At 45.0% G+C, this 135270-nt stretch overlaps 32 protein-coding genes across 32 annotated transcripts; 8 read left to right on the plus strand and 24 right to left on the minus strand.

Moving 5' to 3' along the window:
- Nucleotides 1-7560: 7560 nt before the first annotated feature.
- Nucleotides 7561-7857, minus strand: BT62DRAFT_886061 (uncharacterized protein; the record flags this gene model as incomplete). Its single annotated transcript, XM_043182865.1, has 1 exon — nucleotides 7561-7857. A coding segment is annotated over one exon (297 nt), but the record flags the coding sequence as incomplete, so codon positions are not given.
- An 87-nt stretch (nucleotides 7858-7944) lies between these two features.
- BT62DRAFT_886045 (uncharacterized protein) lies at nucleotides 7945-8118 on the minus strand (the record flags this gene model as incomplete). The annotated part of the gene is made up of 1 exon (XM_043182863.1): nucleotides 7945-8118. A coding segment is annotated over one exon (174 nt), but the record flags the coding sequence as incomplete, so codon positions are not given.
- Nucleotides 8119-24590: 16472 nt separating this feature from the next.
- BT62DRAFT_985342 (EF-hand) lies at nucleotides 24591-25756 on the plus strand (the record flags this gene model as incomplete). The annotated part of the gene is made up of 10 exons (XM_043189932.1): nucleotides 24591-24605; nucleotides 24652-24803; nucleotides 24855-24919; nucleotides 24973-25002; nucleotides 25056-25096; nucleotides 25153-25188; nucleotides 25243-25269; nucleotides 25325-25413; nucleotides 25463-25509; nucleotides 25572-25756. 10 exons carry the CDS (start codon nucleotides 24591-24593, stop codon nucleotides 25754-25756), a joined length of 687 nt encoding a protein of 228 aa, XP_043043483.1.
- Nucleotides 25757-28012: 2256 nt separating this feature from the next.
- On the minus strand, nucleotides 28013-29787 carry BT62DRAFT_917532 (uncharacterized protein; the record flags this gene model as incomplete). The annotated part of the gene is made up of 13 exons (XM_043184046.1): nucleotides 28013-28171; nucleotides 28227-28378; nucleotides 28435-28447; nucleotides 28720-28901; nucleotides 28955-28991; nucleotides 29048-29079; nucleotides 29132-29201; nucleotides 29228-29325; nucleotides 29371-29425; nucleotides 29482-29549; nucleotides 29599-29609; nucleotides 29667-29705; nucleotides 29756-29787. 13 exons carry the CDS (start codon nucleotides 29785-29787, stop codon nucleotides 28013-28015), a joined length of 948 nt encoding a protein of 315 aa, XP_043043484.1.
- Nucleotides 29788-30123: 336 nt separating this feature from the next.
- Nucleotides 30124-31864, minus strand: BT62DRAFT_618542 (uncharacterized protein). Its single transcript, XM_043181620.1, has 8 exons — nucleotides 31677-31864; nucleotides 31445-31622; nucleotides 31112-31390; nucleotides 30946-31056; nucleotides 30847-30891; nucleotides 30625-30793; nucleotides 30237-30557; nucleotides 30124-30187 (listed from the first exon to the last, which is right to left on the minus strand). The coding sequence occupies exons 1-7, from the start codon at nucleotides 31788-31790 to the stop codon at nucleotides 30392-30394; spliced, it is 1062 nt and encodes a 353-aa protein (XP_043043485.1). The 5' UTR covers nucleotides 31791-31864; the 3' UTR covers nucleotides 30124-30187; nucleotides 30237-30391.
- Nucleotides 31865-32110: 246 nt separating this feature from the next.
- BT62DRAFT_886626 (uncharacterized protein) lies at nucleotides 32111-33046 on the minus strand (the record flags this gene model as incomplete). Its single annotated transcript, XM_043182890.1, has 2 exons — nucleotides 32111-32843; nucleotides 32904-33046. The coding sequence occupies 2 exons, from the start codon at nucleotides 33044-33046 to the stop codon at nucleotides 32111-32113; spliced, it is 876 nt and encodes a 291-aa protein (XP_043043486.1).
- Nucleotides 33047-34219: 1173 nt separating this feature from the next.
- On the plus strand, nucleotides 34220-35561 carry BT62DRAFT_618647 (uncharacterized protein). Its single transcript, XM_043181621.1, has 3 exons — nucleotides 34220-34338; nucleotides 34392-34567; nucleotides 34610-35561. The coding sequence occupies exons 2-3, from the start codon at nucleotides 34522-34524 to the stop codon at nucleotides 35365-35367; spliced, it is 804 nt and encodes a 267-aa protein (XP_043043487.1). The 5' UTR covers nucleotides 34220-34338; nucleotides 34392-34521; the 3' UTR covers nucleotides 35368-35561.
- Nucleotides 35562-38111: 2550 nt separating this feature from the next.
- On the plus strand, nucleotides 38112-39151 carry BT62DRAFT_928770 (uncharacterized protein). The gene is made up of 6 exons (XM_043185575.1): nucleotides 38112-38222; nucleotides 38280-38511; nucleotides 38563-38648; nucleotides 38719-38737; nucleotides 38788-38898; nucleotides 38955-39151. Exons 1-6 carry the CDS (start codon nucleotides 38137-38139, stop codon nucleotides 39030-39032), a joined length of 612 nt encoding a protein of 203 aa, XP_043043488.1. The 5' UTR covers nucleotides 38112-38136; the 3' UTR covers nucleotides 39033-39151.
- On the minus strand, nucleotides 39112-40571 carry BT62DRAFT_928772 (S-adenosyl-L-methionine-dependent methyltransferase). Its single transcript, XM_043185576.1, has 6 exons — nucleotides 40470-40571; nucleotides 40194-40421; nucleotides 39795-40013; nucleotides 39662-39743; nucleotides 39411-39602; nucleotides 39112-39357 (listed from the first exon to the last, which is right to left on the minus strand). Exons 2-6 carry the CDS (start codon nucleotides 40280-40282, stop codon nucleotides 39178-39180), a joined length of 762 nt encoding a protein of 253 aa, XP_043043489.1. The 5' UTR covers nucleotides 40283-40421; nucleotides 40470-40571; the 3' UTR covers nucleotides 39112-39177.
- A 270-nt stretch (nucleotides 40572-40841) lies between these two features.
- On the minus strand, nucleotides 40842-41284 carry BT62DRAFT_618717 (uncharacterized protein). Its single transcript, XM_043181622.1, has one exon. It carries the CDS (start codon nucleotides 41160-41162, stop codon nucleotides 40902-40904), a length of 261 nt encoding a protein of 86 aa, XP_043043490.1. The 5' UTR covers nucleotides 41163-41284; the 3' UTR covers nucleotides 40842-40901.
- Nucleotides 41285-41337: 53 nt separating this feature from the next.
- BT62DRAFT_963552 (general substrate transporter) lies at nucleotides 41338-44008 on the plus strand. The gene is made up of 16 exons (XM_043188692.1): nucleotides 41338-41425; nucleotides 41472-41720; nucleotides 41777-41849; nucleotides 41900-41995; nucleotides 42045-42144; nucleotides 42211-42341; nucleotides 42396-42592; nucleotides 42652-42823; nucleotides 42875-43030; nucleotides 43080-43100; nucleotides 43147-43193; nucleotides 43243-43301; nucleotides 43350-43486; nucleotides 43536-43581; nucleotides 43643-43793; nucleotides 43843-44008. The coding sequence occupies exons 1-16, from the start codon at nucleotides 41417-41419 to the stop codon at nucleotides 43894-43896; spliced, it is 1698 nt and encodes a 565-aa protein (XP_043043491.1). The 5' UTR covers nucleotides 41338-41416; the 3' UTR covers nucleotides 43897-44008.
- A 248-nt stretch (nucleotides 44009-44256) lies between these two features.
- BT62DRAFT_928779 (uncharacterized protein) lies at nucleotides 44257-45483 on the minus strand. Its single transcript, XM_043185577.1, has 6 exons — nucleotides 45347-45483; nucleotides 45095-45275; nucleotides 44972-45015; nucleotides 44829-44896; nucleotides 44672-44772; nucleotides 44257-44606 (listed from the first exon to the last, which is right to left on the minus strand). The coding sequence occupies exons 1-6, from the start codon at nucleotides 45426-45428 to the stop codon at nucleotides 44381-44383; spliced, it is 702 nt and encodes a 233-aa protein (XP_043043492.1). The 5' UTR covers nucleotides 45429-45483; the 3' UTR covers nucleotides 44257-44380.
- Nucleotides 45484-47226: 1743 nt separating this feature from the next.
- On the minus strand, nucleotides 47227-48483 carry BT62DRAFT_886772 (uncharacterized protein; the record flags this gene model as incomplete). Its single annotated transcript, XM_043182893.1, has 5 exons — nucleotides 47227-47428; nucleotides 47483-47553; nucleotides 47608-47733; nucleotides 47791-48083; nucleotides 48138-48483. The coding sequence occupies 5 exons, from the start codon at nucleotides 48481-48483 to the stop codon at nucleotides 47227-47229; spliced, it is 1038 nt and encodes a 345-aa protein (XP_043043493.1).
- A 670-nt stretch (nucleotides 48484-49153) lies between these two features.
- Nucleotides 49154-51629, minus strand: BT62DRAFT_992031 (uncharacterized protein). Its single transcript, XM_043190319.1, has 8 exons — nucleotides 51597-51629; nucleotides 51437-51491; nucleotides 51128-51355; nucleotides 50153-51055; nucleotides 49781-49896; nucleotides 49627-49740; nucleotides 49488-49596; nucleotides 49154-49446 (listed from the first exon to the last, which is right to left on the minus strand). Exons 1-8 carry the CDS (start codon nucleotides 51611-51613, stop codon nucleotides 49366-49368), a joined length of 1623 nt encoding a protein of 540 aa, XP_043043494.1. The 5' UTR covers nucleotides 51614-51629; the 3' UTR covers nucleotides 49154-49365.
- An 84-nt stretch (nucleotides 51630-51713) lies between these two features.
- BT62DRAFT_618976 (uncharacterized protein) lies at nucleotides 51714-53405 on the minus strand. The gene has a single exon (XM_043181624.1). It carries the CDS (start codon nucleotides 53192-53194, stop codon nucleotides 51932-51934), a length of 1263 nt encoding a protein of 420 aa, XP_043043495.1. The 5' UTR covers nucleotides 53195-53405; the 3' UTR covers nucleotides 51714-51931.
- Nucleotides 53406-54488: 1083 nt separating this feature from the next.
- BT62DRAFT_618969 (uncharacterized protein) lies at nucleotides 54489-55644 on the plus strand. Its single transcript, XM_043181623.1, has 2 exons — nucleotides 54489-54636; nucleotides 54684-55644. Exon 2 carries the CDS (start codon nucleotides 54768-54770, stop codon nucleotides 55527-55529), a length of 762 nt encoding a protein of 253 aa, XP_043043496.1. The 5' UTR covers nucleotides 54489-54636; nucleotides 54684-54767; the 3' UTR covers nucleotides 55530-55644.
- A 339-nt stretch (nucleotides 55645-55983) lies between these two features.
- BT62DRAFT_917543 (uncharacterized protein) lies at nucleotides 55984-57511 on the minus strand (the record flags this gene model as incomplete). Its single annotated transcript, XM_043184047.1, has 6 exons — nucleotides 55984-56429; nucleotides 56467-56754; nucleotides 56794-56876; nucleotides 57019-57035; nucleotides 57099-57172; nucleotides 57451-57511. The coding sequence occupies 6 exons, from the start codon at nucleotides 57509-57511 to the stop codon at nucleotides 55984-55986; spliced, it is 969 nt and encodes a 322-aa protein (XP_043043497.1).
- Nucleotides 57512-57748: 237 nt separating this feature from the next.
- Nucleotides 57749-58039, minus strand: BT62DRAFT_886138 (uncharacterized protein; the record flags this gene model as incomplete). The annotated part of the gene is made up of 1 exon (XM_043182869.1): nucleotides 57749-58039. A coding segment is annotated over one exon (291 nt), but the record flags the coding sequence as incomplete, so codon positions are not given.
- A 1472-nt stretch (nucleotides 58040-59511) lies between these two features.
- BT62DRAFT_868359 (uncharacterized protein) lies at nucleotides 59512-59859 on the minus strand (the record flags this gene model as incomplete). Its single annotated transcript, XM_043182513.1, has 1 exon — nucleotides 59512-59859. A coding segment is annotated over one exon (348 nt), but the record flags the coding sequence as incomplete, so codon positions are not given.
- A 158-nt stretch (nucleotides 59860-60017) lies between these two features.
- BT62DRAFT_886868 (uncharacterized protein) lies at nucleotides 60018-60383 on the minus strand (the record flags this gene model as incomplete). The annotated part of the gene is made up of 1 exon (XM_043182894.1): nucleotides 60018-60383. One exon carries the CDS (start codon nucleotides 60381-60383, stop codon nucleotides 60018-60020), a length of 366 nt encoding a protein of 121 aa, XP_043043500.1.
- A 117-nt stretch (nucleotides 60384-60500) lies between these two features.
- On the minus strand, nucleotides 60501-60653 carry BT62DRAFT_886431 (uncharacterized protein; the record flags this gene model as incomplete). The annotated part of the gene is made up of 1 exon (XM_043182878.1): nucleotides 60501-60653. A coding segment is annotated over one exon (153 nt), but the record flags the coding sequence as incomplete, so codon positions are not given.
- Nucleotides 60654-62823: 2170 nt separating this feature from the next.
- Nucleotides 62824-63060, minus strand: BT62DRAFT_886139 (uncharacterized protein; the record flags this gene model as incomplete). The annotated part of the gene is made up of 1 exon (XM_043182870.1): nucleotides 62824-63060. A coding segment is annotated over one exon (237 nt), but the record flags the coding sequence as incomplete, so codon positions are not given.
- Nucleotides 63061-90042: 26982 nt separating this feature from the next.
- Nucleotides 90043-90570, plus strand: BT62DRAFT_619116 (uncharacterized protein). Its single transcript, XM_043181625.1, has 2 exons — nucleotides 90043-90136; nucleotides 90198-90570. The coding sequence occupies exons 1-2, from the start codon at nucleotides 90077-90079 to the stop codon at nucleotides 90384-90386; spliced, it is 249 nt and encodes an 82-aa protein (XP_043043503.1). The 5' UTR covers nucleotides 90043-90076; the 3' UTR covers nucleotides 90387-90570.
- A 511-nt stretch (nucleotides 90571-91081) lies between these two features.
- On the plus strand, nucleotides 91082-93308 carry BT62DRAFT_1002331 (aryl-alcohol-oxidase from pleurotus Eryingii; the record flags this gene model as incomplete). Its single annotated transcript, XM_043176838.1, has 10 exons — nucleotides 91082-91184; nucleotides 91239-91320; nucleotides 91371-91531; nucleotides 91585-91691; nucleotides 91746-91950; nucleotides 92008-92202; nucleotides 92258-92664; nucleotides 92716-92794; nucleotides 92845-93176; nucleotides 93228-93308. 10 exons carry the CDS (start codon nucleotides 91082-91084, stop codon nucleotides 93306-93308), a joined length of 1752 nt encoding a protein of 583 aa, XP_043043504.1.
- A 499-nt stretch (nucleotides 93309-93807) lies between these two features.
- BT62DRAFT_1002332 (uncharacterized protein) lies at nucleotides 93808-94607 on the minus strand (the record flags this gene model as incomplete). The annotated part of the gene is made up of 3 exons (XM_043176839.1): nucleotides 93808-93858; nucleotides 93944-94500; nucleotides 94553-94607. 3 exons carry the CDS (start codon nucleotides 94605-94607, stop codon nucleotides 93808-93810), a joined length of 663 nt encoding a protein of 220 aa, XP_043043505.1.
- Nucleotides 94608-99906: 5299 nt separating this feature from the next.
- On the minus strand, nucleotides 99907-100889 carry BT62DRAFT_619217 (uncharacterized protein). Its single transcript, XM_043181626.1, has one exon. The coding sequence runs from the start codon at nucleotides 100514-100516 to the stop codon at nucleotides 99938-99940; it is 579 nt and encodes a 192-aa protein (XP_043043506.1). The 5' UTR covers nucleotides 100517-100889; the 3' UTR covers nucleotides 99907-99937.
- On the minus strand, nucleotides 100406-101646 carry BT62DRAFT_1050214 (uncharacterized protein). The gene is made up of 3 exons (XM_043178515.1): nucleotides 101130-101646; nucleotides 100915-101066; nucleotides 100406-100865 (listed from the first exon to the last, which is right to left on the minus strand). The coding sequence occupies exons 1-3, from the start codon at nucleotides 101308-101310 to the stop codon at nucleotides 100575-100577; spliced, it is 624 nt and encodes a 207-aa protein (XP_043043507.1). The 5' UTR covers nucleotides 101311-101646; the 3' UTR covers nucleotides 100406-100574.
- Nucleotides 101647-115446: 13800 nt separating this feature from the next.
- On the plus strand, nucleotides 115447-118069 carry BT62DRAFT_963565 (aryl-alcohol oxidase precursor). Its single transcript, XM_043188693.1, has 10 exons — nucleotides 115447-115892; nucleotides 115940-116021; nucleotides 116082-116242; nucleotides 116294-116400; nucleotides 116454-116658; nucleotides 116711-116905; nucleotides 116965-117365; nucleotides 117418-117496; nucleotides 117547-117878; nucleotides 117930-118069. Exons 1-10 carry the CDS (start codon nucleotides 115781-115783, stop codon nucleotides 118011-118013), a joined length of 1758 nt encoding a protein of 585 aa, XP_043043508.1. The 5' UTR covers nucleotides 115447-115780; the 3' UTR covers nucleotides 118014-118069.
- Nucleotides 118070-118767: 698 nt separating this feature from the next.
- Nucleotides 118768-119890, minus strand: BT62DRAFT_1002340 (uncharacterized protein; the record flags this gene model as incomplete). The annotated part of the gene is made up of 8 exons (XM_043176840.1): nucleotides 118768-119001; nucleotides 119054-119091; nucleotides 119144-119241; nucleotides 119294-119388; nucleotides 119438-119515; nucleotides 119565-119645; nucleotides 119696-119803; nucleotides 119855-119890. 8 exons carry the CDS (start codon nucleotides 119888-119890, stop codon nucleotides 118768-118770), a joined length of 768 nt encoding a protein of 255 aa, XP_043043509.1.
- A 638-nt stretch (nucleotides 119891-120528) lies between these two features.
- Nucleotides 120529-122761, minus strand: BT62DRAFT_979028 (pyranose dehydrogenase; the record flags this gene model as incomplete). The annotated part of the gene is made up of 10 exons (XM_043189402.1): nucleotides 120529-120615; nucleotides 120678-121009; nucleotides 121060-121138; nucleotides 121197-121603; nucleotides 121659-121853; nucleotides 121902-122106; nucleotides 122160-122266; nucleotides 122320-122477; nucleotides 122525-122606; nucleotides 122656-122761. 10 exons carry the CDS (start codon nucleotides 122759-122761, stop codon nucleotides 120529-120531), a joined length of 1758 nt encoding a protein of 585 aa, XP_043043510.1.
- A 1755-nt stretch (nucleotides 122762-124516) lies between these two features.
- On the minus strand, nucleotides 124517-126737 carry BT62DRAFT_1002342 (aryl-alcohol-oxidase from pleurotus Eryingii; the record flags this gene model as incomplete). The annotated part of the gene is made up of 10 exons (XM_043176841.1): nucleotides 124517-124606; nucleotides 124662-124993; nucleotides 125042-125120; nucleotides 125175-125575; nucleotides 125627-125821; nucleotides 125868-126072; nucleotides 126127-126233; nucleotides 126292-126446; nucleotides 126494-126575; nucleotides 126635-126737. The coding sequence occupies 10 exons, from the start codon at nucleotides 126735-126737 to the stop codon at nucleotides 124517-124519; spliced, it is 1749 nt and encodes a 582-aa protein (XP_043043511.1).
- Nucleotides 126738-127498: 761 nt separating this feature from the next.
- Nucleotides 127499-128606, minus strand: BT62DRAFT_917551 (uncharacterized protein; the record flags this gene model as incomplete). Its single annotated transcript, XM_043184048.1, has 3 exons — nucleotides 127499-127939; nucleotides 128128-128180; nucleotides 128528-128606. The coding sequence occupies 3 exons, from the start codon at nucleotides 128604-128606 to the stop codon at nucleotides 127499-127501; spliced, it is 573 nt and encodes a 190-aa protein (XP_043043512.1).
- Nucleotides 128607-135270: the final 6664 nt, after the last annotated feature.

The raw sequence follows: 135270 nt of genomic DNA on the forward strand, positions 1-135270 counted from the left end.
AATCTTAGAAAGATTATTATTGCCTTCAGAATCTGGTACTAGCCTCATCCTGCTTGTTTCATGATGTACAGACATTTGCACAGCTTAGCACAAGTGTTCTGGCCTTTGAGGTGTTCTGGAATTGTGAAGAATTCTTTATATCTGTTGAAGAACTTGATATAGATTTCTTTAGTGATGTCAGCATGCAGATATGCATTTTTGATATTGGCTTAGTCTATTATTGCATTTTGAGAGGCAGCCTCAGAGCATAGGTGTTGAAGTAGTCAATATCTTAAATTTAAGTGAATTCTTAGGCTAAAAAACAGGACTTAGCCTTTTCAGGCTCATCAGTTTTATTTTATTTGACTCAGTAAATAAATCTTGTGCTCATAATGTTTGCATCTATGAGAACATCTTCTCTTTTCATCATCTTCCAGTATGACTGACTTATAAGAGTGATATGAGAGTGTAGACTATTTTCAGAGTATAATATGCATTTCAAAAACTCATAATAGTAAGTTTCTGTCTCTTTTTCATGGAAAGTGATAGTTAAAGATCCTCTTTTCCTATTGTATAGAAAACTTGGCCATTCACAGCTTTGATAAGCTTCAGTTTGATTTTGATGTAGTTTTTAAATCTCTAACATTTAGGTGAGTATGTTTTTAATGCTCCACAATCTGCTAGTGCCATGATGTTTTCTTTTTTTGCCATATGAGCATCACTCTCAGCCTTGTAGTCAGATATATATATCAATACCACATTTATATGATCATTGTCATTAGCTATGACAATAATAACATGTTTATCATTGCTCTGGTCAATAGCTGTAGATACTGACTTCTTTGCCTTTTTCTTCTCTTTAGCCTTGTTTTTTTTCAAAGTTGGATCTTGTCCTATCTTTCTACTGTTTTTGCATTAACAATCTGTGATAAGATGGCCAGTTTTATCACATACTGGATTTATGCATTTGAGATAAGATTGATTAGACCTTTTCTTTGACTTTCCTTCAGAGCTCTGACCCTTTCTCTTGCTCTGTTGTTGAGCAGATATTGTTATATTTTCAGCAGTAGCCTTCAATGTAATCTCCTCATCTTATTCTTTATGCAGAGCTGCAATGAGAATGTCTGATATCAGAGTCTTTTCAGTAAATTTGCTGGCAGCAGAGAGTGTGTGATGGATATGGTTATAGAAAGATAAAAGTGATTTTTGAATTATTGAAGTGTACTGATTGTCTTCAATCTTCAAACTCATTCCTTCAATTTATTTATGGAGGATTTTTATTTCAGCAAGATATTTATATATATTGCTTTCATCAGAGTAGGCTATGTTTCTAAGCTGGATAAGGAGGTGCTCTTTGTCATAATTTTTGTCTCTAAATCATGATCTGCCAATGCTTGATGATGAAGATATAATGACACTATGGTTATACTTTATTCATTAATGCACAATAAGATGACAAGGAACAATATGATAACTATCACCATTCTACATCTTGAACATAATAGAAACTGTGGCATATGGGAAACTCACTATAGTGATGGTACAGCAGAGCAACAATGACAAACAAAAGCAAGGGCACAGTTATTGTTATCTCAGACAATGAGTAGAGGCCATGAAAAGTAGACAATAGTCATCTGTAGGGTATAGGATTCTTTAAACAGTATATAAGGCAGTAGTACACACTGATATACCTCAGTCTTAAGCTAAGATTTAATACATCTACTACACTCTCTGACTATCTGGTGTGAATACTCTTGCCACAACAGCAGACTATATCTACCAGCTATAACTCTTCATCTCTTTCCACAAAATCCTTATAGCTTATCTCATTATACTTCTATATTGAAACCAGACTCAGACTCAGCATCTAGAATCAGACCCTGGCAGAAGCAGTGCTAGAGATTTGTGAGTGTTAGTGAAAGCCTAACACTCTTATCAAATATGACAGCAACAAGCTTCTTCTAAATGAGAATGACTATTGTCTTGTCTTTGATCTCATTGAAAGTAAAGTTAGAAATAGTTTTATAAATAATAGTATACATCTTTATGTCTATCTGCTCATATTCCTTCAGTTTATTCTTCAGCTTTTTTAGATTGTCATCTGAGAGTGAGTGTAAAAATGCAGTATCAGAAGACTGATAGAAGTTTTCTTTATGCTTAACAGGATGCAGAGATATACAAGCTGTTCCTTGCAGATGCTATCCAAGACTCTTATTTAGAAACTTGTTGGTAAGCCTCTCTTTAAACATTATTCAGTTTAATCTATCATCTGCAAGCTTCATTATATTAACTAACTTTATTTCAGTTGTTATAGACATGCTAGTAATGAGGTTCATGAGCTGTTGGAGTTAATGAAATAAGTGCATGGACATAATGAATGAGTTTGAGTTTGAAAGAGAATGAGTGTTAGAATAGAATGTCATAACATTAATCTCAGCATTGTAGTTAAATACAGTAAAAAAAAAGTAGATATAAAAAATACTCACATCTCAGCATTGTGATTGAAAGCTAAAATGTGCAAAACAGTACATCATATCATACTAATTCTACATCTAACAATCTGTTTTAACTTCATCTTAGCTATTTCCATAGATAACAGAAAGTTTAAAGTAGAAACAGATGTATCTGAAGAGGCTCTTAGGGCTATTCTCAGCTAAAAGCAGAATAAACAATAAAAGCCAATCACATATCTATTTAAAGCACTCTCCACTACAGAATGCAACTATAAAATCTATGATAAGGAGTTGTTAGTAATAATAACAGCATTGAACAAGTAATACTACTATCTAATAGATGTAAAATACAACCTCAAAATCTGAACAAATTATTAGAATCTCTAGTATTTCAAAAAACCACAGAAGTTGAATTGGTGACAGGCATGTTGGGTAACAGAGCTGGCCAAATACCAGTTCAGCCTTTATCACAAACCCAAAATAGCTAATAAGAAAACTAACCCACTTAACCAACATACAGACTATAATCAGAAAGAAAACAACAATGAAGAGATCATAATACTCAAATTAGAACTATTTTATATAAATGCTATGGTATTCCTGATCACACCAGAAATCTTAAAGAAAGTGTGGTGGGAAAAGAAGTTGACAGAGAAAGCAGTGCAGCAGACACTCAACAAAAAGAAGAAAAAATAGACTCTTGAGAAAAAGATACACTACTTCTATGATAGACTGTATATTCTCACCAATAAAAAATTGTGCAGAGAAATTCATTGTGACATACTATGATCACTTGATGGCTGACCACTCAGAGATTATAAAAATACAGAAACTAATCACTTATAACTACTGGTGGCCTGGCTTATGACAGTCAGTAGAGACATATGTCAGAGAATGTGAAACATGTCAGAGGGCAAAATTGAGTACTCAAAGAAGAGTGGCACTGTTACATCTAAATGAGATCCCTTCAGACAGATGGAAGGTGATCTCTATCAATATAATAGGACCTCTCTTCAAGTCAAAAGAGCACAATATCATTCTAGTTATAATAGATCAATTCTTCAAAGAGCTCATTTCTGTTCAACAAACTCTAGTCTGAATGCTGAAGGATGGGCATGCCTTTTCCAAGATTATATTTACATCCACCACAGCCTCTTTGACAAGATCATCTTGGATCAAGACCTATAGTTTATTTCACAGTTTATTAAAAAACTATACAAGCTGCTCAGAATCACCAAAAATTCTTCTACAGCATACCATCTTTAGATGGACAGATAGACTGAGCAGATAAACTAAGAGATTGAGAAATATCTGCAGATATTTATCAATCACAGGCAAGATAACTGGACAGAATGGCTTCTTTTAGCTGGATTCACCTGCAACAATTGAGAAAATTCAGTGACAGGCTTTAGCCTATTCTTTATAAACACTGGAAATCATTTGAACATCAGGATGAACCCTTCACAAAGAAACAGCCAAGTACTCCAGGCAAAGAAATTTGCCACTGAAATGAAGAAAATTCATGATAAAGCAGAACAGTCATCAAATAAAGCAACAAAGATAATGAAAAGGCAATACAATAAAGAGAAGGCACTGGCTAGAAATATCAGCTGGAGGATCAGATTATACTAGATATGAAAAACCTGAAGACAAATAGAGCAATAAAGAAATTAAATGACAAGTACAAGGGCTTCTTTAAGATCACAAAGAAAGTAGGTGACAGGGCATATGAATTATCTATTTCAAAGACTTGGAAAATTCATCCAGTCTTTGATGAGAACTGTTAGGCTCAAGCTGCATGTGATCAACTAACATGTGATAAACTAACATGGCTTCATGTTTGAGCCTTCTGTTAGAGTTCACTTAATATGTTGTTTGTTGATTCTCTGTGCTTCAAGGTGTTGTGTGATTAGCATGAGAGTAGAATGAGGATGTATAAACTTTAGCTCAAAGCTGGGGTTACCAGCAAGAGCAAGCCTCTTTAAGTACTGTACAGGGTCTGCTAATAATACTATGTACTTATTATAGGTTTTTCTGCTTTTTGTGCTTGTTGTCCTTGAGCATTACTACCATATATAAAAGGTTTCTTGTGCATCATTGGGCAGCATTGCTGTGTTAAAAGACAATGATGGACTCAGCTAGTGGTGATGACTAAGCCTTGTCCCACAGTCTTAAGCACCTGTCTTAGCACTCTGATTCAGCATAAATAGGGACTAATTCAAGAAAAAGAATAAAAAATCATAACAAGAACTTGCTTAAGCTGTTTCAACAAGCCAAGTTTCTCAATCAGCAAGTGTTACTACCATTCAAATTGGTGGCTGTTGATAATAAAAATGAGTACACAACAATGGTTTTTAGTGCATTTTAAAGAATATAGCAATGAAGAAAACTGTTGGTATGCTAAAAAGGACCTTTCATATATCAAAAAGCTTATAGCAAAGTACTGTGCAGCACAGAGTTTGCTTGTGGCAATAAATTTTGCTTAGATAGAATGATCAAGGTTTAATAAAACCAATTATGCTAGAACTCAGAAACTTTTATTTGAACTGAAACACCAGCTATTTGAAGCCAAAAAGCTATACATGTGGAAGGATATTGATAAAATCAAGGCAGAAACCTTCATGGACCAGAAATATTTTCTAGACTGGATACATGACACTTCAGTGGAAATCAATGAGCAGAAATAGGCTCACATCTTGTTTTCTGAGCTTCTCTAATGCAATCAAAGATAATTGCCTTGAAGAGAGGGTAATATTATAATTTTGACTTCTAATTATGACCTGCTGATACTTAGTAAGCCAATGCTTACAAAAGCCAAACTATTCTCAACTATTTCTCAGCTTTAGCCATAAAAGAACCTTGTACTAACTATGCAAAACAGCAGATGACAATGTTATGATAATACAATAGCTGCATTTTACTTAGCAACACATTATGAATAGTCAGTATCAGTATGCTGACAGAAACATTCTCACACTCTTTTTATAATAGATGCTACAGCTTGTGGAAATCTCATTATAATAATAGAATAATAAAACAATAGTCATATGAACATATAATAGTATAATCTGTGAGATGAAAACAATGAATAGTAGACACAGCAAATGGGACAATAATCATCTGTAGAGCAAAGAGCTTTATAGACAGTATTTAAAAAGGTAGTATATAGTAATGTATCTCAGTTTTGAGCTAAAGTTTAATGCATCTAATAAACTCTTAGGCTCTTAGTGCAATCATCTCTATCAGAAGATATTCTGGCAGGCATCATTTATTGACCTTTTGCTTATACCTCTATTATTCTTACCATATACCTCATCATCCTTATCATCCTCCTATACTAAAAGCTTCAAAAACATCAGAATCAGAACTCCAATAGACCTTGGTGGTAGCAGTGTAGTGTATTTGTAGATGTTTAATAGTGGACTCACACTAGCCATGATTGGTAGAGTATATGACTTAGCTTTAGAATGATACTAAAGAATCACACTGCACAGGAAGTCTTAGTACTTGACATTGAATATACTGACAATAGCATAGAGCTTATACACTAAAAATAAAAATCATACAGAACTACAGATATGACTTCATGCAGTACTTTGAATATGATCTTATGCAGGAGAGACTCTGCATATGATCTTTGCAAGAGACTCCACATGTGATCTTGCATGAGACTTCATGCAGTACTGATATAATGTATAATCATAAGATGAATTAATTGATATGCTCTAGACTAGAAGTGACACACATTGTGAATCAGACAGAATATTTAGGCACTCAGCTAGAGAACATGATAATTGTGGCTGACTCTTAATATAAGAGATAACTCTGAGAGCCTGCAATAGATTCTGAGAGTAGCAGAATAATCCTGAGAAGATAAGAAAGCAAAGAAACCTATGGCTAGACTCACTAACAAAGATAACTAATGTCAAGTTACATAGAAGCAGAGAGTGCAGTCCTGACCTGGAACAGAATATGCATGTCAGACAGTGACATGCATGGGAATAACTCATAAGAGACTCTAAAACAGAGTCTCATAAATTAAAACTATTATATTAGGTTTCTCTTAGTAAGTACAGTAGTAGCCTATTTAAATACCATATTGTAAAAATAGTAGACAAGTTTCTGACCCCCACAGTTGCAGTGTATTGGGCATGAAGGCCTTGCACTCCAGCTCTGGATTTGAGTTTGTAACTTTAGATAAGAGAATAAACTCTTTATTGAGATTATTAAGAGAGATTTGAGAACTGTGTGCAACATTGAAAGCTCTCATGAGACTTTAGTCTGATTTAATAAGAGATTTTGAATTGTGCTTTAGCCTGAGAATAAGAGAGCAGTGTCTGAAGGACACTTTTAAGTTTTGGAGGTATTTATGATATAAGACACTATAGGTGACAGAGATTCAAACTCTTTGACTTGATTAATACTCACTTTTTGATTATTTCTACAGATTGGCAGAGGTTCAAATCCTTTAAGTCTGTGAACAGGGTTTATTATATTTTTTGTGCCTCTAGATTTCATAAATTTGAATCTTGTGAATCTACAATTGGTTTAGAAACTTGCATGCAGAGGTTGGAATCTTTTGGTGCTTGTGGACATGTTTGTGAAGTGTTTCTGCCTAGAGTATAAAGCTTTAAGTTATATATTATGTGTTTTAAGGATTTTGAGTTGATCTGAGTAGTGCTTTAGACTCATTGAGAGTTTTATAAGAGTATTTTGAAGTATTGTATTGAGCTACAGTACTCTTATCTTGAGATCTAGCAATATTTATTGTCTCCCTTGTTATAAACAAAAGCTTTGAGACTTAAAAAGATCTCAGATAGATATATATGCATGTGTAAATAGTCAGTCACTATTGAGAGTAGAATAGAGAATGGATTGTTAGGGAAAAAAAAGATGTTCTCTTCTCTATGAGATGTAGCTACTTATATACAATTTGAACTATAGATGGCATAAATGTGAGCAAGACAATATAACAAAGTGATAAAGACAATGAAAGATAAAGACACTAAGAAATGATATGGACAATGTAATTGAAGGCTGGAATCTTTGAATAAGACAATGTGTGCATATAATAGTGCAAAATTCTCTATATCTCATACAAACTATTTATTTTAGCCTTCAGATCAAATCATACAGAGTTGTCTGAATTATTGATAATATCTGTGAAGTCTGATATAGCCACAAATTCTGTTACTTTGTATTCTTTCTTTGATCTCATATAGTATAGAATTAAATAGAATATGACAAACTTCAGTTGTGAGATGACACCATCAAGTTCAGCAAAGTAGTATGCTCCTTTTTTTTGATGAATGACCACTATAAGACCAAAGTAGCATAGGTGGAATTTTTTATTAATACCAACTTTGATCTTTTTGTTCAAAATAAGTATAAAAGTATCTGGCTTAAAATCATAGTTATAGATGGTGGTTGCAAAACAGTGCTAGAAGTCTGCTATAGACCTGAACTGAGCTTTGATGATATAATCCTCTAAGCAAGCTAAGTCTTCTTATCTTTACTCTAACTGATATACATGCATATACAGGAGATCTGACTCTAATACCTTTCTAGTAAACTCCAAGAATAAGAATATTGCTAACAGAATATCAAAGAAAAGAAGAGGTTCTATGCTATAGGCTGCATAAAAGAGTGAAATCTGAGTCCAGCAGAAGGTAGTAATCCTGTCAGCTCAAAAAGCAAGATGAGCTTTTCTTAGCCAGATCTTTTTATCCTTTTCATAAAGCTTCTTTAGGGCATCTCAGATAGGCCAGTGAGTGACTTTGACAATATCATTGGCTTATGACTTGTAAGCTGAGATTCAAACATAGTTGATGCTATATTTTCTGCTCAAGTAGGCCATTGTTCATCATCAAAATTTCTGTGATACCACTCTATCAACACAAAATCTCTTTGAAAATAAACTGTCAGAATATCTCCCCTGTTTCAGTATAAAGCATCTGAAATTCAGACCAGTGAGTGAGGCTGCATCATCTTTGGATGATATACTGATAACTTCTGACTTTTAGTAGATGTATGGTGTTGATATGATATTTTTGGAAGAGTCTAGCAGGCATAGACATTTTTAGAGGCAAGTGTATATGCTCTGTAGATTATAGCTGGCATTCATAACATGTTTTTAGATATCATTATATATCTTTATTGATTTTCAGCCACCAAGATCAATCCAGGAGTTGTCATCATATTGAGTAGAACTCTTTGTGATAGCTTAGCTTGTCATATGCTGTATGCATAATAACCAGACATTCTAAGTATGAGACTATAAGCTGATATCATCTTTTTTGGCTGCAATGAAATAATTATTATTCAGCAGTGAAGTAAGGTCAGACTTATTGTTGCAACACTGAGAGCTTTGTGCAGAGGATCATGAGAGGGCACTTAAAGTGAGTGAGACAATATTAAATATCTTTCAAGGCTGCATTCTGTTGTAGATACTTTTTAGTTCTTGGAATATCCTTCAGGACATTAGTTTCTGCTTGTGCAGCTACAGAGATATATGAAGGTGAATTTGTCTGATCCAGAAGTATATTTGTTAATGTATCACTGACTATCTCATTCTGTAGCAAGATTGTGAGCCACACACCACACTCTAAGATCTCTTTATCAACCAAATCCTTTGCATCTGTCTCAGATATATCACTCTCATTCTCTGTATGCTCATTCTGTGATAGCCTATCAGATCTCTTGAAATGTTCTGCAGAGATATAAACTAATATAAAGTTGAACATCAATATTGCTGCAATCCACCAGTTTATTGAGGCATTCAGATGGAGGTCTGGATTATTCAGCATCTCCTTGATGTATTTTGCATTCATCTTGACAATAAAGTGTTTTAAGCTGACAAAATAAATTCAGACAGCATATAAGGCATGTCAATGGCCTTGAAGTTTAATCTTAGTCTGTGAATACTAAAGTTCAATATTGAACCATGCAATTGATCCAAAATAGATAATACACCTTCAGTTGTCAAGTTTCTCCTGCTGTAAGAGAAATCTGCAAGCAATTTTAGATGAATCAATAAAGAGGATAACATCTCAGCCAAAGGTGTAGTCTATAAGTTATATTGTGGGACAACTGATGATTGCACTTTTTATGGTGTCTATTGCATCCTGTGTTTCTTATGTCTAGGCAAATAGAATATCCCATACTATCAGTTTAACCAAAGGCCAAACTATAGCAGCAAAGTCTTGAATCTAAATTCAGATGGTGCCTGTAAGGCCCAAGAAGCCTCAGACTGAATCTTCTATATGGCTGAGTTTTCTAATAAGTGCTCTTCATAGCTGCAAATTTGTTTTAGTATAATGAGTTTAAGAATGCTGATGTGCAGTTTTTTAGCAGAGACAGAGGCTCCTGCATGTTTGAGGCAGTGTAGAATCTGATGAACATCTAGTAAGTGTTCTCATATAAACTTTTGAATGTGACTGTTCTTTAAATGTTTTTCATAGTTGCTGTTGGGAAGCTCATAGCATGTCTGTGGTCTCAGGATATTGATGTTATCAATGAAATTTAAGACAACATTCATCTCATGCTGCAGAATAAATATGATACTATAGTGGAAGATATTGACAGAGCTTGTCTATTCCTGTGGTAATGTAGTGAGTTATATGAAACCAAGATGGATGTCAATAGTGGTGAGATCACAGGAGGAGATGTCCAGCATATTCTGATCATAGCTAGATAGTAGATCAATACTCATGTAGATACTATATTCTGCTGCATATTTACAGTACTAGTCTGAGAGGGATGGTTGTCTTATTATATAAATGGTATATCTATTCATTTCATTGGAGTTGATGACTATCCTCACTTTTCCATCCTTCTTTGAGACACAGAACCATTGTATATGATATAAACTGTCAAATGGCTTCTAAAGGCTTTATCAGATCTTTTTCTCAACTTGTTCAATGATCTGATAGTGAATTCTTAGAGATACAGAGATAGACTTGCAGGCCTATGGTTTATGCTTTATGAGCAGAATGATTACTGGACTGATATAGTTGTCTCACAGTCAGTCTCATTCTTCATTGATAAAGACAATTGCATCTTTATTGTGCATCAAAACATTGATTGCTAACCTGTGCTCTTCTGTCCATAGGAATTATTTGTTAAGATCCCTAGTGACTCTAAGTGTTCATGTGTGAGGCACAGAGAGGGCTGAAAGTCAGTCAGAAATAGAAACAGTGGAGGTAAAGAGAGTAGAGAGTCTTCTGAAAATCTTCATCAAATTTTTGCATGTTCAGAGAGTGTTACTAGAATCAGATTGGCTTTCCTGTCTATGCTTTTGTACAAGAGACAACATGTATTTTCATTGAAGAAAAAAGTGTACTCATGAAATAGCTGTTAGATCATCTAGCTGAGATTTATTCTTGTAGGCTGGCTGATGTTCCTTTAGTAGGAGTGTTTCTTCATGGTTCTTTTATTCTGACTTCTTTTTAGTGAACAGAGAAATGTTTTCATCATCTATCTTCTTTCTCTGTGCTCATATGGTTGCAGCTACTTCAGCATGCTGATCCAAATCCTCTATATCCTCTTTATCACACTCCATTCTCAAGAAGCCCCACCAGACATTTTCTCTGTCCTCTATAATCATTGTAACATGAGCCACTTCTGATTCATTATCTACTTTTTCAACAAAAGCTGTTGTAAAATATGTAAGACCTCTATCAATCACCATATATTCTAAAAATCCTTCTATGCAGAACCAGCCTATGTAGAGTGACTAGTTGGAGTGGATGGTACTGCAAGAGAAGACATAGGACTATCAAAAACTCTGTCAACAGCAGCCTTTAAGCATATGTGCTGCTGGACATGATGGATGGGACTGCCATTACAAAAGCAGAATCTGCATCCTATAAGCATGATACAGCCAGCATCAATATACACAGATATATATGAGGAGTCAGCAACAAAATGATTTATCTCTCTACAGAAAAAACATCCAGCAGATCAGATTGAAAATGACAAAGTGTTTTGAGCCTGCATGGCAGAATTCTTGAACTGATATATTATTGCAAATATTGATCTAATTGCTGGGCTGAGTGACTGTACCAGTGGCTATAATGCTGCTTGAAATGCAGCTGCCTGTGCTAGTGACAATTTTTTAAGTGCAGTCTAGAGATCATCTATAATAGATCTCAGTGAAGGTCTTTGTGAGGGTAGAGGTGTCTGAGTCAGAATCCAAGTCCTCACTGTCAGATATGAGTGTCTTCTTCCTCTTGTGATGGTGGGAGTGAACATACAGAGCATTAGAATCAGAATCTGTGTCATAGATGGCAGAATGCAGCACCCAATGACTTGCCTTCATTACACTCTTGATGGAGAGAACTTTGTCATAGTCTCAGCTGAAATTGACACAACAGATATAGTCCTCAATACACTCTCTAGTGCAATGGTCAAATCCTTTTCAGAAGATATGTCATTCCTCACTTTCAGCTATAACACTCTTTTTATGCAATACTTTGGCAATAGGCTTGAACTAGTGATGGTAGCACTCCAGATCTTCAATCTTAGACATTTCACAGCAATACCATTTCTTGGCAAGATCCTGAAACTCACTTAGAGAGTGTTTGTGCTGTCAGAAGGTGTAGAATTCCTCAGTAAGGTCAGCTTTGAACACATACTAGTTATATTTGACCAACTCATCATTATAGCTATCAGATATTTTCTACAGATGCTTAGCTTCTGAATTAATATAGCATAGGATTGCATAGACACATTCATTGTCCATGAGAGTATGCAGCTTTGCAAGATGATCAAATTCATCCAAAAAGTCATCCAGCTCATTGAGGTTCAGCAGCAAGAATCTGAGAGTCTCTTTGGAATATGGTGCTAGCATTGTGCTAATCCCAGAAGATGCATGCATGGCAGAGGCAGAGACAGTGGTAGTAGTGAGTGCAGTGGTAGTAACAGATGTGGTTGTGGTAGTAGCAGTAAGAGAGTGTGTGGTGAGTGACATTAGCTGCAATGGTGGAAGAGCAGCTTGTAGAGCTTTAGGTGAGGAGGAAGATGTCAGAAAGAGAAGTGGAAAACAAAATAGCAGTGTTTCTGGACAAGAGAAATCAAGCAGATTGACAAATTGCAACTAATAAAGACAGTCTGACAGAGCTGGTGCAGTGTCTATAGTTTTTGCAGCTGCAGCTCATATATTGACATGAGTAGCATGAAGAATAAATTTTAGATTGTCAATTGAAGGTATGAGATCAGCTTGTGCAGCTCAATGACCTGCCATAATATTGAAGCCAACATGTGCAGAGATTCAGAAAGGTGGGAGAATAGTCTGAAAGGTGAACAACTGTTCAGATTGTAGTAGGCTCTAGATATAGAAAGTCAGTCACTGTTGGAAGTAAAATAGAGAATAGATTGTCAGGAGAAAAGGAGATGTCTCCTTTCCTATAAGATAGAGCTACTTATATACAATTTGAACTATAGGTGGCATGAATATGAGCAAGACAATGTAACAAAGTGATAAAGACACTAAGAAATGATATGGGCAATGTAATTAAAGGCTGAAATCCTTAAGTAAAACAATATGTGTGCATAATGGTGCAAAATCCTCTACACATGCTATTGCTATTTGCATGCAATGGATCATTGAAGATATAATTGTATTGCTATTTACTACTCTTATCACATTATAATTCTCCAACAAACTAAGAGTAGTATATATATGTGTGTTGGTATAGATATAATTGGTGAATAATTTTTTGCTGTATCACTTTTTAGCTTGCATATATAACCACCTCTTCACTGGTGAAGAAGGCCTCAGATTTTGATGACTAGAGCTGAGGAAACAAAATAAAAAAAGTTCACATACTATTAAATATTTGTTTCAGCACTTTAGGAGCTGAAACAGAAAGAGCTATGACATTTGAAGGGGCAGAAGGGCTCACTGAGGCAGGGACCTCAGCTTCAGAAGAAGAAGCTGACTCCAGCTCAAGGAAATCTAGAAATTCTCCACATTTAAACTAGAAAAAGAAAGGATTAGCAAAATAAAATCTACTGCTTCAGTAATAAGAAAATTGTACTTTTTGCTCAAGTGATTCACCAACTCAGTATCAACAGCAGCTAATATACACCAGAGTTACTGCTTCCAACTACTCCATTTCTTATCAGAAAGGAATCTCTCCTCCTTCTTACATCAGATAAGATGTAGCTATTGCCAGATGATAAAAACAGAGCATACCCAAGCATTCATGTGAGAGGCTTTCTCACAAAAGTCTGGTGCATAGGCCAGACAGTGATGAAAAGCAGTGAGAGCATTAAAGAGAGATATAATAGATAAAGACATATGAAAGAGGAGAAGATATGACTAAGAAACAAAGCTAAGATGTTTTGATAAGGGAGAATGGAGAAAAAAGTTTGTGAACTTTACAAACATTCTTATCTTGAATAAAAATCTCTTCTCTGATAGGTGAAAAGCTCTCAGCAAAAACTTTGAAAACTTCTTAGTGCAACTAGAAATATGATTAGATATATATAAAGCCAAATCAGATATCAGAAGTCACTATTTAGCAACTGACCATATGTTACCACTGGAAAAGATTAAAAAAAAGTTCATAAAAGGAAATTTTACTAGCAAATCAATGAAAAATTGAAGTCAGAGGGAGATAATGAGTCTCTAAGCTCTGTGCACTCTGAAATCATGGATCTCAATATTTATTTTTGACTTCTGCTCTTAGATAGGCTTTCAGTAAACCAATTATTCCAAGTTCAATGAAAGTAATATTATTATAAACTTTCTCTTTTATATAATGGTTATATATTGCATGCAATCTTTCTTTTAGCTTGCAAACTTTTCTTGAATTTGTGAACTTTTTCTTTTTAACTTTTCATGGCATGTGAACTTTCTCTTTAAATTATAGATGCTATAGGCATGGCTAGGCATCACAATATCTGATTATATATAACATATGTTATTATTAGTATGCACATGACACTCTAATATAATTCACAAGTCCCATCATAGTGCATATACAAGGCTGACTGTGGATGTCTAAGCTTTTCACAGCTAGCATATAGAAGACTAGTAGGCCACAGAGAACTAACCATGTGGTCAGTTAGATATTTGTAAGAAATATTAGGAGGACTATCATACTATTGGCTATATGAACTTTTAAATATGCTATATTTAATACAAACCTCACATAATAAAAAGTTTGCTATGCTCATTAAGCTTAGTACTGCAATTACAAATGTTGTTTAATATAGTGTGCTTGAAATTAGTAGAAGAGTAGTATAAGTAGGAGAGCATATTAGAAAAATAAAAAGAGGGAAGACCTTAAAGACAAGCCATACCAAGTCTACTCAACACTCATACTAGATTGTATACTCATACAACATCTCTCTAATAGAGACAGTTACACAGATCACATATAGATCAATACTCCTCAATAGAGAATACCATAGCATCTCAATAAACTTGCATCTCACTGAGAGGCTTGCACATAGTACTAGTGAACTATTAATTCATGAAATATTGCTTTATGCTTTCTTTTCAAAAACACAAAAGGAATCCACTGTCCTTGCATGTCATCCTCACATCTCCCAGATATAACTAAGAGACATCAAATGATAACCATAGATAGGATTCTATGTCTTTTAAACTGACACTATAGCCTACTGTCTCTGCTCTAAAGAACAGCACTAACTATTCCCCCTAGAGATTATCAGAACTGCATATAAGTTCCCAACATTAAAATTTCATGCCACTTTTAGATTGCACTCTCCAAAACTCAGATATCTACATGGCATTTCTGATATAAGAAAGTTTATATACATACTTTGACTGTCTGATTATAGTTTCAGAAAGTTTATAACATCTGTAGTTATCCTCTGCTACATCCTTTTGGAGATTAGTCACTGTATGGAGGTACATGACAAGACTCACTTGAACCAGCTATCAGATTCTGTGTCTTTATCTCACTCACCATAATAGGTTTTGTGTTTTCTGCTTGCAGAGAGTCTATTAAACAACTTTCTGGTTTATCAGAGGATATGAGCAGTATGCAAGAGCTGTTCTGGGTTGTCAACTGAGGGTGTGAGATTCATGTCACAAGCTCAATGATAGATGTTGGGAAGACTCAGAGATACTGACAACATTGTGGATATGCCTAAAGAGTCTATAGATAGGCATTGGTTCAAGTTGCAGTGGGCTCTAGATATAGATACTTAGTCATTATTGCCAGCAGAATAGAGAATAGGATTATAATGGGAGAGATAGAGATATATTTCTCATATGAGATAGTTAACTATTTATATAGCATATAGAGTGGCATGGTAATAAGACAAAGGCAACAAAGATATAAAGGTAACTAAAAACAATGTAAGATCTAATGGACAAAGGTAAGATAAAGTAAGAGTAGTGAAAGAGAAATGTGAATGGTAATGGGTGCTCTTAGACCTTCCAGTGGCATGGTCATAGCATGTGAATTCTCTACACCAGCATGGCAAAAAAGACAGCCTGAGCAATGTGCATGAGCACTGGAAGCAATCTCATGACTACATGGAACCCCATGTATCAATGTTGTTGAACATGACTCCACTCACAAGTGTTAGGCCCAAGCGTCACATGTGGGAATCACATGGTAAACGATTGCACCTCGCACTTCGGGTGAGACAATCGAGTCCTCATTGTTGAAACTCGCAGCGTGTCACAAGGCTGTGCAAGAGCAGCTCAAGGTTAGGATGGTGGTGTATAAACTTTAGCTCGAAGCTGGGGTATTTCCAGCGAGAGCGTTCATCCTTAAATACCGTACGGTTGTCTTCTAATTATACTATGGCTTATTATGTGTGTCTGTGGTTATGGTGCTCATTGTCCTTGAGCGTCGCTATCGTACATAAAAAGGGTGATTGTGTGCGTTGTTGGGCACGACTGTTGTAGTGACCTTTTTGGAAGGTTAGTTGTGCTGACCAAGCTTCCCACAGTCTTGTGCCTTCTGACTCAGCATAAATAGGAGTAAGATCAAGAAAAGAAGGAAAAATTGTAACATTACCCCCTCCTTAAGACCATCGTCCCGATGGCTTAATTAAGGGATAATTCATAGTCATGTATGGCGTCGTTGGCATCCATGTATTTTTCGTTTATCCACTGGTTGGATTCCGGGCCGTAACCCTTCCAACTGACCAGATAATCCACCGTGGTGGTCATCCCTCTGCCGCATGCTTTGACTTTTCGTAGTCTATGATTTAGCACTTGGTCGATTTCATAGTGCTCTTCGTCGTTGATTAAGTCCGGGGGCGGTGGCAGTGGTCGTTCCTGATTAGGGAAGGCCGGGCCAATGTATGGCGTTAGGAGGGATTCGTTGAAGACGTCGTGGATTTTCCAAGCCTGGGGCAATTTGAGTTTGTAAGCCGACTCCCTGACCTTTGCTAGGATGGGAAAGGGGCCGGTGCGTTTGTCAGCGAGTTTGCGTTTCGGTCGGGGGAGGTGGAGGTTCGTCGTGTCGAGCCATACTTTGTCATGGGTTTGATATGTATAGGCCGGGCGTCGGTGTTTGTCATACTGTTTCTTCATTGCTATTGCCGTTTTGTCTAATGCGGCCTTTGTTTCGGCATGGATCTTTTCCAGTGTTGTCACAAAGAGTGTGGAGGCAGGAGTCGTTGTTTTGTGATGGAGCGTTTGTGCGATATGAGGGTGTCGGCCATGGTTGACGAAGAAGGGTGTGAACCCTGTTGCGGAATAGACTCTGTTGTTGTGTTGGAAGGCCGCGAGTGCCAGCCATTCCACCCAATCGTCCTGTCGATAGTTGATGAATAGCCAAAGGTATTTCTCAACTTCTTGGTTTGCCCGTTCCGTTTGTCCATCAGTTTGTGGATGGTAGGCAGTGGATGCGTTGCGCTTTATTTGCAGCAGTCTGTACAGGTCGTCGAGGAATTTTGAGACGAATTGTGGGCCCCGATCAGAGATGACCACTTGGGGCATTCCGTATTTGGCATATACTTCGTCTCGTAATATTTTTGCCCACCCTTCTGAGGTTAACTCTGTGGAACATGCGACTGGTATAATTGTCTTCGAGAATCAGTCGATGATGATGAGGATTGCGTCATAGCCGTTGCAATCCAGTAACCCGGTGATCATGTCGACAGAGATGTGGGTCCATGGCTGTGTTGGTACCTCGTTCGGATGTAGGGGCGCAGATTGGGGCAGCGTGGAGGATTTTCCCCTTTGGCATACTTCGCAAGCTTTGACATAGGTCATGATGTCATTGCTAAGTTTGGGCCACCAGTAGTTTCGCAGGACAAGTTCTTTTATCTTTGCGATGCCGGGGTGTCCTGCTGTGGCATGGTCATGACATGTGGCTATGATTTCCCCGCATAAGCATTTGTCACATGGGACATAAATCCTTCCGTCGTAGTGGATCACTCCGCCGTCCTTTGTCATTCCTCACTCATGGTTGAGCGACGCAGCGATTCTCTGGTCCCACTGGTGCGTATCCCGTGTCGTGCTTTTGATGCGCTTGTGCATCTCTTCCTCTGTTGGCATTATTAATGCCCAGAAGTGTTCGGGGTGGAGGATGGTGACGCCGTCGTTGTCGCTTGCCCCCTGGTCGTGGTCTGCGCATCGAGAGAGGAGGTCAGCTTTCTTGTTAGCGACTCCGGCTTTGTGGTGGAGTGTGTATTGGTACTGGGTAAGCTCGGTGACCCATCTGGCTTGGCGCCGGTTCAGCTTCTGAGGCTGGCGGAAATACCGGAGGTTCTGGTGGTCCGTCCAGATCTCGAAAGTGTCAGCCGCTCCGATCAAATAGTGTCGCCATTCCTTGAGGGTGAGCATTATGGCAAGTAGTTCTTTGTCATAAATCTCGTAGTTCCTTTCGGTCACGGTTAATGCTTTCGAAAGGAAGGCGACCGGGCGCCATTTCCCCTCCTGTTCTTGGGATAACATGGCGCCTATGGCTCCTTCGCTGGAGTCAGCTTCTACTCAGAATTTCCCTTCTTGAGATGGTATGGCGAGTACTACATCTTTCGCCAACCGCCGCTTCAGGTCTTCGAATGCGAGTTGTTGTGGGGTTCCCCATTTCCACGGGGCGTTCCCTGTGAGTTGCGTCATGGGGCGGACAATTTTGCTATAGTCCCGTATGAATCGCCTGTAGAAGTTGGTGAAGCCGAGAAAGGATTGTAATTCCTTTTTCTTGGTGGAGGTCGGCCAATCCACCACTCCTGCTATCTTTATGGGATCCATGCAAATGCTTCCTTCACCAATGATTACTCCGAGGTACTCGGTTTCCAATACTTCGAACTCGCATTTTTCGGCTTTGAGGAATAGCTTGTGCTTTCTCATGAGGGCGAGTACTTGTCAGACCAGACTGCGATGCTCCTGTATGGTTTTGGACATTATGAGAATATCGTCGAGATAAATAGTAACCTTCCCGGTGGTGATGAGTTCCTTGAATATGTCGTTCATCATCCACTGGAAGGTGGCCGGGGAATTCGTTAAGCCGAAGAACATAACGGTGGGTTCAAATAGTCCTCGATTAGTTCTGAACGCGGCCTTCCATTCGTCTCCCTTCTTGATTCGGACATTATTGTATCCTCAGCGGACGTCAAGTTTGGTGTAATACTTGGCTCCCCGGAGTTTATCCATGAGTTCCGATATCAGAGGTAGTGGATACCGGTTTTTGATAGTCATCTTGTTTAGTTTCCTATAGTCCTGTACTGATCGCAGCTTCCCATCTTTCTTTTTGACAAAGAAGAATGGAGAGGCCATGGGGGATTTGGATGGTCGAATTCGTCCACTGGACAGATTTTCCTCGAGGAACTTGTCGAGTTCTTGCTGCTCCTGTATTCTGAGGGGATAGGTTTTGCAGTCAAGGTTTGCATTGGCGTTTGGTATCAGCTCTATGGCATGATCCCAAGGCTTTGGACACAGGAGCTCGTCGAAGCTTTCCTTTTCGAAGAGGTCCCTGTAGTCCCGTACCCACTCCGGTACTATCTCTTCAAATGTCTTCTCCTCTTTCCTTTCATTAGCTTTTGTGGCCAGGGCATTGGCATGATGTATGGTGCGAATGCGGATTTCTTTTTGCAGATCGATGGCCAGAATGGTTTCTCCTTCTTCCATTTCCTCATCCCACCTATCTTCTGGATCGTCATCCAGTAACTCAAACGGGATCTTTCGGCATCGACATCTGGCGAAGGTGAGTCGCCCAGTCTTCCAATTGATTAGCGGATTGTGGCGGATCAACCAGTCATGCCCCAGGAATAATTCCTTTGTTCTGAGATCAGTGACAGCCAAATCGATCCTCTCGGAATGATCTCCGATAGTCATCTGGAGTTCTATGAACTCGGTAATCGACCCGGCTTGATTTTTTGTGCCGTCGGCATTATAGACAGGGATTGGGGCGGCAGTGGATCGAGTGGGGAGTTGGTTCTTTAGGACGAACGCCCTGTTAATGGAACTGCCAGTGCATCCGCTATCGATCAGGGCGGTGACAGCATGCATGGTCCTGTTGGTGAGAGTCTCGATTTGAACTTTGGTTGTCAAGTCTCTCCCCAAGGTTTTGGCTCGTCGGATGAACTTGCGGGCCCCTTTTAGTTCATCTAGCCATTCAAGAGCTCTGCTTCGTTTGGAGCTCTTGAGCCCTTCTACGGCTTCATCCATAACTTCTTCCGCTCTTGTCTGGTGGACCCACCCCCACAGCGTAGCTTTGGCGGATTCCCTGCTAACCGCCTCTCTGATGGCCCTCCAAGTCCATTCAGTTTGAAATGGTTGGAGCCACCTAGTGGGGTCCTCTACCCCTGTTCAGCCCATAGGCGTTTGAGTTTGCTCTTGCAATTCTTCGGTGTGCATGTCAACTGCGGGTATATTCGAATGCTTTTGGTACATAGGCATGGGAGTTACTACAGAAGTACTATCAGTCCGACTAGCGGCTGGAATAGGCACACCGTGAACTTGTATGGCCGACCTAGTGGAATTGCGCACTAGTCAGCCCCCTCTTTTACCTCCTCCACTTTTGTTTCCTTCCTGAGCTCCTCATCTTCTTTCTGCAGCTCGGCGATCTGTGCCCGTATGTCTTCATGGGTTCGTTTCTTTTTTGGGCAGTCTTTTGCCATATGCCCTTTTTGCCCGCAATTGAAGCATTTGCCCTCCTTCTTTATTCTGTCGATGTCCATGGGCTTGCCTGCTCTGGTATAGGTGGTTCCCGTTCCAGTTTTCTGGGCGCTGTAGGTGGGAGTCGTCGAGGGTCCCGGTGATCTCCCGGCAGTTTGCCCCGCCTTGTTCAGGGTTGGTGGAGTTGGCTTTTTGTTGTAGTCCCCTAGAGTCGACGCCTCTGCTTTCTGCCTTTGTCATTCTTTATACATCTCAATGATCCTTTCCTTCCATTCATCATATCCAACGGGCATCAACATTTTGACGCCCATGGCAGAGATCATCATGAGGTAAGAAGAGGGGACCCCTCTCTTGAGGGCTTCCACCATTCTTCCATCATTGGCGATATCTTCCCGTATGCCGGCCAATTTGGCGAGCCATTCTAGCTCGTCGAAGTAGTCGGTCGCTGCCTTGTCTCCCATCTTGTATTCTTTGATCTTTTGTTTATGAACCTCCTGTACTGCCAGATCAATAAACTTGTCATTAAGCATCTGCTTAAAGACCGGCCATGAGGGGTATCAGTAGTGCCCCCGAGTGGATGATCGAAAGTTTGGGGAGATGAGGATCCACCAAGTCTTCACCTTCTCCTCCAGGTACGAGGCAGCGAACGCGACCTTGTTCATGTCAGTCCCAAGGTATCCGATGTACGCCTCGAAGTATTGTTCACAGTCGACCAGGAATCGGTCGATGTCATCTGAGGCCCCCTTAAAGGGGCGGGGCTTTCGGAGGAGGTCAGGGCGGCATTGGAGGACCTGGGCATTTTCCGGGAGTGCTCCCATGGGATTGGACCACTTGTCAAAGGGGGGTCGCCGCTATTCGATGGGCGGTCTGGGGAACGAATGGAGGGAGTTGTCATCGGCGACGGGGCTTCCCTTGGGTTCTTGGATGCGGATGATAATCCCGTCCCTTACTGTAAATCCTAGTTGTGTAGCCTCAGGGTCATCCTGGGCGGGTTCCTTCCCTTTTCTGCTTGGTCCGGCCTCGTTGGGGGGGGGCTGTGCCCCTAATAGTCGGCTCTCCCTTCCGGTCCATGGGTTTCGGAAACCTTCGGCTCGTGGTTCGCTGGGGTGTTTCCTGGCTCGGGTAAGCCGGGAAGCCGTGCTTGGAACTGAGTGTCGGCTGGTTTCGGCGATGCTTCGGATCGAAGGTGCCATGTATACGGCTCTTTTCAGAGCGACGGATGGGGTTCGTGGTAACGGTTGGACGTTTACTTGTGGCTGGAATGGGGGCATCGGCCCGAGCGGGTCCTCGGGATGTCGGCGCCCATATTCTTTCCAGGCGTATTCCGTCACGGCATACTGTAAAATTCATTTTTTCTCCACTGAACCTGCATACCGATATTCAAGTCCTAGGGGAGTTGCCAGCCAGCGGGCATCTCCCCATAAAAAGAGCATTCCCTGCTCGTATAGCTCTCTGTACTCCTTTTGCCTACTTCTTTCAATCTCCTCCCTCAATGCTGCCTCATCTGGTCGCTGTCCTGCATATTTCATAAAGTGTCGAGGGTCAAAGGGGCCTTCCTCGCCATCCTCGTCCTCCTCGCTGTCCTCGCTGTCCTCCCCTAGGAGGGAGCCTGCAAGCTGGTCGGAGGTGAGGGGCTTGAGTCATAGCATCGCCGAGGAGTTCTCCAACGTTACTGGGTCCCACAACTCCTTCGGCGATGGCTTGGACTGGTACGGGTGGGACTCCGTAGTACCTTGTCCTGCCCGCCACTCTTGCTCTCTCCAGTTCCTCGCTATAGAGGCCGAAGTTTCGGTAGAACTCTGGAAGGAGGAACTGGTGGGCGACCCGGCTTCCCAGGAATCGTCGGAGGGCGAGGTCGGAGATGTGGGCGTTGTCAGGTACCCGGAGTCCATAGACGTCGAGGATGGAGTCGACGTCGGATGCAATGGTGTCTGTTCAGCTAGGATACTGTAAGTCGGGAGAGGGAGGTCCTCCTCCTCTCCTGATGGCCTCACTCCTGGTGACTGGGCTCCCTGGTCCTGTCCAGGGGTTGTCATCGGTTGGTGGCTCTCTGAAGGGAGACTCAGATCCTGAGGAATGAAGCCCGTACTGCGCGGGGGAGGCAGAGCCCATCCTCTCTGCGTCTTCTCGTCTCCTTCGCGCTCGTCCCTGTCGGTCGTACTCGGCTTCCTCATACTCCTGCTGGGCTTGTTCCTGTGTGTACTCGGCGAGCTCTTCTCGAGCTCGCTCTTCTTCTGCTCTACGCTGCTGGGCCTGTTGCTGCTGTCATAGTGCGCTGTCGTAATCAAATGGGACGGTAAGGTCCCAGTCCAGGAATACCCTCCGGATAATCCTATCTCTGGCGATTCTCCCCCTCGCGCTGGCTGTGCCAGCCTCTGGCTCGCTCCCGATGTGGAGATGTCAGAATGGATCTCCGGCTGCTGAGATGGCGATTTCGACGTTGGCATAGTCGGGGTGTATTGTCCTTCCGTGGGGATCCTCGACCCCCAGCCTGCTGACGGACCTGCTGGAGTCAGTATTCGGCTTGGTGAGCTCATAGAGGGAGTCTCGGGGTGGGTTGGGGGAAGTCCTGGCTCTCAAAGCCACCCGAGAGGCATCACGGGAGTCCCGAGCATGGTTTCCAATCCCTGGGGTGCGAGAGGCGGTGGAAGGGTTACTGGGGACTGAAGAGATATCATGGGGGATCTCCGGGGCGACCTGAGGGATCGTTGTGGTCCATGGGTTTCGGAACCCTGTGAGATGATGGTTCCGGTTTCTGCTGTCAGGTCATCGAGGAGGGTATCGGTGTCCCTCTTCTTCTTGAGGGCTCCCTGTATCCTGGCAGCTATGCCCAGCTTCTGGTACGGGAAACTCCTCCAGCTGGAAGGTCGTTCTGGCGGAGGGGGGGATGTCATGGAAAGGGAGATCTGGGGTTACGTTTCGGAGGATATGTTGAATCTGCTGGAATGCTTGGTAGTGCCTGACGATCCAAGCGGTGATTGATTGTCACCCTTGGCAACAAGTGATGATGGCCAAAAGGCTAAGTAGCATTCCAATTATGGAAGCTATTAGGTCAAAGAAGTCGTGGTTTAGGTCGCGGGTTGTAACTGGGGTCATTCGGTCTCTCAGCACAATTGGGCTTGAGAAAGGGAAGAAAGAAGCTTCGAGCTAATTGTTAGGCCCAAGCGTCATGTGCGGGAATCACGTGGTAAATGATTGCACCTCGCACTTCAGGTGAGACAATCGAGTCCTCATTGTTGAAACTCGTGGCGTGTCACAAGGCTGTGCAAGAGCAGCTCAAGGTTAGGATGGTGGTGTATAAACTTTAGCTCGAAGCTGGGGTATTTCCAGCAAGAGCGTTCATCCTTAAATACCATACGGTTGTCTTCTAATTATACTACGGCTTATTATGTGTGTCTGTGGTTATGGTGCTCGTTGTCCTTGAGCGTCGCTATCGTACATAAAAAGGGTGATTGTGTGCGTTGTTGGGCACGACTGTTGTAGTGACCTTTTTGGAAGGTTAGTCGTGCTGACCAAGCTTCCCACAGTCTTGTGCCTTCTGACTCAGCATAAATAGGGGTAAGATCAAGAAAAGAAGGAAAAATCGTAACAACAAGGTGATCCAGAAGGCAGGGTTATATAATAGTAGAGCCACTGCTAAAGCTGTCATCAAGCTCAGGATCAGGCTGATGAACCAAAGCCCCTTCAACCACATATTGTCAGTGGAAAACATAAAGATGGAAGAAGGATCATATGGAAATGCAATGACTGTGTCAATGGCAGCACCACTAGCAAGAACATATTGAATAACCACTAGCTCAAAAAGAATGGATGCTGTGATTTGAATGTACTCTGGAGAAAGACTCTGGGATGCCTGAGTGACAAAGGATCCATCTTTACAATGGTTAGTGTACAATTCAATTGTTGTGGAAAATATGCCAATGTTGTGCTCTGGAATCATTGAGGTATTGGAGCTCTGGAAGTTCCGGCTAACTCCAAACATAGTCACGTGAACATTACTTGATGTCATATAAATAGTACACTGCCTTTTGGGAAGCTGTGCAGGTCGGGGTATCCATCCTTTGATTTCAACCTTCACAACAAATCAATCTTCATAAACAATGTCTTACGGTGGTGTATGTCCTGCTCAGTAGGTGTCAGGATGCATACTGATTCCAATAGTACGGAGCACCTCCCCCGCCTGGAGGTCCATACGGTGGATACGGCGGGCCACCCCCAGGTGGACCGCCACCTCCAGGCGGAGGATATGCTTACGGTGGAGGATTTGCCCCGCCGCCAGGACCACAAGGACCCCCTCCCGGCGCTGATCCTCAGTGCGTAACTTCAGCCAGGATTTACGAAAAGAAACTCATCTTCGCTTGCAGACTTTGGAACTGGTTCAGCGCTGTTGATACCGATAGATCAGGTGCTATCACCGTTAGTGAATTAGGTACGTCTCCCAGCCAGTTCAACGGGATTTCAAAGACCGACGCGATGCATTAGAGCGCGCATTGATCAATGGCGATTGGACTCGTACGTCAACATCAAAGCTACAGACTGCAGGATTGCGTTTGACAGTTCTCTAGCTTTTGATTTGGATACTGTAAAGCTCTTGATGTCGATATTCGTACGTCCACGGCTCTTAACAATCCCCCGTCAGGTCACCTTATCGCCGCTCCCCAGGACACTGATCGCAGCGGAACTATCGGATTCAACGAAGTAAGATTAGCCTCCCAGTGCTTATCAGAAGCCTGAATCTCACGTTAATGCTAGTTTGCTGGACTTTGGAAGTACATCAAGGTAAGGCGCGCCATCATCTTTCTCGTAGGTTTGTGTTCACATACACTCTCATCAGGACTGGCAAAATGTCTTCCGACACTTTGACCGCGATCGATCAGGGTCTATCGACGGAAATGAGCTTCGAGATGCTCTGGCGCAGTTCGGGTGCGTCGTTTCATTTCCTCCTTCATTCCTATCTAAGGCTTGCCTCCAGTTACCGACTGTCTCCGCCGCTTCTCGACTCAGTCCAGCGGAAGTACGGTGAGTAAATTGGATATGAGGATGTTACAGAAAGCTCTGACAGACATACCCTTCGGGGGAAGATATTAAAGCATCTTCAGCGGTCGGTCACGGACCACCTCCTGGTATCTCCTTCGATCGTTTTGTTCGCGCTTGCGTCGTGGTAAAGCAACTCAGCGAGGCATTCGGACGCCTTGACACCGATCACGACGGATGGATTCAGATCAATTACGATCAGTTTATGCAGACGGTGCTCAGCCTGCCTTGAATTTATGATTTGAACCAAAGAGAAGAACAGCACAGCGCAGGAGTGTACGATTATTATAACGGTTATTAGTCAAGATAAAGTTATGAAATCTGTGTTAACGATAATGTTCCCTTACGTCGGTCTGCTCTGTCTGTCTAACATTGCAAGTAGTAGTGAAAAGCAGGGTGTTCATGACTGAGTTGCAAGCCGGTTGCAGGCATTCCATTATGCAGGATAAGGTAATAACTTGGTGAAAAATGAAAAAAAAGGAGGCAGAAGAACTCCTGCTCCTCCAACAAATGAACATTGGCAAAAGCTGGTCATGATGGCACGTGTTGCTTCATTGGATGGAAACAATATCACTTGGAAAGCTTTTGAGAAAAGTAGCAAAGAAAGAGATGTCGTGTCGATGTACTCTACAAGAAATGAAGACTAACTTTTCTTAAATGAGTTCAAGCCATCCTTGTTGTCCTTGCGGTACTTGGCATGTTGTAACAGTGCTTGTCATCCTTATCATCTTTGTGCTCCTTGTCATCCAATCAACATCGCCGTAGGAGCCATCCTCGGATTACTTATTCTTTAATTATCCTTAGATTGGTACTTGCCTGTGCTTACTATCACGGTGTTTTTACTGTACATTAGGTTGCTTGAAACAGCTTTGATTATCGACGCGCTAAATTTACACCGAAGACACCCGTCATTTGGAGTATTTATCTGTTGTAGCAGAACTTGAACAGATGAAAGTGTTGTTGAAGGCACTTTTTGACATTTTAGAGCGATGATTTGCCCTGGTGACCGTGGTGTGTCTTTTTATAGGATTATTGTGACCACGCGATTGTCGCGAAAAATTCCAGATTTTTTTTCCCCCCTCTCGCCGGCATCTTGCTTACGACCGCGATCCCATCCCTTCTTCCATCCATCCTTTTCTTTAATAGATCCCTTTATCCCGTGAAGCGCACGAATCGAACAATCGACATTTTTAGAAGCATCGTCTACCTCAATCCGGGAGAATGTGTTGCGAGGAGAAAGAAATTGTTTGATTTTTTTCTAGTGGGAGATGGCCATTCAAGGATAACAACGTGATTTGGGAGGTCTACATCCAGTGAACGACTTATCTTCATAGGGATCGTTGAATCTGATATACGAGACTAGGAGCTGGCTTTGAAGTCGTCATACCCCTTGGAGCTAGTCGTTTATTCTTTAGAATGACACGATCTTTGCAGGTCGGGAACTTGCCCGCTCCTCAGTCAAGGAACCGAAATTCGTCGAGGCTTGTCGCTCCAAGTCATAATTTGCTAGTGGAGTTGTGGAAGGTATGACTTTCGGGTATTACCCTATACTTTGAACTTTCGATCCAGATATCTTCCGTTATTACCATCGAACCAGGCTTTAGCTTACAAAGCTGAAGATCGTGGATAATGAGCACTACCAGGTATAACCCCCCAACGAGGATGGCCCATGACGAGTCCTCGAGAAACACCGGCCAAAGTGGCTAAGAAATAGACTGATGTAGTCGATGCCCTTTCTCCAACTTTGTGGAGTCTTTCTTTGAGGGTAGATGCAAGTGGTTTTTTGATTTCGCCGCCTGTTTCCTTTGACTCTTCTATAGGCGATAATGCCTTGAGGGCCCAAATGCTTTTGCCGTGACCTGTGGAATGGTTGTGGCCCTCACATCATGATAGTACATATGGATCGTCAAGTCACCTGGAACAAGTATTTGCCCAGTTCCATTGTTCGGTAGTACAGACCGCTGCAAAATTTCCGTTCCCTCTTCATGCGGATCAGCTATTGACTGTAATACAGAGACGACGTTGGTCATGTCTAACCCTGACCCGAAGAGCAATGCCATCCCAGTCTTTCAGAGGCAATGGAGACAATGATATATTTTGCTAGAAACAGCGAAACGATGGTTACATTCGTATTCGCCCCTGGTTTTTTTTCTTGCAGCGCAGAATCGGCATGTTGACATATACTACGAAGAAGGAAAGGGTGCTTGCATAAATGGAAGGGTTGTCTTGAAGGCGCGAGACATGGCCTTACTCCATAACTGTAGGTGGGATCTTGCTCTGGGCACACAAGCTTGTGCTGACCGGAAAAGTACATATCACCATGGAGCTGAGGGCCGTTTCCGAATACCGTTCCCGTCCAGCTGCGCATGGTTATAAAAACGTGTCCACAGATGGGACAAGTTGATAACGCAGTATGTATATGCTCTATTCCATAAATACATTACGCTTCATGTTCTAGATCTAGGCCCTCAAGTAGGCTGAAGCAATTTTATACGCCCTTCTCGCTGGACTCATTTGATGTGAATTTAAAGTCACCGGATTTATTCTGCACGCCCGCATCATCTTGTTGCAGGCTGACCTCGTCATTGCCGTAGTCGTCAGCCCGAATAGTGTTGATTTGCACCTCGATTCGCGGAGTAGTGTGTGGCTTTTGTTATTGGAATAAGATGATTTGCAGCGAGTGACGAAAGTAAAAAGCATACGTTATTGTCTTGGGTCGACATGATGCCGCGGAGACGAGTACTGAAGGTTCGGCGGGCGCGGTCCTGAAGAGAGTGCGACTCTGCTTCGGTAGAAGCCGGCGTACGCATGCTCTTTCTCGAGTTGAGCGTTGCCAACAGGGAATTGACGTAAACTAGAAATAAGGTGTGTTACTGATAGGCGCATATGGCAGCGCTACATTTGACATACATCGACCAACTAGCTGTCAGTCAGTGTCAATATGTGTTGTGAATTATTCAAATGCATACTCAAGAAGTAGAATGCAAAGTAAACCAATGTGTTAGGCAGAGCGAGAATCTATAGATATAGTGTAAATGAGTGTTATCACTTTTACTATGGTACAAGAAGAAACTTGCGAAAAGAAGAGACGCGCAGGCACATAAAGATGTGAGCATGCCGGTATTGATGGCGAACAACATCTATGACGCATGATTGTATCATTCAACCGGATTAAATGGAAGAAGTTAGACCCACCAAACGATTGATAACATTGTTACTCCAGGCAAAACCCGATTTCGCATTGTTAAGGAAGAAACAGATGGTAACCGATATGAGAACATCTCCTGCTGCTGCGAACACGTTGACAGACATCGACAGCGCTTTCAATTTCTTGAGGTCGGTGAACGTAGGAAGGTGTGCGCCACCGACGACGTATGCTATCATGAAGATGTTAGTAGTTCAATATCGAGGGTGCTTTCCTACAACTTACCAACTGAGGTCCCCACTTCTCCCAAAATGAAAAGTGCCTACGAATAGAAGCTGAGAAAACCTGACGTTGTCGCTACAATAATCATGGACCTACGATGACAGACAGGACTATAGCGTTCTTCCGGACTGGAGAAGGTCAATTTTATACGAATTTGGTGTTGGAGAACAAAGAGCATACATGTCCAGATACGATACGCGAAGAAACTTTGTACTAAGAATCCCGTGATAGAGTTGAAGATGACCTCGGCCTACAAAGAGCGAGTTAGGTACATACGGAAAGAAGAAACTGAAAAATGGTGCCGACATATAGAGTCCATACGACGTCTTCGAGTGCGTTTGTGTCGCCGAAGTGACTGATAGTGTAGTAGTACACTATATAATGAGCACTTCAAGAGACTCGGAAACGACTGAACTCACAAACATGTGTGATCAAGATTTGATGAACAGTATCACTAAGCCAAGTGAGGAAAACCTATAACATCGTCAATGCACATCATGCCCGTTCCAACGACGGCGAGCTGGACGTACCACGACCTTCAGGAATATGCTGTCCCGCCGGTAATTATCAAAGTAATACCACGTCTGCACGCATGAAACTATACAAATGATTGGTTATCTTCTCGCTATATGACAGGCAACACTCACCACCCCAGAGCCTAATCACGCGTAGATCCTGTCAGAAACTGAAAACGCTGATGTGGGGAAGCACTTACGCAGCAGCGACGACCATGCCGATAAAGAGCGCGCCAAATCTAGCGAACACTGAGCATCTCCATACGTTTGAACCACAGTAAATACCTACGTGCTGCCGATTGAAGAAGTTGGAACGGCCATGTTGGATGCGAACAGGAGAGCCCCAAGAGAGCGAAAAGGCTTGAGAAAGATAGGAATGCGGGCCCATGAAATATAAGATTTTGATAAGATTTTGACTTTCAGGAGGACCTCCACCTCCTTTCGCAAATTAAACTTCTTAACATCATGAAGAGACCGTCAATGATTGACCGTGTGTGTTTGGGCCCGCGGACCTCCTGAGGCTAAGAGCGCATTAAGGATGAGAGTACTACAGATCCGTGGGCGTGTACTAGATGAAGGGTTGGCCCTGCCGTTAAGGTTCGTTAGTTGGTCCTCTCTCGTAGACCTCCTTGAAATATATCGTTTCTTGTATCTTTCCACCAGAGGAGGGGCCGCCTCGCCTAAGGACTTACCCGCGCTGTTCCGCTGGTCGGTACAGCTCCTAAGGATATAATAATATCAGTATTTGCACGATCGTCATGACCACAAACTTTGAAAGTTTCATAGAAACTCAGCTGGCGATCCCAAAGATTCACCAGAATATGTTCTCTCAGCTGCCTTGCGTCGGAGAGATGAACATTCAGCATTGCAACCACTCGACAATTCCTGATAGAAAATTTACACCAGCTCTTTTGCCAGCAGTCGGTTATTCCTCGTCTTCGTCATAGGACTCATCCTCATCTTCTCGCTGAATTACAACGAGCTGCGCGTTCTCCTTAATGCCGCAGTCCGTCATAGTTGCATCATTGTCACATTCAAACTCTTCCACACTTTCGGTGCCGTCTTCAACGAACTTGACGATATGAATCAATCTGGCCCTATTCGAAATTTTCAAAATTAGAATGAAACAAGATCTCTACCGAGAGAGGGGCGACTCACGTGTCGAAGGGAATCCCGAACGATTTGCAAACACCATAAAGAACTTTCTTGACTTGATATCTTCCGCGAGTCTTCAATCTGGCCCCTTGGCAAACCTCAGGTCCTGTAACGGTGACCTCGAAGTGTTTGTCAGGGTCTTCTCCAGTGGTTTGAGGTCCTGGTTCCTCATCTGAATAGACGATAAGATGCATCAGATTCTAGGGGCGCTAATAACGGACATACAGCGGTCTTTCCTGGGGGACGGATTCCTAGCCCTTAAGCTAGAAGCTTGCGTCACACTATGAGCAACAACGCGATATTCAAGTAGAAAAGAACATATACAACCTTCTTTCCTTGGCGACATGTTAAGTCCACCCGGACCAGAAGCCTTCGGTGGCACGATCCCTTCGATTTCCTGCTTGACGATCACCATGCTCTGATCTGCCATGAACACTTGAAAACACTTGCAATTAGATCTCTAGATTGTAGGCACCAGACAATGGTTCACCCTTTCTCCTGTTTGGTCGTTCAGCGTCTGATTTTTCAACGTGGTCCCAGGAATGGCCAGTTTCTTGACTCGAGGAGCTTGGTGGCTCTGTGGCATTTGTTTCTCCATTCTCCTGGCCTTTCTCTCCCTCCAGGTGGTCATCGCTTGCGAATAGTTCCGCCGCCTTGACAACTTTCTCCGCGCGTGTCGGCAAGTCAGATGGCTCGTATTTTATTGCCGTGGGAATCTGTCTTTCTGTGAGGACTGGGGAAGCGTTTTCCCTAACAAAATGCCCTTTTCCTTTGTCTGATCAGGACATTAGCATCAAATTGTACAATCATGAAATGTACGCACCGCTGCTCCGAGGAGAAAGAATAATATTGATTTCATCCAAAAATGGCGCCATGGCTTCGTAGGCATCTTCATCGACTTCGATCTCTCTCCCACGACAGACATCCAATGTGGAGACGCGTAGAACGGCGTCAGCGTTATGCGGGATATTGAATTTAAGTCGTAAAGCGTTGATCATTTCCTTTGGTGGATGATGGATAGGTATAAAAAAACGAGCGTAAAACGCGAGACTCACTTCATACGTTTCGCGACGTCTCATGAACACGGCTCTCTGCTCGAAGCAGAACAAGAGCACTGGAACGTTCTTTGTTGAGTCAGGTAAGAAGGGATTGGAGATGTGTAGGCGCATGGATATATAGAGTGAAGGGTGTAAGAAAGATTCTTGGAAGAAGTATGAAGTACAAGAAAAACGTAAACAAGTTCAAAACGCGTGCCAGAACCTCATGAATGATCACGTGGTATCTCCATATAAATTAAATATATTAATTGAAGAAGTAATTCCGTACCATATACTGAAGGCGAAAACTGATAAGAGTCGGACACGCTACGTTTCGCTTGTGCTACAGAGTAATACTTAAGCTCTGATCGCCTAGAAATCCTGAATAATTAATCCTGCTGCCTTGCTACCACGTATGCACAACATTTAAATATACAAAGGTATCAAAAATATCAGAAAGATAGATCCCTCTCCATACCCACTTCCAACGCTCGCAGCTGTATCTCCCAAATCTTACCACACAGTTCCACCAACCAGGCGATACACGACCTCGAAACCTCATCCATGGTAACGATGAAATCCAAATCCTCCTCCACCATCTTCCTCCCTTCCCGTGTCATCTCAGACCACAGTCTTCTCAGCCCATCAAGGTACGCATTCCTCGTGACCTCCTCTCCTTTGCCGAGCCCTACCCCCTGGGCTATGGCGTAGAACGAACTGCGATCACTGTGCACAGACGTCGGTTTGTGCGCAGTGAGCTTCTTCGATATCTTGTCAAGGAGATATAACACCCTCGCTGTCTGGCATGACTCGGGATTATGTAGCAGCACGATGATAGTCCCACCCGTTTTGACCCCCTGCAACCCCAGGACAAGCTGTGACACAAGGAGAAGGTCGCTATCCCGGTTCGCACGCCAGCTGGAAAGTGGGCTAGCACCAAGGATGGCGAGGTCGAATTGACGTTTTTCAATATCCCGAGGAACAGCTTTGAAATTTGTGCCGGTGGCCGAAACCGATGACGAGAGCTGGAATTTCGTCAAGTCGTGGGGAACGAATGTCTGTCGGCGTAGACGGTTATCCAGGCAATAAGCGTATCCACCGTCTTCTGTAGGCAGGGAGATTCCGAGGCCTCTAGCGATCTTGTTCTTCTCAAGGATGTAGGCAGTAAAGCCACCGGGACAACAACTTAAAAAAACATGAGGTCGTTCAGAATGACGACCGGTGGTGATCTCGGGAATCACTCACCCAAGGTCCAGAAAGCGCAACGATCCCCTTGCAGCCGATGGAATGCACTGTGTCACCGTATTCATCTCTTTCATCACTGCCTTCGTCTTTCTCAGCCAAAAGTTGTTCTGAAAAGAGTCCCGGCCAGGAGATCCGGTCAACATTATCGACCGTCGTCTGTCAAAGCCTTTCGGGGAGCGTTTCTCCTGAACTGGTATCTGAGATCGTGGAGTCAGCATCATGGCCATCACACGCAAGAACCAGTAGAACTTACGTCGGTAGTGCAATTAGCTTCTGTGAGCTCCGCGAGGACCTTGCAGCCACTCTCGATGATGATATCCTTCAAGGTGGGTTTTTCGATAGGCGGGTAGATAATCAGGTTGTCTGGGTAAGGCGCTACCATGTTGGCGAAGGTGGGGATGGGGAGAAGGATACCCTGGGATGGTCTCCAGATGAATGCACGAAAGAACGCCACTTGAAGCCAGATTCTTACAGCATGCGCTGAAGAAACGGGGATATATTGGCGTTTGGTTCTTCGGGTTGCTAATGCTGTTACGTCGCCGAGAGTAAACGAAGGCGCATCAGGTTCCAATGCGTGCGTATCCGCTGCTTGAGCCTTTCTAGACTGATGGATTTTTTAGACAGGCAAAACAGTTGGCAGGTATTGCTCAGCTAGAATGATACATACTATAGAGAATTCAAACTCTCGGCCGCAGAGAGATGGATACGGACGAACCTGACAATGCATATTCGGCATTTTCGGAACAAGCGGCTCGCGCGTACTGCGGCAACGTCTTCGAAGGGTCAGCACCTAATGTACATAATAATATGTCATGAAATAGAACTTCCAAAGAAGAAGAATAATGAAAACAAGTCCAAGTGGAGCTTTGGTGGGGCAGACACTACATGCTCGGGAAAAAAAGAGGATGGGAGGTCGAACGTGACCGCGTCGCGAGAGAGACACAGCCTTTCCGTCCGGCAGGCACTCCTTTCTCTCAATCCACCATGCTATCTAGCCTGCCGCCCCTTGCAGACAAGAGGAATCACAACTCCCGGCATCTGCATTCAGTCTCAGCCGCGGCGGTAAACAGGAAAGAGGTGCTCGGATCAGGGTCGTGCGCTAGGGTTTTTTCAACTCCATCTGTAACATCGTGTCAGCGGGCAGCCGTCGACCGGTCATGTCTGACCAGCACCGAGTCGACGAAGTAGCAGGAAAACGCCCTTCTGAAGGCATCTCCGATGTTCAGGACCGCCCAGAAGGGTCGTTACAGAACAATGGCTCGAAATTGCGTCAAGAAAACGAAGAGAAGTCAGGAAATGGAGACTGGCAAGGAACACGTCAATTCAGATAATATTGGGGTCGAACCATTATTGAGCCCGGGAATACAGGAAGATGCCGGCGTCGAGGGTGATAGAGTTGCAAAGAAGACCAGGCCAGATGCTGGTTTAAAGACAGGTATCATGGCTCTTGCTTTCGGTTCCCTGGTATTATAATTATTCCTTATGAAGGCTATCTTTAGGCCATAACCCGTTCAACTACGAGGACAAGTATCCCTAGGATAACCTCTACGAAGAAACAGCCTCAAAGGCAAGAGTATGGAGGACATTCTTGGATGAGAGCGCAAACTACGATGCCAGGATGGTCGAGGAAACGAGGGATAGCGTCGACGTGCTCCTTTGTTTTCGTGAGTATCAAGCCGTCATCTTCATCGCTGACGACCCTTCAGGCTGGTCTTTCTCAGCGGCAGTGTCAACCTTCGTATCTCAGATATCGAAGAGTCTGCGGGCAAGCTATACTCAAGTATCGGCAACCCTGCTCTTCGAAATAGTTCTCATTCAGCGTATCATTGCGAACGGTTCGTCTCTCGACAACGTTCCAGTGTCCTCCCTCAACCCTTATGCCAAGTTCACTCCTGCAACTACGGACATCTGGGTGAACGGGCTATGGTCCACGAGTCTCTCCCTCAGTCTGGTAACCGTCCTGATCGCCGTTCTGGTGAAGCAGTGGCTCCACCATTACCTCGTCTTCCACCAGGGACTCCCCAAGAGCGGAGTCGTGTTCGACAATATCGATACGGGGGGCATTCCAGAAGTGGCATGTGATGGTCATCATTGGACTTCTCCCCGTCATAATGCACCTCGCGCTCGGGATCTTTTTCGTTGGATTGGTCGTATTCTTCGTACCGCTCCGGCCTGGCCTTTCTTGGTTTATTGGTGGACACCGGTGGCATACACGACGTATTCGATAACCATCTTCCTACCAATTCTACCTCCACAATGCCCTTACCGTATACCGTTGTCGGACCTCGTATATACTCCCTACCGCTACATTACACACGACCTATTTCCTAAACATGTCCGTCGACTCTTCGTGAAAGTCAACGCAGTACCTAGTACGGAGCTCCTTGAAACTTTCATGAGAAATGGAAAACAAGGGCGAGCGCCTACTTCGCTTCGAATTGTCCATTCCGCATCTGTATCATGACATGAGTTACACCTGGTCAAATTTTTACTTTGATGCTGCTGACGACAACTAGAGGCTTGCGATCGCTGTTTGGTCGAACGATATGCTGCAAAGGAGTAAATATTTGAAGCCGCTCAATTCACCGACTTCCACCGCATTTTCGAGAAAGAAGCGTGCTCTCGTTCAACGAGGTTACCTCCAGTCATTTGGCTGAAACTCATACGAATAGCTAAAGACGACGGAAGCGCCCCGACCAGCATCGACTCACTAGATTCATTTCCTATGGATCTATGCAGCCTCATTATTCCTTGGATGGGGAGTACGATGAAGAAGCCATCACCCTCTGTTCAATTTGAAATCGCCGCTTAAGCGCACTTCCTCGATGAATTGACAGCCAACTTGTTGAACATGCTTTCGGCCTTTGATCAGTACGCCGAGAAAACATTGTTTCCTCCTGTTTTTGCGTTCGCGTTGGCTTTCATTCGATATCTACTTCATCGGGTATCCTTATCTTTTCCTTTTGACATCGACACTCAACACGCCCTATTAAATGCACTGTGCATCGTCTGTGACCATGTCACGTTGAACAATCTCCCTAACGGACACCTCGCCGCAAATTCCGATCTCGTGGAATACATTGTCGCTTATAGCTCTGTCTTCAAGCTTGGGCCTGAATGGACGGGTACTCAAATGCCTTTGCTGGATGTGTATTCAGGGATTGTCGGTGTCTCGAAGTCACTTCTACCTGGATACTCCCCAAGGCACAAATTTTGGCCCGTTCTACGACCACTTGTTGAAACCTGATCAATCGGTATGACACCATACGACACTTACTGGGTTATCTATGCGCCCTTCGATACTATGTGCGATATTTTGGGACTCGGCCTCAGGCATGATGTACAAATAGTGTATGACGTCTTCCTCGAGATACGACGACTGGAAGTTTTCGGAAGCCCATTCCCTCGGTCCATCGCTGGTGACCGTTATCAATGGGTATGTCGCTGGGCTTGCGGCACTGGACACGTCGATCGATATCAAGTGGTATTTGGATCATCTTCACAAGCATGAGGATCTGTTCTTGGCGTGTTGCATTTTGGCCACCAACGGGTGGAACGCATTCAGTGAGACGCCCATTCGTTTCCCTCAGTCACAAGCCCGACTATCGCAGGGACATATGGGCACTAGCAAATCTTCGACTGTCAGATCCTGCCGGAAATTGCACGATCTATTACGGGATGACGGTGGGGAGTTTTCGATCGAGCAGTAGAAATGGACGACGCATGGATACGAGGCTCCCGAACCTAAGGCGCTCGACGAAGCGAAAAATAATATTCGTTTGGTCCTGGGCGAGCTTGATGGGTTCTTTTCTAGTTCAATGAATTTGAAGGTTCGTAGCTCGGTAGGTTGACTCACTATTCTTTTTGCTGAGAATCCAATCTGACTGGCTGTCCAGATATATATGCACGAATCGATAACCTGGCCTTTCTTGGGACGTATGCATCAATACCTACGAACATATCCTCGACGTCGAGAAAAGGACGAAGGGCAGGTATGAATACCGTGCAGCTAGAGATCATTCCTTCGCCAGCCAGTGCAAATGAGCCTGATTGAGCTCAGACGTCGAAGCTTCATAGACCTCGCTTTCCAGGCTCACGACGAGTCACGTGTCGTGAGGCCCCAAAAGCGCTGTTCCCTGATAACCATGAGTTGGGTAGAGCTACCAGATTAAGACGAAACCATAGCATAGCACAACCCTCCATTAAATCATTACCTACTATGTCTGAAAGGCGGCCTTGCGGTGAAAAGGATGCGCGAGATCCTGCTTTGCTTTGACCTGCCCTAATGCTAGTAATTCCTAGCAATTGGTTTCCGGCCCGGATGAAGCGACCCACCGATCGTCCTCCCGGGCCAGCTACCTGCCTTACGTTGCCGCATCTACAACGAAAGCACATCCGGTAAGGGAATGATGATGTTTCAAGTTTCAAGCTCCAAAGCTCCACACCTGGATTGGAACGTTGCGGTGCACCAGGGTATTGACATGCCAGAGCGATTTGCACTTTGACAGTATATTTATTCGCTAATATTATTACGACAGCTTAAAGTGACGTTACCGGGGCTAATATTAATAATAGATGCCAGTTTTTTCATCGTTGCCCCCCTCCCTCTCCCTCCACCGACCAGTCTTGAACCGCATTCAAGCGCCCTTACCATAAGATTGGCACAATAAAAGCAGTCTTCGTCAATTTGGTGTCCCCCAGCTCATGTTTTGAGCTCCAAAATGCCACCCAGACCAGATCGATGAATCGAAGGCACATGCATCATACGCGAGCTTGCGATAGCCTCCCTCTTACCATTCATCCTCTCGAGACAGCAATAGACTAATATTTCTCAACTGCGTTCTAGTATTTTCACTCAGCACCCAGAACCTCCATCTGGTGACATGACGGCCATGTGTCCAAGTTCCAGTGGATGCTCAACGTGGTCTCTCCTCTCGTCTCGCGTTTCTGATTAGAGCTGCTTATCTCCGGTACTAAACCCTTTCTCCCTCATGAGTTATCAAGAAGCATTACAATTGTCCGGGCCTAGATATGATCTGGTGCTTTTGCTTCCAGTTTCTCCGTCGAACTGATATGTCTTTTTTATCTTTCCGAAGAACACCCAAAGGAATGTAACCACTATTAACCCTTCATATACTCGCACGTACTAGACGGATGTTGCATATGGCTGACGGCCCGGGTCCACGATCTTATCGAATTATAAAGTCAGTGAAATGGATGCATCATCTAAAAGATGCGATCGTTTTCCTTCTTTTCCCTCTTCTGTCTTCTCTCCCTGGTAGCGGCAGTCGACTGGTACACAGTCGAATGGGACGCTACGTAAGTCATCCATTGTCTTCCTCCTGCCATATTCGAATGACGACCGCTTTCCCTCAGTACCTTCATGGCCATGTCCGGTGACATGCTCGTTCCCGACCTGCCGACGCCCGGAGGTACACCCTACGTCTGGCCAGGCTTACAGTCCGACAACGGCGTCCTTCAAGCTGTCCTCGATGGCCGCAGTGGGACATGGTGGATTGGCGACGGGTTCTATGGCACACCTTCACTCGCCTGGGGTAATGGATTCAATGTGTACCCCGGGGATACAGTGCACTTTGAGTTTAATGTTGTGAGTTTGCTCGCCGATCAGAATATAAATCTGTGAACCTTAATTTCGTAGAGCGGGACCGAATGGACGTGTACCCTTTCATCTGGCTCTAGCTCCGCGTCGACGGTACTTGATGTCACAGGAAATACCATGAATCGGTGTGACAGTTCCCGTTTCCTCTTTTTTTTTTTCCCTTCCTTCCTTCTGATCACCTCTTCCTTCGTCTAGTGCTATATTTGCTGTCGAAGTAAGCGAGAACCATTCTTCCCATCTTACTTCCATTCATGTGGCTCTCAGTTGTACGATGTTGCTTTTGATTTTGGTCCGATCATCTATAGCAATGTCGAGATTACTGCGACAACAGCCGCATCGGGCTGGTGCGGGTCATGGCCGCATCTTGGAAGCTATGTAAGTCATCTGCTGCTACTTGGTCGCCATGCCCATGTTGATGTTCTTTGACGCAGCCCTTCACGGTCACGAGTGCTACAGCATCTGGAAATACATGCAGTATCACAAGTATTGAGCAAGACAGTGCCTCGTAAATCAAATTTCTATGCAATACAATTTGACTGCCTTCTGTGGACTCATGTATATGATGGCAATTCAAGTAAACCATAAGAATCTGTATATTACAAACCGTGAATTGTATTCTGCATGCGACCCCCAGTCCGTTTGGCATACTAAGCCCTACTTCTTGACAGCATACAAAAACCCGTCATACCCTTGCCCAGTAGCAGTGCCAATTGTAGTCCCCTCTACTTCCTCATCGTCTTTCAATGCCAAAATGAGCTTTCTCACACCATCGGAATTCTCACTGGTATCAACGGGATCCGCGACAAGTCCACCTCGAATAACATTGTCCACGTACTGTTAATATGCTTAAGCCAAGGGGGAAGAAAACACAAAAAGGATCGACATACGATAACCCCTCCTTTACGCAAAAGTCGCTTAGCTTCCATGAAATAGTTCAACGTATTGATCTTGTCAGCGTCGATGAAGACAAAGTCGAATTTCGGTTCCGACTCGATCTTTTGAAGCGAATCAAGGGCGGGGCCGACAATGATGTCAACTTTAGAGGCCAGTCCTGCTTTGGTAATATTCTCTGTTGCGACCTGGAGAACATAATGTGTGAGTTGAGTCTCCATGACTTGCGAGAAACGAACGTGCTTACCTTGGCGTGGTGCTCACTTAGCTCTAAAGTAATGACCTTCCCGTCATCTGGGAGCGCCCTCGCAAGGTGAATGGTGGAATACCTAGCAAGGATTCAGATGACTCCACCAAGGACTAAAAGCTAGATCACAGACCCTCCGAGCGTACCCACTTCCAAGATCCTTTTTGCACCAATGGACTTTGCCAACAGGTACAAGAGTTGTCCCGCAGCAGGGCTGACAGAAATGGGCGGCAAGCCATTTGCCTCGCTGTTCTGGATCGCAGCATCGAGAGCTTCGTCTTTCCGCAAAAGGTGGGAGTTATGGAAGTTGTCAGATCGTTCCCAGTCGGCGGGGGTGGTGGGAGGTCGCTGTCTGCGTCCGTGTGGTCCGTGATGTCCACCATGTCGTCCATGGTGTCCATGTCCGTGTGGCTCTTGTGATCCCTCCAATGTTGAAGATTGACTATGTCTGTGCGGTCCGTGATGTCCATGTCTTCCATGGTGTCCATGTCCGTGTGGCTCTTGTGGTCCCTCGGCTTGTGATCCCTCGGACGTTGAAGATTGACTGTGTCTGTGTGGTCCGTGGTGTCCATGTCTTCCATGGTGTCCATGTCCGTGTGGTTCTTGTGGTCCTTCTGACATTGCAGATTGACGATGAGCGAAATATGCACTGGTTGAGTTGTTCCATGAGAGTCACCTTTATACAGTCCGTCAGATAACTATCATGTGCTGAACCTAGAATTCGGCTCTTAGTCAAACTCTTTACGAATTCCGCAGCTTGAGGTCGAGAATAGAGTACTAGGGAACGGATTCATCCATCGACGTTGTGGGGGCATGAACGAATTTAGCCAGCGTGTTATTCATCAAAGCGAAGATCGGCAGGAAAGTACTTGGACAGAGACTCGCTTTAACTGCAGCTGCGTTCAATATGTATGCGCAGTATTCGAAGCTGAGAAGCCGCTCTAGTAAATGAGATGACTTAGCACATATCTGATAAGTAAACCTTGATCAACGGTAACGGTAAGCAATGCCCTCTTGCGCAGCATGCCCCTTGATCTGGCTGTCAGAGTCCAACATTGTCATTATAGTGATTGATGTCTTGACAAACTTTGGGCAAACTGGTCCGCAGCTTCTCAACATTATTATCAGATGTAGGCGCCATATAGACTCATGAGGGTGCAACAAGTCTGGCTGGCGACACCGGAGCATTTGGTAGGTGATTTAAGGAAATAAGGTTTTCGAAATAGCAATAATTCCTTCGTCAGTCGTTATTTTTGGTACGGAAGGCGATCTGCGAGGCGGGGTAATTGGGGCGATCATCGAGGATGGCGTTAACGAAATCCAAGTATATCAACCAATAGGCATCGACAACAAGATCTTTTGTACCAGTGAAGTGAAAGAAACCTGAGCAAGCAGCGAGCGGAACACAAGTAGATAGATGGAGACCTCCCAGTGGCCCATCTTTTCGAATCCGTTTGGCACTCAGATTAAAGGTATCCGAACCTGAGTACGCAGTGGCCATTCAGCGATATCGTAGAAGTACCTTCTGCAACTTGCAGTAGAATTTTAAGCCCGGTATGGCGTCAGGATAAATCTAGGGACGACGTATGTAGCTTGAGTGGCCATAAGAATTCGAAGTCCAAAACAAGCGCGCACAGCGCAGCCACGCGTTTCTGTGCACGTGGTCGCCGCCCTACCAACGTCACTTGTATTCCTACCGTCACTTACATCTCCAGCTCCCTACCTGGAGTAACCACCCTTCCCGTCAGATATCGCATGACCGCTGTGAGTAACTGCTCTTTATGCCTGCAGGAGGCTGACCTCTGCATAGACGAGCAACCAAGCCTACCTCAATATACCAGAGTCCGATTCAGAGAACGCGGCTCTTAATCCTAGCCCGGACGAACCATGGGCACAGCTACGAGATGGAGGCAGCTTGACTGTTCATCCGGATGGTCATTCGTATAACTATTCCTACGGTCCGAAAGGTCTCGCTGGACTGTTCAGCAACCAGTACACACTTTGGTGTGTGATATTTGCGAGCATTGGGGGTCTGAGTTTCGGGTATGACCAGGGTGTGGTATGTGTCGATGTCTATTTTGTTTGTTTCCGTGCTTATGTATTGATGATGGTTAGATTGCCAATGTACTCGTGATGAAGGACTTTACGGAGCGTTGGCCCATATCACCCTTCCAGGAGGGCCTTATGAGTTGAGCTTCACGCGTTGGTCGTTGGATTAATTCTTACACGCTTTTGAAGCGGCTATTCTGGAGCTTGGTGCATTGACTGGTTCTGTGTTATCAGGATTCTTGGCCGACCGGCACTCTCGAAGGCTTTCGATATTCGCAGCTTGCAGTGTGTCTACGTTGTATAAGGCGGTTACCTTCTCACTAATACTATATAGTTGTATTTTGTGTAGGTTCTGCACTCCAGTGTGGCGCTTGGAAATTGTATCATATATTCATCGGACGTGCTGTTGGGGGATTAGGCGTAGGGGCATTGAGGTCCATTTTCCCTTCGTCTTTTTCCTTCGTCTTTTCAGTCACTGCTAACTCACTGTGACTACGCAGTGTGCTGTCACCATTATACATGGCTGAAATCAGTCCTCCCGAATTACGTGGATCTCTCATGGCCTTGGAACAGTTCGCCATCGTTTCGGGAGTCGTATTTGGTTTCTGGATCGGGTTCTTCACGCGTTCAAGTAGGCATTTATCATTTCATGACTTGGCTCGCTAACATACCTGGTGTGCCTCAGTACCCAGCTCAGCGTCTTGGCGGATACCATTAGGTATTCAGATCGTTCCTGGGATCATCTTATGTGCTGGATGCCTATTCCTCCCTGCATCACCTCGCCTGTTGGTTCTTCAGGGCAGGTATGAAGAAGCTTTAGCCAGTTTGGCGAAGCTGAGACGGCGAACGCCTACAGAAGCCAAGAGGGATCCTTTGATTCAGGTAACAGTTACCGCTCTCCCTTTGACCAGTTAATCAGCTTTCCGTACTTGTACTTTTAGATTGAGCTTTTAGAGATGCGCGCTGAAGCCACTCTTCTCCAACGAACGTGTCCCAATGCTGACGATCTAAAAACTCACGGGATCCTCGGGGAGCTTCGATCCTGGGGAGCGCTGTTCACAAAGAAGTACCGAGCGCGTACGGCCGTTGGCGTGCTTATGATGGCGTTTCAGCGTACGTTCAGAAATCTTGTCTATGAGACGATTTAAGTGATAATTATTCCAGAATGGAGTGGTATCAACGCATTACTATACTATGGTCCGATTCTTGTCAAGAGTATCGGACTATCCGGAGAAAAAATCACGCTATTGGTTTCCGGAGGCATTGGGATCGTTCAATTTTTTGCGGTCATACCGGCGATCTTACAGATAGATCGAATCGGTATGTAACCAGAAGGGTCTCATTCCTCCTCATTTCTGATGCAGATTAGGGAGGAAACCCTTGTTGAGAGGTGCGTTGAGCGCGAGGTAATGAACTAATGGCTCAGTTCTACTTAGGCGGGAGCGCGGTAATGGCCTGTTCGCACTTTGCAATTTCCCTTTTGGTTGGTTATGTCTCCACGATCGATCGATAGGAATTAAGTCTTTCCTTAGATCCTTCTGTATGGCGCCGATTGGTCATCTCATTCCATTGCAGCGTGGTTTGGAGTAGCGTAAGTCTCTGTCTTGTTCATCCTTGTAGTCATGTCATCAATACCCAGGTTCATCTATACATTTACCGCGTCCTATGGTGTCTCCTTTGGCCCTATCGGATGGGTGCTTCCAAGCGAAGTCTTTCCGCTGTCCATACGGAGTAAGGGTGTCGCATTGTCCACAGCGTCTAATTGGACCAACAACTGTGAGTTACTTGCCCAATGGTCAGTGTTCGGCTCTCTGACAACTGTTAGTCCTTATCGGGCTGGTGACACCGGTACTCGTCGAGTGTTCTGCTTCGTAAATGTCGACTTTGCTTGGTGAGGCATATATACGCTGACGTTTTGTCTGATCGCGCTAGTGGGACATTTATGATTTTCTCTACCGCGTGCTTTCTGGCGTATTTGTGGGCTACATATAGCGTCCCTGAGACGGCGAATGTCTCGCTGGAAGAAATTGATGCTGTCTTTGGCACGTCATTAGGATTGGATGATGAATTGGTTCGACAACAGGTTAGTGTACGTTTTGTCATGAGATCCTTGGTGCTTACGTTAGTTTAAGATTGAAGAGGAGGTGGGATTACGGGAAATCATTAGAGACTTTACTGATACATGAGGAGGTTTGTGTTATGTCCTAGATATATTGTAGCCTAATAGTTGTGAAATCTTGCTGTCGACGCAAATAATTTGTTCGTATAATTTGGTTATATATCAAAACTTTCTTCAACGCATGGTTGCATTTAACAAGTTAAATAAAAGTTGAATACGAGGGAAGATGTAACTATATAGTACCTCATACGGATAGCTTGTTCAGTGCAGTCACATTTGATAGCCTATAATAGTTTACGATCACGCTTGGACAATCATCCTGTCACCATCCGGACCACCGTAGCTAACCCGCTCCGAGTCACGGGAGAAGGAGGCCAATCATCAAAAAACAGAGTCTTCTGCATCACTAGGGGAGGAAGGGATGTGATAGAAAGTGTCAATGTTACAATTTCTTCCATGTACACAAGGATACATAGCTTGGTGATTAAATTACATTGGTGGTAAAGTTTCCTTCTAAAGGTTTGTGTTCATGATCGTCGTGATTTACAGCCTTACGATATGGGAAAAGGCAAGCGCATTGCTTGCGATGGGCTGTTATACATGGTGGAAGGGAGCTGCGGTATCGGGACCGGGGGCAGGGACATGTGTACGACAACCGGACCCGACGATGACGTTGCGGGTTGGTGGTTCTGGGTGTACGGCACAGGGCCCGACGCTGATACAGAGTGTCCATGGCTACGTCGCGAATCAGTGTTACCCCGCGTTATACTGTTGTATCTACGACAGATTTTGATTAACGTTTTGTATTGAAAAGGCTTAGACTAAGAAGAAGGATTACCTACCTATTCTTGGCCGAGAGGCCTGTTCTTCCGGGGAAATATGTTTTGACGATTTTCGTCCATACTTTGCCGTGTTCGCTGACGGCCTTTAGGAGGAGAGCGTCCTGAAGGGACCGAGTATAAGCGACGTCAAGATGTCAACTTTTCTTAATTGTCTTACCCCTTCCGGTGTCCAGGTTGTTCTGTCGATCGCGGGATTCAAGGTATCCGTCCAGCGCTTTGCGCACTCTGAATAAGCCGAGATATCTTAGTCAGGGGCACTAGACGCCACATAACCCAAAAAAAAAAAAAAATTCCACAAACGGTCACTATTCCTGCTCTGTACCATTGCTGCTACCATTGACCATCTTGGACGCGACAAAGTGGGGGGGGAAAGAAAATTTTCAATGTTATGAAGAAAAAAACATTAAAAAAAAGTTTGTTTACCTCGTGCCGCACTGCTCGATCGCTTTGACGAGTCTGGCGTCCTCCTCCGGAGACCATCCGCCCTTGACCACGTCCGAGGCCATCTTGGCGAACCAGCGTTTGCGACAGTCTTTATTTGTTCGGTCCGGGACATGTTTGGCGATCGCGTACCACTTGGACGGGCTCGCGCTGTCGGGGTCCTCTGCAGAGCACATTGTTGAGGGCCGGAGTCCCGCTTACAGTATATGGGGAGGGGGAAGGGCAGCAGCGCACCTTTCTGAACGGCCTCGCGTAGAAGGCGGTCCTCCTCTTCTGTCCAGGACCGCCTCTCTCTTGTAGCGGAACCCTTTAGCATGTTTGCAGGCTGGTATTTATAAGATGAATCTTGAAAAACGGGTAATGATGGGAGGTTACCTTCAGGGTCCTCTTGTTTTCGAGCTGGGTTGTTGGCGGCGGGACCAAACAAACCCGGTAACTTGTTGTTTTCCGGACCCGGGGCAGGACCTTGAAACGTTTACCTTCTCTTTTCTGTTCTGTCGTAGCTTGGCCCGTATGGAACCGTCATCTTTTTTTGGTTACGTTCTGACGCGGTTCCTTGATTAGATCCTTCATTTTTCTCAGGAAGATCCGAACCTTGATGATCTTCCCACACATCTTTGTAGTACACTCGTACATGTATAATTGCCAGACACCCTTCTAACGTGGTGTCACCGTTCTGAATTCACGGTGGTGGGATCCTCCCGAATCACTCCGAGCAGGTGCCTCACCTTGTCAGTCTGGAAGCAGAGTGTCACGGGTGCTGATGATTCTATTGTACGTCAGGAACAATGTACCCGAGTATCGCAAGCTTAGGTAACATCGTCTAACTCCCGGAGCCGTTCTAAGCAGTTAGTAAATCGACCCGCAAACGGTGCGTTATTAACATAGGTAATAACAACATGTCCGGCCCGAACGTTCAGAGAATGTCTCTTTCTTTCTGATTAAGGAGGCTCATAACAATCTAGCGGATGACGAACGGGCTTCAAGAGGGTTTGGTAATAAGTTTTAACACCCTTGAACAGTAGAACAGAACTTAAGAACCTTCCTGACTCGCGTCGCTACTTTCTCCCGAATCGTCGCCTTCCTCGTATTGGACTGAAACTTCCCTCAAACACCCTTCTTGACCAGAACCCCTGGCTCGAGTAGGATAGGATGTTAGTAATAGGTCGTTCATTACCGAAACCCTACTATTGAAGCACATCAAACTTTGAGATGAAGCAATCTACACTGTATAGTTGCTGAACTGCGTACGAGAGGTAGAATTACTGCGCGGCAATGTCCACACAGTGAACACCTGTCCCGGAAATTACGCAGACAAATAAGCACTGACTACGTAACAATACAGCCCTCATCTATATGATAGCACCCGTGGATCAGTTGGCAATCGATCTTCGCCGCATTAACTGTGTAGGAGGCAAGCGGCCCGTCTTATATTGTATCACAAAGATACAGTGCATATGGCCATTATATATATCTTGCCTTCGCGCCTCGGATGCTTTCACCAACAGAAAAAGCCAGAATGCCATTTTCGATTTGTTGGTCTTGATAATTCAGCCAGATCAAGACCATGGCTAGCCGCCGAGAACTTTGGAAGGGAGAACCACAGAGCTGGGCCAAGATGTCCATTACCCGGTGTACAAGCTTCACACATCCATCTGGATCCTTACGTCCGCCATGAATGGATTTCACACGATCAGCGATCGCTGAGCAAAGATTCAAACAAATCCAACGGTTTTTCATCTCAACGTCTGACACAGTTAATCCATAGAGGAAGCGTAGCCAGACAAAGGTCCCCCCCCCCCCCTCCTCCCCTCTCTATAGGAAATCAGGGCAAAAAAAACTAGGCACATCGTTTTGGGGTTCTCATTCACTCACGGTGGCCGACCGTCGCAACACTGAGCTAGTAACGCGAAAAGATGTCTGAAGGTATGTACCATACGGCGTCAAATGACCTCGCCAATGCCCTCACCTGGAGGGCCTCAGGCGAAAAGAAAAAGGGGACGCGGGTATCTGCAAGGAAAAATCTATGTATGGGGTGGATGGATGGATATGTGCGTGGTGGTACAGTGAGGGTCGAAAGCGAGAGTGATACGGAAAGAGCAGACGAAGAGGATCTACAGGCTAAAACGACTACCGTTGTTGTGTTTTTCAATGGCAGCGCTTCCCCGGTGCCACATGTCGATGAAGAAGTCTTGCACTTTCTTTTGCTCAAACGTAGTCGGGTAATTAATGGCGAGCTCCGCATCACTCGGGGGACCCTTGTGGCGATTGAAAGGTTTTGGAAATACATAGTGCTGGGCCGTAGCAAGTATTGGTCTGTGGAGAATGTCAGACTTGGATGATATGATATGACGGAGAAACAAAATGCACGTTGCTACTAGAGACACTATCAGAATTACTTGCGTCGACAATTTGGGGTGATATCCATTAATCATAATGTCCTGTCAACGTCCTGTTACAACTGGGAACAGATATCCTCAAAGTGGCATACTTACTGCCAAATGAGCGGTGTTGCGATCGAACAAGTAGCGCAGTCCGCGACTCATGCCGTCTTGCTTGTTAACTATGAGGTCGATGCCTAATGGCATTAAGAAAAGCCCGACGGATGCACATCCAAAAAGCTAAAAGACCGCTATACGTCAGCCTCCATCAAGTTCGAATCAATTGTGAGAACGTACCAAAGGAGGCCTCTGCTTCCATATCATCGATAGCCCCGCAAGTATGGGAAAGGCGATAACAATCGCCCAGTTGACATGGAGCGAGCTCCCGCCCAACAACCCTCCCTTAAGCAGGACGATCCTGACGCCAAACGCCAGACCACCATTAAGGACAATAAGAATGATCCCTCCTACGCGTGCGAACTCGAAAGCACCCAAACAGAAGCCAAAGAAGATAAACACGAGAATGATGGACGTGAGCACGATGTCGGATACGCCTTGACTATTGATGCTGTTGATGATAGCGGACCAGGCTTGAGTAACACATCAGCTCCAGGTCTGGGTGTGATGAAACTCCACAAACTCACATAATACCCCGGCGGAAAGACCTATACCGGCCCCAGTCGTGAGTCTCCACCCCCTGATCCCAGCAAACGATAAGGGCACGCCAATCAGCAGGCAGCACCCTATCCACAACATCGCAGGCGGAGAAAAACCGTCGCCTGCTCCATCATTCGCATCACCCTGAGTTATCGTCTCCTGGGTAGACGAATCGACCACTACTACGGTCCCAGATGCGTTGGAGACGATGGCTTTCCGCGGGACCAATACTGGGACCGAATGGTCCACGACATAAGCATGAACATAAGAGAAGTGGCATAGCAGGAGACACAGGAGGAGAAGCAGGTTTTGTGGGCGAACCGCCGACGCCATGAATTAACGAGTGTGGGCGAGACAGTCAGCTTGGAGCTTCGAGTCTCTAAAGATACAGCCGGGGAGGAAATCTCGACGGGTATAGGGAAAAAGCCCCAGCAAGGAGTCGTGGTGGTATAAGTGTTAGATGGGAGGTTTGATGAATACGTATTTTCTGCGCGACCATCTCAGCATATTATCAAATACAGAACGACGACAAGAATTTCTATTGCGTAATCCGAAATAGATCGCGTAGCGACGAATTGATACGACTGCGCCCGTCGTGTGGCAACCCTCCTTATTTGGAGTAGGGGGCGGTTTTTTTGGGTGACAGCCCATTCGGGAGTTGGTCGGAGTAACGATGGCTTTCGAGCGTCTTGGAACTCGACGGAGAACTTGCAACGCCATCGTCGAGCTGCGATAGACGTTTCTTATCTTCATCTTCCAGACCGTGATGTCATCCTGACGCCAGATTTGCGTAGTAAATACATAAGAAACGGAACATTCGTACATGGTACGCACAGGAAATCCCCATCCGTGCAGCATTCATAGCCTTGCATATCATTGAAGACTTGACGTGTTTGATAACACTCGAATCACATCACAGAGTCATAGCGCTCAAGTCATGCGTGATGCCGATGTCCTCGGCAACGTTAAAACAAGTACTAGATAGAACCCGGTACCGGTACATCGCAAAAAGTATGTAGAGCGTAGTGGATACCTGGCTCGGCAAGCATAGTACGTTATCAGCAAGATAAGCCTATAACGAAAACCAATCAGCGATAGATTTCGAACGGAGAACTTTTTTTTTAAAAAAAAAAAAGAACGTCAGTACAAACTACGGATGATCTCATAGCACCCTCTTCTCCGGGAAAGCTCCATACATCGCCCGAACCCACATATTTATGCACGGAACCACACGCTGACAAGGTTGGTCTTTGCCTTGAGCGCTGATATCCTGGCAGAATATGTACCATCCCAGAACTAGTGAAACCACATCTAGGGACCACTCGAACAGAGGAGACCTGCATCTGCACGAGCTCGGCTGAAGGGAATGGCTGAATGTGCGACTCTGCCTTTACTAGCATATCATGGATCTCTAGACCATGCCAGCCAATAGGGGAAAAAAAGAGTCTAAAATGTCGGTCTAGCCTTACAACACACTTCTGCAAACTCGCGAGAAAGTGTATTGGGAATTCAGACGCGAATGGGGTTTGGGCAAGCGAAATGCTATCGTAGGTTCTTTCCACAGAGACGGCGAGAGGCTCGACCCTTTTACTAAAACATCATGAAGAGGAGCAGGGAGCGAAATACACACCTTGACGTTTTTCCTTTTCTTGGTGGACAGTCAAAAGGAATCGGGGTTTCCCAAAATGGAACGGTGTCAACACTCGATGGCGTGGGAAAACCGTTTTTGGCTTGCGCTCGAGCCAGCTCCAACATTAATATTGGAGATGACGGAAAAATTTATGGCATGTAGCTGTTGCGAAGGGTAGGACTCAAATTATTTTCATCTCGGTTGCTACAATACATAAGACGCAGAGAAACTGACGTTAACATGCCTTTGGTGACCGATCATATAAACATCTAAAAATTTTCAACAGATAGCAATTCTGCGTCCCGCAGCGCGGAATTTTCGCATTTGATTGGAATATCTGAGACGAGCGCCATGGATAACTTCGGAACTGACCTTCTGGTAAGCAATATCGACTTCTTCGTCCGATTCCTCCGAACTGTAGGTTTCATCCTCGTCGTCATTGTCCTTGCCTTGTTGATCGTCATCGTGGTGTTCTTCTTTTAGAGTTGAGCCGACGTGGGCGGAGCTGTCGTCGTCCTCGGCAAAATGCTTATCTTTTGAGAAAGACATATCCCCTTCGTCTTCGTCACTTTTCTTTTCGACCATGCGCAGTACAATCGCGTCAGAGGGCCGCCTGCTTCCTTTGATAACATCGAAGATTTCATCCAAACACTCTTCGTGCGCGTAAATGTCTAAGACCGCAAGATTCTTCGATGCTGCGATGAATAAACGGAAATCAGAGATGCATGAAGACACGGTCAATGTCCGCAGAGCGGGAGACTTTTCCAGGAAAGCGATGAACGTATCGATAGGAAGATCCGGAGCGCATATAGTCAGTGAGGTAAGATTGGGAAGGGAGAGCGTTTCGAATATGCCATTAAGCGGCTGAAGGTGAGGCTTGGAAAGCGCGATCGTGAGAGAGACGAGAAGCGGTATAGATATGGTATCAGACGGGTGACTGTGGAGGGGATTTTGGATTGCCATGTGTGTGAGCTTAGGGGGTATAGAGCCAAGGTAGCAAATATCCGCCACTGAACAGTCAACCAGGTCGATTCGGCTAATGGTCCTGGAGGAACTCGCCAAAGCAAGCGAAACCATGTCCCAGTACGTGGGTCTTGTTACCGTGAGGTGGGACAGGGCTGGACAAGAGACGATGAAAAGCGGCCCCAGTCCTGGAAGCATCGTGACACTGTAGATGTTCGTCGCGTATGAGGAGAATAGGAGGTTGAACGCCCCAATGAATCTAACTCCGGAATTCTTGAGGTCGGTTATTAAAGACATGCGGCGGTGTTCGCACTGAATGAGCAGAGTGCGCAGAAAATCGAGAAACAAAACATCGTTCGAGCTAGGAATACTTGATGCACATACGAGTCTGATATTGAGGGGAGCTTGACCGGCATGGGCGAGGTACGTGCAAAGAAGACGTTTCGCGTGAAGAGGTCGATAGTGGACGTTGGCACCGTGAATCGTGATCATCGACCAGGGCTTAGGCATTGAGACGATAATGTTACGCCACGCCGAGCAGGCTTGCGAGAGATAAAGTGCGGTCGGCTCGATGAGATGATTGTGGTTGATAGCATCGCTGAAGGTGCAGCACTGCAAGAATATTTCTGATAGAAGGTCGAATGGAAGCTTGCATATCGGGCTCTGGCACTGGACTCGATGCTGAGAACGCACGCAGGGCTGTATTCGAGAAAGGCCAATCTCGGGATCATCGTCGTGAACGAGATTTCTGAAGACAGATTCGAGAATGTCATTTATGTTGTCGATTTCTGGGGTATAATTCATCTACAATAGAGAACGTTACCAACGTAAAAAAAGTTGAATGTACGCGCACCTTTCAAACTGCAGCATGTGGTGAAAGGTGAAGACGCGACGCAATTATTTGTTTGCGCTTGTCACGCCATTTGAAACTAAGCATGCTGTCTACCTCCTCAGACGTTCGTAGCACTCATTTACACATAACAGCAATCATTTCATGGTCGATACTATTACTGGTACAAAATACATCAATGCACTAGAACAAGGATGGGTCTTCGCATATTTCTTAGTAATCACAAGAAAGGAACAAAACAAAATAGCACAAAAACAAAGATCAATGGTCATAAAAATGCAGGTCTGTGATGATATGTATATATGCATGATGCGAATAAGAATGAAATGCAAAATCGATCACCACATGCGCGTCCCAGCCATAGCGCGATAATTCATCATAGGTTGAAAGTACCCCGGATTCGGTCCGTAGAAATACGGCCGTATCGGTGAATACGCGTAAACTGGGGGATTATACATAGGGTAAGGGTAGCCAGGCCGGGAAGGATGTGGGTATAGAGGCGTATGAAAGGAAGACGATCGAGAGGACGTCGATGAGTATGAGGAGACCGACGATCTGCCCCGCTTATGTGTCTTGCTCCACGCGCTCAGCTTCTTGCCCTGCCCCTGCTTGGAAGGATTCTTCGCAGGCGGCTTGGGATCTCGGGGCGGATTAGCGCTCCCCGGCTCTATCCAGCCAGACGATATCACTGTGGGCCCTGCAGAGGATTGACGCTTAGGTTCAATCCACCCTTCAGTTGTCGACACCTTGTCCGGTACCGCAGAGCGACACCGGCGTGTAAGAGCATCAAAGAGATCCTTCTTCCTCTGCACCTTGTCCTTGTCCCCGAAGCCAATCCAGCCCTCATCATCCTCTAGTAGCCGGCGCTTAGGCATTTTGACGACGAACGCATCGTCGTCAGAGTCCGGCGACTTGCGCTCGTCTGGAGCGAAAGGCGCAAAGACACGGTGAGCCTTCTCTTCGCAAGATCCGATGATATTCCGAATCTCTTCCTCTATTTCGTCCCTTTCATCCTCCTCATCCACCCCCATATAGAAGCCCTGTTCGTCCTTGGTGATCTTGATCTTGTGGTTCTGTGAAGGAACGGGGCAGACAAAGGTAGGGACGAACGAGTTAGCCGAAGCGTTCAGCTTGCTCGCGGGAGTATTTGGTGCGGAAGTGGATGAGGTGGACGATGATGGACATGGTGATGGACTCCCACGGGATGAGGCGGAAGATGACGAGGCAGATGTTGGGATGTCTCCAAAAAGATCTACAATGAGCTCATTCCATCGTCCCTTGTTCATACCATCACATGGATCAGATACTGACGCCGCCGTGCTGCTCTGCGAGAAGTGAAAACCAACATCTGCCTCGTACCGGTCGAGAGCGCCGAGAGCAGCCCGGACACCAGGCAGAGAACAATTGAGGGACAGATCTGTGTCTTTATGGACGGTAGCTGGCGAGTCGTCGACAGTCAGTCGTGGGAGGACTGCGACCTTCTTGGTTGTCGTAAGGGAAGACGTCCAGGAGACTGACGTATACGAGGTCCTCCACCAGCCGTCACCGTCAATAATCTGCCACTGGTCATCCTCCAGCGTCCTTTCATCGTCATGGTCCATAGCGGCTAGAATGCAGTCTGTAAGGGGGACTCTGACTCGATGAGAGATGTTTCACCACCCCGAGATCGATCCGAGTCGACTGGCCCACTATAAAGACAGGAGGTTTCTTGTACAGACCAGATGATCAGGGATGGGGTAGATAGAGAAACTTTGTCGTTACAGCTAGAACGACATGCGTGGGCAGAGTAGAAGGGTAAGGACAACAAAGGCAAGTCCGTTCTTCTGTCACTCGGCTCACGTTTTCGTGACTTCGGATCTCCATCAGCTCCATCTCCATCATGATCACCCTCGTTTTGCATCGCGCTCAACGTATGGAACGATACTGGACGTCGCCGACAGGGACGAAGACTAATGACGACTGACCTGCAACGAGTGGTCATTGGCTATCGAACGGCCTCTTCACACAAACCAAAGGGTTGATTGCCGTACAAACCGACGGACGAGACCCCATTTGCATCTGGGATGCTGTGCTCGTCGTGCTTGGTGACGAGGGAATGCATGGAATGATAGTAATCGTATGTGGTGATGGTGGTCAGCGAAAGAGATGCGCAGTGAGTTTTCTTAGATGTTTACTATTCCAATTTTTAGCATATCCCGGCAGCCTACTCGGGAAATTAGGATTCCCTGATATATTATTAAATAATAAGAGAAGCCAGCCTATCATACGCTGTTCTATCTGAGAACGTAATGTAGCTACGGTTTCGCATGAATCTTACCGAAACTTGCCGTTGCACTTTTCCTTTGCACCGAATTGATCCATCAGTCTACTGTACCTTGTATCTCTGCGAACGGTCTACTGTCCATAGAGGACGCACGGACCATGAGAATAATTTGAACATGGCCTTCTACCACTACCACTGTTCGGTATCACCAGTCCAACATGAAATACCATGGTCGTGGATGCCTTGTCCGAGTCTGCGAAGCACATGACTATATTTCATCGTATCTCGGTGATGCACGAGAAATCAAACACTGGAAACTCGTCACGGTGGTGTGTGGCTAGTGGAATACATGTCCGAAGATTCTCTTACTGCTGGTTAGTCTTTAACATTGTCAGTATACTGTTTTCTCACCATCTGTTATGTAGATGGCTCATATTTTCAATGCCATCCTCGTTTTGGCGACGGTGATAGATACCCCTACTCGAGACTTGGTCTAATAAGCAGGCACAGAAAGCTTTACTGAGCCATTGAAGGAGACGAGGAGCGTATTCGGGATGAAAGACTATCGAGAAAGAGATGGTGTGTTCTACTGATTTTCGTCACGAATCTGCTGAATGTAGTTCCAGGCAGTAAACAACAAGAGGAAATTCTCAAGATGCCATCTATGAAGAGTCAGCGCCGAACACAGCTGTGTGGCAAGCATATATGCGCTCAAGCTCCAAGACCGATATTCGCATGGTGGGAGAATGCAGGGAGAATCTGGATGTGTTTCTGGTTTTCGTGAGTTGTTTTCGTTCCATGACTGCCCTTTCTGAACATCCTTAAAGGCCGGTCTTTTCTCCGCGGTCGTAACAACATTCATCGTATAAACTTACCAGAGCTGGCAACCAGACTACACCCAGGCGTCGGTGATGCTATTATTCGAACTGGTCTCCATACAACGCACATTTGCAAATGGGACTCCCCTCGATACGGTCCCCTTTTCGCCTTCCAACCTCTCCGCCAAATTTATTCCTTCCAGGGGCCACGTCTGGGTCAACGGGCTGCGGCTTACCAGCCTTGTACTTAGCTTTACTACTGCGCTTATGGCCGTGCTAGTAAAGCAATGGCTTCACCACTATGCTGCCTTGCCGTCTGGAACGTCACGCGAGCGCAGTCACACTCGCCAATTCCGCTATGCAGGTTTTCAAAAGTGGCAAGTTTTCGTCATGGTCGGACTCCTTCCAGTCGTCATGCATGCAGCTCTCGCTATCTTCTTCCTTGGATTAGTAGTATTTCTCATTCCCCTCCAGGTCTCCCTCTCTTGGATTATTGGTACGATTACCGTTTTCGTCTATGCTGCCTACATCATATCGGCCATCCTGCCGATCTTCTTTTCCCAATGCCCTTATCGCACACCTCTCTCCGATGTCGCATATCACCTCATCGCCTCCTTTTTCATGTTCATGTCTTTACAGAAGTGGCCGCAGAATTCTGCAATGGCTCTAAGAGATGCTGGATCAGCTGCAGTGAGAGCTCAGTCAGACGAACTCCTGGTTGATGCGCTGCATTGGCTATTATCCGCGTCCTCAGATCCCGGCATCCAAGATATGGTCATACAGTCCGTCGGTGGTCTGCCAATGCCGTCCAAACCGAGGGTCGACCAGGTATTCCAAGAAGTCAGCGACATCTAAGAGTCGCATATGATCCTTCTTCACACTTCGTTCGAGAGGTCAAGCGATTGCAAAACTATGACACCTCTTCCTGGCATGGAGATCCAAGTTGAACGGCTGCTCCGATTTGAGCTATTTATCCCTTCCCTTCTGTGCGACATGCACACTCAGGAGGAACCGCCCGTACATTGACACATCTAGTGCTACTATCGAGCTCGCTGCGTCCATCCATGCCAACCCGAGTCTCGTCATGAGTGTGTACAAACCGCCAAGCTTATCTTCTCCAAAGATGTTTCTCGAGCATGTTTTGGATCTTCTAGTCAAGTTGCTGGCAACAGTTTGGTTCAATCTTGTTCAGAACGCGGAGCGCGGTGGAGCATTTGTTGCTGTGTCCTCGACAGAGCACCGATATCCACTCACCCTTTGCAAGAACGTAATCTCGGTATTCAGGCACCAGCGGCAGCCTCCAGTACCTTCATCTTCGCTCGCCGTCTACTTCACGGATGCCGTTGAAATCCAAGTCTGGCATCGAATCATAGTCGCTTTCAGTGTCGATTTTGTGGGGGGAACAATTAGGAAGTGAGTCGTCCATTTCTGCATCGGATTTGCTGCTTTCTATCTCATCCAGACTGATTTCTCCATCGTCTGTTAGCCAAGCAATTTCCTCGTCCGCATGTTCGACTTTTGGTCCTTCCAAGCGACTATTCTCCTCCCCTCTCGAATACTCGGCGGCCAAGTATTCAGCAATATTTTGTTCCGCCATTTCGAACCATTTCGAGTCGTCCTCCTCTGATTCTGAACCGTACGTGGATGTCCAAATGCTGTCATCATCGCTATCTGCAGCAGTATTTGCAGTAGCCTTTCCTTTGCCCTTCTGTTTTGGGCCTTGTCCTTCTCCTCCTCCTCCTTTCGCCCAGCAATCTGCGCTGATATGTCCCTTTCTTGTGGCAGTTATGACACTCCACATTGGACTTCTTTCCCTTTCCTTTCCGGCCACTTTTGGACGAGCTTGCATTTGCATTGAATGCAATTTCTTTTGCCTCTTTGGTCCGGGTTTTTAGGGCGCGTCGGTCAGCCTCATCACTAATACCACGAAGGTAAGTGTCTGGGTCGAGAGTCTTGTTGAGGAGAGCAGACGTCGCAGTATACGTCGTTGTTGACGTAGACGATTCTGCGAGGTCACGAGTTGCTTGCGGAATGGCTGAGCATAGGGGAAATTTGGGATGTATGTCGATACCAGATGTATCTAGGAGGAAATTGAGTAAATAGCATATAAAACACTCACTTGGCTCGGTTGTTAAGGCTCCAGGCTCGCTCAATCGTTCAGTGCTCGGTGGAGAAGGGAAAGAGGAGGTTAAATCAAATTCTCTGGAACAGGTACAGTTAAGGGAGTGAGAGTTAGCCATATGCATGCTCATGCATCACCAGAGTCATGCATGTTGGCTTTGTGTATATACTAGTATCCTAAAACAAAGGTGTCAGAAGAAAGAGAATGTCCTAGCTTATTTACCTCAGCTTTGTGCAAGACTAAACCACCTGAAATACATGCAACTATGGCATAGGGAGAGTATGCTGCCCTGCTCAGCATACAAATGGTGGTCCAAGTTGCTGTATCTCAATCTCTAGCATATTCTGAGGAGGTGTCATCCACTGTAGGCATTGGTCTTCACATTGGACAGAGTAGGGAGGAGAATTGTGATGAAATAAACTGGAGAGAAATTTAGTGAATAGGAAAGCAAAATGAACTGGTATATGCATTAGACATCCAAATGGCCCATACCAATCCTCCTGTCAATGCTTGAAACAGCTCTGTTGTCAGGGAGGTGAGCCACCTCTATATTGATGTTGAGATCTTGAAGGTATAAGCTCTGAGGCTACAAGGCCCAAATGCATGCTTGTCAGTCCATGAGCAATGTGGCATCATGCTTGGAGGAATAGAAACCTATAAGAAAGAACCAGAGGGAAAGCAGTAGAGATGACAGTGGAAGAGAAGAGAAAGACATGGTGAGCTGAAAAAGAAAGTACAGGTCAGCTGGTCTAAAACATTGAGTCTATGTGCCAGGCAACTTGTACTACCACAATGTTGCTGTTAACACTGCTAGATATAGATCATATGATGGTAACAACCCTGGATCAGCTCCTGTTGCCATAAGGTTCTCATACAGGATGTGTAGCTTCATCAGGTGAGTCTTGATATCTTCATTCTCTGGACAATGCTCCAATTTCTTCTTCATTTTCTCTCATATCTTTCCTGCTGTTGTCTCTTCTTTGACTTTCAAGAAGAATGAGTCTGGAATGGTCAACACAATTCTCTGTTTCACTATTGCCTCCTCTGACTTGCACAGTCTCACCACATCAGGGTGACAAGCTATAGATGCAGTTTTCTCTATTGTAGGATTTTGTGGATCTGCAGAAACTGGTGGTTCAGGGCCAGCAGCTTCAGCAGCAAACAGTAAGCAATCTTGGTAGAATGTCCAGTTCATTTCATCAGCCTTGCAGTGTGGTAGACAGACAAAATACTCACTGAGTTTGCTATTGACAGCAGTAGATATAATTGGAGATGATAGCTTGAGTTTTATTGTTTAGATAGAATAGAATAAACAGCCAGCATTTATCAACCAGAAGAGATGATATTAGAGTATGCTTTAATGGATTTTTAGGTACAGCCAGAGCCTATAACCTATTGAAATCCTTAGTATAGTGGGCACTTGAGCACAAGTATGTTGAATGAATATATTCTTTAATATACCAAATTACAGTTCTATTTAAATAAAACTGCATAGTTCATAGCATAGCTAAGTATTATAGGAATATGAATATCTAAGAAATAATTGTTATAGGAGCAAATTGTGCTGTACTCAAGAGTACAAGTAAGTATACAGTTACTTGAATATAATTACTGTAATAAGACATTGATTGATCATCTCATTCTACCAGCTTGTATTTCAACACTTGGTGTCAGCTTTGGAACTCACTCCATGATTTAGCTTTCTAAAGACTCATTGTATATTCTGCTCTTTTGGGATTCTTTACTTATCAGCTAATGTAAGTTCCAGAACTGGCTGCAATGTTGTTTTTAAAATCACTGATGCCAACTTGACAGATAAGAAAAAATACTTTCAGCTTGAAGTTCTATGGAATACAAGACTAGTATGCTCCAGTTATACATCAGTTATATCAATATTTGGTATTTACATATATTTGTTCTTACTATATAAAGTACTATAACTCTGGAGATAATGTCTGCAATAGATAAGGTAAATTTAATTTTTATTATTGCTATTTTACAAAACAAGTGAATTTTGTTTTATTTTTAAAAATCAGAAATTAACTATCTTAATTAGAATTATCAAAATCCATTGCCTCTGCTGCTCACTTGAGGAGTGGAATGTAACTGGCTATAATGAGGGCCTCAGAGACTGCTCTCAAATCAATTACAACATGTGAATGGCTATTATATGCTTTTGGTTGGTGAGCAGTGGGGGTGATGGTGGTTCAAGAAGATTGAATGGGTTGCAGATTAGAGAAGAGGATGATAAATATGTAAATATACTAATTGCAGTTGTGCTTGTAAGGCAGGATGTTTCCAAATGTAAATGGTCCATGTTTTAGAAGACCACTGACCAAGAGCTTGTATGATGGACTCTGAAAGTCTGAGCAATGCATAAAACATAGCTCCTCCAGCTCTAGCAGAGTGACCATCAAAGTCTCTGTCTAGAATTGCAAAAAACTTCTTGTCAAACCAATTTCATGATGGAATATCACCGTTTTCACAAAGGAAGAGTGAAGCATATAGGCCATAAAAAAGATCTCAACATTTTATATATTGCAATAGGAGCATGACTGGGTCAGTGAGCTTCTGTTGTGTGAGTAGGATGTTAGTGCTATAGTAGAAGGGGTCAGACTTGTTGTAAGGAAGATGATATTGTATATCATTCTTTTGGAGGATGAAGGAAGAATGTTTGATTATTTTGCAAAAGTCCTGAAGTTGTTTGTCATTTTTCTAAATAAGCTCATCTGACCAGTGGCAGCTATAAAAGCAGCAAGCAAGAATGGTAGTGAATAGGAGGTCATCATAAGAATCTGAGATGTTAGCAAAAAGACAAAAGGTGATCAAATAGAATAATTGAAGAGGTAGTTTTTGGAATGTGGAATCACCTCTTATCTTTCTTGAGCCACAGATAGTAGCTTGCACCATGAGATGTTTGCAATTGGTATTGAAGTCAGGATAGAGGTCTTTTAGAAAATGATGGACTTCAGTCAAGTATTTTGAGCCAGATGAGATGAATTGGGATGTATAGGTGATGTACCTGCTGAGAGTAAGTGGTGTTGGTTCAAGTGGCAGTGTATAAGTAATGCAAAACTGTATATAGTCATGTGCTTCTGTTGTATAACTCTTTGCTGCTCCAAGCTTGATCACATGAGCTTGGAGAAACAGAACATGTTCATTGAGAAGAGAAAGAGAGGAAGCTGGGCAAGAAATGCAAGGGGCATGCTTGCCCAGTGTAGTTAGAAAGATTGTCTCCATTGCACTGGCAGTAGATCTCTTGGTGGAGTGAAAGTGCAGATGCAGTCAGCAGGGAATTTATGATGATATTCATCCAAAAGGAGTTGGAAAAGCATATCAGCCTGGATATTATCTTTTCCATTAATATATTGAATACAAATGTCAATTCCTGAACAGAGTATCAGACCTGCAGCTCCAAGTAAGGATTTATTATAAAGAGGTTCCAATACCAATAGAGAATCAAATGCAGCAACAAAATCAAGGCTATCCATGAAAAGTAAAAGGTGATGAGAGGGTTTGAGTAGAGATACTATATAGTGGATGGCTGAAAGAGTAGTGACAAGTTCAAAAAAGAAGATATTGATCATATCTTTAGATGATGGTAGATAGAGCTAATATACAAAACTGTTTTCTGCAAAAATGAATGATAATGCATTTTTTAAGCTGGTATCCATCCAAAATATCATGTCAGCTTCTGAGTCAGCTCAGAGAGCTGAGTCAACAAAATGAACACCTACAGAATCTGGCAGAATAGATGAAAACCAGGAGAGATCCTCTCTAACTGCAGTATTGATAAAGATCTTTGTGAAAGAGTGAGTTTTTCCAACTATCTTTCTATACAAAGAAGAAAGGACAGGATGGCTCTATGGTAGAACATTCAGAACTCAGTTCAGGTATCCACCTAAATGCTGCTATTTCTGTAGAATAGGCACTCTTTCAGGTGTTGAAAACAATGAGTTGATCTTGGATTTGATATTGATAGCTGACTGCTGTGTAAGAGAGATACTTCTCTGGTTGGCATTGACCTAGAAGCCAATGATTTTGAGAGTCCAACTCTGTAACTGTTTTGGATCATCAAAGGAACAGGAGATATATTCTTAAAATATCAAAAGTTGTACTTGCTGTACTGGTTATGTTATGATTTTTCCTATTTTTCTTCTATTTTCTTTTCTTTTTCCTCAGAAATGACCCCTATCTTTGCTTAGTCAGGGCGCTTGCCAGCGCTTATGACCGTGGGAACGCTTAGCTCAGCAGCCCAAGTCGGTCATTCTCCTGTTGCACTGCTGTGTGCTGTGAAGGGAGAGACAATGCTTGTTTTGTCCTCAAATTGCAGTGCACGACTACAGCTCCGCAGCAAGACAACAGCTTTTGTGGAGAGCCTGGCAATGGTAGGGGGGAACAGCTCTACAGCAGACAATATCTTTTGTGAACAGTTATTTATAATGTGACAGCAAAACAGTATTTAAGTAGCCTAGTTCTCGCTGTAACACCCCAGTCTCGAACTAAAGTTTTACTTCATCATCTCATCTTGAGTGAACTGCAACCACCTTGACTACACAACGCTAGTAACACACAAGTGAACTCTGATAGTATGACCCGAAGTGCGAGGTTCTATCGGTTTATCATGTGTCACTGGTCATGTGGAATTTAGGCTTAACAGGTTACTGCTGATCTTGATAGAAAACTTGGTGATTGGTGAAATCCCAGCCAAAGAAGTCATCTATATAAACATGGAGGTCAGTGATGTTGAGATGATGAATCTCAACCCAGCACAACAAGGCTGAGACCAAGCACCAAATTCTGGGTGAAGCTTGGCTCCCATAGACAAGCTGCTTAACAATATGATATTGGTTGTTAACAAGGACCACTTAACAAATTTGCTATAGAGGATACACTGGTAAATTTAAAAAGGCCTTGGCAACATCACTTTTATACAGAGTGAAATTGATATTGGGATGTTGTAATTTAGCATTATAAAGAGCCTCACCAAACAGATGCATATTGTCATATTTGACCTTTGCCTTGCTAGCAGGGATTCCTGCATTTAAACCAGAGGAAGTATGATCTGTTATGACATGGGGTTTTCTATTCTGCTAGACCATGAATATAGATGATACTTTCATATCTGGCAGAAGTGTAAACCCATCTGATAGAGATAGTGACCAATGTCTGGCTGCAACCTTGTGATCATAAAATGCTCATATTTCATTGATATCTCAAGGATCAGTAGCATAATTCTTGGTCTTGTCATAGAGAGAGTCTTCTCATTCACCAAGATCAAGAGGCCAGAATCCATTCTGAAGACCATAAATGACTGAGGAGACAAAGAGTTCATTTGGATAAAAACAAAGAATATTCTCCAAGCAATTGACATTGAATGGTGTGTCAACTACAATAAAATTCTTTAAAGCATGTAGTGTAGCCTGCAAGGATGGATCATTGAGTAGATGTGAAGAAGGAGAAGATAGAGAATTGGCTGACTCAGTAGATTGAGCAGCAGGAGATGTAGATATGGATGATATGGAAGTATTCAACTAGATATAGCCATGCCTAAAATGTGGGCCAATATTCTGGTCCTTGCATTTATGCTTTTGAGGCCTTAAAGACCTAGGCTCTGCTGCTGCTGCTGCTACCTTCACTGTTACCTCTTCCAAATCTAAGTCTTCTTTTTGATTGAAGAAGGTTGGCACATTTGATGATATCCCTAGCTCAGTGTTCTGATCCACATTCACCACAGGTACCATATCTATGGCAATTAGCATATAGATCTTGGCAGAAACCCAGGTTCTAGTTTTCACATGAAACTGTCAATCTTTTTGCAGCAGGGAGTAAAGTAGATGAAAATCATTTTGTGCCTGAAGAAGTCAAAAGAGAGTGAAAGACCTGAGTAAGAATGAGAATTTGTAGTTCACTCTAGACATCCATACAAAAAGAGGACTTAGCATATTGTAGCTGAACTTCTTCATCAATATGAATAGCAACTGTGAAGTCATGAGGTGTAGCCTAAAAAACTTTGACCATATATTCTTAGTAAACTTTGAGTTCAGCCTCATAGTGCAGATAAAGAATCTGAACATCTCTAGTCCAGGTATTATACACTCTGCACCAGTCAGATTCTGATCTGAGAGGCTTCTTGGCAGATGAAATATTCTTTCTGATAATAGCATATCCTGCCATAAGCTCTTTTGCCTTCTTGTTGTGATCATATTCTTGGTCTATTGAAGCAAAAAGTTTTAAAAAGTCAACATACTGGTCCTGAATGATGAGTCACCAGAATGGCTGAGCAATAGGTTCAGACAGAGACTGGGCTTGAAGAACTGTAATATGTTAGACTCAAGCCACATGTGATCGACTTAGCACATGATAAACTAACATGGCTTTGTGTCTGAGCCTTCCATTAGAGTTCACTTGATGTACTGTTCATTGATTTCTTGTGCTTTAAGGCTTTGTGTGATTTGCTCAAGAGTAGAATGAGGATGTATAAACTTTAGCTCAAAGCTAGGGATTTTACCAGTTAGAGTGAGCTTCTTAAATACTGTACAAGACTCTGCTAATAATACTACATACTTATTATGTATCTCTCTGTCTTTTGTGCTCATTGTTCTAGAGCATCGTTACTATACATAAAAGGCTGATTGCATTGTTGGGCAATGCTGTTGCATCAAGAGACAATAGCAGACTTGGCCAGTTGTGATGACTAAGCCTTTTTGTCTCATGATCTTAAGCATCTGTTCTGACTAAGCATAAATAGGGGTTGAAAAGAAAGAAAAAGAGAGAAAGTCATAACATTACCCTCTCCTTAAGACTATCATCCTAATAGCTTAATTTAGAAATAATTTATAGTTGTATATAGCATTATCAGCATTCATGTATTTTTCGTTTATCCACTGGTTAGATTCTAGGCCATATCTCTTCCAGCTAATGAGATAGTCCACTGTGGTTGTTGTTCTGCCACCTTTTGCCTTGACTTTCTGCAATTTATGATTTAAGACCTGGTCGACTTTGTAATGTTCTTTGTTGTTGACAAGGTTGGGCAGTGGAGGCAGTGGTTGCTCTTAGTTTGGGAATGCAGGAGTGATATATGGTGTTAGTAATGTCTTGTTAAAGACATTATGGACCTTCCAGTTTTTTGGTAGGTTTAATTGGTATGCATTTGCACTGATTTTCACCTTTATTGTAAAGAGACTAGTATGCTTGTCAGCCAATTTGCATTTCAGATGTGGGAGATGAAGATTGATGGTATCCAGTCATACTTTTTCATGTATAGAGTATTTACGAGCTGGCCATCAATGTTTATCATATTGTGATTTCATCATTGTGGCAGCCTTTTCAAGAGCTGCTTTAGTTTCTGTGTGGATCTTTGCCATTGTGGTGGCAAAGTCCATTGAGGCAGGGGTGATGGTATGATGTCACTCTGTTTGTGTGACATTGAGGTATCATCTATAGTTCATGAAGAATGTGGTTTTCCTGTTGCTGAATGTACCTGGTTGTTGTGCTGGAAGGCAGCAAGGGCCAGCCATTCTGCCTAATTGTTCTGGCAATAGTTAATGAATAGGCAAAGGTACTTCTTGACTTCTTGATTAGCCCATTCTGTTTGTTCATCCGTCTGAGAATGATAGGCAGTTGAAGCATTGCATTTAATATTTAGGAGCCAATAGAGGTTGTCTAGGAATTTGGATATGAATTGGGGACCTCTATCTGATATGACTACTTGAGGCATCCTGTATTTTGCATAGATCTTGTCTCATAGTATCTTTACCCATCCTTCTGAGGTAAGCTCAGTTGAACAGATGATCAGAATGATTGATTTTGAGAAGTAGTCTACTATGGTGATAATAGCATTATAGCCATTACAATCCAGCAACCTGGTGATCATGTTGATGAAAATGTGAGTCCACAAGGATGATAGGATCTCATTTGGGTGGAGTGGGGCTGCTTATACCTGTATTGATGATTTGCCTCTTTGGCAGATCTCACATGCTTTGACATATATAGTAATGTTATTTCCCAGTTTGGGCCACCAGTACTCTCACAGTACTAGTTCCTTTGTCTTGGCAATGCCAGGATGATCAGCAGTGGCATGGTCATAGCAGATGGTGATGATCGTGCCATGTCATTTTTGGTCCTGAGATATATAGATTCAGTCATCATATCAGATTAGTCCTCCCTCTTTCATCATTCCTTGCTTGTGGTTGAGTGAGGAAGCTATTTGTGGATCTCACTTGTGATTGTCACAGATTGCACTTTTGATGTGCTCATGAATTTCTTCTTCTGTCAGCATTATCATAGCCCTGAAATGCTCAGGTCACAGTAATGTCACTCTCTTATTGTTGGCTCCCTCCTGGTCATGATCTGCTCATTGGCTCAAAAGGTCAGCCTTTTTGTTTGCTATGCCAGCTTTGTAATAGAGTGTGTACTGGTACTGACTGAGTTTGGTGACCCATCTGGCTTGTCAGCAGTTCAGCTTCTGTGGTTGTTGGAAGTACTGTAAGTTTTGATGATCAGTCCAGATTTTAAAACTCTTCATTGCTCTGATGAGATAATGTCACTATTCTTCCAGGGTGAGCATGATGGCAAGGAGTTTCTTATCATAGATCTCATAGTTTCGCTCAGTGATCATGAGTGCCTTGGATAAGAATGCAACAGGGTGCCACTTCCCATCTTGCTCTTGAGATAGTATGGCCCTGATTGCTCCTTTGCTCAAGTTGGCCTCAACTCTAAACCTTCCTTCTTGCATGGAGATTGTGAGTATGACATCTTCGGCTGACCATCTTTTTAGGTTGTTGAAAGCAGTCTGTTGAGAGAGACCCTATGTCCAAGGGGCATTGCCAGTTAGCTATGTCATGGATCAGATGATCTTGCTATAATCTTGAATAAATCACTGGTAGAAGTTGGTGAATCCAAGAAATGATTGCAGTTCCTTTTTTTTGCTTGGTTCTGGCCACTCTGTCACCTCCACTATCTTGATGAGGTCTATTCAGATGCTTTCCTTGCTTATAATAACCCTAAGGTACTTGGTCTTGAGTACCTCAAATTTGTATTTTTCAGCCTTGAGAAACAATTTGTGTTTTCTCATAAGAGTTAATACTTATTATACCAAATCCCTGTGCTCTTCTTTAGTTTTCAACATGATTAGAATGTCATCGAGATAAATGGTGACCTTTCCAATGGTGATGAGGTCTTTGAAAATATTATTCATCATCCACTGGAATGTCACCAGAGAATTGGTGAGTCTGAAGAATATAACCATCAGCTCAAACAGTCCCCAGTTCATTCTGAATGCTGCTTTTCATTTGTCCTCTTCCTTGATATGGATGTTGTTATATTCTCACCAAACATCAAGTTTAGTGTAATATTTGGCATCTTGGAGCTTGTCCATCAACTCCAAAATCAGGGGGAGAGGATATCAATTTTTAATAGTCATCTCATTAAGCTTTCGATAATCTTGGACTGGTCAAAGCTTACCATCTTTCTTTTTAACAAAGAAAAATGGTGATGCCATGGGGGACTTTGAGGGTCTGATACATCTGCTAGACAAGTTCTTGTTCAGAAACTTGTCAAGCTCCTGTTGCTTGTTGTTATCAAGTGGGTATGTTTTGCAATTGAGATTAGCACTCGCATTTGGAGTTAGTTTGATTGCATGATTCTAGGATTTTGGCTCTGGTAATTCATCAAAGCTTTCTTTTTTGAATAGGTCTCTGAAGTCTCATACCCATTCAGGCACCATTTCCTCAAAGGTTTTCTCCTCTTTCTGCTCATTGGCCTTGGCAGTGAGATTGTTAGCATGATGGATGGTGTGAATGCATAGTTCATGCTGCAAGTCGATAGCAAGGATGGTTTTCCCATCCTTCATTTCCTCATCCCACCAGTCCTCCAGGTCTTCATCTGGCAGTTCAAATGGGATTTTCTGATATTGGCATCTTGCAAAGGTGATCTATCCAGTTTTCCAATTAATCAATGGGTTGTAGCGTATTAGCCAATCATGACTGAGGAAGACCTTCTTGGTCCCCAGGTCTGTGACTGCCAGATTAATTCATTCAGAATGATCTCTGATCATGAGTCTGAGTTCCATAAACTCAGTGATCGAACTGACTTGGTTTTTTGTTCTGTCAGCATTGTAAACCAGAATTAGTGCTGCCATGGATCACATTGGGAGTTTGTGCTTATTGACAAAAGCATGGTTGATAGAGCTTCCTGTGCACCTGCTGTCGACCAACACAGTTACCAAATGGATCATTTAGAATGTGAGAGTCTCGATTTGGGCTCTAGTGATCAGATCTCACCCAGCTGTTTTGGTTCTCTGAATGAACTTCCATGGCCCTTGGAGTTCATTGAGCTATTCCAAGGCCCAGCATCTTTCAGCCTTTTTCATTTCTTCTACCATGTCATTGATGACTTCCTTGGCTCAGGTCCAATGGACCCAATTCTTGAGTATGGCTTTGGCTGCTACTTCATTTTTGGCATCTCAGATGGCTTACCAGGTCCATTCAGTGTCGAATGGTTTGAGCCAGGTATTGAGGTTCTCTACCCTTATTCAGTCTGAGAGTGCTTGAGTCTTTGTTTGCAGTTTTTGGGTGTGTGAAGTTTTAGTGAGTATATTTGAATACTCTTTGTACATAGTGGTAACTACAGGGAAACTATCAGTCCAACCAGCAGCTGTTGAAGGCACACCATATTTCCAGGCCAGTTCAGTGAAACCACTCACTGGTCAGCCTCATCTTTTACTTCCTCCACTTTTGTTTCTGTGCCAAGTCCTTCCTCTTATTTCTGTAACTTGGCAATTTGGGCCTGTATGTCTTCTTGGGTCTGCTTTTTCTTTGAGCAGTCTTTGGTCATATGACCTTTCTGCTTGCAGTTAAAGCATTTGCCTTCTTTCTTTATTCAATCAATGTCTATTGGTTTTCCAGATCTGGTATATGTAGTGTCAGTCCCAGTTTTTTGTGTTCCATATGTGGGAGCCATTGAAGGTCCTGATGATTTTCTGGCAGTTTGCCTTGACTTATTTGGGGTTGATGGAGTCAGCTTCTTGGTGTAGTCCTGCAGTGTCAATGATTCCACTTTCTGCCTTTGTCATTCTCTGTATATCTTGACGATCTGTTCCTTCCACTCATTGTATCTGACTGGCATCAATGCCTTGATACTAATCACTAAGATCATCATAATGTAAGAGGGAGAGACTCCTCTCTTGAGGGCCTCGACCATCTATCCATTGTTTGCTATATCATTTCAGAATCTGGCGAGCTTTGCAAGACATTCTAGCTTGTTGAAATAATCTGTGGCCACTCTATCCCTCATTTTGTACTCCTTGATCTTTTGTTTGTGGACTTCTTGTACTGCCAGATCAATGAACTTGTCATTCAGCATCTGTTTAAACACTGGCCATGAGGGGTACCGGTAGTGTTTCTGAGTCATTGATCAGAAGTTTGGGGAGATCAGGATCCACCAAGTCTTTGCTTTTTCCTCAAGTTAGAAGATGGCAAATGTGACTTTGTTCATGTTGGTGCCAAGATATCCCATGTATACTTCAAAATATTGTTCACAATCAACCAAAAATTGGTCAATATCATTTGAAGCCCCTTTGAAAGGGCAGGGTTTTTAAAGCAGGTCAGATTGGCATTATAAGACAGTGGCATTCTCAGGTAAGGTCTCCATCAGGTTAGGCCATTCTGAGAATAGGGGTCAGTTCCATTCATGTGGAGATGTGGGGAATGAGTGAAGAGAGTGGTCATTGGCAACTGGGCTCCCCTTTGAGGCAGTGTCCCTTTGGACAATTACTCCATCTTGTATGGTAAACCTGAGATAAATGGCTTCAGAGTCATCTTGTATCAGTTCTTTCCCAGTGCCACTTGATCCTGCCTGATCGGAGAGTGGCTGTCCCCCAAGAAGTCAGCTGTCTTTGTTGGTCTAGGAGTTTTGAAATCCTTTATGTTATAGTGCTGAGGGATTCAGCTGAGGTCAGATGTTAGTGAACCAAGTTGCCATACTTCAGATTGATGGATCCAATGTTTTGGCCTGACTTCAGATAGATGGTGCTGTATACATGGCCCATTTCAGTGGGACAAGTGGGGATCACAGCATTGATTTCAGCTGGGCCTGGAATTGATATGGGGAAATCGGCTTGAGCAGATCCTCTAGATGCTACTGGCTGTATTCTTCTCAAGCATACTTGGTCACAGCATACTGTAAAATGTCTGTTTTTTCAGTATCTTCTGCATACTTATATTTCTGTCCTAAGGGCATAGCCCTCCAGTGAGCATCTCTCCATAAGAAGAGCATTCTCTGCTCATATAGTCCTTGGTATTTCTTTTCTTGTTCTCTCTCTATTTCTTCTCTTAATACTTCTTTGTTGACTTCTTTGCCTGCATATTCTATGAACTGTTCAGGTCTAAAAGGCCCTTCACTGTCCTTCTCATCACTCTCTTCCCCAATATCCTCTTCCTCAAGGAGGAAACTGACAGGTGAGTCATAGATGGATGAAACAGCTGGCTTGAGTGTTGCTGGTGAGCTTGTCATTGTTTCTAGTACTAGGCCCAGCTGTGTTTGGGTCAGATCCAGTGGTTGCAGGTTGGATGGGGAGATTTGAGAGCTGACTGTATTGTGTCCTGCCATGTGCTCTTTCTTCCTCCAGTTCTTGGCTATAGAGGCTAAAGTTTCTCTGGAACCCAGGATTGAGAAACTGATGAGTGACTTGACTTCCCAGGAATCAGCAGAGGGTGTGATCAGAGACATGGGCATTGTCAGATACCCAGAGCCCATAGGCTCCAAGGACAGAGTTGGTGTTGGAGAAGATGGTATCAGTTCTGGCAGGATATTGGAGGGAGGAAGCATGACTCCTTTCTATAGTGTGTCCTCTTCTGATGGCCTCACTCCTAGTGACAGGGCTTTCAGATTCAGCCCATGGGTTGGACTCTAAGTCAGGTTCCCTGAAAGGGGATCCCAAAGAGTCAGTTTGAAGTCCATACCAACTGGGAGAGGCTGATCCCAATCTTTCAGCCTCTTCTCATCATCACTGCTGCCATCCTTGACAGTCATACTCAGCTTTCTCATACTCTCTCTGAGCTTCCACCTGGACATAGTTGATGAGCTCCTCTTGAGCTCACTGTATTTCTGCTTGGCAGGTCTGATTCTGCTGCTGCTGTCATACTGCAGTGTTGTAGTCAAAGGAAACTGTAAGGTCTCAGTCTGGAAATACTCATTGTATGATTCTGTCTCATGCGATTCTTTCTCTTGCACTGGCCATCTCTGCTTCTGGCTGGCTCTCATCATGGAGGTTGTTATTGAGGTCTTCTGCTGCAGCAATAGTGAGCTTCATGTTCATGAAATCCTGATGGATGTTCCTTCCATGGGGGTTGTTGAGCTCCAGCCTGCTGATGGATGGACTTGACTCAAGAGTAGTATAGAGGGAATGGTGGAGAGAGTTGAAGGCTGTCTGAGATCTCTGAGCCATCTGAACAGCATCAAGGGAGTCCTGAGCATGGTTTCTAATCCCTGAGATGACCAGAGAGGCAGAAGAGTTGGAGGCAGAGACTGAAGTGATATTACCAGGGACCTCCTCAGACTCTTGGGTGACATTTGTTGTCCAAGGGTTCTGGAACCCTGCAAGAGCAGAGTTACAGTTTTGGCTAGGTTGTCAGGGAGGGTATCAGTGTCTTTCTTCCTCCTGAAGGCTCCCTGAAGATAGGTTGCTAGGCCCAGCTTCAGATATAGATTGTCCTTGCAGCTGGAAGGATTGTTCTGACAGAGACAGAGATGTCATGGAAAGGAAGGTCTGGGGTTACATTTCAGAGTATAGTATGGACCTGCTGAAATGCTTGATAGTGCCTGACTATCTAAGCTGTTACTGATTGTCATCTGCAGCAAAGAGTAATGATGGCTAAAAGACCTAGTAGCATTCCAATGATGGAAGCTATAAGTTTGAAGAAGTTGTAATTGAGGTCTGCAGTTGTTGTGGGGGGCATTCAGTTTCTCAGCACAATTGGGCTTGAGAAAGGGAAGGTGATAGCTTCAAGCTAATTGTTAGGCTCAAGCTGCACATGATCAACTTAGCATGTGATAAACTAATGTGGCTTCATGTTTGAGCCTTCTGTTAGAGTTCACTTGATGTACTGTTCGTTGATTCCTTGTGCTTCAAGGCTTTGTGTGATTTGCTCAAGAGTAGAATGAGGATATATAAACTTTAGCTTGAAGCTAGGGATTTTACCAGCTAGAGCAAGCTCCTTAAATACTATACAAGGCTCTGCTAATAATACTACATACTTATTATGTATCTCTCTGTCTTTTGTGCTTATTGTTCTAGAGCATTGTTACTGTACATAAAAGGCTGGTTGCATTGTTGGGTAATGCTGTTGCATCAAGAGACAATGGCAGACTTGGCCAGTTGTGATGACTAAGCCTTTTTGTCCCATGATCTTAAGCACCTGTTTTGACTAAGCATAAATAGGGGTTGAAAAGAAAGAAAAAGAGAGAAAGTTGTAACATGATGAGGTTGTCAAGTGACTTTTTGATTGCATAAACTTGTCTGAGTTAGAACAACTCAGCAAGATGAGGATCTGAGATGCTGGTGGTGACAATAGGTGTGAGGTGAGGTGCTTGAGCAAGAACCATTGGGGAAATAGAAGCTGTCCTTAGTGAGACAGTGTCACTAAGCCCCAGAATGCCAGCAAGAATTGTAGTGATAGAGCTTTGGAGATTATTCATACTAGACATCTGATGAATAAATTGGAGCTTTGAATGGAGTGTTGCCCAAGCAGCTTCTTCAACTGCTTGAGATCTGGTTTCTTAATGCTGTTCAGTAGCAGCCTTGGATTTCTTGACTTGCTTTTGTTGAAACTCCTTGATCTCAGCCTGAGACAAGTCTGATGGAGTGGCCTTCCTGTGGTCTGATGCACCAATGTCCTCATTGTCACCATCTTGTATATTAGAGGAGGCAATAGTTGAGCTTTATGGGCCAGCTTGCTTAATCTGCTTCTGCAGAAGTCTGATGTAATCTCTAGCAGCCTTGGATGAAATGCCAAGCTGATGAAGTCTGTCTGCAAAGTTGAGGATATTGACAGTGTCTCTAACATATTTCTTAATAAGGTTTTCACAATGTTTCACCAAAGCAGTGATATGTTCAACATTGGTTGATGGATTAGAGGTTATGAATGAGATCAATAGATTTGAGGGACAAATGTCAAAGACAAAAAACTCTACAACTTGTATAATAATAGTCCAGTAATACTGAATGAGAATTGGTTAAGTCTAGCAAAGCCAAGACTACTTGAATGAGCCAATTGTGAGATAAATGAAGAGATAGAGTCTCACCAGGCAAAAGGAGTTACTGACAGGTGAAGGAAGAGGCAAAGCCTCAAAGCCTGGGATTAGTGGTTAGAAAAGATTGACAGTAAAAAAGTGGAGCTCATTTCACTTAGAGATGTGGAATGAAAGTGAGAATAAAGAAGAGACATCTAGTGCCAATGTCTCTCATGAATCAGCATCAGCTGAGACTTGGCACTGAGACAGAGACAGCATTGGCAATCTCTCTTCATGGATGAGCAGAGCTCTGTATCTCTATATTAATAGAGATTGTGACAACCTCGAGAGTTATGCAGAGGCCTGTGAAAATGCTCTCTACTCTTGGAATCCATCTTTACAATAGACTTTATAAAAGTCTTTCTAAGATGCTGATACAAATATAAGTAAACAATCAATGATTGAAGAAGTTTATTTTTTGTTGAACATCTTATTTAAGATGGTAATCAGAGGGAGATTAATTTACAGACACTTAAGATAGTATCAGCCTTGTTCTCTAAGCTCTAACAGAGAAGTAGTGGCTAAAAGAATACCATGTATAAAAAGCAAGTATTATAAGCATGATTATAATGCTCTGTAATATTAATTAATAGAGACATACAACATACATGTTGTTAGATCCAAGTTGCATATGACTATAAACATGTGATAAACTATCATCACTTCACACTTTGAGTGGAATGACAGAGTTCACTGATGTGGTTATTGATCAATGCACTTTAAGGCCTTATAATCAGCTTGAGAGTGAAATAGTGTGAAGATAAACTTTAGCTTGAAGCTAGAGATTACCAGCAAGAGTGAGTCATCTTATATACTACATGGGTGAAACTAATTATATCTCTTTCTATTGTATATTGTTGAGTCCTTTGTGCCTATTGTCCTTGAGTATCACTACTGTATACAAAAGGTTTATTGTGCATCATTGGGCAGCATTGTCACATCAAAAGACAATGACCAAATAGGCTTATTGTGCTGACTAAGCCTGTCCCACAGTCTTAGGCACCTGTACTAGATGCTCTAACTAAGCATAAATAGGGGTTAATTCATGAAAAGAGAGATAAAAAGGTGAAAAATCATAATATTACCTCCTCTTTAAGACCATTGTCCTGATAGCTTAATTAAGGAATAATTCATAGTCTCATATAGTGTCTGCTGCATCTATTCATTTTTCATTGATCTATTGGTTAGATTCAGAGCTGTAGCCCTTTCAGCTAACCAAGTAGTTGACTGTGATCATCATTCCACTGTCATATGCTTTGACTTTGCATAACTTGTGATTTAGTACTTGATTGATTTCATAATGTTCCTTATTGTCAATCAAGTCAGGTGGCAGTGGTGGTGGTTGTTTCTGATTTGGGAATGTAGGTGTGATATATGGTGTTAATAGGGATTCATTGAAGACATCATAGATCTGCCAATAGTTTGGTAGGCAAAGGCAGTATGCCAAGGCCTCAACCTTAGTTAGAACTGGAAAAGAATCTGTGCATTTATTATCCAGCTTCTGTTTGGAGCATGGGAGATGAAGATTGCTGGTGTCAAGTCAGACTTTGTCATTGGTGGAATAGGAATAGGCCATGTGCCTATAAGTGTCATAGTGCTTTTTTATGGTGGTGATGGCCTTCTGGAGTGCAGCATGCATTTCATTATGGATTTTTGATATTGTTCTGGCAAAGTCAGAGAAGGCTAGTGTAGAGGTGTGAGCCTGTGTTGTTTTGGCTATATGTGAGTATCATTTATAGTTCACAAAAAATGGCATCTTGTCAATTGCTGAGTGAATCTGGTTGTTGTGTTGGAATGCTGCAAGTGCTAGCCATTCTACCCAATTGTCCTGTCAATAATTGATAAAGAGGTGGAGATACTTTTCTACCTCTTAGTTGACTCTCTCTGTTTGCCTGTTGGTCTGAGGGTGGTATGCTATTGAGGCATTCCAACAAATATTCAGGAGTTTATATAGGTTATCTAAGAATTTGAAGATGAATTAAGGTCTCCAATCTGAGATGACCATTTGTGGCATTCCATATTTAGCATAGACCTTGTCTCATAAAATCTTGGCCCATTCTTCTGAAGTCAATTTGGTGAAACAAATGATCAGAATGATTGCTTTAGAGAATTGATCAATTATAATGATAATAGCATCATAGCCATTGTATTTAAATAGTCCAGTGATCATGTTGACTGAGATATGGATCCAGGATGTTGATGGGATCTCATTGGGATGTAAAGATGTGGCCTTGGCTTGTATTATGGCTTTCTCTCATTGACACATCTCACACCCATTGATATAGCATTCAGTGTCTTGCTTTATTTTAAACCACCAGTATTCTCACAGAATCAACTTCTTGGTATTTGCTATTTCTGGATATCCTTGAGTAGCATGATCATAGCATGTAGTGATAATCTCTCCACATAATACCTGATCTCATAGTATGTAGATTTGCTTGTTGTAACAGATCATTTCTTCTTCTCTTGTCATTTCTTGCTCATGATTTAGAGATGAGGCCACATGTTGGTCCCATTTACTAATGTCTCTAGTCACACTTTTGATCTGCTTATGGATCTCTTCTTCTACTGGCATTATTATGGTATAGAAATGTTCCAGCTGCAATAGTGTTACTCTCTCATTGTCATGCCTGCCTTGATTATGATTGGCCCTCTAGCTAAGGAGATCAGCCTTTTTATTTGTGATTTCAGCCTTATGGTATAGTATGTATGAGTATTGGCTGAGTTCTGTTACTCAGCATACTTGTTATTGATTAAGCTTCTGGAGCTGTCAGAAATATTAGAGGTTCTAGTAGTCAGTCCAGATTTCAAATGTCTAAATTGCTCCAATAAGATAATGCTGCCACTTGTTACGATTCACTCCTTTTTTCTTCCTTTCCACCCCTATTCATGCTGAGTCAGAAGGCACAAGACCATGGGATGCTTAGTCAGCACAACTAAAAACCTCCCATCTAGACATTACGACGGTCGTGCTCGACGACACACAATCATCCTTTTATGTACGATAGCGACGCTCAAAGGACAACGAGCACAATGAACCAGACAGACACAATAGGCAGTAGTATAATTAGCAGACAGCAGAACAGTATTTAAAGACCACAGCTCTCACTGGTATACCCCAGCTTCGAGCTAAAGTTTATATTCATACCATTCTACTCTTGAGCCACTGCGTGGCCTTGTGACACCCCGAACCGATAACATCATAAAGTGGACTCAGGTGATCCCTCGAAGTGCGAAGGGACATCTGTTTATCACGTGTTGTCAGATCACGTGTCGCTTGGGCTTAACAATTAGCTTGAAGCTTCTACCTTCCCTTTCTCAAGCCCAATTGTGCTGAGAAACCGAATGCCTCCAGTAACAACCGCAGAACTAAACCACGACTTCTTCGAGTTGATAGCTTCCATCATCGGAACACTGCTCAGACTTCTAGCCATCATCACTCTCTGCCGAGGATGACAATCAGTAGCAGCTTGGATAGTCAGGCACTACCAAGCCTTTCAGCAAATACAACAGATCCTACGAAACGTAACCCCCGACCTCCCTTTCCATGACATCCCCCCTTCAGCCAGGACGTCCTTCTTCCCGCAAGGGGGACCCATACCAGAAGCCAGGACTGACAACTTGAATTCGGGGAGCCTTCTCGAGGAAGAAGGACCCCAACGCCCCTCTCGACGAAACAGCCGAGACCGCCACCCTGCTCTCACAGGGTTCCGGAACCCGTGGATGATGAACGTCGCTCAAGAGCCCGCCGAGGTCTCCAACTACGTCACTCCGGCCAACTCCCCCGAGCATCCCGCCTCCCCAATCCCTTCAGGGATTGGAAACCATGCTCGGGACTCCCTTGATGCCGCTCGGATGGCTGCGGAACCCCGCGAAGGTCCCAACTCCCCCCAGAACCCCCCCGAAACCCCCACTGAGCCAAATACCGGCTCCAGCCAGTCTGTCAGCAGGCTGGGGGTCGAGAACCCACGAGGAAGAACAATCCATCCTGACTACGACAACGCGGACATCGCCATCTCGGCAGCAGGGGACCCCTATCGGCACCTCCACGTGGGAAGCGAGCCTGAGGTCGGGACCGCTAGTGAGAGGGGAAGAGCGGCGACAAGAAGAATTATACAACGAATATTCCCAGAGTGGGACCTTGCCATCTCATTCGACTATAATGAAGCAGTACAACAGCAGCAGCAGAACCAGAACCGAGAGGAGGAGATCAGGCGAACCCAGGAAGAACTCGCCAACTACGTCCGGGAAGAGGCCCAAGAGCAGTACGAAGCAGCAGAGTACGACAGACAGGGGAGAGAACGAAGAAGAATGGAGGAAGTTGAGAGGATGGGCTCAGCCTCCCCCAGAGAGTATGAGCTCCGCACTGATACCGGATCCCCTTTCAGGGAGCCCGATTCGGACAGCGACCCATGGACGGGACCTGCCAGCATCGTTAGCTGGGACGAAGCAATCAGGCGGGGAAATGCTGGGTGGCACCGACCCGTCACACTCGAATATCCCACCCGTACCGACACCATCTCTTCAGACGCTGATTCAGTCCTCGGAGCCTACGGACTCCGAGTACCCGACAATGCCCACGTCTCCGACAGGGCCCTCCAGCGATTCCTGGGCAGTAGGGTCGCCCGACAGTTTCTTAATCCCGAGTTCCAGCGACTCTTCGGCATCTATAGCCAAGAATTGGAGGAGACAAGAGCACGCGGAGGGACACGCTACAGCCGACTCCGAAGCCCCCCTATCGCCCGAACCAGTGATCGAGGGGATGATGGGCCAAGCACCCAAGTCAATGGGAGGGTCCCCGATGACCCTTCGACCAGCCATGCCGTCCATCTACGACCAGCCCGTCAGTTCCCTCCTCGGGGAAGGGGACAGCAGGGACGAGGGCAACGAGGAGGGCAGCGAGGTCAGCGAGGACAGTGAGGACCCATATCATCAACGACTGGAACAGGCAGGAGAAGATACAGACGAAGAAGCACTGCGAGAAGAAATCGAAAGAGCTAGGGGAAGGGAGTACCAGGAACTGTACGAGCAGGGGAGGAATTACTTATGGCAGGACGCGCGCTGGCAAGTGACGTCCCTAGGACTTGAATATAGGTACGCGGAAGAAACTGAAAAAGGAAAGATCTTACAGTATGCCGCGACGGAATACGCATGGAAAGAATATGGGCGCCGACACCCAGAAGACCCACTCATGCCGATACCCCCGTATCGGCCCGACAAACCAAGAACACCGGCACCAATGCCGCGCACCCCCCCTATCCCACCAAAACGAGCAATTTACATCGCCCCCTCTATCCGGAATCGGGCCGACGACAATCCGTCAATCCGAAGCACGGCCTCACAGCTCATGCGAACAAGAAACCGACCGGCATGGCAGGCCGTCCAAACCCCAAATCCCTGGACCGGCCGAGGCAGTCGGCTTCTCGGCGGGCAACCCCCTCTGGACCAAGCCGAATCAAGTGGAAAAGACCCTATTCAGGATGACCCCGAAGCGGTCCGTCTCGGGTTCACCATATGAGATGGAGTAATCGTCCGAATGGTCGAACCAAAGGGGAGCCCAGTTGCCGATGACAACTCCCTACACTCTTTTCCCAGACCGCCAGCGGAATGGAGGCAACCACCATTCGACGGTTGGCCGAATCCTATGGACCCGCTCCCAAACAACGCCAACGTCCTGCAATGTCACCCCGACCTCCTCCGAAAACCCCGCCCCTTTAAAGGGGCCTCCGACGACATTGATCGGTTCCTGGTGGACTGTGAACAATACTTCGAGGTTTATATCGGGTACATCGGTACCGATATGAACAAGGTCGCATTCGCTACCTCATACCTGGAGGACAAAGCCAAAACGTGGTGGATCTTAATCTCCCCGAATTTCCGATCCACCACCAGGGAGCACTATCGATATCCCTCGTGGCCAGTATTCAAGCGAATGCTGAATGACAAGTTCATTGATCCCGCCATACAAGAAGTACACAAACAGAAGATCAAGGAGTACAAGATGGGAGATAAGGCGGCCACAGACTATTTCGATGAGCTAGAACGTCTTGCGAAGCTCGCCGGAATCTGGGAAGACACTGCAAACGATGGAAGGATGGTGGAGGCGCTCAAATGAGGAGTCCCCTCCTCGTACCTCACGATGATCTCTGCCATGGGCATCAAAATGCTGATGCCGGTAGGATATGACGAGTGGAAAGAAAGGATCATCAAGATGTATAAGGAGCGACAAAGGCAGAAAGCAGAGGCAATGACACTACAGGAATATTCCAAAAAGCCGACCCCGCCAACCCCGAACAAACCAGGGCAAACTGCCGGGAAATCATCGGGATCTCCTCAGACGCCAGGTTACAGTACCCAAAAGACTGGGACAGGAACTACATACATGGGAGCCGGAAAGCCGATGGACATCGATCGCCTGAAGAAGGAAGGGAAGTGTTTCAACTGCGGGCTGAAGGGCCACATGGCCAAAGACTGCCCAAAGAAGAAACGAACCCGCGAAGACATACGGGCACAAATCGCCGAGCTGCAAAAGGAGGATGAAGAACTGGGCAAGGAAACGAAAGTCGAGGAAGTAAAAGACAAGGCTGACCAGTGAACGACTCCACTGAATCGGCCAAAGGACTTCATAGTGTGCGGGCCCCTACCATTGTACAAACTTATGATACCTCTGTAGTTACAATGCATTCAAATATACCCCGAACCGTTATCGCACACCCTAGAGAGTCACAAAACAAAACTCAAACGCCCTCGGGCCGAACCCAGGCAGAGAGCCTGAAAACCTGGCTCAAACCATTTGACACCGAATGGACATGGAGAGCCATCAGAGAAGCAAGGGACGAGGGAGCAGCCGCGGCCATGCTGCATGGATGGATACATCGGACCAGGACAGGAGAGGTCACCAGGGACATCGTTAACGGCTTGCGAGAAGCCGAGCGAAGTCGAGCCTTGGAGTGGCTGGACGAACTAAAAGGACCGCAGAAGTTTGTCAGATGAACCAAGACCCCGGGACGAGACTTGACCACAAAGGCGCAGATCGAGACCCTAACTAATAAAACCACACACTCAGTAACCGCCCTCATTGACAGCGGATGCACTGGGAGCTCCATCAATCGAGCCTTCGTCCTCCAACATCAACTTCCTACCAGATCCACCGCAGCACCCATCCCAGTATACAACGCTGATGGAACCAAGAACCAAGCCGGGTCGATCACGGAATTCGTTGAACTTCGACTCACTATCGGAGATCATTCGGAAAGGATCGACCTAGCTGTCACTGATCTCGGAACAAAAGAATTGTTCCTTGGTCATGACTGGCTGATCCGACACAATCCGCTCATCAATTGGAAAACCGGGAGGCTTGTATTTGCCCGATGTCGATGTCGGAAAATCCCGTATGAATTACCCGACGAAGACCTGGAAGACCGATGGGACGAGGAGATGGAGGATGGCGAAACCATCCTAGCGGTCGACTTGCAAAAGGAGATCCATATTCGAGCGGTGCATCACGCCAATAACCTAGCGGCCAAAGCGAATGAGGGGAAAGAGGAGAAGACGTTCGAAGAGATGGTACCGGAGTGGGCACGGGACTTCCGAGACCTCTTCGACAAGGAGAGTTTTGATGAGCTTCCAAGCCCGAAACCTTGGGATCATGCCATTGAGCTAATCCCCAATGCTAACACCAACCTGGACTGCAAGACCTACCCCCTCAGCAACCAGGAGCAACAGGAACTCGACAAGTTCCTTGACGAGAACCTTTCTTCTGGGCGAATCCGACCGTCAAAATCCCCTATGGCTTCCCCCTTTTTCTTCGTAAAAAAGAAGGACGGCAAGCTTCGGCCCGTCCAAGACTACCGAAGACTCAACGAGATGACGATCAAAAACCGATACCCCTTACCCCTAATCTCGGAACTGATGGACAAACTCCAAGGAGCCAAATATTACACCAAGCTCGACGTATGTTGGGGGTACAACAACGTCCGAATCAAGGAGGGGGACGAATGGAAGGCAGCATTCAGGACTAACCGGGGGCTCTTTGAACCAACGGTAATGTTCTTTGGCTTGACCAACTCCCCGGCCACCTTTCAGTGGATGATGAACAATATCTTCAAGGACCTCATCGCCACCGGGAAGGTGACCATCTATCTAGACGACATCCTCATCATGTCCAAAACCAGGGAGGAACACCGGAGCCTAGTCCGACGGGTGCTTGCCCTCATGAGGAAGCATAAGCTATTCCTCAAAGCGGAGAAATGCGAGTTTGAGGTACTAGAGACCAAATACCTTGGAGTAATCATTGGCGAAGGGAGCATTCGAATGGACCCGGTAAAGATTGCAGGAGTAATCGACTGGCCGACACCGACCAAAAAGAAGGAGCTACAATCCTTCTTAGGCTTCACCAATTTCTACCGAAGGTTCATATGGGACTACAGTAGGATTGTACGACCTATGACCCAACTCACCGGTAACGCACCCTGGGGATGGAGTATACCCCAGCAACACGCCTTCGAGGACCTGAAATGACGGTTGACGGAGGACGTAATCCTTGCTATACCGTCTCAAGAAGGCAGGTTTCGGGTCGAAGCAGACTCAAGCGAAGGGGCCATAGGTGCCATCCTGTCCCAGGAACAAAACGGGAAATGGCGACCCGTTGCCTTCCTTTCAAAGGCATTAACAGTGACGGAAAGAAACTACGAGATTTACGACAAGGAACTGCTCACAATAATGCTCGCCCTCGAAGAATGGCGTCATTACCTGATCGGAGCAGCCGAGACCTTTGAGATCTGGACTGATCACCAGAATCTCAGGTATTTCCGACAACCTCAAAAGTTAAACCGTCGACAAGCCCGTTGGGTCACCGAGCTCGCCCAATACGAGTACACACTCCATCATAAAGCCGGGGTCACCAACAAAAAGGCTGACCTCCTCTCTCGTCATGCAGACCACGATCAGGGGGGAAACGACAACGAAGGAGTCATCATCCTTCGCCCCGAACACTTTCGAGCAATGATAATGCCAACGGAGGAGGAAACACATGAATGAATTAAAAGCGCAACACGAGACCTGCACCAGTGGGACCAAAGGATCGCCACCTCGCTCAATCATGAACGAGGGCTTACAAAAAAGGAGGGGATGATCTACTATGACGGGAGGATCTACATTCCACGCGATCAAAGCCTACGCGGTGATATCATCGCCAAACACCATGACCATGCCACAGCAGGACACCCAGGCATCGCCAAGACAAAGGAACTCATCCTACGAGACTACTGGTGGCCGAAACTCACCAACGACGTCACAACCTATGTCAAGGGCTGTGAAACCTGCCAGAGGGGGAAATCATCCACACAACCGAAAGCAGCCCCATTACATCCTAATGAGGTGCCAGCGCAACCATGGACCCACATATCAGTGGATATGATTACTGGGTTGCCAGACTGCAATGGCTACGACATGATCATCATCATAGTCGATCGATTCTCCAAAGCGATCATCCCGATCGCATGCTCGACTGAGTTAAATTCAGAAGGATGGGCAAAGATACTACAGGATGAAGTCTACGCAAAGTATGGGATGCCGCAAGTAGTCATCTCAGACCGGGGGCCGCAATTCGTCTCCAAGTTCCTTGCCGACTTATATAAATTGCTGAACATCACACACAACGCGTCAACAGCATACCACCCACAGACAGATGGTCAAACCGAATGCGCAAACCAGGAAGTTGAAAAATACCTCCGGCTATTTATCAACTACAGGCAAGACGATTGGGTGGAATGGCTAGCGCTAGCTGCCTTCCAACACAACAACAGAGTCCACTCCGCCACAGGTCAAACCCCCTTCTTTGTCAACTATGGCAGACATCCGTATCTGGCACAAACGAATCACTGTAGAACAACGACTCCCGCCTCTACAGATTTTGCGCAAACAATGGGAAAAATACATGCCGAAACAAAAAGAGCACTCGAAAAGGCAGCCGCAACGATGAAAACCCAATATGACAAACATCGTCGTCCGGCACACGAGTATCATGTCCACGACAAAGTGTGGCTTGATACAACCAACCTCCATCTTCCCCGACTGAAACGTAAACTTGCCGACAAGCGCACGGGACCCTTCCTGATTCTCGCAAAAATCGGAGAGTCAGCGTATAAACTGCGTTTACCAATCGGATGGAAAATCCACAACGTATTCAACGAGTCCCTATTAACACCATACGTCGCTCCAGCCTTTCCAAATCAGGAATGTCCGCCGCCACCGCCCCCCGACCTGATCGATGATGAGGAACACTACGAAATCGATCAAATACTAAACCACAAACTACGAAAAGTGAAGGCCTGTGGGGGTGGCACAACGACGACAGTCAACTACCTCGTTAGCTGGAAAGGCTATGGCCCGGAATCCAACCAATGGATCAACGAAAAATATATGAACGCAGACACAGCAATACATGATTACGAACTATCCCTTAATTAAGCCATCGGGACAATGGTCTTAAGTGGAGGGTAATGTTACGATTCGCTCCTTTTTTCTTCCTTTCCACCCCTATTCATGCTGAGTCAGAAGGCACAAGACCATGGGATGCTTAGTCAGCACAACTAAAAACCTCCCATCTAGACATTACGACGGTCGTGCTCGACGACACACAATCATCCTTTTATGTACGATAGCGACGCTCAAAGGACAACGAGCACAATGAACCAGACAGACACAATAGGCAGTAGTATAATTAGCAGACAGCAGAACAGTATTTAAAGACCACAGCTCTCACTGGTATACCCCAGCTTCGAGCTAAAGTTTATATTCATACCATTCTACTCTTGAGCCACTGCGTGGCCTTGTGACACCCCGAACCGATAACATCATAAAGTGGACTCAGGTGATCCCTCGAAGTGCGAAGGGACATCTGTTTATCACGTGTTGTCAGATCACGTGTCGCTTGGGCTTAACACCACTCTTCAAGGGCCAGCATTATAGCAAGTAGCTCTTTGTCATATATCTTGTAGTTTTGCTCTATTACTGTCAAGACTTTGGATAAGAAGGCTATGGGCCACCACTTTCTGTCTTGTTTCTGAGATAGTATGGCTCTGACTGCACTTTTGCTCAAGTCCACCTTTATTTGGAACTTGCTATCCTGATCAGAGATGGCCAGTACAACATCTTCTGCTAGTTGTCATTTCAGGTCACTGAATGCTAACTGCTGTGATGGTCCCCATGCCCACAGGGTATTACCAGTCAGTTGCATCATAGGCCTGATGATCTTGCTGTAGTCCCTAATGAACTGACAGTAGAAGTTGGTGAATCTAAGGAATGATTGAAGCTCCTTCTTTATCAGTTCTGGCCACTCTGTCACTCTGGCCACTTTAATTGGGTCTATCCAGATGCTTTCTTCACTGATGATAACTCTGAGATATTCAGTTTCTAATATCTTGAATTCACACTTTTTGGCTTTAAGAAATAGCTTATGCTTCCTCATCAAAGCAAGCACCTGCCAGATCAGTCTCCAATGCTCCTCTCTTGTCTTGGACATGATTAAGATATCATTCAAGTAGATAGTCATCTTTTCTATGGCAATGAGTTCCTTGAATATGTTGTTCATCATCTATTGAAAGGTCACAGAGGAATTAGTTAACCTGAAGAATATAACCATTGGTTTAAACAGCCTCTAGTTAGTTCAGAAGGCAGCCTTCCACTCATCCCCTTCTTTGATGTAGACATTGTTGTATTCTCACTGAACATCAAGTTTAGTGTAATACTTGGCATCCCAAAGTTTGTCCATCAACTCTGAGATTAGTGGGAGTAGATAACAGTTTTTGATCATCATCTCATTAAGTTTCTAATAGTCTTATACTGGTCAGAGCTTGCCATCTTTCTTTTTCATAAAGAAAAATAAGGAGGCCATCAGGGATTTAGAGGGTCAGATTCACCTGCTGGAAAGGTTCTCATCCAGAAATTTGTCTAATTCCTGCTGCTCATTGTTCCTGAGAGAATAGATCTTCCAGTTGAGGTTGGCATTTGCATTTGAGATTAACTTGATTACATGATTCCATGGTTTGGATGCTGGGAGTTTGTTGAAGCTCTCTTTTTCAAAGAGGTCCCTATAGTCCTGAGCCCACTTGAGCATTATCTCTTCAAATATTCACTCCTTTTTCTGTTTATGTGCCTTCACTGCTAGATCATTAGCATGGTGAACTGCATGGATATGGATCTCCTTTTGGAGGTCAACAGTGAGGATGGTTTCTCTGTCCTTCATCTCCTCATCCCATCTGTCTTCAAGGTTCTCATCTGGTAATTCAAATAAGATTTTTCAGCACTTGCATCAAGTGAATATTATTTTTCTGACCTTTCAATTGATCAGAGGATTATGCCTGATCAACCAGTCATGTCCTAGGAATGCTTCCTTAGTTTCTAGGTCAGTTACTGTAAGGTTGATTCATTCAGAGTGATCTCTGATGGTGAGCCAGAGCTCAATGAATTCTGTGATTGAGCCAGCTTGATTCTTTGTTCTATCTGCATTGTAAATAGGAATAAAAGCAGTGGTGGCTTGGGTTGAAAGTTTGTGCTTGTTGATGAAAGCACAGTTTATTGAGCTACCAGTGCAGCCACTATTGACCAGTATGGTTATAGCATGAGTGGTTCAGTTCAAGAGGATTTCAACCTGGGTCTTGATTGTCAGATCAGATCTCTGTGTTTTGGTTTATTGAACATATCTTCTTAGTCCTTGTAGTTTGTCAAGCTATTCCAGAGCTCAACACCACTCTGTCTCCTTCATCCCTTTGATCATTTTGTTGATCACTTCATCAGTTCAGGTCTTGTGTACTTAATTTTTGAGCATGGCCTTGGCTGCTTCTTTGGTTGGCACTTCTTGTATGGCCCTCCACATCCATTTGGTGTTGAATGGTTTGAGCCATAATTTAGAGGTCTCTCTCCTTGTTCAGCCTATGAGCATTTGAGTGGATTCTGATAGTGATTCTTTGGTGTGCAAAATAGAAGTTGATTGGGGTATATCTGAATGCACACATAATTTAGGCATAAAGGTAACTACAGAAGTTTTAGTCTGTTTAATAAGTACTGTTCACACACTATGAAGTCCTTTGGCTGATCCAGTGGAATCACTCACTAGTTGGCCTCACCTTTTACCTCCTCCATCTTTGTCTCTGTGTCTAGCTCCTCATCCTCCTTCTGGAGTTCAGTGATTTGTACCCAAATATCTTCCTGGGTCTGCTCTTTCTTGGAGCAGTCTTTTGACATATAGCTTTTCTGACCACAGTTGAAACACTTTTCCTCTTTCTTAAGCTGGTCTATATCCATCAGCTTTTCTGTTCTGGTGTATGTGGTTCTGGTGCCCATCTTCTGGGCTGAGTATAATAGGCTAGCCATCAAAGATCCTGGTTTACTGCTTGAGTTAGTTGTCTTGGACCCAGAGGCCTGTGACTGGTTCAGCTTTCAGTAGTCTTGCAAGGTGGCTTGCTCTGCCTTCTGTTATTGTTATTCCTTGTACATCTTGATGATCCATTTCTTTCATTTGTTATATCCCTTTGGGATCAGTTGTTTGATCCCAATAGCAGTGATCATCATGATGTATGAGGATGGGACTCCTCTTTTGAGGACCTCAATCATCCTTCCATTGTCTGTCACATCATACTATATACTGGCAAGCTTGATGAGCCATTCCAGCTCATCAAAGTAGTCAGATGCTGTTTTATCTCCTATCTTGAACTCCTTGATCTTCTGTTTGTGCACTTCTTATACAGCCAAATCAATGAATTTATCATGAAGCATCTGCTTGAACACTGGCCATGAGGGATACCAGTAGTGTCTCCTCATGGTGGATTGAAAGTTGGGTGAAATCAAGATCTATTAGGTCTTCACCTTGTCTTCTAAGTACAAGATGGCAACAATGACCTGGTTCATGTCTATTCTGAGGTTTCTGGTATATATCTCAAAATATTTTTTACAGTTGACCAAAAACCAGTTGATATCATCTGATGCTCCTTTAAAGGGGTGGAGCTTTCTGAGTAGGTCTGATTTACATTGTAGGATAGTGGCATTCTCTGATAAGGCATCCATCAGATTGGGCCATTTCTCAAAAGGCAGACACCATCACTTGTTCAGTGATCCAGAGAAGGAATGAAGAGAATTGTCATCAGCCATAGGGCTTCCCTGAGGTCCAGCTTCCTTCCATACAATCATCTTATCTTATATGGTGAATTCCAATTGGACTGTCTTGGGGTTGTTCTGAATTGGTTCCTTTTCTATGCCACTCCCTGAAGCTTTATCTGAAGGAGATTGTGTGGCTAGTAACTGGCTTTCAGCTTCTGTCTATGGGTTTCTGTAGCTGGCATGCCAAGGTTTGGGCTGGGCTCAGAATCAGAACAGCTAAGTGGCTGAGGTTTGTACTGAAGAGGTTGAGTATAAATACATGCTTTGGATTGATGGGGCTATATATATGGCTCATTTTGGCATGACAGATGGTGACTAAGGTATTGGTCAGATCTTAAATGGCAACTGATATGCCAGTAGTCAGCCAAGCTGGTCTTCTGGGTGGTTCTTATTGTAGGTCCTGGCTGTGATTCTATATGCAGTTTCAATGGAGTCTAGAGAATATTGTCAGCATTATTCCTTAAGGCAGAGACAGTAGACTATAATGTCAGAAGTTACAGGCACAGAATACTATCTATAGTTACCCTTTAAGATCTTCTGTTAGATCTAGGAAATGCAAGAATAGCATGTAAGAGCAGTGAATCTCTTTTATGATTTTGGAAAGAAAGCAGGACAAGTCAATAATTCATAAATTAATAAGTTTACTAGTGTTATATGCAAATCTCCAGGTGAGGCACAAGGTTGTTGAGATGCTATAGTGCTCTCAGTCAAGAAGTATTGATCTATATGTGGTCTGTGTAACTGATTCTATTAGAGGGATGTTGCACAGATGTACAGTTTAGTACAGATGTTGAGTAGTCTCTGTATGGCTTGTGTGTAGGGTGTTCCTCCTCCTTTTCTATTGTATAGTACACTACTTATACTATTCTCTTATTAATCTTAAGTATGCTATATTAAACAGCATTTGTAACTGTAGTACTATGCTTAGTGAGCATAGTGAACTTTTTATTATGTGAAGCCTTCAAGGCTGCGAGGCTTATAGTAAACATAGCATATTTAAAAGTTCATGTAGCTAATAGTACAATAGTTCTCCTAATATTCCTTACAAAGATCTAACCAACCACATGGTTAGTCTTCTGCAGCCTACTAGTCTTCTATATGCTAGCTGTAAAAAGCTTAGATATCTGCAATCAGCCTTATATACATGTTGCAATAGATCTTGTGGATCATATTAGAGTGTCATATATATACTAATAATGATATATGTCCTATATGATTAGGTATTGTGGTGCCTGACTGTGCTTATAACACTTATTATTAAAGCAGAAAGTTCACATGCTATAAAAGCTTATGTGCAATGTAAAAACTTCATATATAAAAAGTTTGCATGCCAGAAACAGTTTGCATTCTCTGAAAAGTTTGAAAAATAAAAAGTTCACAATGAAAGTACTTGCATTAGACTTGCAATGATTGGTTTAAGAGTCTAGAGGCTTATTAGTGAATTATAGGTTTGCTAACTTGTTATTTGGATTGCATAATAATATCCAAGTCATTCAAAGGTATTCTAAGTGATCTGGAATGCCTATAATATCAATTCTGAATGTATTTGGGATTGTTTGAATAAGATTTGAGAGGAGGATTTGTAAGTGTTAGTATAGGCCTTGTGAAAGAAGTGAAATATTGCTTGAATTATTATAGATCTGTGAATTTTATGAGCATACAAAGTCTGGAGGCTCATCATCATATATTGACTTTAGCTTGAGACTAGAGTATATCACTATACACTACTGACTTAAATACTGTATAAAAAAGTCTTGGTGATCTCAACCAAGCCATATCTTAGTGTCTCAAACCAAGCTTTGGCTGGACATGATTTAGAGGCCAAAATCATGACACTCAGAATATGTCATGCAATATATGGAACAATGGATGCTTGTAATGCATGGTTTCATAAGTTGAATAAGACATTCACACTTAAACACATTCAATCTCATGCAGATTCATATACATGGCTAATAAAATATGAGAGAGAACAAACTATTACATGCATATACACTGACAATGTTTCTGGTGCCTCTTCATCTAAGGCTGAGAGAGAGTTAATGAGGAAAGAAATTGGATAGGTATATGACATCAAAGATATAGGCAGACATAACAACATGCTGAAGATAGTATTAGAGTTTGACAATAATGCTGGATCAATCTCATCACATCAAAAAAACCTCATAATGAAGACTCTAGAGTGATTCAGCATGCTTGAATGCAAATCAAAAGCTACTCTCTTACCAGTTGGAATGCTAGCTGTCCTTGACATTCAATCAAGGCCTATTCCAGTGTTTGACACAGAGTTTATGGAACACAAGGATTACAAAGTTATATAAGGGTTCTTAACTCATATCACCAATAAGACTCACCCAGACATTGCTTTTGCTATGAACTACCTCTAACACTTCACTTCAGACCTTCAACTCATCTATTGGAATAGAGCAATGCATGTACTAGCCTATCTCAAGAGAATAATGCAGTATAAAATCATGTACAAAACACTAAAGTGGATGATAGATTAACACCAGTTGGATACATAGATTCATCATGTAGAAATGACTGTATCACTGAGAAATCCACAATGGGGTATGTTTTTCAAATGGCAGAAGGACTCATTTCATAGAGTAGTCATGCATAAAAGAGAGTGGCACTATTAATAACAGAAGCTGAATATATTGCTTCAGTCTATAGAGAATGACAGTCAATATGAATGAAGTCTTTCTTAGATGAACTAGAGATTGAGAAGAGTCAACTTTATATAATTTAGTGTGATAACAACAGCACTATTGATCTCATAAAGTCAACCAAGGGTCATGAGAAATCAAAACACTTTGCATTGGATTATCATTTGATTTGAGAGGCTGTACAACTCAAGGACCTTGATATCAAGTATATTCCATCTGAAGACAACCTTGTGGACATCTTCACAAGGACAATTTCCAAACCACATGTGACAGATCTCTTATGATGTATGGGATTCACTAGAGTTTGATCATGATGGGTGTCAACTTCAGAGAGTGTGTTGAGAGGTTCAATCAATACCTCTATTGGACTTTCCAGATTGTCACTATTTAAGTTCATATTCAGTAGCACAATCACAGCCATGCTTTAGGATATTTTTTCATTCTATAGTACCTCAGTCTTTTGACAGAATAGCAGCATGTAATCCACATGCTTAACCACTTCTCTCTTGCTAGTTCTTTTGATACTCACAAGGATGCTTGGGAATGTCAGCTTGGCACAGCTGATAGAATTGTTGGTTCACTTTGGAAGGTCTGAAAAAAGTTTTTATGAGAATCCCTATTTTTTTGCTATAATGTTGTATATTTGGAGCATAGAATAATAACATATCTATATTAAATTATGTAGTATTAGTAGCAAATATTAATTTAGACACCAGATTTCCAAATTAGAGTACTAGGTTCAAGTTCAACTTTCCCACCCAAAATAGGCCTTGCCACTTGTCTTTAACACAATCATAGATGTGAGGCAAGATGGATAAGTGATTGGCCCATTATTCCTTACACAGGGACTGACTGTTGATTAAGTTCCATCTATCCTGTTTGGGTAGGAGTCGAGTGCCCAAGAATTGGGTGTGTGATGCCTGTCGAGTTCAGAGGGATTAAGGTTGCAATGTGAAGGGGAGGTTGCAATGAAACTGCCGGAAAGGGTCATATGGCTTAGTCATGAAATTGATTGCGTCATTGTCGATCACGTGGTTGGGTGGGCACCCCTTCGATGCCTGAGAATAAAATTTCGACCCCATGTACAAAATCGAATTTGGTGAGCACCCTTGGGTACTCATAGCTGCCTCGTTCTTGAAGTTCATGTCTTTAGAAGAGCTGACATGAAGGACATTGCCGAACAAGTTTCCTATATCTATGTGCAAACAGATCATCAAAGAGGTGTTAGTTAGCTTGGATTTTCTTCATGTGAATGCAGTTGGCATTGATTATCTTTCAAGGAAGTTATTGTATCGAAACCTGCTCATGCTCATACGGTTTCCACCTCAAGTTTCAGTTTTCAGAGCTCTTTCCCTCGTATCATCGCTTCCCTCAATGTGGATGTTGCCTTTAGCGCTTGTGAAACAGGGGGACCAGCTCCCCCGGGTTAGCGCGCCACCTCCCCTCGATCATGTCCGGGGATTACATTTCTAGTGCTCTTTTTTTGCCAGGCCTTGATACCCGCGCTGGGTTTCCGGGCTCCCATTGAGTTGTGGATGTGCATATAGCGATCCCCCATTCCGTTCTCCGATATGATATATGACCATCGGCACGGTGATCTCGGATACCAGAGGATATAAGTACCGCAGCTGTGCCTTGGACTGCGGGACCACTCGTCTGCTTGTACCGGGTAGTCTACGTGTAGATGAAGACCGCTTTTATTGGGAAATGGTGTTAGAATTGCAAGGCTGAGCACAAGGTTACTTCCTTGTCACTCGCGACATGAGGGCTAACGACGAAATATACAGGCTTATATACTCCGAAATCCCTTCGGAAGCGAGAAAACACGTAAGAGGATTCATATGACAACCCAAACGACGGCAGACCGGAAAATCTTTGTTTTTCACAAATGGGAGCGCCCAGTTCACATGGAAATCAATCCCCTTTGGAGTGCCTCCGCCCTCACCGTTTCATGTCGCCGTTCCTTGCCAGTCCAACATATCCACACGAAATCCGCATAGTACGCCAAGGCATCATAAACGTCGGTCACAACTCCAATCTTAGCATTCACTGCCAAAGCCCGGCGCTCACTCTCATCATGACCACCTCTTTTGGCATCCATTTGCTGCGCCAATTCAGACATTGTATTCTTTAAAAGCACGCCTGTACCTGGTGTTTCTCTCCAAAAGATGTTTTTACAGCTTCTCTTCCTAGCATCTATATGTTCAGCAACGATCTACGAAAGACTCTCGGACGTCCCGACACAGGACTTTGATTATATTATTGTAGGGGGTATGTACCTCTCGTCGAGTACCTACTATACACCGCTCACCGTCTTACTCGCAGGCGGAACGGCAGGAAACGTCCTCGCCAATCGTTTGACAGAACAAAAGAACACGTCGGTGCTCGTCCTTGAAGCGGGGCAATCGTGCGCTATTCTTTCTTCTTTCTCATACATTAAGCTCATATGGTTCGCAGGACCGCTGATGTCCTGCTTTCTCAGGTGCCGTTCTTCTGCACGGAGGCGACGCCTAACACACTATTAGACTGGAATTTTACCACCACATCCCAGTCCGGCTTGAATGGACGGTCTATTCCGTATGTGAGAGGATTTGGATTGGGTGGGAGTAGCGCCGTTAGTGAGTGCTGTCCATTCTTGTTTTCCTGTCGGTGGGAGCTCATATGTTTTTAGATTATATGACATACACGCGTGGTTCGTCGGAGGACTATGATCGATACGCTGGTGTTACTGGGGACCAGGGGTGGGGGTGGAACAAGATGCGGCCATATATTCTAAAGGTCGAATTTGTCAAACTTATCTCGGGTTACACTAACTTTTGTGGATGTTCATAGACTGAACGCTTCGTCGCCCCTGCGGACCATCACAATACCACCGGTCAATTCAATCCTATAGTGCATAACTTTGATGGGATGAACTCCGTCTCACTCCCCGGATACCCACGTACTATTGATGAACGGGTCATCCAAGTTACAGGGGAGCTCCCGGATGAGTTTCCGTTCAATCTAGATCTCAATTCTGGATATCATCTGGGTATTGGTGAGTGCGATTGAAGTCAATGGGTGTGTCTTGGACTGATCTCGTTGATCATGGCAGGCTGGCATCAAAAGAGTATCGGGAACGGGACGAGGAGTACTTCGGAGACGGCGTATCTCGGTCCTGGGTACGTCGACAGGGAAAATCTGCATGTGCTTGTCCATGCATACGTAACCCGAATACTTTCACTGAATGATTCGAACTCAGACGGCTTACCACTATTTAACGCTGTCGAGTTCACCCAGGATGCTGGAGGTCAGGCTCACTACGTTTTTGGAAAAATTAATTGTTTTACTAATGGAGGATCCAGCGACAATCCAAACCCTTTCTCCTCCTAAACTCAAAGAAATCATCTTATCAGCTGGGTCCTTGGGTACACCTCACATCTTGCTCAACTCGGGTGTCGGGGATGCCGATGAACTCTCTGCGCTGGGCATTTCCTCGACCGTGCACCTTCCCGACGTCGGGAAGAACCTGACAGATCACCCCATGTGGAACCTTGCGTGGACGGTCAACGACACGAACACACTCGAGAACGTGTACTGGAGGAACGAGACGTTCCAAGCTGAGGCTCTGGAGGAATGGCAAGTAAACCGAACCGGGTTCGTAGCCAATACGTTTTCGAATCATTTGGGGTTCTTCCGTGTTGGAGAAGGGGTATTGAAAAAAGAGCCATGTGCGGGAAGGAGGACGGGGAGCTATGAGTTGATTTTCTCGGTGGGTCTGGGATGCACAGAGTGGTTGTGTGTGCTGAATTTATACATGCAGGGCGGTATACCTAGCGGTCCCATCCCGACCACTGGAGACTATATGACAGTTTCGACTGTTGTGGTATGTCCACTATCTCGTACGTCATGTCACTCTTCTTTATCCTATGGTTGATTCCCGTTTGTGAAGGTGGCAACGTTACCATTAACAGCACCGACCCCCTCGCGCCACCGGTCATCAACCCCAACTTTTTCTCGCACCCTCAGGACATGACGGTCATGCAGCAGGCCGTCCAGGGTGCTATTAAGTTCGCCACTGCGCCTGTATGGGAGGATTATATCCTAGGGCTCGCGACGAATATCACGGATCTAGAAGGGGGCATACGAAATGGGGCTGTGACGACGAATCATCCGGTTAGCACTGCCAGTATGTCACCGCGCAACGCGCCTTGGGGAGTCGTCGATCCAGATTTGAAGCTCAAGAAGGCTGTGGGAGTGAGGATCGTGGATGCGTCGGTTTTGGTGAGCGATTTTGGGTTTTGGTGGGTTTGAGTTGCTGATTTGTGGTGATAGCCATTTATACCTGCGGGGCATACGCAAGCGGCGGTGTATGCATTTGCAGAGCGGGCGGCAGATTTGATAAGGGCAGATTAAATGTGTTAAATCGTGGCAAGCAGAAACAGAAGGAAGCAATTGTTTTAGTGACGAGAACATTAGGTGCATTTTGGGGCTCGTCAATTGATCTCGACATCTTAAAGTGCAACAGAAGGTGGTCCGCCGTCGCCAAGTGTTCATTTCATGTTATCCGCAATTGTCACACTTCAGTTAACGTTCACTACTGATACTAGACATTTCTGCTTCCATGCCAGTGACTTTTCCGGTAATTACGCCATTGCACTTGCGTGAAAAAGGCTCGACGGAGGAAGAGAAGCACTACATTTAGATATATGTCAACATAAAACGATCACAAAGATACGTTGTCGGTATGAACTCACTTAGCTCCTTATAATGAGAACGTACGAACATTTTCATTGACAAGGGCGTGGAGTCTTCCGACATGTTATCGGACGAACGGGGTGAAGCAAATTCCCGTTTTCTTTGGTCTAGCTCGAGTATGCTCTCATAGGACGGGGGTTTACAGCCAGACTGGCCTTTACGACATGGACAAGGCATTCGCGACTCGCTTTGAAGCCCCAAATGCCGACTACAAGGAAGCTTCATTATATGGTCTTGGGCAATAGCATTGATAGGAACTCTGCCATTGACCCTGAATATTTTGGTTGACTAACATCATCTTCCACCAGCGCGTGCGCTTGCGACGGGGTGGATTCAGTTCCTCTGAAGGGACCCCTTCCCAGTGCCTTCACGTCACCTCCGCCGATGAGGAAGTCAAGGAAATCTTCGAGCTGTAAATGGAACTCCCTCTTGGGCATGTTCAAAACTTCTATCTGCTGAATTTTACGGAAACATTGAGACCACGCTGGATCTTTGGGACGAATGAGTGTGAGACAATAAAATGTCTCGTGTTTGCACTTCATAACGAGAATAGCGCAAACAGCGAAAAGAGTTTTGTCCTGATGCAGATACTCCAAAACTTCCTCGCGAGTCACAGAATTAAGTTTGCCAGATGTCGCGGCAATGACAAAAGCGTCTATAATTTCTGATAGCCACTCGTGAGAGATACTGGGCGCATAACATGGGTCATCGAGCTGGGGCAGACTGAAGAAACGGTGGTCAATAAAATAAGAAAAGGCCTCGTCCATGGTCAGGGAAAACCGAAGGAAATAATTGACCAGTTCGGCTGCTGGCGTGGGAGGGAGCCCGTCTTTATCGTTGCCTACTATCCCTGCATTATCCTCGTGTTGGGATAGCAATCCCGAGCGAGTACGAGAACGTACTCGAAGATACGATGCCAGTCAGCGGCAGCTGACTTGGATCGTGATCCAGACTCATTTAGTATCTCGTAGAAAGATCTCGAAGTAATATGAAATGTATTTAAGTAGAACGTTTCTCTCTCGAGAGGCTAATACTAATCCTCTGTACATTACTCTGCTCTCTACTTACAACAGGTTATGGGCCCCGGCCATAACTGAACTTACATTGCTACTCACTTCGCACTCTTTCATACTTTACATACACACGTAGAACCGCATGTGTTGGGATAGCAATCCTGAGCAAGTACGAGAACGTACTCGAAGATACGATGCCAGTCAGTGGCAGCTGACTTGGATCATGATCCGGACTTATTTAGTATCTCGTAGAAAGATCTCGAAGTAATATGAAATGTATTTAAGTAGAACGTTTCTCTCTCGAGAGGCTAATTCTAGTTCTCTGTTACATTACTCTGCTCTCTACTTACAACAGGTTATGGGCCCTGGCCATAACTGAACTTATGTCACTACTCACTTCGCACTCTTTCATACTTTACGTACACACATAGAACCGCATGGATAGCCAGTCCGTGTATAGAATTGACCCCCTTAAGGGCCCGGAAAATTATCCGACGTGGAAAATCAAGATGATCGATATCCTAACCGATTTAGGACTGATTGATTATGCAGATGGAAGCATTCTGGCCCCGGCAGACATGACACTGGTGGCAGATTGGAAGAAGAGTGATAGGAAGGCTCTTTCAACAATAAGATTGCGGGTTTCTGATGGCCCGCTGGTATATATTGCTGGTTCAAAGACTTTGGCAGAAGCCTGGAAAGCTCTGGAAGATATGTATGAGTCTAGGGGACCCATGGGAATTGTCCTTGTCAGAAGGAAATTCTTCAGAGCTCAGTGTGAAGAAGGAGAAAACATAGAGGAGCATATTAGGACTTTGAGGTCCTATCAGGAGGAGCTGGCATCCCTTAAGCAGAAAGTCAAGGAGGAGGACTTCTCTATCACACTGCTTACATCACTCCCAGAATCATGGAATTCATTCATCTCATCAGTGGATACTGCTGACTTGAAAGATTCTTACAAGTTGATTTCCCAAATTCTTCAGGAAGACATCTGACTAAAGGAAAAGACTTCTGATTGGACCATGACACTTGCAGCACATGGCAAGAAGTCCAATTCAAAAGTCATATGTTACGGATGTGGGGAAACTGGTCACATCAGAACAAATTGCCCAAATGGGAAGAAGAATTCCGGAAAGTCATGAAAAGGAAAGAGAAAGGGCCAGACTCAGGCACATATTGCCAAATTGGACTCAGAAGAAGATGACTACGTATTTTGTGCAACAGATGTCACACTTACTTCACTCTCAGGAGTATCATGGCTAAGGGACTCTAGCACCACCAGACATATAGTCAAAAATAGATTATATTTTTCTGACTATGTTGAAACCCCAGGACATGAAGTCATTGATGTAGGCAAATCCAAAGGCTTGGAAAGGGGAACTGTCAAGATTAAAATAGTTGAAGGGGAAAAGATCACTCCAGTCACACTAAAGGAGTGTATCCACTGCCCTGATGCACCATTCAATCTTATGTCGATAGGGTGCATTATAGATGCTGGATTTGAACTCAGATTCAAAGAGTCCAGAATGGATATTATCTCACCACATGGCAAGATAATCAGCCATGGAGATAAAATATCAAAGCTGTACAGCCTTGACATCATTGTTCCAGAAATAACCCAGGCCCATGCTACAAAATCAGCCCGATCATGGCAAAAGTGGCACAAAACATTAGGCCACTTAAATATGGGATCAGTAAAGAGACTATTTAGAAAGAAAATGGTCAAGGGGATGGATATAGATGAGTCAGCTGAGCCTCAGACAGATTGCATAGCTTGCATAAAAGCCAAACATTATACCAAGCCATTTCCACAGGAAGCTGAAAGAGACTATACTGAAATAAGGGAAATGACATTTTCAGATCTATGAGGGCCAGCCTGAACTCAGGGTATCCATGGTGAAAGGTATTACATAAGCTTCACAGATGGAAAATCCTGAAGGACAATGTTGTATTTTTTGAAGTCAAAGCAAGATATAGAAATTCGAAAGAAGATCCAGCAGTATCAAAAATACATCAAAGTCCACAAAGGGAAGGATCTGAAGTTTATGAGAATTGACAATGGAAAGGAATATGTCAATGAAGAGGTAAAGGAATACCTCCAGGACAATGGCATACAGTTGGAATTGACTGCAGCATACTCTCTATCTCAAAATAGAGTTGCTGAGAGAATAAATCGGACCCTTGTGGAGCATGCATGCACCATGCTAGAAGAACATCACTTACTGAAGTTTCTATGGCCCGAGGCAGTGGTATATGCCACATATTTGAAGAACCAATCACCAACCAGGGCTATCAAGAATGATCTAATCTCAGAAGAAGTGTTTCAGGGCATGAAACCAGATATTTTGGCACTTCAGGAATTTGGAGTAAAGTGCTGGGTGTTGCAGCAAGATAACAAGAGGTCAAAACTGGATCCAAAGTCAAGAAAATTTATTTTCACAGGTCTTACAGATGAATCCAGGGTCTGGAGATATTATAACCCTCAAACCAGGCAGATTCAGACCTCAAGAAATGTTATATTCCCTGAAAACAACACTACAGAGCCTATAGACACTGACTATATAGTCTCTCATCCTTCATTGCTTGAGGGAGAGTCAGAGAGCAAAGTTGAGCAGACTTCAGATGGAAATGATGGCATTTTGGATGATTCCATGGATGCCAGAAATGCCAAACCAAAAGGGGAAATAGCCCCTGATGTGTTATTGATCAAATCAAATTTCTCAATATAGCATAGGAAAGTGATTGAGCCACATGACAAACCAGTTCAGATTGCATCAAAGACTCAACCGAGTTACCAGACACTTCATAATCCAAGTGTATGAGCTGTGAAAATATCAGAACAACAGTGTACCTCAGAAGAATCATCTTTGGAAGCCGTAAATATTGCAATAGACTATGCATGCATTGGGGAAACTGCAGACAATCTCAGTGATGAGCCATTAAGCCTTGAAGAAGCCAAAACAAGGCCAGACTGGCATCATTGGAAGAAAGCAATGGATGAAGAATACAATCTATTGACTTTCCTAGGCACATGGCAGCTGGAAGAATTACCCAAAGACAGATCACTTGTGGATTGCAAGTGGACTTACAGATTGAAAAGGGATGGTAATAGGAAAATCACCAGGTATAAGGCCAGACTTGTTGCAAAAGGATTTTCACAGGTACCTGGCATTGATTTCTTTGAGACATATGCACCAGTTGTCAGGCTGGACACATTTCATCTACTCATGGCAATTGCCACTCAAAGAAACCTAATCATTCATGGAATGGACATTGTTGGAGCTTACTTAAATGGTAAACTCAATGAATCCATTTACATGGCACAGCCATCTGAATATTCAGATGGGAGTGGAAAAGCAGCACACCTCAAATTAACATTGTACAGACTCAAGCAATCTGGCTGAGTTTAGAATGACAAATTAAATGCTATATTTTTGGGACTTGGTTACATCAGATTGATCAGTGATCAATGTGTGTACATCAGACAAATGAGTTCTGGTCCCATAATCATAGCTGTACATGTTGATGACATGACATTACTTGCCTCAGATGATAAAACCATATCTAAAATGAAAGAAGAGCTTAAGAAGAAGCTAAATGTCACAGACATGGGAGAGATTCAATATATATTGGGCATGAAGATAGACAGGAATAGGGATAAGAGCACTATCACTCTATCCCAGAAGGCATATATTCTCAAAGTACTTGAGTGAATGGGTATGAATGACTGCAAACCAGTCAAAATGCCTATGGACCCAAATGTATGACTAGAGAAAATTCCGACAGAAGACCCATGAGATGTTGACACAGCCATCAGGCAATATTACCATACTGGTGTTGGATCACTAATGTATGCAGCCAATGGATCCCGGCCTGACATTGCACATGCTGTCACCGAATTAAGCAAGTATGTGCAGAATCCAGCTGCTGAGCATGTCACAGCCTTGAAGCAAGTTTTCTGCTATCTGAAGGGAACTCTAGACTTCAGAATCACATATGGAGGGACTATAGATGAGCTGATACCTTATTCAGACTCAGACTGGGGAGAAGACAGAACAGATAGAAGATCAACATCTGATTATGTCTGTACCTATGCAGGGGGAGCTGTTACTTGGAGTTCAAAGAAACAGCCCACCATAGTCTTATCCACTATGGAAGCAGAATATATGGCCCTTGCACACACAACCCAGGAAGTAATTTGGCTATGAGCACTCTTAACCGAATTAGGATTGCCACCTTATGAAGTGATGACTATTTTTGTCGACAATCAATCAGCAATCAAATTTGCCGAGAACCCTATATTCCATGCACGATCGAAGCATATAGACATATGGCACCACTTCATTTGTGAGTGCATGGCTTCAAACGAAGTCAAAGTTCAGCACTGTGCATCAGAGGAGAACTTAGCGGATATATTCACTAAAGGCCTACCAAGACCATTACATGAGTATTTATCTGCAGGTATTCTAGGAACTCGGAATTGAGGGGGAGTGTTGGGATAGCAATCCCAAGTGAGTACGAGAACGTACTCAAAGATACAGTGCCAGTCAGTGGCAGCTGACTTGGATCATGATCCGGACTTATTTAGTATCTCGTAGAAAGATCTCGAAGTAATACGAAATGTATTTAAGTAGAACGTTTCTCTCTCGAGAGGCTAATACTAATCCTCTGTACATTACTCTGCTCTCTACTTACAACACCTCGAAAGCAAGCTGGACCGTGTGGCTAACGTTGGTGTACACCAGTCTTTGGGGAGAAAACGAGGATGGAGGAATGTAGTATCAAGTAATCGAAGAAAGATCATTAGGATCATACGCTGATGCACCGAAGTATAGCCAAATTGGTCCAGTGAAATCAGCTCATATAGTTGTTTGAGTACAGCATGACAGTTGTGATCATTCAAATGATGTGAATCGATGGCCATATAAACTCCTATACTGCGTACAACCCAGTCGAAAAATTATCCAAGAATGGAAAATTGTCGAGCTGTTCGACGATACCGGTGGAGCCGACGGCCAAAAGATAACGTAAACGCTGATCTGGCGGTTCCGGGTATTCAGGGGATCGTAATAGAAGTGGCTCATCTGAGTCCGAGTCTTATAGATGAACCCCGATTAACTCATAGGCATCGAGCTAAGAGCGGCGCTGAACACACAATAGTTCGGCATGAACTTCTGGGGATAAGTCGCAGTATGCTGCAAGCGTCACATTAATCCAGGCATCGTCTATGGCCACGCGGAGAAATGAATGTATTAGGCGATCTAATGTGTTTGCTTACGACGGATCATCTAGCTGTAAAGGCTGTGAGAGGACCTCTCGAAGGGTCTTCTCGTACAGGCGCGAGATTCCATCGGCTTGGCGCATTAGAGAGTCCGCAGATCCCGAGGGTAAAGCACTGATGGCCTGTACAACGATGCTCTGAACGCTGGGGTTGGATGACATTGAAAAGAGCCATGAAAGAGCATGTACATCAGTGTCATCAGCACTAGCTTCGACAACTGAGCGCTCAACTTCCCCTAGCACGCGTATGGGTGCCTTTTCTGGAACTTGAGCCGATGTCGCCCAATATTTGGATATCGGAGAGATGTTGTGAGAAACATAGGCATAAAGAGAAAAAATGTATTGTGATGGGGGTATTTTGTAAGGGCAGGAGGGGTAAAGAACCGGGAGGAAATTTGTAACCAAATATGCGGCGAACGATATGAACGTGATGGCACCAACAACGCATGCAATCAGCACACGCAATGGGACTAGAAAGAGAATTAAACCCATAAGAAAGACGGCAAGGGAAGTTGTCATGATGACGGTAAGCATTCCGATGATGAAAGCCACATGCCACTGCTGTAGTCCCATGTATCGGAACTTACATGCGGCGTCTGTCTCGGGGGGTGCCAGACGGGACGGCCATGTACTAGTGAATCCACTGTTTGGTTAAAAAAGAAAATAAAGCGGTGGTGAGACTGAGTGAAAGGCTAGTGAACCACAGTTCGTTGACCCAACAGTCGAATGTCGCAGGGTTAAATGTCAAATAGGGGGGAAGCTCAGATCGAGGAACATCGTTCACTGGCGAACCATTCGCGACCGCGCGCTGGACGTTGACAAGCTCGAATAGAAGCGATGCAACGACATTACTGCTGTCAACCTGAAGGCTCTGGGAGGTCTGGACCACGAAAGTAGTAACAACGGCTGAGAAAAGACCAGCCTATTCAAATGTTAAGGAGGAGATTCTAAAAAAAAGCCTTAGCACTGACAAAGACGAGCAGAACATCTAGTCCATCCTTCCATCCTTCCACCATCTCGATATCGAATGCACCACATTCTTCGAGGTATGTTCTCCAGATCCTAGCAGCCAGCCTCGTATTTCTTGTCCTCCGACAGCTTGTATTCGTAGTTGAAAGGATCGCTGCCTTTTTCCCCAGTGAGATTCATAGCGACTTCCGACAAACGTTGAATATACACATGCTACCTTGGACCATATGTTCCTGATGCTGGAGACCCATCATCCCACGATTTGAACGTCGTCGTCGACGCAAAGAATAGGATGTAATATTCTCCCCTGGTTGTTGGGCTGCCGGCTGAGAATTATTATCAGACATTCTTGGACTGTTCTGGCCGTCAGTTTGTCGAACATGAATACCAGGAATCATGGCTGTAGAGTGGGTGTGAGGTCAACGCTTGCGAGACGTGCTGCTCCCGCGTGCATGATGGCACCATGCCGTGTAATAATAAGGTTGATCCGGCAGCGAAAAGTCGACATGCAAGTTGGATGTTGTGAGCAATGCGAGCGTACATAAGGTGCTGACGATCGCTCTCATTTGCAGTCAATATCGCCAGCGCCCGAAATCCTTACCACGAAATCTGCCACTTGCATTCTCTTCGTCTTCAGACAGTGAACATCTAAGGATTACAAGGCATCACCTGGGCAACAAATATTATTTTGAAGCCATCGGAATCGGTCGGAGGTGGGTGTTTGTGGATGACAGTTTCGAAAACCACGTGCGTCATAACAGCTCTCCCCGTGACCACGTTCTCGCTCATACACTGTGACCAGGTGTAATCGCCATTGACCGCCTCGATGATGGTCTTCAGGAATCTATTTTCCCCAGTAAGGTCAAAAAAATGGCGTCTATGTAACGACAACTGAAGTGCCGTTCAGATACCAAGCATCTCGTTCGCTGTCTTGCCGACCTTGTTCATCGTCAAAGGAAAATTGCGGGTTATCAAGGATGACTGCCGGGATGTAGGTGTGCTCTTCGTGCGTCTCCTGGGTCTTTCAGTGTAGCCGAGGACGAGGACTTCGAGGACTGTCCAACGCGACTCAATCTGAATGCCAAGGAAATTGTCCCCGACTCATGTCTCCCACTCTGAAATTCTCATTGCCTGGTGTTTTTTTTCTTCATTACGTGCTCAGCAACTCGCTGTATGGTTGGCCTAGTTGCGAAACGCACATATGCGTCCGGCACTTGGTATGGCCGTTCTACAACTTATGGACCCACTAGCCCTCGATTACCGTGATATCCGGATACAGTGTTTCAGCCCCAATGTGCGGTCCCTGAGGGACCGATCTAATGATTTGTTCAGACTTTGTCTAGTCTGATAAGCATTCGAGCCAATACATAGACTCTGTGCAACGTCTATCTCGCTAGCGGAGTTATGCATGGATGGAGGTATCTTACCATTATTCCAAGTACGTAAGTCGTTCATTCTTCCTGTGCTATCGCTGCTGACTATACCATCAGTGACATAGGATCCTGAATTCAAGGAACCCGAGGAGCGAGGCCGTGTCTGTAACAGGTACGCCCATCTAGTGTTGAATCGATTGTTCAATCTCGATCTCACGCATAACAGGTACGGCATCCCGAATACCTTGAAATGGCACATTTCCAGCTCTCAGTGCAGGGGGATTTAGCATCGTCGCATGCTATCGCGTACCAGCTTTGTGTTCGATTCGCGAGTCGGAGGTATAAAATGTACATATCGACGTAGTAATAATTATGAACAGGGAAACTAATACTTACACTTGTGAGCCATGAGAAGAAATCAATGGATACTTTGGAAGTGCCCCGAGCCTCTATCCAAAGCAGATACATTGCAAGTGTGCAGGAAAGTAATAATAATTCTTCTCTTCTTGACGCAATGCCACGACGGTTTGACTTGTTGCCGTGATACTGCATCGCGGTTTTATAAACGGAACATGCCAACCCTTCATTCAAGGTTGAAAAATAAATGGCTATAAAGCACAATTTTCTTCCAAAAGCTCAATATACTAATCTTGTACTAATATTTGGCTGGGACCGGAATGGGGCCAAGCCGAATACTTGTCAGCTCGGGAGGAGTATGCATCTAAATTTGGTCTTTTACATATGGTATCAAGATTGAGCAATTGATTACATACTCTGCCAATCTCCCTGAATGGATTTCTATATTCTGATAATGATCACTTTGTCAATATCATTACAGTACAAGTATGAATTGTCCTGAATATTTAAATCACTGAAGAATTGAAATGATAAAGTATTTGGAAAGAAGCACTGAGGTGATGGCTGCATAGACACTGTTATGTGCATGCCATCAGTCTCTGCATCACCTTGACCAACCATGAATTCAAACACAAGCCCCACTGGACTCCACCCATTTTCCATTACCCACCAATTTCATTTTACCATTACTATTTCACATTTGTATTTCATACTCTAGTATCTAGACCCCAAACATGGTAGTGAATAGTTGACACTGGAACCCAATGGACTCCAACTCAGACTTAGCTGTTGGAAATCCTAGGTGTCATGCAGAATAGACTCCAGGCTGGTAAGGCCAGATAGAATGAACTTCTTATTCTACAGCTCCTACAGAGCTTATATTTATACTCTCCAGGCTCATATCTAGAATTTACTACAACTTTCTCTCTCTCTTGAGCTTACTCATCAACTCTCAGCATGATGCTGGATTGCTCTTTCTAGAACTTTCCAGCAAAATCCCAACATTAGCTACCAATAGTATATAAACCACATATGAGCATTGTAAATACTCAGTTTGAATATCAGCTTGGATAGCTATCTACACTTTGTGCTCACTTCAGCTCCTCTCTATCTCATCTGTTGGATTCCACTCTGAAAGATATTCCTCTTCACTTCTCTGATGGAACTCCATTCTGCCAATCCAAATCCTTGGACCTTGACTCAAGAGTGATATTGCCAATAGCTTCATTGATGCCCATGCACTCTGCTGGTCTCTGCATGTGCACTCAAGCCCAATCAATTGGCACATTCCTAACAGACATCTGAGACTATTTGGAGACCTTCTGGAGTATATCTTAAAGCTCAAAGCTGATTGATCAATCATGATATACTCTAGATATACCTTCAGGAGACCACACCAATCTTATGTTCTCATCACCACAGTGAAGGGTCCTTGATCTTCTTCTATATTGGTATCTGAAAGCAAGAATTTATTGAAGACTTGAGGATTACTCCAATACTTAACACAACTGTATTATTTGAGCAACAAAATGAGAGCATCTAGATGCCACAATCCCAGTGAACTTCCTGGAGAACATGTTTCTGTTATATTATGACTAAGGAAGTTCAGATCATTAAATATCATTTGTATAACCAGGACAAGATTAAGCAAAGCACTATGAGTTTAAGCAACTGTGGGAGGAGAATTTCACTTCCTTCCCTTTGCAGAATAGGCTAGATGCCTATTCCATCATGCATATTCTCTTCATGTTAAAGGACTACCATCACTCTCCATTGAGAAACCATAGCATCCTTGTCACCTCCATCAAGCTCTCTGAGATGTTTATTTGTGCACTCTATTTTTGACCTCTATGGTTACAACTTATCTTATGTGATCTAAACCCAGATCCACTGTGATCATCTCTCCAATGAGCTATCCATCTAAAATTTGAGTTTCATCTGCAAACCTGTGTCTCAATCACAGCATAAATTAGAGAAAACTGCAAGACTCTTTTCTTTCAGTATCTATTCATTATGAAATTTTGAGTGCATAACATTCTTGAAGCACTTATAAACAGCATGTAGCTGCTCACTCTCTACTCACACCATGTTTTCTTCCAAGCTCTTAGGGCTGCATCTTCCTGTGATATGCTCAGCTACTATATATGACAGTATCATGGACCTGCCAATTCTCAATTTTGACTACATCATCATTGAAAATATGCATAATGCTCATACTGTCACTCATTTGTTTATTGGCAAAAAGCAATACAGCTTTTGTAACTTTCACTCATGATACTTAAATGTGGTCAGATGGAGTGATCAATTATAGTAACTTTTGATGATAAAATTCAGTATTGTTATTATATAGATAGAGTACATGATACTGATTTATTTCATCTTATTTTGCAGTCATAGTCTGTGAAGCCCAAGCGTCACATGAGCGAATACATGTGATAAACAGGCGTTCCTTCGCACTTCGAGGAATCACCTGAGTTCACTGTATGTATATCCGGACGAGGTGACCCAAGGTCAGGTATAGACTCGAGGTAGAATAGTGTGTATAAACTTTAGCTCGAAGCTGGGGTATCCCAGCGAGAGCATTCGTCCTTAAATACTGTACAGTCGTCCTCTAATTATACTACTGCTTATTATGTGTGTCTGTGGTTATGATGCTCGTTGTCCTTGAGCATCGTTACTGTACATAAAAGGGTGATTGTGTGCATCGTTGACATGACTCATAATAACTTGACGGAAGGTTAGTTGTGTCGACCAAGCTTCCCATGGTCTTGTGCCTTCTGACTCAGCATAAATAGGGGTAAAACAAAGGAAAAAGGGGAAAAAGGGGAAAAATCGTAACATTACCCCCTCCTTAAGACCATCGTCCCGATGGCTTAATTAAAGGATAGTTCATAGTCGTGTATGGCATTGTCGGCGTCCATGTATTTTTCATTTATCCATTGGTTAGATTCTGGGCCATAACCCTTCCAGCTGACCAGATAATCCACCATTGTGGTCATACCGCCGCCCCATGCTTTGACTTTGTGTAATTTATGGTTCAGCACTTGTTCGATTTCATAGTGCTCCTCGTCATCAATTAGGTCGGGGGGTGGTGGTGGAGGTCGTTCCTGATTAGGGAAGGCTGGGGCGACATATGGTGTTAAAAGGGATTCATTGAACACATCGTGGATCTTCCAGGCTGGTGGCAGTTTGAGTTTATAGGTGGATTCCCTGATCTTGGCAATGATGAGGAAAGGGTCTGTGCGTTTGTCGGCCAGTTTGCGTTTTGGTCGGGGAAGGTGGAGGTTCGTCATGTCTAACCAGACTTTGTCGTGGGTTTGGTATGCATGAGCCGGGCGTCGATGTTTGTCGTGCTGTTTTTTCATGGTGACTGCTGTTTTTTCTAGCATGGCCTTTGTTTCGGCATGGATCTTTTCCAGTGTTGCGGCGAACAGTGTGGAAGTGGGAGTCGTTGTTTTGTGATGAAGCGTTTGGGCGACGTGTGGGTGTCGGCCGTAGTTGACAAAGAAGGGTGTGAAGCCCATTGCGGAATGTACCCTGTTATTGTGTTGAAAGGCTGCGAGTGCTAGCCATTCAACCCAGTCATCCTGTCGATAGTTGATAAACAGTCGAAGGTACTTCTCAACTTCTTGGTTTGCCCGCTCGGTTTGTCCATCAGTTTGTGGATGGTAGGTGGTGGATGCGTTTTGCTTTATTTGAAGTAATTTGTATAGGTCGTCGAGAAACCTTGAGATGAATTGTGGTCCCCGGTCAGAGATGACCACTTGCGGCATCCCGTATTTGGCATACACTTCATCTCGCAATATCTTTGCCCATCCCTCCGAGGTTAGCTCCATAGAGCATGCAACCGGTATGATCGTCTTTGAGAAGCGGTCAACGATTACAAGGATTGCATCATAGCTGTTGCAATCCGGTAACCCGATGATCATGTCCACAGAAATGTGGGTCCATGGTTGTGTTGGTACTTCGTTCGGGTGCAGGGGTGCTGATCAGGGTAGTGTGGAAGCTTTTCCCCTTTGGCAGGTTTCACAAGCTTTGACATATGTGGTGATGTCGTTGCCAAGTTTAGGCCACCAATAATTTCGCAGGACGAGTTCCTTTGTCTTGGCGATGCCAGGGTGTCCTGCCGTGGCATGGTCGTGGCACGTCGCTATGATATCTCCACGTAGACATTGAATTCATGGGACATAAATTCTTCCATCGTAATGGATCATCCCGCCTTCCTTTGTCAGTCCTTGTTCGTGGTTGAGCGAGGTGGCGATCCTCTGATCCCACTGGTGTGTGTCCCGTGTCGCGCTTTTGATGCACTCGTGCATTTCCTCCTCCGTTGGCATTATTAATGCTCAGAAGTGTTCGGGTCGTAGAATAGTGACTCCGTCGTTGTTGCTCCCTCCTTGATCGTGGTCTGCACGATGAGAGAGGAGGTCGGCTTTTTTATTGGCAACCCCGGCTTTATGATGGAGCATATATTGGTACTGGGTGAGCTCGGTGACCCATCGGGCTTGGCACCGATTCAGTTTCTGGGGCTGACAGAAATACCAGAGGTTCTGGTGGTCCGTCCAGATCTCGAAAGTGTGGACTGCCCTGATTAAGTAGTGTCGCCACTCTTCGAGGGCGAGCATTATGGCAAGTAGTTCCTTGTTATAAATTTCGTAGTTCCTCTCGGTCACGGTCAATGCCTTTGAAAGGAAGGCGACTGGGCGCCATTTCCCCTCCTGCTCCTGGGATAACACGGCGCCTATGGCTCCTTCACTGGAATCGGCCTCTACTCAAAATTTCCCTTCTTGGGATGGTATGGCGAGTATTACATCTTCTGTCAGTCACCGCTTCAGGTCTTCGAACGTGAGTTGTTGCGGGGTTCCCCATTTCCAAGGGGCGTTCCCCGTGAGTTGTGTCATGGGGCGGACAATTTTGCTATAGTCTCATATAAAACGCCTGTAAAAGTTGGTAAAGCCAAGAAAGGATTGTAGTTCCTTTTTCTTAGCAGGGGTTGGCCAGTCCACTACCCCTGCAACTTTTATTGGATCCATGTGAATACTCCCTTCGCTGATGATTACCCCAAGATACTCGGTTTCCAAGACCTCAAACTCGCATTTTTTGGCTTTGAGGAATAGTTTGTGCTTCCTCATAAGGGCGAGTACTCGTCGGACCAGGTTGCGATGCTCCTCTTTGGTCTTGGACATTATGAGGATATCATCAAGATAAATGGTAACCTTCCTGGTGGCAATGAGATCCTTGAATATGTCATTCATCATCCACTGGAAGGTAGCCAGGGAATTCGTCAGGCCGAAGAACATGATGGTGGGTTCGAACAACCCTTGATTGGTTCTGAACGCAGCCTTCCATTCATCTCCTTCTTTGATCCGGATATTGTTGTATCCCCAGCGGACGTCAAGTTTTGTATAGTACTTGGCCCCTCGGAGTTTGTCCATTAGCTCTGAAATCAACGGCAATGGGTATCAGTTTTTGATGGTCATTTCGTTCAGTTTGCGATAGTCCTGCATGGGTCGGAGTTTTCCGTCCTTCTTTTTTATGAAGAAGAAGGGGGAGGCCATGGGGGATTTTGATGGCCGGATCCGTCCCGAGGATAGGTTCTCATTCAGGAATTTGTCTAGTTCCAATTGTTCCTGGGCACCGAGGGGATAGGTTTTGCAATCGAGGTTCGCATTGGCGTTAGGGATCAATTCGATTGCATGATCCCAAGGTTTAGGACCTGGGAGTTCATCGAAACTCTCTTTCTCAAAGAGGTCTCGATAGTCGCGTGCCCATTCTGGTACCATTTCTTCGAAGGTTTTCTCCTCCCTTCCTTCATTGGCCTTGGCTGCTAAGTCATTGGCGTGATGTACCGCCCGAATATGAATCTCCTTCCGCAGGTCGATGGCTAGGATGGTCTCGCCATCTTCCATCTCTTCATCCCACTTGTCCTCCGGATCCTCGTCGGGTAGCTCATATGGGATTTTTCAGCATCGACATCGTGCGAATGTGAGTTTCTCGGTTTTCCAATTAATAAGTGGGTTATGCCGTATAAGCCAATCGTGTTCCAAGAACAATTCTTTGGTTCCGAGATCCGTCACGGCTAGGTCAATCCTCTCGGAATGATCTCTGATAGTCATTCTGAGCTCGACGAACTCGATGATCGACCCAGCTTGATTCTTTGTTCTGTTGGCATTGTACATGGGTATTGGTGCAGCAGTGGACTGGGTAGGGAGATAGTGCTGAAGGACAAACGCCCGATTGATGGAACTCCCAGTGCAGCCACTGTCGATTAGAGCGCTGACCGAATGGGTGGTCCGATTGGTTAAGGTCTCGATCTGAGCCTTAGTCGTCAGGTCCCTCCCCGGGGTTTTAGCTTGCCTGACGAATTTTGGTGGGCCTTTTAATTCATCCAACCACTCCAGTGCTCAGCTTCTGTTGGCTTTTCATAATCCGCTTATGGTATCCAGGGTGGCTTCCTCTGTCCTAGCTTTGTGCACCCATCCATGCAGAGTGGCTTCTGCTGCGCTATCATCTACTGCTTCCCTGATGGCCCTCCACGTCCATTCGGTTTTGAATGGTTTGAGCCATTGTGCGGGGCTCTCTGCCCTTGTTCGGCCCGTAGGCGATTGAGTTTTTCTTTTCGACTCTTTCTGGTGTGTATGTTCAACTGGTATATTCGAATGCACGTGCGTAACTACAGAAGTATTGTAAGTCCATCCAGCAGCTGAGACAGGCACACTAATAGATCCTTTGGCCAATCCAGTAGAGTCGATTACTGATTGGCCCCGTCTTTTACCTCCTCGATCTTCGTTTCTTTCCCAAGTTTCTCATCTTCTTTTTGCAACTCGGCTATCTGCGCCTATATGTCTTCCCGGGTTCATTTCTTCTTTGGGCAGTCCTTGGCCATATGTCCCTTCTGTCCACACGTGAAACATTTTCCTTCTTTCTTCAGGCGGTTGATGTCCATGGGTTTTCCCATCTCGGTGTATGTCGTTCTGGTCCCCATCTTCTGACTCCCGTAGCTGGGCGTCTGAGGAGTCCCCGATGATTTCCCGGCAGTTTGCCCCGGTTTGGTCAGGGTTGGCGGGGTCAGCTTCTTGGAGTACTCCTGCAGCGTCGTTGCCTCCGCTTTCTGCCTTTGTTGCTCCTTGTACATCTCGATGATCCGTTCTTTCCATTTGTCGTATCCCACTGGCATCAACATTTTGACGCCCATGGCTGAGATCATCGTGAGGTATGAGGAGGGGACTCCTCGCTTGAGCGCTTCTACCATCCTTCCATCGTTTGCAGTATCTTCCCTGATTCCTGCAAGTTTAGCTAGTCGTTCGAGCTCGTCGAAATAGTCTGTTGCCGCCTTGTCTCCCATCTTGTATTCCTTGATCTTTTGCTTGTGTACCTCCTGTACCGTGGGGTCGATGAACTTGTCGTTTAGCATTCGTTTGAATACCGGCCACGAGGGATATTGATAGTGCTCCCTAGTGGTGGATCGGAAGTTTGGAGAAATTAGGATCCACCACATTTTAGCCTTATCCTCCAGATATGAGGTAGCGAATGCGACTTTGTTCATGTCGGTACCGATGTACTCTATATAGACTTCGAAGTATTGTTCGCAGTCCACTAGGAATCGGTCGATGTCATCGGAGGCCCCTTTAAAGGGGCGGGGTTTTCAGAGAAGATCAGGGTGGCATTGGAGGATGTTAGCATTGAGCGGAAGTGCGCCCATCGGGTTGGGCCAATCACCGAATGGTGGTTGTTTCCATTCCGCAGGTGGCCCCAGAAAGGAATGTAGCGAGTTATCGTTGGCGACTGGGCTTCCTTTAGGGTCAACTATTCAGACGATGACCCCATCCCGTACTGTGAACCCGAGGCAGACTGCTTCAGGATCATCCCTAATGGGGTCCTTCCTGCTTGATTCTGCTTAGTCCGGGGGCGGTTGTCCCCCAAGCAGTTGGCTTCCTCTGCCAGTCCATGGGTTCTGAACTTTGGCAGGCTGCCATGCCGGCCGATTTCTGGTTTGGCCGAGTTGTGAGGCCATGCTTCAGATCGACGGGCTGATATCGGCCTGATTTCGGATTGAGGGGGCCATGTAAACGGCTCGTTTCGGTGGTACGGGGGGGGGGTACATGGCATTGGTGCTGGTGCTCTCGGCTTGTTGGATTGGTATGACGGTATCGGCACGAGCAGGTCTTCTGGGTGTCGCCAGCCGTATTCTTTCCATGCATATTCTATCGTGGCATACTGTAAAATCCTGTTCCTTTCAGTTTCTTCTGCATACCAGTACTCCAGTCCTAACGATGTGGCTTGCCAGCGCATGTCTTGCCATAAAAAGTTCCTTCCCTGCTCGTATAACTCCTGGTACTCTCTGTTCTTTGCCCTCTCTATTTCTTCTCTCAGGGCTTCCTCGTCCGTATCCTCCCCTGCTCGTTCTAGTCATCATTGATATGGGTTGTCACTGTCCTCCTTGTCCTCCTCCTCGCCCTCCTCGCCGCTGTCCCCTTCCTCAAGGAGGGAAAGGGCAGGCTGGTCGTAGATGGATGGTACGACTGGTCAAAGGGTCATCGGGGATCCCTCCGTTGACTTGGGCGCTGGATCCAGCGGCCCCTCAGTCGCTGGTTTGGGTGGTAGGGGGACTCCTGAGACGGCTGTAGCACGTCCCTCCACGCGCTCTCGTCTCCTCCAGTTCTTGGCTATAGAGGCTGAAGTGTTGTCGGAACTCAGGATTAAGGAACTGTCGAGTGACTCTGCTGCCCAGGAATCGCTGGAGAGCCCTGTCGGAGACATGGGCATTGTCGGATACTCGGAGCCCATAGGTTCCAAGGATGGAGTCAGCATCTGAGGAAATGGTATCGGTGCGAGCAGGGTACTTGGGGGTGGGAGGTTGAGGCCTCCTCGTGTTTCCTCGTCTGATAGCCTCATTCCAGCTGATAATGCTGGCGGGCCCTGTCCATGGGTCACTTTCCTCGCTGGGCTCCCTGAAGGGAGATCCGGAGTCGGTTCAGAGCTCATACTCCCTAGGGGAGGCTGAACCCATTCTTTCAACTTCCTCCCTCCTTCTTTGTGCTCTTCCCTGCCTGTCGTACTCTGCGGCCTCGTACTGCTCTCGGGCTTCTTCTCGTACATAGTCAGCGAGCTCTTCTCGAGTTCGCCTGATCTCTTCTTCTCGGTTCTGGTTCTGCTGCTGTACGGCCTCGTCATAATTGAAGGGGACGTTAAGGTCCCAATCTGGGAATATTCGGTGTATGATTCTAGCTTGTGCGGCCCTCCCTCTTTCACTGGCAGTTCCGACCTCGGGTTCACTTCCCACATGGAGGTGTCGGTAAGGGTCTCCTGCTGCAGAGATGGCAATCTCTGTGTTCACATAGTCAGGGTGAATGGTCCTTCCATGCAGGTCCTCGATCCCCAGCCTACTGATGGATCAACTGGAGTCGGAGTTGGGCTCAGTGGGGGTTTCAGGGGGGTTCTGGGGGGAGTCGGGACCTTCGTGGGATCTCGTAGCCATCCGAGCGGCATCGAGGGAGTCCCGAGCATGGTTTCCAATCCCTGTGGGAATCGGAGAGGCGGAATGCTCGGAGGGGGCGACTGGAGCGATGTAGTCAGGGACCTCTGTGGGCTCCTGAGCGACGTTCATCATCCATGGGTTCTGGAACCCTGTGAGAGCAGGGTGGCTGTCTCGGCTGTTTCATCGAGGGGGGTACTGAGGTCCTTCTTCCTCGTGAAGGCTCTCTGGATTCGAGTGGTCAGTCCTGGTTTCTGATAAGGGTCCCCCTTGCGGGAAGAAGGATGTTCTGGCAGAGGGGGGGATGTCATGGAAAGGGAGGTTGGGGGTTACGTTTCGTAAGATGCGCTGTATTTGTTGGAACGCCTGATAGTGCCTGACTATCCAGGCTGCTACTGATTGTCGTCTGCGACAGAGGGTGATCAGGGCAAGAAGTCCGAGCAATGTTCCGATAATGGAAGCAATTAACTCAAAGAAGTCGTGGTTTAGGTCAGCAGTAGTTGCTGGGGGCATTCGGTTTCTCAGCACAATTGGGCTTGAGAAAGGGAAGGTGTAAGCTTCGAGCTAATTGTTAAGCCCAAGCGTCATGTGAGCGAATACACGTGATAAACAGGCGTTCCTTCGCACTTCGAGGAATCATCTGAGTTCACTGTATGTATATCCAGACGAGGTGACTCAAGGTCAGGTATAGACTCAAGGTAGAATGGTGTGTATAAACTTTAGCTCGAAGCTGGGGTATCCCAGCGAGAGCATTCGTCCTTAAATACTGTACAGTCGTCCTCTAATTATACTACTGCTTATTATGTGTGTCTGTGGTTATGGTGCTCGTTGTCCTTGAGCATCGTTACCATACATAAAAGGGTGATTGTGTGCATCGTTGACATGACTCATAATAACTTGATGGAAGGTTAGTTGTGTTGACCAAGCTTCCCACGGTCTTGTGCCTTCTGACTCAGCGTAAATAGGGGTAAAACAAAGGAAAAAGGGGAAAAAGGGGAAAAATCGTAACATAGTCCTTCAAAAGCCTTTTGCTGGTCAGCAGCTATATAGCATTAAATAACAGATGCTAGATAGTACATGCAATTGCATCAATCTATTTGGTGCACTTTAAGCTACTAGTAGTCATTTATCTTCTCTTTGAGTAGTATTATTATGTCTGATGTCACAAGTGCAGATCATAACAGAAACTTGTGGCAAGTGGTTCATTTGCAAGAGCAATAAATCTGAAAGTTTAATCATCTAATTGAGGTGGGTGCTTGTGGATGATAGTAATTGCAAGAGCCACATATGCTTCTTTGACAATAACCACCATCTAACTACCACTTTTTAACTACCACTTTTCTTCAGCCTTTTGATCCTCCTTACACTGGGACTAACTATTTATTGTTATTAAAATGAGTTCTGATACAGATCTCTTGAAGGCAATAATAACCTTCCAGAGCAACTATGTTTGCTGAAGAAGAAAGAACTGCATTTATACAAACTCAACATAATTATTTTGATGTCATGTCTTGTTCACTGTTCTTATGCATCAAAGGAGAGCTATGAAATATATAAAGATGATTTGCATTGGTGTCAATACATTGGAGGCACTCAAGTACTAATTCTGAGGTTTGGTTGACTTCATTATATGCATCTTTTTGTTATTTTAGTCTTACAATGCAGCTGATATAGCAAGTGTCACAGATTTCAAGGACTATCTAATGTTTCTCATTATAAATTTGAGATTAAAACTAGCATCACTTTGCAACATTTATCATCCTAGTGAAAACATGTATGGATACTTAGAAGAATTCTTATATAATTATACTCTTGTGCTATATATATAAACTGTTCATTCAACTTCCTGTTCTATCACTGCTGACTATACTATCAGTGATGCAGAATACTGAATTTGAGAAACCCAAGAAGTGAGGTCATGTCTATAACAGATATACCTATCTCTCTGAATGGATTTGTATAGTCTGTTAATGATCACTTTGTCAAGATTATTACAGTATGAGAAGGGTTCTTGATCTTCTTCTATATCTGTATCTGGACACAAAGATTTACTGAAGACTCATAGATTACTTCTATACCTAACACAACTATATTATTTGAGCAGGACAATAAGAATGTCTAGATGCCATGAACTCAGCAAACTCTCTAGAGAATCTGTTTTCATCATATTAGAATTACAGAAGTTCAGATCTTGAACATTGTCTGTACAACTAGAATAAGATTGAGCAGGATAACATGAGTTTGAGCAACTAGAATATCACTTCATTTCTCTTTCAGAATAGGACAGGTGCCCATTCCATTATGCATATTCACTTTATGTCAAAGGTCCATCATTGCTCTTCATTCAATATGGTTGCTGAGGTGTCTCAGGCAGGTTTTTGATTTGAGCAAAGCAACTCAGTTATAGACATTTCATAGTTTCTAGCAGGAAATATGCATAATTTATTATAGAAAACATGTATTTACACAGTATCCATCTTCATAAACATGTTTTCTGTCCTAAAAAGCCTCAGAATAGTGAGATGTTCATATTTTTTTTGTAAGTGCTTTTATATAATAAAGCTAAGCTTAATTGGCAGGATATGCTGTGTGCTTTATGTCAGGAGTTACCTGATGAGATCAGAAACCTGATGTATCTATTAGATGACATTCATCTGCTTGCATTGAAATCAAGTCCAAGTTAAGTCTTGTGATGCTTAAGAGTAAGTATTTGTTCACTGGTTAAAGGTCAAAAGCAGAAAACTAACACATTAAAATCAATATAAGCTCCTTGTGACATTGTAACTTATTAGATAAATGTCATATTCAACTGCAAGGCTAAGTATATCAGTAAGTGAACAAATATCAAGATTGGGTTCAAAGACACAATGGCCTCAGACTATAAGTGTATGAGCATATCTGGTCCATATACTGTCAAAACAGTCCCTTGGAATCTAAATCAGACTATCATATGTATGAAAGAGATACAGAACATCATTCCAGAAAGAAGATTCAAGGCATTGGTTGAAGTCTACATTCGCTTCAAGCATTTTGTCTCCAAGTATACTCTTTTTGATGGAATGATCATGATCAACCTAAACTATGGAACTGGGGGTGCACATTTGATTTTAGTGATAAGAGTTATCATGAGGCAAAATGTCACATCACCAAATCTACCCAATGACCACCACAAAAGAAGCAGCTATCAGAGAGCTTGACGGCGCTGACTATGATTACGGTTGCCGAGCTGTCTCACACAAGTTTTCGATTACTGCTATATCAGAGAAAGTACTAAAAATAGATCTATAATCCGAAAACGGAGCCTTGGCTTAGAGCTCGGCAACCGCAACCGACTGTCATCTCCTGGGCTGCAGAGTCTGAGACAAAGGCTGTTAGTTGCCATCTTTTGCTGGTAAGTACAACAGTCATGCTTAGTACAACACGTTCGTCTGTGCACTCCATTTTCGACGTCTTCGGCCGCATTTCATCTTACGTGACACTAAACCCGATCCGCCGTGATCGTCTCTCTGACGAGCTACCCACCCAAATCCGGGTTTCATCTGCAAACATGTGTCTTAATCACGGCGTAAATTGGAGAAAACGGCTAGACTCTTTCCTTCCAGTACCTATTCATTGTAGCATTTTGGATTTATAAAGAGCATGTAACTGCTTGCTCTCCATCCCCCCATGTTTTCTCCCAAACTTTTGGGGGTGCTTCTTCCTGTGATATGCTCGGCTGCGATATATGAGAGCGCAGCGGACCTCCCGATCCTCGATTTTGACTATATCATCGTGGGAGGTACGCGTAGTGCTCATACCATCTCTCACTGTCTAATTTATGGAAAGGCGGCACAGCAGGAAATGTTCTTGCTAATCGATTGACTGAGCAGGAAAATACATCAGTGCTCGTCCTTGAAGCAGGGCAATCGTGCGTCGCTGACTCTCTTCCCATCCACATTCCTGAAATCCTCTCATCTATATTATATAGGACTGCTGACGTCCTAGTCTCACAAGTTCCCTTCTTCTGCCCGCAAGCAACGCCCAACACGCCCCTCGACTGGAACTTCACCACGACGCCTCAGCCGGGGTTCAATGGACGAGCCATTCCGTACCCGAGGGGGTTCGGGCTAGGAGGGAGCAGTGCCGTTAGTAGGTGTCAAACAGTTACGCATTCTTCGTTGTTCATGATCGCGAGCGTAGATTATATGACTTACACCCGTGGATCGTCAGAGGACTACGATCGGTATGCGCATGTCACCGGGGACGAGGGATGGGGGTGGGATGAGCTGCAGCCCTACATTCGAAAGGTTGTATTGAACTCGCAAGACTCTGAAGGCCTCTTCTGACTGACCGGCTGTAGAACGAGCGATTCGTCCCTCCCGCTGATCATCACAATACAACAGGCGAGTTCAACCCCGCGGTGCATAGTTTCGACGGTGTCAATTCCGTGTCTCTCCCCGGATACCCCCGTACGATCGATGGACGCGTCATTCAAGCTACGCAGGAGCTGCCGGATGAGTTTCCGTTCAATTTGGATTATAATTCAGGGTATCCATTGGGTATTGGTGAGCCCTATGTTTTAGGTGAACGTCATTTTGCCTGATATGTGATTGTAAGGATGGGAGCAAACAACTACTGGGAATGGAACGAGGAGCAGTTCGGAGACTTCGTACCTTGGTCCTGAATATATCAGCAGGAAGAATTTGCACGTTCTTATTCATACATATGTAACGCGGATTCTAGCGGCGAACGAATCGACTCTTGGCGATGAGCCACTGTTCGACACTGTGGAGTTCACACAGGATGCTGGAGGTAAGAGCCACTGATATCCTATGATTGTCAGGGTGAGGTAATGATCTCCTTGATCCCAGCGACGATCCACACCCTTTCTCCTCTCAAGGAAATCATTCTCTCAGCTGGATCAGTTGGAACACCCCACATCCTGCTCAACTCTGGCATCGGAGACGCTGACGAACTCACCGCGGTGGGCGTTACGCCTTCCGTGCATCTCCCTGACGTTGGAAAGAACCTCACTGACCACCCTCAATGGGGTGTTGCCTGGTTCGTCAATGATACAAACACGATCGAGGATGTCTATTGGCGGAATGCCACATTTCAAGCCGAGGCACTGGCGGAGTGGCAAGCTAATCGGACGGGCTACATCGCAAGCACAAGTTCTAATCACTTGGGATTTTTCAGGGTGGAAGAGGGGGTATTGGAAGAGGAGCCATGTGCAGGAGAGAAGACGGGGCAATACGAGTTGATTTTTTCGGTAGGTCTGTGGTTCCTTCCATGGGTTTCATGTCCTGATTGTATACCATTAGGGTGGGATTGGTTCCGGCACCATCCCAGCAACGGGGAGCTATCTCAGGATAGGTGTAATAGTAATCTGCCCGCTCTCTCGTATGTCCATCTCCTCCTTCCCTTTCTTTCCTTTCCGACTTTTTTTCCAGGCGGGAATATCACTATCAACGGCACCGACCCCCTCTCACCCCCACTTATCAACCCCAACTTCTTTTCACACCCACAGGATATGACCATCATGCAGCACGCCATCGCTGGTGCGCAACAATTCCTCACTGCGCCCGTGTGGGATGACTACGTCCTTGGGATATCGACGAATATTACTGATCTGGAGGAAAGCATACGGAATGGGGCGGGGACGACTTATCATCCTGTTAGTACGGCAAGTATGTCTGCGTGCGATGCGGACTGGGGAGTCGTAAACCCAGATTTGAAACTCAAGAAGGTGGCAGGTGTGAGGGTTGTTGATGCGTCTGTTTTGGTGAGTTGAGGCTGGTTTTGTGGGACCGATACTGATTTATTGTCTTCGCAGCCGTACATACCAGCGGGGCATTCTCAGGCGGCTGTGTATGCTGTTGCAGAGAGGGCGGCGGATTTGATCAAAGAGTCGCGTTGACGCCAAATGAAATTTTTACTTGTCCTAAGATATACTTTTCAATAATGTCGACAGCCAACAAGAGGTCACTCCTTCTCCTTCTTTCCCGAAGATTTTGGATGCATATGGCCCACGAAGAGGCACAAAGTCGAAGCCGGACAAGTGCCAGGAGATCTTTGATTGGCTCTTCTCGATTGGTGATCAGAATTACTCATGCAAGGAGAAGAAGGTTATGTACCTAGATTATAACACTCGAAATCTGAGTCCAAGACTAAGTGTTAGCTCATCAAGATCATTCGACAATGGGTCAGAAATGTTTGACAGCTTGGTATCGAAAGCGCTTGCAGGACTGGGCATATGCATTCCCAAACGATGGTCCTTATTGTTGGCAGATATCCGTGCGTATACCTATATCTTACCTTTTCGATCGTCACCCGCTCTCTTTTGATTATCACTTATTCCTACTTACCATATATACACACCTCCTGTCGTTACCCAATCACCTATATAGCCTGGCCATAGATACCCATATACTTCAGTCAACCTATGCTGTGCCTGACTGAGGTATGTATACTGTTATCATGTCCTTTACTATACTACTCACCATCATTCATAGACTCTTACTCATATTCTTCTGACAATACTTATACCTTCTCAAAATGTGATACTGATTCAGTTATCACCATGTTTTGTAGAGCACGTGATTCATGCTGGAGTAGAAATTTGTGAAAATAATAGTACCAGAAATAAATGTTATTTGCAAGAATGGCTGGTGTCAATAATTAGAATTGGCATTAGAATTATCTTCCTCTGACTCTATCTCCTCACTCTCATCCTGCTCCTTGCCCGCAAGCTGCCGGGAACGTACGGAACTCTTCCTCCGCCTCGTAGTTCGACGAGGAAGAGCAGCAGGAGATGTATCCTCCTTATCATCACCATCAGGCTTCGATGATGGCTTCTTATTGCCTGCTGATGTCGAATTCTTCTTTCCCGTATTCTTCGACTTCGACTGCCATTAAGACAGCTTCTTCTGCATATCCCTCACAAACGCATGGTCATACCCCATACAATCCATTCGCACGATGTTGATATGCTGTGTCTAGAATCAGTAATTATATCTTTGAAGACGGGAAGCATGCCCATTACCTCACCGCCATTGCAAAACGCCTCGATCACATCCTTAGCAGTAACGGCTAATGGCACACGAGTCTTGATCTTTTCCCTCTCCTTTTGCTTTGTTTGCATCAGGCTATGAGTTTCTGCTTAAATTGCATGGAGCTGCCTCCGTAAATGTTTACTACTAAAACACTGAGAATCCAGTTGGCGGAGACGGGGTAATTGTGTACCATTTGGCACCCTTAAGATGGGTAGATTTGATCTGTGCAAGGTAGTTGTCCTTCATGTAGATGTCAGGGAAAGCCTTCAAAGGGACGCTTCAAACGTACATTCAACGGCCGCCGTACCGCTTTCATCTTCCCTCTAGCAACCTCAGATAGGTGCGAGCTGCTTGCTGGTACCGATGCCTGTTAGTATGTCATCAGAACGGGTTATTAGAACCCAATAAGCACATACGATTTTAGGCTTCTCCGATCTAGATCCATCGTTAAGTAAACCATCATCAGCATTCTGCAGATCACTTGGATCGAACTCGTCCTATGCCAAGTCAATTAGTAAGGGAGAAGTGAATAGTTTTTGCCGTTAACCTCACTCCTGAAGGCTGCTTCTTCTTGGGTACTTGTCTTCATTGGTTCCGAAGAGACGATGTAATCTCTTTGGGGCTCAGTCGCATGGATCTCTAGTTCTGTCGCTTCCTGAAAACGTTTTCAGTAACTCCCTAGCTACCTGAATTGAGGATTCTTTACCTGGTCTTCCTCAGTTTGACCTCGCTCTAGCTTCATTTTGACTCTTATGTGCCGTTACTGCCGACGCTCGTCTCAGTACCGCCATACTTTTATTCTCTCTACGCAAGGCATCATTGTCTCTTTCCACACCGACTTTTCTCCGCAGCTTTTTCAGAGTCACTAAATGCTGGGTCCTGGATTTGTCCCTTTCATGTTTGAGATCCTCAGTTGGTGCTTCAGCATCAGAGGGAGCAGCTGTATCTCCTTCGGAAGGCAGCATTTTGTAGGGTTTTCAGATTGGGTGGCAAGACAAGGTTATGATGGTGGTGACATAGGATACACGGATCGTTGGCGCATGTGGCTTTCGAATTTTCTCTCACAACCACCCACAAACGACCGTGCCACCCCCTGTCTGCCTTATCACCGTTGGAAATCGCCCAAATTCTGAGACAAATACAGGTTTTCAACTATTCGATGTCTGCTTGCTGCCATAGCTTTATCTCTGGACAACCTACCAGTATCTTTATCAATTTCAACCTAATTCAAGAAATTAGGGCACGGATATTAGTAAATACAGTGACGTCGACCTCGTCATCAAGATTTACATTGGTACACATTGAAAAAATTCTAGATCTACTCGGATTCGTGAATTTGTACTACTTACCTACCTACCGCCGTGTGTAGATCTTTTGCCTTCATTGTTCGGCCTCTTTTATCAAGTCAGCCGCCCTCTCCGCAAAAGCATAGACTGCCGCTTGGGTATGTGCAGCAGGAATAAAAGGCTATATAATCAAACCGAAAGGAATTAATTAAATGACTGACGGGGGTGCGGGGAAAGACTCACCAAGACAGATGCATCCACGATCCTCACCCCTACAGCCCGCTTGAGTCTCAAATCTGGGTCCACAACTCCCCAATCTGCCCCGACTGGGGACATACTCGCCGTGCCAACAGGATGATCCGTCGGTACGGCTATATCTCTAATAGTCCCCTCCAAATCCGTGATATTGGTGGTGAGCGCAATGATGTAGTCCTCCCATACCGGTGCTGCGACGAATCTCTGCGCACGCTCTACGGCATGTTGCAGTATCTCCATATCCTGAGGGTGCGAAAGATAGTTGGGGTTGATGAGAGGCGAGTCGAGGGGATTGGTACCGCTGATGGTAATATTTCCGCCTACCAGTCGAATGTTAAAGTAAGGGAATTGAAAGAGAAAGAGGACGCACGTGAAAGTGGGCATAACGCAACAACAGCTATGGTAAGATAGCTGCCAGTTGCTGGAATGGCCTCTCCGAAAATACCTCCCTGAGAGTTTGTACGCATTTAGTGACTTGTGTACGCGTCCATGATGTCCTCGACTTACGGAGAAGATCAACTCGTAATGTGCTGTCTGGTTACCAGCACAAGGCTCGTCTTTTAAAACACGTTCCCCAAGACGAAGGTATCCTAGATGGTTCAACGCGATGTTCGCAATATACCCGGTCCGATTGGCTTGCCACTCCCCAAGAGCTTCCGCTTGGAACGTCTCGTTCCTCCAATACACGTCCTCTGTTGTGTTGGTGGCATTGACAGTCCAGAAAAGACTCAAACTCGGGTGGTCCGTTAAATTTTTCCCGACATCGGGTAGATGAACCGTCGAGTTTATGCCCATTGCGGCGAGCTCGGCGTCATCGCCAACGCCAGAGTTGAGTAGGATATGGGGCGTCCCTATGGTACCAGCTGAAAGTATTATTTCCCTGAGGCTGGGAGGCGAAAGGACGTGAATGGTTTCTGCAAACATAACATTCTTAACCTAAAAAGACGCAACACAGGACCAGCTCCGTACCTCCCGCGTCCTGGGTGAACTCGACTGTACCAAAGCGCGGGTGATCGTTCGAATCTGAGCTATTCACTTGAAGAATCCGCGTGACATAAGAATTCACGAGTACATGCAAGTTCTCGCGCCCAATATATTCAGGACCAAGATACGATGTCTCCGAGCTGCTCCTTGTCCCGTTCCCTACAGTCGTTTGTTCCCATCCTGTCATTCATCAACCAAACCGGTCTACAGCTCCAATGGCGCACTCACCGATGCCTAAATGATACCCTGAATTGAAATCCAGGTTGAACGGGAACTCGTCTGGAAACTCCTTAGTGGTTTGGATAACCCGGCCATCGATAGCTCGGGGATATCCAGGGAGTGTGACCGAGTTTATACCATTGAAACTGTGTACTGCTGGATTATATTCACCAGTGATATTGTGATGATCCGCAGGCGCTACAAAGCGCTCGTTCTAGACCAATTCAAGGTCATTTTCTTTCCGGACTTTGATGATAGTGAATGAACCTTCCGAATATACTGTTGCATTTCGTCCCATCCCCACCCGAGATCACCGCTGATGCTTGCATATCGATCGTAGTCCTCAGACGAACCGCGAGTGTATGCCATAAAATCTAGTTAACATTGAAAATCGGAGATCATGATAAAGCGATTCAGTCGAACTCACTGATTGCGCTAGTCCCGCCCAAACCAAAACCCCTTGGGAACGGAAGAGCCCGTCCATTCAGGCCAGGCTGGGACGTCGTGGTGAAGTTCCAGTCCAAAGGCGTATTGAGCGTGAGCGTGCAAAAGAATGGCACTTGCGTAACCAGGATGTCCGCAGTCCTGGGTCGACGGTAAGCTCGAATCAAAGAGAAGATAGGTACACCTACGACTGCCCTGCTTCGAGGACTAGCACGGATGTATCCGGTTCTTCGGTCAAACGGTTGGCGAGGACATTTCCTGCAGTGCCGCCTCAGAGGGAGTCAGTGATGACGGAGAGAGACACTAGAGCCGCGTGTACCTCCAACGATGATATAGTCGAAGTCTAGAGTGGGAAGGTCTGTGACCTTGTCATATACCGCGGCTGAGCATAAAGCAGGTAGGAGAAGAAGAAAGGGCGAAAGCATTATGTGGGGTGGGGAAATACCTCCGTGTATGTGTAACTTAAGAATGAATAGATGGCCTAGAGGATGATATTGAGAAAGGCGGTCTTGAACGGGCATCAGGATGTCAAGTGCCAAAAGAGACAAGACAAGAGTAGAGAGATCCTTCCCACGAGTGGTATGCCATTCCAGAGTAGATGAAACCTCGATATCGGCTGGATATCTTATTGGAGGGACACCACTAGGATGCAGGGGAATGATGATCTAGAAGGTCTGATACAACCATAGAGCGAAGGGTTCTTTTGACCACGGAAAGACGACAGGACCGTGCAAAAGGCGAGGGTGAAGAATATTTCTGCTGCCTCCGATAGACTGGTCCTCTTTTCATGACCGTATATCGCCGTCTAACGAACTGATATCGGGCACTGTCATGTACCGGCCATCGAATCTATCAAAAATTGCAATAACATCATAGTCGAAGCTTTGACCATCTAGTCGTTTCAAAGGACAGCTGAAATGAAAAGTAATCCATCATGCCGGGTGTACACTTAGTCTACAGCACCAGCGCTGAGGTCTGAGGCCTCAGGCCTGAATATCTATTTAATTGTATCCTGGGATCAATTGCATAGTGAGAAAAGGACTAAAGCAAATACGATATAATTACCGTTTGCTATCGTAAGTATCCTTGCCTCTCGGTCCCTAACTGGCGAGACTCGCACAAGAATTCGATAGAAATCACGCATCATTTCCGAGGTTACTGCGAAGTGTGCCATTACCTCGCCGATTTCTCAGCTAATTGATGCACCCAAGTGCAGCGTGGTCGAAGCACCACGGTCGTCTCGGAGATCCGCAGTCAGAAAATGAGGGATGAAGAGTGAAACAATGATAAAATGATCTTGTAATAAGGCCGTGGAGAAAACCTGCTAAGGCTTTTTTGTAGAATCGGTCAATACCGCAGCCCTCAGAGCTACTGAGTGGAGTGAATGATCAAGTTCAGATTAAGACTCGCACGGCAGTTCGCGGCAACAGTAGTGCACGTGATGGGCCATGTGGTTCTGGCCTCTGGGTAAACCAGGTCCTGGGTTGCGTCACCGCGCAAGTTCGATCCCCCGTCAAACCAATGGGAGGTTTAGTGGGTATTACAAAGTGTTGAGCCCCACACTGTTCGGCAGAGGTGCCGTTCGTGCGTAAAAATCCATTCCTACCTGGTCCGTTCCCCGGGCTTAAATTCTTGGAGACCCCTTTGGCTGCACGTTGGAAGCGACTGTGTCGCTAGACCGCCTCTGCAATAGCCCCCACCAAGAAAAAAAAAAAGGTAGTGCACGTGGCTTGGGAGTTGGAAATTATCACCCACTGACACTGACGCCCACAACGAAACTGCCCTAGGCGCCCCGGTTGAACCGTTTCCACCCTGTCCGTTAGTTTCAATTCAATCTGACTCCCGGCCAAGTATCGTGCATCAGTGATTCATAACGCATCACAGCCATGATCACGCACTAGTAGACACGAAGGCAGCTTTACGTTGTAACATTCACGCTAAGCTGTCATAAGGTCCAAGACTCAGAGCATCAAATCTCACTCTTCACAATCTGGACGATCCTGCCTTCACAAATATGCTCTCCAGTACTACTAGTGGTATCCATCGGATGGTGGATCCCGCTATTCGGTACATGTTCACAAACCAATACACACGGTTAACGTGCCACCAAGGGAACTTGCGTCACTTTTAATTAACTCAGAAAAAGATATCATAAGCTTTACTTGCGAAGCAGCTGCCATCTAAGCGAATTCCCTTCCTTTGATCAAATCCGCTGCCCTTTCCGCAACTGCATACACCGCTGCTTGAGGGTGCCCAGCTGGTATGTACGGCTAAAAGTCACATATTAACACCCCAGAAACACCACGAACAAAACGAAAAACCCACCAAAACCGACGCATCTACAACCCTCACCCCCGTCGCCAGCTTGAGCCTCAAATCCGGGTCGACGACTCCCCAATGTGCATTATGCGGGGACATACTCGCGGTACCGACCGTGTGTCCTGTGGGCCTTGCCTGATCCCGAATGCTCCCTTCCAAATCGTCGATATCCGTAGAGAGCTCGAGGATGTAGTCCGTCCATACCGGCGCCGCGGCAAACCTCTGTGCACCTCCAATGGCGTACTTCATCTGTACCATGTCTTGTACATGCGAGAAGACATTAGGGTTAATGATCGGTGGGGAGAGGGGATTGGCGTCATTAATGGTGATATTCCCATCTAAGTTAGATCAGCAGGATGTAAGTAGAGAAAACGAGGATGGCATACGAGACAGCGGGCACAGGATGTTAATCAACGCCGTAAAATAGCTCCCACTTGTTGGAACAATGCGACTCTCCAGCCCACCCTGATTTATCATCAGTAGGCATGGCGACGATGGTTAAATAAAAGGCAAGCCTACACCGAATATCAACTCATAATGTCCTGTCTGACTGCCGGCGCAGGTTTCTTCCTCCATCACATCATTTGAGATGCGCAAAAATCCCAATTGGTTAGAGGGAGGGTTAGCGAGAAAGCCTGTTCGATTCACCTGCCACTGCGCCAATGTCTCCTCACGGAAAGTCTCGTTGCTCCAATACAAGGTCTCTGCCATCTGTGCATCATTTACAGTCCAAGAGAGACTCATACTCACTTGATCCCTCAGGTTCTTACCAACATCGGGAAGATGCACCGTCGGAGTGATGCCTAGTGCAGACAGCTCATCCGCATCCCCTATGCCCGAGTTGAGCAGAATATGAGGAGTCTCGATGACTCCAGCAGAGAGGATGATCTCCTTCCGAGCTGAAAGAGTATGCATTGTTTCTGGGACTTGTATCAGCTGAGTCTAACACTGGAAATAGAGAACATGCATACTTCCGGCATCCTGTGTGAATTCCACAGCATCAAAATATGGTTTGTCGTCATCAGTCGAGCCGTTTGTCATTAAAATCCGGGTCACATGCGAATCCACAAGCACATGGAGATTCTCTCTTTCGATGTACTCGGGAGCGAGATACGACGTCTCCGAGCTACTTCTTGTCCCATTCCCTATAGTCTTCTGGTGCCAGCCTTTCATGCGGGTCAGTTTGAGCACAGCATACTACTCTTCACTCACCGATACCCAAATGATACCCAGAATTATAGTCCAGATTGAACGGAAACTCTTCCGAGAGCTCTTCAGTGACTTGGATGACACGTCCATCGACATTGCTCGGGTATTCAGCCAATGACACATAATTAAGTCCGTGGAAGCCGTGTACCTCGGGGTCAAACTGGCCAGTGGTATTGTGGCGATCCGCGGAGGCGACGAAGCGTTCGTTCTACATCCAGAAATGAATCAGATAGGTTGGTGAGTGGAGTGAGATGTACACCACCTTTCGAAAGTAGGGCTGCATCTTAGTCCACCCCCACCCATCGTCCCCACTGACGTTCGCATATCGATCATAGTCTTCGGACGAGCCCCGTGTGTATGTCATAACGTCTACAAAACGACACTAACCGTGAGTACAAGCAAATGAGAAAACATTCTCTCGACTTACTAGTAGCGCTGCACCCGCCCAATCCAAACCCCCTGTCATAGCCAAACTCCCGGTTGTTCAAGCCCGGTTGGGGAGTAGTGGTGAAGTTCCAGTTCAGCAAGGGCAACCCCGAGAAGCAGAAGAAGGGTATTTGTGAACTCAAGACGCCCGCTGTTCTATGTCGTGGTAAAGGAATGTACTGAAAGAGGAAAAGAAGACATACGATCTCCCCGCTTCGAGAACGAGCACGGACGTATTGGTCTCTTCGGTCAAACGATTGGCAAGGACGTTGCCTGCGGTACCGCCTTGGAGAGGTGGGCATCAGCGAAAGCGAGCTTGTGACATGCTCCGAGATGACATGCACCTCCTACAATAATATACTCAAAGAATAGAGCAGGAAGATCTGCGGCTCTTTCGTATATCGCAGCTGAGCATAGAGGAAGAAACAGTAAGAGGAATGAGAACATTATGGAGGCAATGGCAGAGTGCTATGCATGTGGGTTTATAGGGATGAATAGTGTGCCTTGAACACGATGGTGTCACTAAAACACCGTAAGAGGGATAAATGACCGAGGCGTGACACGCCATAAATCGCGATTGAGGCCAGGAATAATAACATGTCCAACTCGGGCATTGTGTGGATATCACGTAGACATTGACATGGATCGGTCTGTAGAACCAGGCAAACAAGTTTCCTGTCTAAAGAACCAAGACGGCGTGAGCATTATACGTGCCTAGAAGTATCGAGATTAGAATTGACAGCCTTTCTGTGAACAAGACCACTCACTTCTCTCACGTCACCGGCCATGATGTGTAGCAGTAGTCATATTGCAAAGAGAACGGCCATCTCAATGGTTAGCGCAGGCCAGGAGATATCTAGTCAGGAACGGGGCCGTAGGCACCAGGCTGTAACAAAAGACCCCAGGTGCGCCCGGTTGCGAAGTCATCACTGTCAGACGCAGGAGACGACCACCACTTTCCTGGAAAGCCAAGCAGACAAAATTGGCTTATCAGCAGAAACAGGACTCGGATATCAAAAGCCTCGTTCTACTTCAGCGGGAAATTGTACGTCGAAAGATGGGCATTTACCAAGGTTTGCCTAGAGAAATACTCAGCTATGTACATCGACCGATGGCAAGGAAGCTCTGACTGGTAGCCAAGTGATGTTTTACTTTGGATGTATAAACGTATCCAATAGCTTGGAGAAGCTCGGCCTCGAGTTGGCAAATTATCGGGTGGCTTCACATGACACCAGTGTCATTGAGGCCGGTAGCAGACTGTGAAGATGCCAAACTTGCGCTCCAGGTTTTTGACCAGCTTCCGGATCCGTTCCCTTCTTTGTGCTGCTTTCCAAAATTGAAGAGCCTGAGAATAACACTTGACACCAACAAAAGGGCCTAACTCCGATGCCTTCTTTTCGTCCCTCTCTTCCTTTTTCGTCTTTTCTTCCTGACGACTCACTCAATATTGGCCTCCTTTTGTAGTCCTTTAGTTCATTTCTTTCCGCTTCCCGAAACGTAGTCTTCATATCTTTGGCTAGACCGATTTGGCCAATAATCAGGGCGAAGCGATCACCGCCAAATATAGTGATAAATACCTCTTCTGAGTAGAAGTAGCCTCCTCCTGGAGCACTCTCCTTCGCACCGAACTCGTTGTACTCCTTCCACAACTGAAAAAAAACTTGAGGCAAGTCAGAGTATGATTTAAACAAGATGGCGTACTTGATCGTCAGAAAGGGTTTGATACCAATATTAATTTCTTTGAAACCCTCTTTGTCATTAGGATCGTAGCAAGAGTCCTGGAAGAAAGCAGACGTGTTAAACGCGTTAAAAGTAATTCTGCCGATGAAGGATAAACCTTCTTTATATCATCCGTCGTAACAGTCACCGCGACGCCGAATATATCGGGTACTTAAGTGGGGTAGAATGCATGAGATAGTATCATTCGACGGATCTGTAGAAGGATTCGAGGCCGGGGCTGCAGTGTAGGTACAGTAAATTCGAGATGTGCGCCGTACTCCTAGCAGTTCATTTTGGATGTAGGGCAATACGAGCATAAAAGGAAGCGACATCGCAGGAGGAATTGCTGTGTGGCTGTGTCACTACCTTTGCGGGTATTGCCGACTACCTGCAAACTTGTGAAGTCACTGCAGCATTTTTCCAACTGTTTTTCTTATCACTGTTAAATTTTTTTCAGGTTTCTGAAAAGTTGTCTCTCAAAAATCACCTGGAGTTGAAATGTCTTTAACTCAGACTACTTTCTCCAGCAGGCAGACACAAAACCAAGAGAACCATGGTACTAAAAGTAATCATAAGCAGTGATGTGAGTGGCAGCATGATAATTCATTGATGAGCGAACAGTACTAGTACTGGTGAATGCTCCTTATACCTTCTTGTATGATTTTCCATGGGTTAGTATGAGAGGGACAAAGTGTGGATGAATGTGGCTCTAATTGAAAACATGGTACAAAGTTGCAAGTGATCATAGTAATAGAGCCAATTCTAAGCCAGATACTTTGTAGGTGTGCAAGCAGGAATGTATGCCTCAAACGAACCCACATATTGTGAAGGCTGGCTGCACTACTCTGGGATCAGCACTGAAAAAAAGGATCACAATTGACTTGATATTCCAAAGACTGGAATTGAACCCAAAGCTTCTTACATCATGCACTATTCATGAGAGACATGATGCTAGCTATTATTGTTGTGAGACAATACAAGTACCTGATGTCAACCTTATATAAGCATAGACAGTTTTGTCCTGAGTCAATGGTCAATTACCTTTAAGCAATTGACCATCATACTCAGGTAAGTAGTAGTTATATATACCTCAGCCTTTAAGCAATTGACTGTCATACTCAGTCTGGCCTATTATCCACTGTGAGAAAGTAACCTGCCTGCAACAGGTTATGAGCCTTATGCTTTAAGGCCTACTTCATTTTTTTTTCTTTATATCTTGCTTGTGCCCTGCTATCTCTTTATCAGTTATTTTACTACTGAAACAATATCACCACATACATCATGCCATCCTTTGACACAATCAAGAAAGGCTTCAACAACCTAAATGCCTTCAATTATAGTGAGTGGGAAGAAAACATGTTGGCCCTACTCAAAACTCACTGTGAGTATCTTATCACTATTGGCCATGATCCTGAACCAGAGTTTGCAGACTCCAAGAAGCCAATATACCAGAAGAAGAAGGACTGGAAGGACTGGAAGGAGACTCAGGTATCAGCTGCTGGCACAATCTACCTCTGCCTTGATGAATCCCAGAAGACTCATGTCAAAAGCTGTCTTGATGATCCAGAGAGGATGTGAGACACATTAAAGGCACACCATCAGCAAAGAAAACTGGTGACTCAATTTGTAGCCTATGACAGCTTCTTCAATCTCAAGAAGGAGACAGAAGAATCACTTCCAGACCTTGCCAGTCAGGACACTCAAATCATGAGTTGTATCCATGCTCTGTGTCCTGCTCATTTTGGCCTCCAGCAGTTAGAAGAAGAGCTTCTTGTTATGGCTCTGATTTATGCACTCTCTCAGCCTGAATTTGGAAACTTTGTCACATCACTACTCCTTTTCTCTGATAAACTCACTCTCAAAGGACTCTGCACTGCATTTTACAATGAAGAAAACAATCAGAAGCTATGTGCTGGTAATCCAGCAGTCTCTGTCACTCTCAAAGCCACATCTTTCCATTCAGCCACAAATCTGGCTATCAATGCTACTGCAAAATGTGGATGATGCCTTCATGAGAATCATGCAGAAGAAGAATGTATAACCAAGAAGCTTTCACTTAAATGGGACCATGAACATGCTGCTGACCATACTGCCAGAATGCATCATTACAAGAGGGCTGAAAAGAAGGATTCAGAAGCTGCTAACTCTGCCAAGACAAAGAAGAAGACTGTTATGATTTTCCTATTTTTCCTCTTTTTCTTATTGTCTTTATCCCTATTCACGCTTAGTCAGAATGGGCATGAGATGGTGTGAAAGCTTAGTCAGCACAACTAGCTTGATCACCAAGTCATCGTGACAGCCAAGTCTAATGACAACACAATCGCCCTTTTATGTACAGTTTCGATGCTCAAGGACAACAGGCACCATGGACACAGACAGACATAATAAGTAGTGATATAATTAGGACTACCTGTATAGTATTTAAGGACTGATGCTCTTGCTGGAGAACCCCAGCTTCGAGCTAAAGTTTATACACACCTTTCTATCTTGAGTCTATATCTGACCTTGGGTCACACCTCACAGATATACAAAGAAGTGAACTCAGGTGATTCCTCGAAGTGCAAAGGAACATCTGTTTATCATGTGTATCTGTCTACGTGACAACTGGGCCTAACAATTAGCTCAAAGCTTTCACCTTCTCTTTCTCAAGCCTAATTGTGCTGAGAAACCGAATGCCTTCAGCAACAACCGCCGACCTAAATCACGACTTCTTTGAGCTTATCACTTTCATCATAGGAACCTTGCTCGGACTTCTAGCCATCATCACCCTCTGCCGAGGACGACAATCAGTAACAGCTTGGATAGTCAGGCACTACCAAGCGTTCCAGCAGATTCAACAAATTCTACGCAATGTAACCCCCGACTTTCCTTTCTATGACATCCCTCCTTCCGCCAGAACATCCTTCTTCCCACAAGGGGGACCCTTATCAGAAACTGGGAATAACAACTTGAATTCGGGGAGCCTTCACGAGGAAGAAGGACCCCAACACCCCCCTTGATGAAACAGCTGAAACCACCACCCTGCTCTCACAGGGTTCCAGAACCTGTGGACAATGAATGTCATTCAGAAGCCCGCAGAGATCCCTGACCACATCGCTCCAATCGCCTCCCCCGAGCATTCTGCCTCCCCAATTCCCTCAGGAATTAGAAACCATGCTTGGGACTCCCTTGATGCCGCTCGGATGGCTGCGAGACCCCACGAAAGTCCCAACTCTCCCCAGAACCCCCCTAAGACCCCCACCGAGCCCAACTCCGGCTCCAGCCAGTCCGTCAGTAGGCTGGGGATCGATGACCCACATGGAAGGACCATCCACCCCGACTATGCGAACGTAGAAATTGCCATCTCTGTGGCAGGGGATCCCTACTGATACCTCCATGTGGGTAGCGAACCCGAGGTTGGAACAGCCAGTGAAAGAGAGAGAGCTGTGCGAGACAGAATCATACACCAAATATTCCCAGACTGGGATCTTACCGTTCCCTTCAATTATGATGAGGCGGTACAGCAGCAGCAGCAGAACCAGAACCGAGAAGAAGAGATTAGGTGGACTCAGGAAGAGCTCGCCAACTATGTATGAGAAGAGGCCTGAGAGCAGTACGAGGCCGCAGAGTACGACAGGCAAGGGAGAGCACGAAGGAGAAGGGAGGAAGCCAAGAGACTGGGGTCAGCTTCCCCCAGTGGGTACAGGCTCTGCACCGACTCAGGATCACCCTTCAGAGAACCCAACTCAGAAGACGACCCATGGACAGGACCTGCCAGCATTGTCAGCTGGAATGAGGCCATCAGACGAGGAAGAGCAGAGGAACCTCGACCTCCCACCCCCGAATATCCTGCCCGCACCGATACTATCTCCTCAGATGCCGACTCTATCCTCGGGGCCTACAGGCTCCAAGTACCCGACAATGCCCACATCTCTGACAGGGCTCTCCAGCGATTCTTGGGCAGCAGAGTCGCTCGACAGTTCCTTAATCTCGAGTTCCAATGACACTTCAGCCTCTATAGCTGAGAACTGGAGGAGATGAGAGTGCATGGCGGGACGCGATACAGCCGCCTCAGGAGCCCTCCCATTGCTCGGACCAGCGATCAAGGGGACGCCGGACCCAGCACTCAAGTCAATGGAAGGGTCCCCAATGACCCTTTGACCAGTCGTGCTGCCCATCTATGACCAGCCTGTCCATTCTCTCCCCGAGGAAGGGGACAGCGGGGATGAGAGCGATGAGGAGGACGACAAGGACAGTGATGACCTATACCTACAACAGATGGAGCGAGCAGGGGAGGACACCGATGAAGAAGCCTTAAGGGAAGAAGTGGAAAGGACAAGGAATAAGGAGTACTAGGAGCTGTATGAGCAGGGGAGGAACTTTTTATGGCAAGACATGTGCTGGCAAGCGACGTCACTAGGACTGGAATATTGGTATGCGGAAGAAACTGAAAAAAGAAGAATTTTGCAGTATGCCGCGACAGAATATGCATGGAAGGAATATGGCTTGCGGCATCCAGAGGACCCACTCGCACCGATACCCCTGTATCAATCCCCCAACAAGCTGAGGGCACCGGCACCAATGCCGCGCACCCCTCCCATACCCCTGAAACGAGCAATTTACACTGCTCCCTCAATCTGAAGATGGGCCGACATCAGCCCGTCAATCTGAAGCATGGCTTCACAGCTCATCCAAACCCGAACCCGGCCGGCGTGGCACCCTGCCGAAATACAGAACCCCTAGACCAGTTGGGGAAGCCGACTTCTTGGAGGACAGCCGTCCCTGAATCAGGCGGAATCGAGTGGGAAGGCTCCCATTCAAGACGACCCTGAGGCGGTTCACCTCGGATTCACGGTACGGGACAGAGTAATCGTCTGCATAGAAAACCCAAAAGGCAGCCCAATCACCAATGACAACTTACTGCACTTGTTCCCTGGGCCGCCTGCAGAATGAAAACAGCCGCCGTTTGATGGCTGGCCCAACCCGATGGGGGCGCTCCCACATAACGCTAATGTCCTACAATGTCACCCCAACCTCCTTCGAAAATCTCACCCTTTTAAAGGGGTCTCCGATGACATTGACCGATTTCTGGTGGACTGCGAGCAGTATTTCAAAGTCTATGTTGGGTATATCAGGACTGACATGAACAAAGTCGCATTCGCCACCTCCTATCTGGAAGATAAGGCCAAGACATGATGGATCCTGATTTCCCTGAACTTCCGATCCACCACTAGGGAACATTACCGATATCCCTTGTGGCTGGTCTTTAAATGCATGCTGAACGACAAGTTTATTGACCCTGCCGTTCAAGAAGTGCATAAACAAAAGATCAAAAAATATAAGATGGGAGATAAGGCAGCCACCGATTACTTTGATGAGCTAGAGTGACTCACCAAACTCACAGAAATCAGGGAAGACATTGCAAATGATAGAAGGATGGTAGAGGCCCTCAAGCGGGGAGTTCCCTCCTCATACCTCATGATGATCTCAGCTATGGGCATCAAAATACTGATGCCCATAGGATATGATGAATGGAAGGAAAGGATCGTCGAGATGTACAAGGAACGACAAAGGCAGAAAGTGGAAGCTTCGACCTTGCAAGAGTATGGCAAGAGAACAATGCTGCCAACCCCGAATAAGTCGGGGCAAACTGCCAGGAAATCATCGGGGACTCCTACAGCACCAAGTTACGGTACTCAGAAGACCGGGACGGGAACCACATACACCGGCACCGGAAAGCCAATGGACATCGATCGAATGAAGAAGGAGGGAAAATGTTTCAACTGTGGGCTGAAAGGCCACATGGCTAAAGACTGCCCAAAGAAGAAACGAACCCGCAAAGATATCAGAGCACAGATCGCTGAGTTGCAACAAGAAGATGAGGAACTGGAGAAGGAAACGAAGGTAGAGGAAGTAAAAGACAAGGCCGACCAGTGAGCGACTCCACTGGATCGGCCAAAGGACTTAATGGTGTGCAGGCCCCAACCATCATACAAACTTATGATACCTCTGTAGTTACATCGTATTCGAATATACCCCAAATGGTTAACACACACCCTAAAGCATTGCAAAACAAAACTCAAATGCCAACAGGCCGAACAAGGGCAGAGAGCCCTAAACAATGGCTCAAACCATTCAAAACCGAATGGACATGGAGGGCCATCAAGGAAGCGGTAGACAAAAGCGTAGCAAAATCCATCCTGCATGGATGGATACACCGAGCCAGAACAGACGAAGCCACTATCAAAACCGTAGAAGAATTGAAATGGGCCGAGCGGAGTTGAGCCCTAGAGTGGCTAGACGAACTAAAGAGCGCACCGAAGTTTGTCCGACGAACCAAAACCCCCGGAAGAGACTTGATAACCAAGGCACAAATCGAAACTCTAACCAATTGAACCACCTACTCGGTAACCACCTTGATCGACAGCAGATGTACCGGTAGTTCTATCAATCGAACCTTCGTCCAGCAGCACAAACTCCCCACCCGATCCACTGCTGCACCTATACCAGTGTACAATGCCGACAGAACAAAAAATCAAGCCAGGTTGATCACGGAGTTTGTCGAACTCCGATTAACTATCGGGGATCATTCCGAAAGGATCGACCTGGCCGTGACAGACCTCGGCACCAAGGAGTTATTCCTGGGACACGATTGGCTCATTCGACATAATCCGCTCATTAATTGGAAGACCGGACGACTCATGTTTGCACGATGTCAATGCTGGAAAATCCCATTTGAACTGCCTGACAAAGACCTGGAGGATCGATGGGATGAGGAGATGGAAGACAGAGAAACCATCCTGGCAGTTGACCTGCAGAGGGAGATCCACATTCGAGCAATACACCACGCCAATAATCTAGTGGCCAAGGCCAACGAGGGGAAGGAGGAGAAGACGTTTGAAGAAATGGTGCCTAAATGGGCACATGATTATCGAGACCTCTTCGAGAAAGAGAGTTTTGATGAACTCCTACGTCCAAAATCTTGGGATCATGCGATCGAGCTAATTCCCAATGCCAACGCAAACCTAGACTGTAAAACCTACCCCCTCAGAAATCAGGAACAACAGGAACTCAACAAATTCCTGGAGGAGAATCTATCCTCCGGATGGATTCGACCGTCGAAATCCCCCATGGCCTCCCCCTTCTTCTTTGTAAAGAAAAAGGACGGAAAGCTCCAACCGGTTCAGGATTATCAAAAATTAAACGAAATGACCATTAAAAACCGATATCCCCTGCCACTGATATCGGAGCTAATGGACAAGCTCCGAGGGGCCAAATACTA

Source organism: Guyanagaster necrorhizus (genome assembly GCF_019112545.1).
Source record: "Guyanagaster necrorhizus MCA 3950 unplaced genomic scaffold BT62scaffold_5, whole genome shotgun sequence".
In the NCBI taxonomy this organism is placed as follows: Eukaryota; Fungi; Basidiomycota; class Agaricomycetes; order Agaricales; family Physalacriaceae; genus Guyanagaster; species Guyanagaster necrorhizus.

What these genes read in the sequence shown, in the direction of transcription:
- BT62DRAFT_618542 (XM_043181620.1), bottom strand. Translation starts at nt 31,790, where the DNA reads ATGCGCCTACACATCTCCAATCCCTTCTTACCTGACTCAACAAAGAAC. An exon ending in ACGACCAAACAGGAGAAAGG is followed by an intron (nt 31,057 to 31,111) that starts GTGAACCATTGT and finishes AGTGTTTTCAAG; the next exon opens with TGTTCATGGCAGATCAGAGC. An exon ending in GTCCCCCAGGAAAGACCGCT is followed by an intron (nt 30,794 to 30,846) that starts GTATGTCCGTTA and finishes TCGTCTATTCAG; the next exon opens with ATGAGGAACCAGGACCTCAA.
- BT62DRAFT_618647 (XM_043181621.1), top strand. Translation starts at nt 34,522, where the DNA reads ATGGTCGAGGAAACGAGGGATAGCGTCGACGTGCTCCTTTGTTTTC. An exon ending in CGACGTGCTCCTTTGTTTTC is followed by an intron (nt 34,568 to 34,609) that starts GTGAGTATCAAG and finishes ACGACCCTTCAG; the next exon opens with GCTGGTCTTTCTCAGCGGCA.
- BT62DRAFT_928770 (XM_043185575.1), top strand. Translation starts at nt 38,137, where the DNA reads ATGCGATCGTTTTCCTTCTTTTCCCTCTTCTGTCTTCTCTCCCTGGTA. An exon ending in ACAGTCGAATGGGACGCTAC is followed by an intron (nt 38,223 to 38,279) that starts GTAAGTCATCCA and finishes GCTTTCCCTCAG; the next exon opens with TACCTTCATGGCCATGTCCG. An exon ending in GGCCGCATCTTGGAAGCTAT is followed by an intron (nt 38,899 to 38,954) that starts GTAAGTCATCTG and finishes TCTTTGACGCAG; the next exon opens with CCCTTCACGGTCACGAGTGC.
- BT62DRAFT_928772 (XM_043185576.1), bottom strand. Translation starts at nt 40,282, where the DNA reads ATGTCAGAAGGACCACAAGAACCACACGGACATGGACACCATGGAAGA. An exon ending in AGACACAGTCAATCTTCAAC is followed by an intron (nt 40,014 to 40,193) that starts GTCCGAGGGATC and finishes ACACGGACGCAG; the next exon opens with ACAGCGACCTCCCACCACCC. An exon ending in TAAGTGAGCACCACGCCAAG is followed by an intron (nt 39,603 to 39,661) that starts GTAAGCACGTTC and finishes TATGTTCTCCAG; the next exon opens with GTCGCAACAGAGAATATTAC.
- BT62DRAFT_618717 (XM_043181622.1), bottom strand. Translation starts at nt 41,162, where the DNA reads ATGGCCACTGCGTACTCAGGTTCGGATACCTTTAATCTGAGTGCCAAA.
- BT62DRAFT_963552 (XM_043188692.1), top strand. An exon ending in GCAGCGTGGTTTGGAGTAGC is followed by an intron (nt 43,302 to 43,349) that starts GTAAGTCTCTGT and finishes ATCAATACCCAG; the next exon opens with GTTCATCTATACATTTACCG. An exon ending in GTCTAATTGGACCAACAACT is followed by an intron (nt 43,487 to 43,535) that starts GTGAGTTACTTG and finishes GACAACTGTTAG; the next exon opens with TCCTTATCGGGCTGGTGACA.
- BT62DRAFT_928779 (XM_043185577.1), bottom strand. Translation starts at nt 45,428, where the DNA reads ATGCTAAAGGGTTCCGCTACAAGAGAGAGGCGGTCCTGGACAGAAGAG. An exon ending in ATCGAGCAGTGCGGCACGAG is followed by an intron (nt 45,016 to 45,094) that starts GTAAACAAACTT and finishes GTCGCGTCCAAG; the next exon opens with ATGGTCAATGGTAGCAGCAA. An exon ending in CAACCTGGACACCGGAAGGG is followed by an intron (nt 44,773 to 44,828) that starts GTAAGACAATTA and finishes CGGTCCCTTCAG; the next exon opens with GACGCTCTCCTCCTAAAGGC.
- BT62DRAFT_992031 (XM_043190319.1), bottom strand. An exon ending in TTTCTCGCGAGTTTGCAGAA is followed by an intron (nt 49,597 to 49,626) that starts GTGTGTTGTAAG and finishes CCGACATTTTAG; the next exon opens with ACTCTTTTTTTCCCCTATTG. An exon ending in CCGAGCTCGTGCAGATGCAG is followed by an intron (nt 49,447 to 49,487) that starts GTCTCCTCTGTT and finishes TGGTTTCACTAG; the next exon opens with TTCTGGGATGGTACATATTC.
- BT62DRAFT_618976 (XM_043181624.1), bottom strand. Translation starts at nt 53,194, where the DNA reads ATGGACCATGACGATGAAAGGACGCTGGAGGATGACCAGTGGCAGATT.
- BT62DRAFT_618969 (XM_043181623.1), top strand. Translation starts at nt 54,768, where the DNA reads ATGCTATTATTCGAACTGGTCTCCATACAACGCACATTTGCAAATGGG.
- BT62DRAFT_619116 (XM_043181625.1), top strand. Translation starts at nt 90,077, where the DNA reads ATGAAGGACATTGCCGAACAAGTTTCCTATATCTATGTGCAAACAGAT. An exon ending in AAACAGATCATCAAAGAGGT is followed by an intron (nt 90,137 to 90,197) that starts GTTAGTTAGCTT and finishes CTTTCAAGGAAG; the next exon opens with TTATTGTATCGAAACCTGCT.
- BT62DRAFT_619217 (XM_043181626.1), bottom strand. Translation starts at nt 100,516, where the DNA reads ATGGGACTACAGCAGTGGCATGTGGCTTTCATCATCGGAATGCTTACC.
- BT62DRAFT_1050214 (XM_043178515.1), bottom strand. Translation starts at nt 101,310, where the DNA reads ATGATTCCTGGTATTCATGTTCGACAAACTGACGGCCAGAACAGTCCA. An exon ending in TCAGGAACATATGGTCCAAG is followed by an intron (nt 101,067 to 101,129) that starts GTAGCATGTGTA and finishes GGAAAAAGGCAG; the next exon opens with CGATCCTTTCAACTACGAAT. An exon ending in TAGATGTTCTGCTCGTCTTT is followed by an intron (nt 100,866 to 100,914) that starts GTCAGTGCTAAG and finishes ACATTTGAATAG; the next exon opens with GCTGGTCTTTTCTCAGCCGT.
- BT62DRAFT_963565 (XM_043188693.1), top strand. Translation starts at nt 115,781, where the DNA reads ATGTTTTCTCCCAAACTTTTGGGGGTGCTTCTTCCTGTGATATGCTCG. An exon ending in GTCCTTGAAGCAGGGCAATC is followed by an intron (nt 116,022 to 116,081) that starts GTGCGTCGCTGA and finishes TATATTATATAG; the next exon opens with GACTGCTGACGTCCTAGTCT. An exon ending in AGGGTATCCATTGGGTATTG is followed by an intron (nt 116,659 to 116,710) that starts GTGAGCCCTATG and finishes TGTGATTGTAAG; the next exon opens with GATGGGAGCAAACAACTACT.